The sequence below is a fragment of the Schistocerca serialis genome, chromosome 3, assembly GCF_023864345.2.
Source record: "Schistocerca serialis cubense isolate TAMUIC-IGC-003099 chromosome 3, iqSchSeri2.2, whole genome shotgun sequence".
Classification (NCBI taxonomy): Eukaryota; Metazoa; Arthropoda; class Insecta; order Orthoptera; family Acrididae; genus Schistocerca; species Schistocerca serialis.
The window spans coordinates 880,495,311-880,639,489 of record NC_064640.1 but is presented as its reverse complement, the minus strand read 5'-3'; the positions used below and the strand labels follow the sequence as shown (position 1 = coordinate 880,639,489).

Genomic DNA, 144,179 nt, shown 5'->3' with positions numbered 1-144,179 from the left:
TGCTACCAGTGTTAAAGACTGCGATGGAGCTCCGTATGCCACGGCAAACTGGCCGACACTGACGGCGGCGGTGCACAAATGCTGCGCAGCTAGCGCCATTCGACGGCCAACACCACGGTTCCTGGTGTGTCCGCTGTGCCGTGCGTGTGATCATTGCTTGTACAGCCCTCTCGCAGTGTCCGGAGCAAGTATGGTGGGTCTGACACACCGGTGTCAATGTGTTCTTTTTTCCATTTCCAGGAGTGTAGATCTGCCTTTGTTATCTGTACATTTCAACCAAGTAAATATATCTAATCATAATACTCTTTTAGGATATTCCTACTTTCGTAATAATACCGATCATTTTCTTCATTTGTGTAGCCTGTTGTAAAATTAGTTTATTAATGCTGATAATGTGCATGCAACAATTGAAATGCTTTTTCTCATCACGGCGAACCCATTAAAACATTGTTATTTGTGACTACTTTTCAGCTGTTTCTAGCTTGCAGTGGAAATGTGATGTTCACATGCATGTAATACAGTGTGTCGTATTACATTTTTACATCCATATCAGAGTAATCAGTGAGACTTCTATACTTCTTGGACGCTTTTTACCAGGAGCACAAAGGGATTACAACTGTGGAGATTATCCCTTTCTAAATTTTTGTAACAGATCGTACAGATACGCCAACATACTAGGCAGCGAGAAGATAACCTTGTTTTACTTTTCTGCCTTGATTCTTAATCACATGATTTTATAATGCTCCTTGCTTCCTTATTCACTACCCTCTGTCCCTTCTTACGATCTGAAAACATCGCGGAGGCATATGATACAATTTCAGCGACCAATGGCTCATCAGTTACTGAAGTATGCATTTTTCTTGACAGAAGAAAAACAAAACTATACAGATATAAATAACAGAAAAGTATAATGTACTAACGAAGAAAGTTGGAGCGTTTAAATGGCGAAAAACGAAACACTACCCAAAGTATTAAAATTTAGTACACAGTAAGGCAAAATTTATCGTATGGGCAATACTACGACTGCTCATATGCGCCGTTCCGATGTGAGCGTATGGGCGCGCTACTTTTCCCCCGCCTCAAATTGCCCTCGGTGCTAGAGAGACACGCGCGACGCGCGGCGCGAGAAACTGTGCCTCAACCACAACGCCGCGCGATCTGGCGCAGGCGAGTGTCGCGTCCCAGTCGCGTCTCGTCGCAATTTGCGCGGTTCCATTTGAACCTGTTACAAAAACGCGCGTTGCGCTGCGTCGCGCCACAAGCGCTATACGCGTCTCAATTTGCGCCTAGCCTTACGAGGCCCACGAGAAAGACACGTCGTGGTGCGTAAGTCACAGCATGTGACACTGCAAGTCTTAAGAGTGCCAGAATCGGTCTCTGACGAGGAGCGAGTAACTATTTCAGACGAGTTTAATAATTCTTGACTGCGTGTTCAAATGCATGAAAGTTATCGATGGCACGCGACAAAATTATAACCTTTAGTGAATACCCTTTCAATTAAATATTGATTTCCCGTGGGACCTGCATGGAGCCGATCGTTCGCGAAGTGTGACGCAAAAGCCGACCAGCGTAACGTCACAAGTTCGTTGTAAGACACGTATATCTCGTTGGCCACACCTTATTATCGCCGCCAACGTGACAGTGAAGCACAGGTTTGGCGATACGTGTGTTACCAGTGCACTCGATTGCGACTTGATCCGGGGTACCCGACACATGGGACTCCCCAGCTCTGTGATAGTGTAGGCGTAGTGATTTTCTCTTGGCACCACGTCAAGGGTGAATCGCGCATAGGGGAAGGGCAGGCCGGCCGGGGTGGCCGAGCGGTTCTAAGCGCTACAGTTTGGAACCGCGCGACCACTACGGTCGCAGGTTCGAATCCTGCCTCGGGCAGGAATAAAAGAACTGTGACTGACGCCCGAACAACAGGGAACTAACATGCATCGAGATTAGAAAATAGTGCATTGATAATCGCTAGGCACTAATAGAAATCTGGATTTGCGTAACAAAACCTGCAGTAAAAAGGACGACTGATTGCTGCGCTCTATAATTTATAAGAAGTTGACATGTGTTTCTTTGCTTGGTTGAAACCTTTGAAATCAGTTGTATACGGGAAAATGGACTAATGACCCGAAACTTAAGTCATACAAAATAATAAAGTTTTGTGAAACAAGAGGGTGTTTCTTTTAGTTAATACAGTATCCAATTGTCGTAGATAACCCACAGGTGAATCAATTAAAACAATTAAATCTTTTTGTTCATAGGTCCACAGACGCTTCAAATTTCTTATTGGAAGGCATTTTCCGGCGTAGTGCGCTCATATATTAGAACATAAACAAATTTTTCAATTATTTACCAACTAGGTAATTGCATTCCATAAGGCATTATCAAGCTACGTCACAACAAAAATTGTTATGCTTCCAGCGCGTTCTATCTCACGCGCCATTGCAGGGAGACAGTAACATACACTGAAGAGCCAAAGAAACTGGTACACCTGCCTAATATCGTGTAGGGCCCCGCGAACTCGTAGAAGTGCCGCATCACGACGTGGCATGTACTCGACTAATGTCTGAAATAGTGCTGGAGGAAATGAGACCATGAGTGCTGCAAGGCTATCCATAAATCCGTAATAATACTATGGGGTGGAGATCTCTTGTGCTCAGTACGTTGAAAGGCATCCGCTATGTACTCAATATCATTCATGTCTGGGGGGGGGGGGGGCTGGTGACAGCGGAAGTGTCACTGCCCGATATCGTGTTTGTGTGAAGTAGCGCTGGAGGGAGTTGACACCATGAATCTTACAGGGCTGTCCATAAATCCGTAGGAGTACGAAGGGGTGGAGATCTCTTCTGAACAGCACGTTCCAAGGCATATCAGATATGCTCAATAATGTTCAGGTGTGTGGAGTCTGGTGGCCAGCGGAAGTGTTTAAACTCAGAAGAGTGTTCCTGGAGCCACTCTGTAGCAATTCTGGACGTGTGGGGTGTCGCATTGTCCTGCTGCACTTGCCCAAGTCCGTCGGAATGCACAATGCACATGAATGGATGCAACTGATCAGACAGTATGCTTACGTACGTGACACCCATCAGAGTCGTATCTAGACCTATCAGAGGTCCCATGTTACTCCAACTGCACACGTCCCATACCATTACAGAGTCTCCACCAGCTTGAACGGTCCCTTGCTGACATGCAGGATCTACCGCTTCATGAAGTGGTCTCCATACACGTCCATCCGTTCGATATAATTTGAAACGAGACTTGTCTGACGAGGCAACATATTTCCAGTCATCAACAGTCCAATGTCGGTGTTGATGGATCCAGGCGAGGTGTACAGCTTTATGCTGTACAGTCATCAAGAGTACAGGAGTGGGCCTTCGGCTCCGAAAGTCTATATCGATGATGTTTCGTTGAATGGTTCGCAAGCTGACACTTCTTGTTGGCCTGATGTTGAAATCTGCAGCAATTTGCGGAAGAGTTACACTTCTGTCACACTGAACGATTCTCTTCAGTCGTCGTTGGTCCCGTTCTTGGAGGATCTTTTTCCGGCCCAGCTATGTCGGAGATCTGATGTTTCACGGGATCTCTCATATTCACGGTACACTCGTGAAATGATCGTACAGGAAAATCCCCACTTCATCGCTACCTCGGAGATGCTCTGTTCCATCGCTCGTGCGCCAACTGCAACATCACGTTGAAACTCACTTAAATCTTGATAACCTGCCATTGTAGCATCAGTTACCGATCTCACAACTGCGCCAGACACTTATTGTCTTATATAGGCGTTGTCGACCGCAGCGCCGTATTCTGCCTGTTTACATATATCTGTATTTGAATATGCATGCCTATATTCGTTTCTTTGGCGATTCAGTGTTTAACGGCAACTTAAATAAACGTTTCACACTCCGGTGGTAGATGCGAAGTCCATATGTAAAAAGGAAAATGCGCAGTCGTTATGCGGATTTCGTCAGTGTGCCAATGTACGTAACACGTTAAAATACTTTAGCGTAACGATTGAAGTGGAAGCACACATAACATAGTGTGCTTCGAAGTTTGTTGGTACGAATCTTATTTCAATTTATGACCCTGACTAAGTTCGTGGCCATTGATCCTATTTGGTTTTAAGATCATGTCTACATTACGAGTGCATCCACTTCAATAGTTACGCTACTGTGCGGTAATGTGTTATGAATACTAGCACACTGACAAAATCCGCATGAGGGTTGCACTTTTTCCATTTGGCCTTCGATCACATCTGTGACAGTTGTGTCTGTACCGGCGGCTATCTGATTTGGTGAAGACTGCCAGTCTCGCTAGCGGGATGAAAGCAGAGCTCACCATCTGCAGCATCGTCGACAGGACTGACTGCGGACCTTTGGTACAGAGCCGAGTGGAGGGTCTGAATCAGAGGCTGAGACGGTTCTGCGACCGTGTGGGCTGCAGATTCCTCGACTTGCGCCATAGGGTGGTGGGGTTTCGGGTTCCGCTGGATAGGTCAGGAGTCCACTACACGCAACAAGCGGCTACACGGGTAGCAGGGGTTGTGTGGCGTGGGCTGGGCGGTTTTTTAGGTTAGATGGCCTTGGGCAAGTACAGAAAGGGCAACAGCCTCAACGGGTGCGGGGCAAAGTCAGGACATGCGGGGACCAAGCAGCAATCGGTATTGTAATTGTCAACTGTCGAAGCTGCGTTGGCAAAGTACCGGAACTTCAAGCGCTGATAGAAAGCACCGAAGCTGAAATCGTTATAGGTACAGAAAGCTGGCTTAAGCCAGAGATAAATTCTGCCGAAATTTTTACAAGGGTACAGACGGTGTTTAGAAATGATAGATTGCATGCAACCGGTGGTGGAGTGTTCGTCGCTGTTAGTAGTAGTTTATCCTGTAGTGAAGTAGAAGTGGATAGTTCCTGTGAATTATTATGGGTGGAGGCTACACTAAACAACCGAACTAGGTTAATAATTGGCTCCTTTTACCGACCTCCCGACTCAGCAGCATTAGTGGCAGAACAACTGAGAGAAAATTTGGAATACATTTCACATAAATTTTCTCAGCATGTTATAGTCTTAGGTGGAGATTTCAATTTACCAGATATAGACTGGGACACTCAGATGTTTAGGACGGGTGGTAGGGATAGAGCATCGAGTGACATTATACTGAGTGCACTATCCGAAAATTACCTCGAGCAATTAAACAGAGAACCGACTCGTGGAGATAACGTCTTGGACCTACTGATAACAAACAGACCCGAACTTTTCGACTCTGTATGTACAGAACAGGGAATCAGTGATCATAAGGCCGTTGCAGCATCCCTGAATATGGAAGTTAATAGGAATATAAAAAAAGGGAGGAAGGTTTATCTGTTTAGCAAGAGTAATAGAAGGCAGATTTCAGACTACCTAACAGATCAAAACGAAAATTTCTGTTCCGACACTGACAATGTTGAGTGTTTATGGAAAAAGTTCAAGGCAATCGTAAAATGCGTTTTAGACAGGTACGTGCCGAGTAAAACTGTGAGGGACGGGAAAAATCCACCGTGGTACAACAACAAAGTTAGGAAACTACTGCGAAAGCAAAGAGAGCTCCACTCCAAGTTTAAACGCAGCCAAAACCTCTCAGACAAACAGAAGCTAAACGATGTCAAAGTTAGCGTAAGGAGGGCTATGCGTGAAGCGTTCATTGAATTCGAAAGTAAAATTCTATGTACCGACTTGACAGAAAATCCTAGGAAGTTCTGGTCTTACGTTAAATCAGTAAGTGGCTCGAAACAGCATATCCAGACACTACGGGATGATGATGGCATTGAAACAGAGGATGACACGCGTAAAGCTGAAATACTAAACACCTTTTTCCAAAGCTGTTTCACAGAGGAAGACCGCACTGCAGTTCCTTCTCTAAATCCTCGCACAAACGAAAAAATGGCTGACATCGAAATAAGTGTCCAAGGAATAGAAAAGCAACTGGAATCACTCAATAGAGGAAAGTCCACTGGACCTGACGGGATACCAATTCGATTCTACACAGAGTACGCGAAAGAACTTGCCCCCCTTCTAACAGCCGTGTACCGCAAGTCTCTAGAGGAACGGAGGGTTCCAAATGATTGGAAAAGAGCACAGATAGTCCCAGTCTTCAAGAAGGGTCGTCGAGCAGATGCGCAAAACTATAGACCTATATCTCTTACGTCGATCTCTTGTAGAATTTTAGAACATGTTTTTTGCTCGCGTATCATGTCATTTCTGGAAACCCAGAATCTACTATGTAGGAATCAACATGGATTCCGAAAACAGCGATCGTGTGAGACCCAACTCGCCTTATTTGTTCATGAGACCCAGAAAATATTTGATACAGGCTCCCAGGTAGATGCTATTTTTCTTGACTTCCGGAAGGCGTTCGATACAGTTCCGCACTGTCGCCTGATAAACAAAGTAAGAGCCTACGGAATATCAGACCAGCTGTGTGGCTGGATTGAAGAGTTTTTAGCAAACAGAACACAGCATGTTGTTATCAATGGAGAGACGTCTACAGACGTTAAAGTAACCTCTGGCGTGCCACAGGGGAGTGTTATGGGACCATTGCTTTTCACAATATATATAAATGACCTAGTAGATAGTGTCGGAAGTTCCATGCGGCTTTTCGCGGATGATGCTGTAGTATACAGAGAAGTTGCTGCATTAGAAAATTGTAGCGAAATACAGGAAGATCTGCAGCGGATAGGCACTTGGTGCAGGGAGTGGCAACTGACCCTTAACATAGACAAATGTAATGTATTGCGAATACATAGAAAGAAGGGTCCTTTATTGTATGATTATATGATAGCGGGACAAACACTGGTAGCAGTTCCTTCTGTAAAATATCTGGGAGTGTGCGTACGGAACGATTTGAAGTGGAATGATCATATAAAATTAATTGTTGGTAAGGCGGGTACCAGGTTGAGATTCATTGGGAGAGTGCTTAGAAAATGTAGTCCATCAACAAAGGAGGTGGCTTACAAAACACTCGTTCGACCTATACTTGAGTATTGCTCATCAGTGTGGGATCCGTACCAGGTCGGGTTGACGGAGGAGATAGAGAAGATCCAAAGAAGAGCGGCGCGTTTCGTCTCCGGGTTATTTGGTAACCGTGATAGCGTTACGGAGATGTTTAATAAACTCAAGTGGCAGACTCTGCAAGAGAGGCGCTCTGCATCGCGGTGTAGCTTGCTCGCCAGGTTTCGAGAGGGTGCGTTTCTGGATGAGGTATCGAATATATTGCTTCCCCCTACTTATACCTCCCGAGTAGATCACGAATGTAAAATTAGAGAGATTAGAGCGCGCACGGAGGCTTTCAGACAGTCGTTCTTCCCGCGAACCATACGCGACTGGAACAGGAAAGGGAGGTAATGACAGTGGCACGTAAAGTGCCCTCCGCCACACACCGTTGGGTGGCTTGCGGAGTATCAATGTAGATGTAGATGTAGATGTACCACTGTTATCTGAGAAACGTATGACGGAGGCCATCGTATGATGCTTTCACGCTACACCGATTGGTGTGGAGTATAACACGCTGTAGATCTAACAGCTTTTATTGTGATTTTGTTTCATAATACCGAAGGAGGTGAAACTGACGAACTGCTAAATAGTAAGAGAAAGTATTTATGTCAAAATAAAAGAACAGCCTCTACAATTAAATGTTTTCCTGTCATATAAAAAGTAAGATACGTTGGTCAAGATGTTACCGAGGGATCTATCATTTAATTCCAACACATATCCTCAATTAGCAGGAACTAGGTAGCCTACCATGACAAAGTGTGAGTTCTATTACTTAAGTGTAGTTTTTTAAGTGAATGTGACAGTGAAATGTGTGTGAAGTGTGTACGTAGTTGATTACAATATGGAACTGAATGGACTGGGTGAACCTCGGCAGCCCTCGAATGACACTAAGGGGTCTCTGAACTCAAGGCACGGATCACAGATTGGCATATTGTCTGTTGATCAGGATTTTTGTTCGTCACGACATTTACTCTTATTGTCGGCCAAACCTTTCAAAATGGTTCAAATGGCTCTGAGCACTATGGGACTTCACATCTGAGGTCATCAGTCCCCTAGAGCTTAGAACTACTTAAACCTAACTAACCTAAGGATATCACACACATCCATGCCCGAGGCAGGATTCGAACCTGCGACCGTAGCGGTTGCTCGGTTCCGGACTGAAGCTCCTAGAATCGCTCGGCCACTCCGGCCGGCGTCAAACCTTTGTCATGAAAACATTTTATACAGTCGCATTAAGGAGCTGTTACTTCTGTGTTAAATGCCACAAAACACCGGCTGCTTGGGCTGGGGTGGCCGTCATCCATCAGTCTGTAAAAGCCGTTTCCATGAAGAATAGCGAACCAGAGGGCTTGCAGCACTTAATGATATCGCCAAATCCCTTTAAAGGAATGCCCGACAAGAATACCACGAATACAGGAATGTTGCACGCGGCGTGTGTACCAACAGGTAATTGCCAAAGTATGATACAAATTATTATATAGATGTATCCATTGAGCGATGCCCCGACAAGCGTCACGAAGCATCAGACAAAAAATGTTGAAGAAGGTACAATAAGACGAAGGTGGTGATCACTAACACTCATGCAGTAGCTCTATGGAGGAACACATAAATTTGAAACTAATCTTGCTGTCCTGGCCTAACACCGAGAGTCGAAGAAGGCAAAACACTGACAGTAGTAAAGTGAGAACAAAATGTTCTGGTGCGCTGTAAGGCATTTACAAAGCAATCTAACGTCAGTTCACATGACTTCCATGACAGTGTGCAGTATATCTGCAAATTTTACGCATTCTAGAAACGTTTCTGACTTAGGTCTGTTATTAGCCTTCCATCTAGTGAAATCCGAGGTACGTACTTGGAATCGTCATAGGAAGGCCTTAAAGTTCCATGCTTCAACGTCTCCTCAGCACGCAGTCTATGTGTAAGGAATTTAATAGCCGAAGATTTGTTTGAGTAGTTTATTTGCGACGTAAATGTCAGGTGCGGTTATCTGCTGGGAATGTGTTAAACCAGCTACCGACTGACCTCCTAAGAAACCGGATTCGGCCTGACCCTTAATTTGCACACACCTCCTGACCTCTGAGCTGCTACCAGACGTTTAAAATAATTCAAAGTAAATGTTACGAGCGTGTAAACTTTCTCAGTGTTGAACCTTTTCCACTACGTCACGATAGGATTTTTAATTCTCTTCGAACGTTCTATTTATAGGCACGGATATTCGAAGGAATGTTACGAGGGCGTGCTGAGAATTATCCGAAATTTCTATGTGAAAATACTGAAATGAAACATTGGAAAATCCAGGATGAAATGTAACAATATTATGAAAAGGAAAGTTGCTACTCACCATATTGCGCAGATGCTGAGTAGCAGATAGGCACAACAAAAAGACTCTTACAATTAAAGCTTACGGCCGTTAAGGCCTTCGTCAACAATAGACCAAACACACACACACACACACACACACACACACACACACACTCACCGCGCCCGCGCGCAAAAGCAACTTGCACACACAACTGCAGTCTCAGGCAACTGAAACCCCAGTGTGGTGCCTGAGACTGCAGTTGTGTGTGCAAGCTGCGTTTGCGTGAGTGTGTGTGTGTGTATGTGTGTCTGTCATCTATTGTTGACGAAGGCCTTAAGGGCCGAAAGCTTTAACTGTAAGAGTCTCTTTGTTGCGCCTATCTGTGACTCAGCATCTCCGCTATATTGTGAGTACCAACCTTCCTTTTCATGAAAATACTGAAAGATATTTAACTAAAACAAACGTTATTAACATTCCACAACTTTATTCTTCATGTCTACATATTTGCAGCCCTCTGCCGCTAGAGGGTTCCGAATCTTAGCGTGTAACCTGGTGGTGTGTTACAAAACTACACTCATGCTCATAAATTAAGGATAATTGCAGAATGTGGTGCCACACAATGTGGCACCACACACAGCTGGCGCTGATAGCATAGGCACATACGGAACACACACGGCACATATCTGTAACTCCACGGTATTGGTGATAAGTTGAGAAAACCGTCCCGAAACACATGTGCCACAAAACACCACTATTCCTGTGCATGTACCCCGACATCAATATGGGATATGATCACCATGCACACGTACACAGGCCACACAACGGGTTGGCATACTCTGGATCAAGTGGTCGAGCAGCTGCTGTGGTATAACCTCCCATTCTTGCACCAGTGCCTGTCGGAGCTCCTGAAGTGTCCTAGGGGTTTGAAGGCGTGCAGCGATACGTCGACCGAGAGCAGCCCAGACGTGCTCGGTCGGCTTTGGGTTGGAGAACAGGCAGGCCACTCCATTCGACTGATATTTTCTATCTCAGGGCACTCCTCCACGATGGCACCTCGGTGGGGCCGTGCGTTATCATCCGTCAGGAGTAAGGTGGAACCCACTGCACCCCTGATAAGGCGGACATACTGGTGCAAAATGACGTCCCGATACACCTGACCTGTTACAGTTCCTCTGTCAAAGACATGCAGGAGTGTACGTGCACCAATCATAATCCCACCCCACACCATCAAACCACGACCTCCATACAGCGGTTGGTATCTGTTTCCTGGTGCACGCCAGATGAAAACCCGGCGAGAAACACTGTTCACACTATACCTGGACTCGTCCGTGAACATAACCTGGGACCACTGTTCCAGTGACCATGTACTGTGTTATTGACACCAGGCTTTACGGGCTCTCATGTGACCAGGGGTCAGTGGAATGCACCTAGCAGGTCTCCTGGCGAATAAAGCATGTCTGTTCAGTCGTCTGTAGACTGTGTGTCTGGAGACATCTGTTCCAGTGGCTGCAGTAAGGTCCCGAGTAAGGCTACCTGCAGTACTCCGTGGGCGTCTCACCGATGGTGAGATATCAGTCTTGTTGTAGTGTTGTACACTGTACCGTACTGTAGCGCCTGGACACGTTTCCTGCCTGCTGGAATCGATGCCATAATCTTGAGATCACAATTTGTGGCACACGGAGGGCCCGTTCTACGACCTGCTGTGTTTGACCAGCCTCCAGTCGCCCTAGTATTCTACCCCTCATAATGTCATCAATATGTGTTCTTTGAGCCATTTTCAACACACAGTCACCATTAGCACGTCTGAAAACATCTGCACACTTACTCGCTGCACCGTACTCTGACCTGCACCAACACCCTTCTGCTTATGTGGACTGCTGCCAGCGCCGCCGTGCGACAACCGCAGGTCAGATGCACCGCATGGTCACACCTCGAGTTGATTTAAACTCGCAAACTGCCCACCTAGAGCGTTGTTTCATCATGTATCAGCATTATCCTTAATTTATGAACATGAGTATATATCGGTGCGTGGGAAACAGCGTGCTTTAATCGAGTTTTGGATTCGAAGAGTACGTCTACACATGGAGTATCCTCTCCTTCAGTATGACAATGCGAGACCACGCACTGGCGCTGCGACATTCGCAACAATCCCACGCCTTCGACTCACTGTCATCGGTCATCATCCATGCAGTCCAAACTTGGCCCTTTCCGATTTTCATCTGTTTCCAAAACTTAAAGAACATCTTTGAGGACTTCACTTTGACAGTGATGAAGCAGTGTAGGCAGAGGTTAGGTTTTGGCTCAGTCAACGAAGCCAGACGTTGTACAGTGGCAGTATCAACAAACTGGTCTCTTTAACAGTTCTCGCATAAAAAATTCGGAGACATTACTTTTCAGCACACCTTCGTATGTCCTGTAGGCGTTGAGGTCATTGGAGATGGAGCACAAGATCTACTTGATGAATAATTGGATAGGAAATGGACCGCAACCTGTGGAAGTAAACATCTCAGCATTCGTTTGAGGTGACAGATAGCCATGTGTCTGGACTTAAATCAGAATTTTAGCATCGCTACTCCCGCCCCACCATCAGAAAGGATATTCGAGTGTTCACTGTGCACATTCGACGGGCATTGTTAGGTATATTACTGACAGTATAATCATGTCAAATTTAGGTACAAAATAAACTGCAAAGGAAACCTCACTTCTTAGATAAAAAACTCTATAATTTCTGAAAGAAATTCAGATGAAATTAATTAATTAGCACTTCTGTCTGTAGCAAAGTCTTTTAAAATATTGGTCACACACCTATTTGAGTTATTAAAATTTCTGTCTAAAGCTGAAGAAAGAATTTGAAATTTAGAGGTTTTTTGTGTTTTCTTATTCCATTTTTAAAAGATAGCATTGAATTTATGTGTGCTGCAGTCTTTTCTCTGAAAATACAAAAATTACTCCTGTAAATTAAGATTTTTCTACATATGAAAAAACTATTCCGAGAAACAACATGGCCATATATTTAGGGAAAAAGATATTTTACTCTAATTTGCAATCGAGAAAATCTGTTCAGTACTGAATTAATAACGAACGCGTTACATTCTTAATATATTAGACACCAATAATCAATACGTGAAATAAAATTAAGAAGTATTAACTAAAACAAGTTATAAGTTTAAAACAAGTTGGAAACTAACAAAAATTTCCACTTTCAAGACTGGAAAAATTGTTAAGACTTTAAAGAAACTCGGTTCATTTGCTAGTATCACTTGTTTCGTGGTATAAAACCCTCTTCCATCTCAAAGTACAGGGTGGTACACGAGCGACGAAGAATATCTTAACCCTCACACGTTATGTAACTAATTTAAAAAATAAACTGAATTTTATCTAGCATAAAACTCTTTAACTGAAGAATTAAAATGTCGTCAAAAAAGCTTTAATATATTTTGCAGCACATAGATATGTGGAATTGGTAATATTTGCAAACACTGGAAAAAACACAACCTCATGTTCAAATGGTTCAAATGGCTCTGAGCACTATGGGACTCAACCGCTGAGGTCATTAGTCCCCTAGAACTTAGAACTAGTTAAACCTAACTAACCTAAGGACATCACAAACATCCATGCCCGAGGCAGGATTCGAACCTGCGACCGTAGCGGTCTTGCGGTTCCAGACTGCAGCGCCTTTAACCGCACGGCCACTTGACACAACCTCATGTCCCACAACAACAGAAAAGTAGAATAGGTGGAAACTTGCTTATGGCGGTTTCTAATGCAAATTCCTTCATGTGATTCTGGATTGAGACAACAACCAGGAGGTATCATGTGTTAGCTGATACACTATCCTCCAGATACGACACTCTCCCCTACTAAACGGTATAAGCTAGTGATTTCAGTCTAAAATCAAAATAGTTGAATAAATATGTTATTTGAAACACTGGGTGAACTCTAACATAAGTTCTAAATTTGAAAGGAAGTAACGAACGACGGAAGAGAAAGGATCAATAGTTTGAAGACCCATCGGTGTCGAAAATATCAATCATGAGTTAATTTTTCATGGCGAATGGAATGAAAATGCACGAATTTTCATCTGAAAATCTAAATCACGATAGCTGCGTGGAGTGGGAGTAGGGGGGGGGGGGGAGGGGAGAGGGGGAGAGTATACCAATTCTGTAACGTTTTAAACATTGAGAGATTTCGTTTGTGGTGTTACCAACGCTTGGGATCGATAAAAGTAAAGCCTGAGTTACCATTCAAGAGCCAATCAGTATGTACAACAAAGTCGACATCTTGTTCTTGTAGTTCGATCTCTGTGTTCCAGGGCCGCCACCTTGCTCTTCTGGATCGATCTCTGACCTCCGCTCTGCTATCTATGCTCTTGTACTTCGATCTCTGTATTCTAGAGCCGCCATCTACTTCAGCTAGCTGCCCTGGTTTCTTTGTCCTCGTAGTTTGTTCTATGTACCTCACAGCTGTTATATTGCTCCGCTAATAAGAGTTCTGTACCCCAGAGCCACAATCTTGCTGTGTTAGTTCGAACGCTGACATCTTCTCCGCTATTTTTAGTCTTTTAGTTTGTTCTACGTACCCCACAGCCGCCATATTGCTCTAGTAGTTCGATCTATGTACCCAGTGAATTAACATTGAATAACTGATGAATTGAAAGAATGTGAGATGAGAAAAAAGAAATTAATCAAAAAGTTAAGTCAGAGGAAAATTTAACTCTTATGAGGGATTGTAATTCGGTAGTAAGAAAAGGAAAAGAAGAAACACTGTAGAAGAATATTGATTGGGGAAATGAATGAAAGAGGAAGCCACTTAGCAGAATTTTGCACGGAGCATGTTTTAAAATACTTGGTTTAAGAATCATGAAGGAAGACTGTATACATGGAAGAGATCTGGAGATACTGGAAAGTTTCAGATTTATTATATAATGTTAAAGCAGAGATTTCAAAACCTGATTTTAAACTATAAGATATTTTCAGGGCAGATGTGGACCCCAATCGTAATTTACTGGTTATGAACTGTAGATTAGAACTGAAGACATTGCAAAGAGTTAGGAAATTTAGGATGTGGGTTCTGAATAAGTTGAAGGAACCAAAGGTTGATGAGAGTTTCAGATAGAGTATTAAGCAACGACTGCCTAAAACAGTGAAAAGAAATACAGTAGAAGAGAAATGGGAAGATTTGAGATATAAAATAGTGAGGACAGTAGAGGATTAAGTAGGTAAAAAGACAAGGCCTAGAGGGAATGGTTCAGATGGCTCTAAGCGCTATGGGACTTAACATCTGAGGTCATCAGTCCCCTAGACTTAGAACTACTTAAACCTAACTAACCTAAGGACATCACACACATCCATGCCCGAGGCAGGATTTGAACCTGCGACAGTAGCAGCAGCGCGGTTCCGGACTGAAGCGCATAGAGTCGCTCAGCCACAGCGGCCGGCTGCCTAGAGAGAATCCTTGAATTTCATAGGAGATATCGGACTCAACTGTTGAAAGGAGAACATATAAAAGTGCAGAAAACAAGGCACAGGAGTTGAAATACAGACGTCCAGAAAATGAGACTCGCACAAATGCTAAGCAGCGATGATTGGAGGACAAATGCAATTCAGTAGGAGCATGCATGACTAGAGGAAAAATAGATGCCTCTTGCTTGAAAACTGAAGAGCTATGGAGAAAAGAGAAGCAGCTGTATGACTACCAAGAGCTCTGATGGCAAGCAAGTACTAAGCAAAAAAGGGCAAGCTTGTAGATGGAAGAAACATATAGAAGGGCTATATAAAGGAAATGAAATGGAAGATAGTATTATTGAAAGAGAAGAGAAGTAACTGAAGATGGGATGAGGGATATATACTGCGAGGAGAATTTGGCAGAGCTCTGAAAGAACTAAGACTAAATAAACCCTTGGAGAAAATTGTATTTTCTCAGAATTATTGAGTTCCTTAGAAGAGCCAGCCATGAAAAACTATTCCACCTGGTGCGTAAGATGTATGGCCGAAATAGCCTCACACTTCCATAAGAATTTAATAGCTCCAATTCCAAAGTAATCAGAGGCTGACAGTTGACACGAATTATTTGCAAAAGAATAAAGAAATGCCGACCTCTGAGAACCGACCCCTTGGAAGACCATTTTGAGTTTCCGGGGAAATGTCGGAACACACGAGGCAAGTCCGACCCAACAGCTTATCTCAGAAGACAGGTTAAAAAAGTCAAACCTACAGTTATAATATTTGTAGACTTTGTGAAACCTTTTGACAACGTTGAGTAGAATACACATCTTCGAAATACAAAAAACAGTGATGGGGGATGGGGGGCGGGGGGGGGGGGGGGCGTTGCGGGTACCAGCTCTGTGGGGGTGACAAAACTTATTGGTTTCTGTGGCACGAGTTGTATAAAATCTTTGTTTTCGACCTTTCATTCCTGATCCTTATGGGAGTGGACGGGCAACTAGAGACTGAACTGATACTTTTACTTCCATAGGCGCAATTTACCGCTAAAATAGCGTGTAACCAAGCAGTGTTCTCACTCAGTACTTGACACAGTGGTATCAGTTAACTTAGAGGCGCTGACTGCACTAAGAACTGAGAAGGTAAATGTTAAGAGTTCAACGACAGGTTTCTACAAGAAATCAATTCGAACTGCAAAACCTTGGAACGTATATCAGCTTCCCCCGACTGCAAAAAGCGTAGTTGGCAGTTACGTCTTCTGAAGATGGAATCCTTGCAGAAACTCTACTCATAATATGATTCCTGCAAGTTGCCGAAGTTGGATATTTTTAAGATTGTTAATCTTCGTGGTTGAATATGTATGTCCTGACCACATTTTATCGTTTAGATTTTTCTTAGCTTTTGTGTTTCAGCAGTGTAATGTGGGAGGAGTTTCTCAAAACTCAAACAAATTGAGACCTGTCTTAGGTCCACAGTAAGTCAAGCACGACTCTACTTCGGCAGTTTTGTCAATCAAAAATAGTGTAGCTGAAGATATCGATGTTGATGAAGTAATTTCAAAATTTGCGGCAGAAAAAAAAATTAGAAGAAAGAGATTCTAAACTACATGTTAAAATCACTCATCACTACGAAGACCAATGGTCTTTGTACTATCTCATTAATAATCAGTTCAATTGTTTTACACTACTGGCCATTAAAATTGCTACACCAAGAAGATGACGTGCTACAGACGCGAAATTTAACCGACAGGAAGAAGATGCTGTGATATGCAAATGATTAGCTTTTCAGAGCATTCACATAAGGTTGGCGCCGGTGGCGACACCCAAAACATGAGGAAAGTTTCCAACCGGTTTCTCATACACAAACAGCAGTTGACCGGCGTTGCCTGGTGAAACGTTGTTGTGATGCCTCGTGTAAAAAGGAGAAATACGTACCATCACGTTTCCGGCTTTGATAAAGGTCGGATAGTAGTCTATCGTGATTGCGGTTTATCGTATCGCGACATCGCTGCTGGCGTTGGTCGAGATCCAATGACTGTTAGCAGAATATGGAATCGGTACGGAACGCCGTACTGGATCCCAACGGCCTCGTATAACTAGCAGTCGAGATGACAGGCATCTTATCCGCATGGCTGTAACGGATCGTACAGCCACGTCTCGATCCCTGAGTCAACAGATGGGGACGTTTGCAAGACGACAACCGTCTGCACGAACAGTTCGACGACGTTTGCAGCAGCATGGACTATCAGCGCGGTGACCGTGGCTGCGGTTACCCTTGACGCTGCATCACAGACAAGAGCGCCTGCGATGGTGTACTCAACGACGAACCTGGGTGCACGAATGGCAAAACGTCATTTTTTCGGATGAATCCAGGTTTTGTTCATGGAATCATGATGGTCGCATCCTTGTTTGGCGATATCGCGGTGAACGCACGTTGGAAGTGTGTATTCGTCATCGCCATACTGGCGTATCACCCGGCGTGAAGGTATGGGGTGCCATTGGTTACACGTCTCGGTCACCTCTTGTTCGCATTGACGGCGCTTTGAACTGTGGTCGTTACATTTCAGATGTATTACGACCCGTGGCTCCACCCTTCATTCGATCCCTGCGAAACCCTACACTTCAGCAGGGTAATGCAAGACCGCATGTTGCAGGTCCTGTACGGGCCTTTCTGGATACAGAAAATATTTGACTGCTGCACTGGCCAGCACATTCTCCAGATCTCTCACCAATTGAAAACGTCTAGTCAATGGTGGCCGAGTAACTGGTTCGTCACAATACGCCAGTTACTACTCTTGATGATATGTGGTATCGTGTTGAAGGTGCATGGGCAGCTGTACCTGTACACGCCATCCGAGCTCTGTTTGACTCAATGCCCAGGAGTATGAAGGCCGTTATTACGGCCAGAGGTGGTTGTTCTGGGTACTGATTTCTCAGGATCTATGCACCCAAATTGCGTGAAAATGTAATCAGATGTCAGTTCTCGTATAATACATTTTTCCAATGAATACCCGTTTATCATCTGCATTTCTTCTCGTCGTAGCAATTTTAGTGGCCAGTAGTGTATTAATGAAAATAGGTTTTACTTGTTTCCATTCTTAAGAACTGTTTACAAAATAGTTAACTGTGTTTCCTTAACCTCTGGTATCTAAAATTTGTTTCCTCATAAATAATTTGATGTTGATATTGGGTTGAAGGGGCGGGGCTGGGGGATGTGACAAACTGAAGCTCCGCATCGGGTACCAAACCACCTAGCTACGCAGCTGGCAGGCATAGACCACGATAAAAAGGAATCGATATATACGTTACCGTTTTCTTAATAATCGCATGGGAGTTCCTTTCAAATTTACTCTCGTATGTGTTTTACTAATAAGTGTGCTTGCACATTTTTGTGATTTAATTGGGAACACACTTTAACGACACATTTAAAATCCACATGACTGCTGTGACTCGTAGTCGAATCCACAACGTCTGCTTCATATTTTCACAAATACAGATGTTTACTGGGCAGCAGATCCCCACTGGGCAGTGAGTGGAAGCGGTGGGGAGGCCTATTAGGAGCAGGTGGGTGTTGCGCTGCCGGCTGCGGCAGGAACACGGGCCGTGATGGAATGCGTTGTGACGCAAGCGCGCGGAATTTCAGAGGAAAGCGAGATTAAAGCACACGCCCACATCTCGCTCATACAAGGCCTCGCGGTGATTTAGAACGGAGATTAGGCCGCGCTATAACGTGACAAGCGGCCAGTGCTAGAAAAATGGCCGGAATGAGCGCCGGAGGAGTATGTGAAAGGGCAGCGGTTTCGCCGGCAGGTGCAGCGCCACGCTTTCTACAGGCGCACCTCCTCGCTTTCTGTACTTTACTCCAATCTGCAGCCGCCGCGTCGTCACCGTGTCTTCTCTGTACTCGACAGATGAGAGTCTATTCAGCTGACGTTTCGCGGCTTTGTAACACAAAGTACTATATTGTATCTAGTGTTACGTACCAGGAGCTCGCGCTATTCGTCCACGAGACTCAGAGGGCCATAGACACGGGTTCTCAGGTAGATGCCGTGTTTCTTGATTCCGCAAGGCGTTTGATACAGTTCCCCACAGTCGTTTAATGAACAAAGTAAGAGCATATGGACTATCAGACCAATTGTGTGATTGGATTGAAGAGTTCTTAGATAACAGAACGCAGCATGTCATTCTCAATGGAGAGAAGTCCTCCGAAGTAAGAGTGATTTCAGGTGTGCCGCAGGGGAGTGTCGTAGGACCGTTGCTATTCACAATATATATAAATGACCTTTTGGATGACATCGGAAGTTCACTAAGGCTTTTTGCGGATGATGCTCTGGTACATCGAGAGGTTGTAAGAATGGAAAATTGTACTGAAATGCAGGAGGATCTTCAGCGAATTGACGCATGGTGCAGGGAATGGCAATTGAATCTCAATGTAGACAAGTGTAATGTGCTGCGAATACATAGAAAGATAGATCCCTTATAATTTAGCTACAAAATAGCAGGTCAGCAACTGGAAGCAGTTAATTCCATAAATTATCTGAGAGTAGGCATTAGGAGTGATTTAAAACGGAATGATCATATAAAGTTGATCGTTGGTAAAGCAGATGCCAGACTGAGGTTCATTGGAAGAATCCTAAGGTAATGCAATCCGAAAACAAAGGAAGTAGGTTACAGTACGCTTGTTCGCCCACTGCTTGAGTACTGCTCAGCAGTGTGGGATCCGTGCCAGATGGGGTTGATGGAAGAGATACAGAAGATCCAACTGAGAACAGCGCGCTTCGTTACAGGATCATTTAGTAATCGCGAAAGCGTTACGGAGATGACAGATAAACTCCACTGGAAGACTCTGCAGGAGAGACGCTCAGTAGCTCGGTACGGGCTTTTATTGAAGTTTCGAGAACATATCTTCACCGAAGAGTCAAACAGTATATTGCTCCCTCGTACGTATATCTCGCGAAGAGACCATGAGGATAAAATCAGAGAGATTAGAGTCCACACAGAAGCATACCGACAATCCTTCTTTCCACGAACTATACGAGACTGGAATAGAAGGGAGAACCGATAGAGGTACTCAAGGTACCCTCCGCCACACACCGTCAGGTGGCTTGCGGAGTATGGATGTAGATGTAGATGTAGAAGAAACCGAGTGAGGTGGCGCAGTTGTTAGCACACTGGACTCGCATTCGGAAGGACGACGGTTCAAACCCGCATCCAGCCTTCATGATTTACGTTATCCGTGATTTTCCTAAATCGCTTCCGGCAAATGCCGGGATGGTTCATTTGAAAGGGCACGGCCGACTTCCTTCCCCATCCTTCCGTAATCCGATGGGATCGATGATCTCGCTGTTTGGTCCCCTCCCCCAAACCAACCAAGAAGTGGCAAAGTGTTTACCGAACTGAGCTTGTATTCCGGATTATGAGAGTTGAAATTCCAGTACAAAATTCAGAATTATGTTTCCTTTAATCGCTCAAAGCGAATGTCGGAATACTTCCTCTGGAAAGGACATGGACGATTTCCATCCTCATTCTTGTTCAGATCGAGGGGGTGTGACACCATCAGTGACCTCATCATACATAGGATGTTAAACCTGACACTTTCTATGTATAGCTTTTATAAATCATCCCTGCTTAGCATTTGTACGAGTCTTATCTTCTAGATGCGTGTATTTCAATTGCTGTTCCTTGTTTTCTGCATTTTTGTATTTTCTCCTTTCATCAGTTGAGTTCGACATCTCCTGTGAAATTCAAGGATTCCCTCTAGGCAGCCGGCCGCTGTGGGCGAGCGACTCTGGGCGCTTCAGTCGGGAACCGCGCTGCTGCTACGGTCGCAGGTTCGAATCCTGCCTCGGGCAGATAAAAGAACTGAAATCAAAACTTGGAAACTCTGCACAATTAGGTTGACATATAGATGACATCCAAATTGTATGCCTAGCCTTTGCTGACGACTTATTCATGTTAAAAAGACGTGAAAACTGCAACCAGACAAACAGAAATGCTCAAGAAATGCGCTGATAAAGGTGGCACTCAAATTTCCTTCCAAAAAAAACCGTGCTGAAATCTCGAAGTCCAAACATTGTCCGAACAGTCTCATACTCCAGCTAACTAGGCGATATCTTAACTCCTACTGAAAAAAGTATAGATATACATGTACATCTACAACATACTCCGCAAGCCACGTAATGGTGTGTGGCGGAGGATACTTTCGGTACCACTATCTTATCCCTCCAACCCTGTTCCACTTGCGCATAGTGCTTCGGAAGAATGATTGTCGGTAAGCCTCTATATTGGCTCTAATTTCTCGCTTTTTCTCCTCATGGTCAATACGCGAGATGTATGTGGGGGGAAGTAATATGTTGTCCAACTCCTCCTGAAAAGTGATGTCCCCAAATTTCAATCGTAAGTCTCTCCGTCACGCATAACGCCTCTCTTGTAACGTCTGCCAGTGGAGTTTGTTTAGTATACCCGTAATGCTCTCTCGCCAGCTAAACGATCCTGTAACGAAACGCATCGCTCTTCGTTGGGTCTTCTCTATCTCCCCTATCAGTCCTACCTGATACGAATCACAGATACAGGGTGTTTCAAAAATGACCGGTATATTTGAAACGGCAATAAAAACTAAACGAGCAGCGATAGAAATACACCGTTTGTTGCAATATGCTTGGGACAACAATACATTTTCAGGCAGACAAACTTTCGAAATTACAGTAGTTACAATTTTCAACAACAGATGGCGCTGCGGTCTGGGAAACTCTATAGTACGATATTTTCCACATATCCACCATGCGTAGCAATAATATGGCGTAGTCTCTGAACGAAATTACCCGAAACCTTTGACAACGTGTCTGGCGGAATGGCTTCACATGCAGATGAGATGTACTGCTTCAGCTGTTCAATTGTTTCTGGATTCTGGCGGTACACCTGGTCTTTCAAGTGTCCCCACAGAAATAAGTCACAGGGGTTCATGTCTGGCGAATAGGGAGGCGAATCCACGCCGCCTCCTGTATGTTTCGGATAGCCCAAAGCAATCACACGATCATCGAAATATTCATTCAGGAAATTAAAGACGTCGGCCGTGCGATGTGGCCAGGCACCATCTTGCATAAACCACGAGGTCTTCGCAGTGTCGTCTAAGGCAGTTTGTGCCGCCACAAATTCACGAAGAATGTCCAGATAGCGTGATGCAGTAATCGTTTCGGATCTGAAAAATGGGCCAATGATTCCTGTGGAAGAAATGGCGGCCCAGACCAGTACTTTTTGAGGATGCAGGGACGGTGGGACTGCAACTTGGGGCTTTTCGGTTCCCCATATGCGCCAGTTCTGTTTATTGACGAAGCCATCCAGGTAAAAATAAGCTTCGTCAGTAAACCAAATGCTGCCCACATGCATATCGCCGTCATCAATCCTGTGCACTATATCGTTAGCGAATGTCTCTCGTGCAGCAATGGTAGCGGCGCTGAGGGGTTGCCGCGTTTGAATTTTGTATGGATAGAGGTGTAAACTCTGGCGCATGAGACGATACGTGGACGTTGGCGTCATTTGGACCGCAGCTGCAACACGGCGAACGGAAACCCGAGGCCGCTGTTGGATCACCTGCTGCACTAGCTGCGCGTTGCCCTCTGTGGTTGCCGTACGCGGTCGCCCTACCTTTCCAGCACGTTCATCCGTCACGTTCCCAGTCCGTTGAAATTTTTCAAACAGATCCTTTATTGTATCGCTTTTCGGTCCTTTGGTTACATTAAACCTCCGTTGAAAACTTCGTCTTGTTGCAACAACACTGTGTTCTAGGCGGTGGAATTCCAACACCAGAAAAATCCTCTGTTCTAAGGAATAAATCATGTTGTCTACAGCACACTTGCACGTTGTGAACAGCACACGCTTACAGCAGAAAGACGACGTACAGAATGGCGCACCCACAGACTGCGTTGTCTTCTATATCTTTCACATCACTTGCAGCGCCATCTGTTGTTGAAAATTGTAACTACTGTAATTTCGAAAGTTTGTCCGCCTGAAAATGTACTGTTGCCCCAAGCATATTGCAACAAACGGTGTAATTCTATCGCTGCTCGTTTAGTTTTTATTGCCGTTTCAAATATACCGGTCATTTTTGAAACACCGTGTATATGAACAATACTCAAGAATTGGGTGAACAACTGCCTTATAAGCCACTTGCTTTGTGGATGAGTTACATTTCCTTAAGATTCTTCCGCTGAATCTGTGCCTAGTATCTGCTTTTCCCACTATCTGCTTTATGTGGTCATTCCACTTAAGGTCGCTCTGGAAAGTTACGCCTATATATTTTATGGCAGACGCTGTCTCCAGATGTATGTCATCAGTAGTGTACCTGTACAGTAGTGATTTCTTTCTCTATGTATGCGCAATATGTTACATTTATTTACGTTCAGGGTCAACTGCCAGAGCCTGCACCATTCATGAATTCACTGCAGGTCGTTCTGCAAATTCTTACTATCTTATGGCGTTGCTACTTTGGTATAGGCAGCTCCATCATCTGCAGTAGCCTTAAAGAGCATACGACGCTTTCTACTAGATCATTTGCATACAGGGTGAGTCACTAACTATTGCCCCCAAGAGTAACTCCGAAAGTATGTTAGGAGCTGAAAAGTTTGTGGGACAAATATTGCATGGGACAACGGGGACTACAATATGACGTTAGTATTTTGTTGCTAAGTGGGGTCACTTCAGAGATACGAAGATCAACTTTGTTTTTTTGAATGGGATGCTATTGTTTGGTACCTATTCTTTGTTAGCGGCTATCAAGACGAATCCAATGATATGTAACAGTAAGGTCTTTGAAGGTCAACGAACGTCACAAAGGTGGCATGCACGTCCATTTGCAGAAGGTGTTCGAAGTGATGGCCACCGGTAACAATGCAGTGCTACAATTTCCTTATCATGGATTTAGTGGTATTCCTTATCACATCGGCACTTATTGAAGCACATGCTCTGACAATCCTCTCTCGCATATCTTCAGGTGTAGTTGGAACGTCTGTATAAACAATGTCCCTTACGAATCCCCACAAAAAAAAAAAAAAAAAAAATCCAGAGGCGTCAGGTCTGGCGAACGAGCCGGCCACGACACATCTCCTCCGCGTCCAATCCAACGATTTGGGGATTGTTTCTGCAACTCATTTCTAGCCATCAGCAAAAAATGTGCCGGACGCCCATCGTATTGACACCACATTCTGCCCTTGTTCCTAAATGTACTTCTTCCAATAAGATACATAATGTTTCTTGCAGGTATGTAGTGTACTTCCTACCACTAAAATTTCCTTCAATGAAATAGGGGCCTATAATGCTGTCCTCCAGAATCCCGCACCATACATTCACCGACCACGGTTTTTGGTGTGCAACTTTCCGCAGCCAACATGGATTGTCAGTTGCCCAATAATGCATGTTATGCAAACTGACATTTCCATGGTTCGTGAATGTAGCCTCTTCAGTAAATAAAATCAAATTAATAGTCCCTCTGAATCTGAAGTTGAGCCCATCGACAGAATTCAGTGCGACTCATACAATCCGTACCAGTTAATTCTTGGTGGAGACTGATATGATAAGGATGATATTTATGGCAATTCAGAACACGAACAACACTTCTCTGGCTCATGTCAGATTTCCTTGCGATTTGACGCGAACTAACACAAGGATCTCGAACCACACTGGCAAGAGCACCAATTTCCGTTCCGTCGTTAGTGACTTTCCTTTGCCGGATTTGTTTCCGATGCGTTAAATATCCAGTTGTTCCGAATTTATCATACACATATTTAAATGTACGACGTGTAGGGTGTGTACGTTGAGGATTTCTTTCAGCGTATAAATCTCTAGCCCTCACTGAATTTCGTTGGCATTCTCCGTAAATGAGAAGCATATCGACTTGTTCTTCGAAGGAATACATCATTCACATTCGCTTGATTCGACGATACTAGCCTTACTACTCCTATTAGTGTTGCATTGCGAAACCGTCGAATGGTGGCTACATGTCAATGACACGTTAGATGGATACGCCGTATTCGACAAATATTTACAATTGCACGGTATACGATAGAAAATTTTCAGAGCAAGTGTGGAAGTGATAAGGAATACCACTCAATCCATGATAAGAAGATCGTAGAACTGCATTGATACCAATGGTCATCACTTCGAGCACCTTCTGTAAATGGACGTTCATGCCTTCGTTGAACTTCAAAGACCTTACTGTTACACATCATTGGATTCGTTTCGTTAGCCGCTGTCAGAAAATAAGTACCAAACTATAGCATCCCATTTAAAAAATCAAAGTTCTCCTCCATATCCCTGATGCGACCCCACCTAGCAACAAAAAACCAACGTCATATTATGGCCCCCGTTGTCCCATACAACATTTGTGCCACCAACTTATGAGCTACTATCATAGTTTCGGAGTCATTCTAGGTGGCAGTTGTCAGTAACTCACCCTGTATATTGTAAAAAGCAACGGTCGTATCATATTTCCCTGTGGTACTCCGGATGTTACATTTACATCTGTAGATTTTGTTCCGTTAAGAGCGACGTGTTGAATTCTACCTGCAAGAAAGTCTTGAATCTAATCGCAAGTCTACTCCGATATCCGTGAGCTCGTACTTTTTGTATTAAACGGCAATGCGGGACGGTGTCAAATGCCTTACTGAAAACAAGGTCCACTGCGCTGTGGATCTCATGGAGGAACAGAGCGAGCTGAGTTTCGCAGGATCTCCGTTTGCGAAATCCATGTTGATTGTTATAGAGGAGATGTTCATTTTCCAAAAGCGTTATAATTCTTGAGCATATAACATGTTCCATAATTCTATAACAGATTGACGTCAACGATATAGGTCTATAATTGTGTAGATCTGTCTTACGGCCTTTCTTAAAAACGGGAATGACCTGCGCTGTTTTCCAGTCGTTAGGTATCTTTCGTTGCTCACGCGGTCTACGATAAATTTCTGCTAGAAGGGGAGCAAGTGCTTTCGCATAATCTTTATAGAATCTTATAGGCATCTCATCTGTCCTGACGCCTTTTCACTACTGAGCGATTGTATCTGCTTCTCAATTCCGCGACTCATTATCTGAATATCTGCCATTTCGACGTTCGTCCGACGATTGAAAGGAGGGACAGCGTTGTCGATCTTCCCCCGTGAAACAACATCGGAAGACCGAATACAGTATTTCGGCATTCTTTCTGTTACCTTCCGTTTCGGTGCAGGTGTGGTCGCTGAGAGAATGAATAGATGATTTTGACCCACTTACTGATTTTACATACGACCAAATTATCTTAGGGTTTTTACTCAGTTCGGTTGACAGTTCGTTTATAGAAACTCAAAAGCACATATGGAAAAACTCAGGACATTTAAAACAAAAAAAATGTTTTTCCACGCGTATATAAACAGGCACAGTACAGTTATAAAACCAGAAATCCCTTACGGGGTGATTCTGTGATGATGTTACTAATTTCGATGGATGGTGGGGAAGGATAAATGTATAAGTTTGTGGTCATAGACCATGGTGCAGCCGGCCGAGGTGGCCGAGCGGTTCTAGGCGCTACAGTATGGAACCGCGCTACCGCTACGGTCGCAGGTTCGAATCCTGCCTCGGGCTTGGATGCATGTGATGTCCTTAGTTTAGTTAGGTTTACGTAGTTCTAAGATCTAGGGGACTGATGACCTCAGAAGTTAAGTCACATAGTGCTCAGAGCCATTTGCCCCATTTTTGAACCATGGTGCAGAAACGACCGAGTCGAAATTTATAAGTGAAAATAGTTCTGGTATCTCTGACATTGGAATATGTGTACCGGTACTGTTGCTGATAAGAGTGCAGGATAGGGAAATTACAGAGTATGTAGTGTGGACCAAAACAAGAAAAAAGGCTCGTAAGCTTGGGCCTTAAAATGCATACCTTAAGAGCTAAGAACACTCATTCATCTTCTCTACTGTTAAACACGTCTCTTCTACTGAAGATGTTGCGTTTTGGGGCCCATGTTTACTGGAATATTTTCTGTGTTGGTCCAGACTACCACTTCTGAAAGATTCCTGTCCCACAATCTTAGCAATAAGAAAACCGTTACATGTATTCCACTGTTAGAAGTATCAGAAAGATTTTGGCTTAGAATTTGCGACTCTCGTGTTTCCGGACCAGGGTCCCTCAGGTCAGATTGATAGATTAAGCCTTTTCCATCAGCCCTAGAAATTTATAACTTCGTCACTTCATATAAAAGGCACCACGAAAAAACCCTGAAAGATAAACGCAAAATTATGAGTATGTCTCTCACCGTAGAGTGGAAGATGACTACAGTCTCAGAAAACAATCGGAAAAACTATTCAAACTTAATACAGAATTTCCAAAAAAAAAAAAAAGATTCAAATTTTATGGATACATACACTGAGGTGGCGAAAGTCATGGGATAGCGATATGTACGTACGCAGAGAGCGGCAGTATCGTGTACACAAGGTATAAAAGGGCAGTGCATTGGCGCTGCTGTCATTTGCACTCACATGATTCATGTGAAACGATTTCCGACGTGATTAAGGCCACACGACGAGATTTAACGGACATTGAAAGCGGAATGGTAGTTCGAGCTAGACCCATGGGACATTCCATTTCGGAAATACACTACTGGCCATTAAAATTGCTACACCAAGAAGAAATGCAGATGATAAACGGGTGTTCATTGGACAAATATATTATACTAGAACTGACATATGATTACATTTTCCTCAATTTGGGTGCATAGATTCTGAGAGATCAGTACCCAGAACAACCACCTCTAGCCGTAATAACGGCCTTGATACGCCTGGCCATTGAGTCAAACAGAGCTTGAATGGCGTGTACAGGTACAGCTGCCCATGCAACTTCAACACGATACCACAGATCATCAAGAGTAGTGACTGGCGTATTGTGACGAGCCAGTTACTCGGCCACCATTGACCAGACGTTTTGAATTGGTGAGAGATCTGGAGAATGTGCTGGCCAGGGCAGCAGTCGAACATTTTCTGTATCCAGAAAGGCCCGTACAGGATCTGCAACATGCGGTCGTGCATTATCCTGCTGAAATGTAGGGTTTCGCAGGGATCGAATGAAGGGTAGAACCACGGGTCGTAAAATATCTGGAATGCAACGTCCACTGCTCGAAGCGCCGTCAATGCGAACAAGAGGTGACCGAGACGTGTAACCAATGGCACCCCATACCATCACGCTGGGTTATACGCCAATATGGCGATGACGAATACACGCATCCAATGTGCGATCACCGCGATGTCGCCAAACACGGATGCGACCATCATGATGCTGTAAACAGAACTTGGATTCATCCGAAAAAAAAAAGACGTTTTGCCATTCGTGCACCCAGGTTCGTCGTTGAGTACACCATCGCAGGCACTCCTGTCTGTGATGCAGCGTCAAGGGTAGCCGCAGCGATGGTCTCCGAGCTGATAGTCCATGCTGCTGCAAATGTCGTCGTGCAGATGGTTGTTGTCTTGCAAACGTCCCCATCTGTTGACTCAGGGATCGAGACGTGGCTGCACGCATTTCTCCTCCTTACACGAGGCATCGCAACACCGTTTCACCAGCAACGCCGGTCAACTGCTGTTTGTGTTTGAGAAATCGGTTCGAAACTTTCCTCATGTCCGCACGTTGTAGGTGTCGCCACCGGCGCCAACCTTGTGTGAATGCTCTGAAAAGCTAATCATTTGCATATCGCAGCATCTTCTTCCTGTCGGTTAAATTTCGCGTCTGTACCACGTCATCTTCGTGGTGTGGCAAATGTAATGGCCAGTAGTGTACTTAATGAATCCATCATTACGAAATCCACAGTTGCAAGAGTGTGCCGAGTGTGTCCGATAGGACAATGTGGCGAAATTTGGCGATAATAGGCTATGGCAGCAGGCGACCGACGGGAATGCCTTTGCCAACAGCACATCGCCTGCAGGGCCTCTCCCGGGCTCCTGACCATATCGGTTGGACCCTAGACGAGTGGAAAAGCGTGGTCTGGACAGATGAGTCCGGATTTCATTTGATACGACCTGATGGCAGGGTTCGAGTTTGGTGGAGACCACACGAAGCCATGGATCCAAGTTGTCAACAAGGCACTGTGCCAGCTTGTGGTCCCTTGATAATGGTTTGAGCTGTGTTTACATGGAATGGCTGTGTTCGGCTACTTGAGACCATTCATAGCCATTCACGGACTTTGTGTTCCCAGCAACGATAGAATTTCCTTGGATAACAATGCGCTATGTCAGAGGCAACAGTTTTTCGCGATTGGTTTGAACAACATTCTGGACAATTCGAGCGAGTAATTGGGCCACCAGAAAAATTTGGAGTAGGAATTCCAATCCATGGAGAAGAAATAAAAACTATGAGGTTCGCCGGTGACATTGTAATTCTGTCAGAGACAGCAAAGGACCTGCAAGAGCAGCTGAACGCAATGGACCGTGTCTTGAAAGGAGGATATAAGATGAACATCAACAAAAGCAAAACGAGTATAATGGAATGTAGTCGAATTAAATCGGGTGATGCGGTAGGAATTAGATTAGGAAATGAGACGCTTAAAGTGGTACAAGAGTTTTGCTATTTGGGGAGAAAAATAACTGATGATGGTCGAAGTAGGATATAAAATGTAGACTGGCAATGGCAAGGAAAGCGTTTCTGAAGAAGAGAAATTTAACACCAAGTATAGATTTAGGCGTCAGGAAGTCTTTTCTGAAAGTATTTGTATGGAGTGTAGCCATATATGGAAGTGAAACGTGGACGATAAATAGTTTAGACAAAAAGAGAATAGAAGCTTTCAAAATGTGGTGCTACAGAAGAATGCTGAAGATTAGATGGGTAGATCACATAACTAATGAGGAGGTATTGAATAGAACTGCGGAGGAGTTTGTGGCACAACTTGACTAGAAGAAGGGATCGGTTGGTAGGGCACATTCTGAGGTATCAAGGCATCACCAATTTAGTACTGGAGTGCAGCGTGGAGGGTAAAAATCGTAGAGGGAGACCAAGAGATGAATACACTAAGCAGATTCAGAAGGATGTAGGTTGCAGTAGGTACTGGGAGATGAAGAACCTTGCACAGGATAGAGTAGCATGGAGAGCTGCATCAAATCAGTCTTTGGACTGAAGACCACAACAATAAACAACAACATAGAGGGCCTTACACGAATCCCATCGAACATTTATGAGATGTAAGCGAGAGGTGAGTTCGAACACAAAATCCAGCTCCGGCAACACTTTCGCAGTTATGGACTGCTATAGAGGCAGCGTGGCTCAGTATTTCTGCGGGGGCGTTCCAGCGACTTGTTGAGTCCCTGCCACGTCGAGTCCCTGCACTATACCGTGCAAAAAGAGGTCCGACACCATATTAGGAGGCATCCCATGACTTTCGTAACCTCAGTGTACACAGACACCGATGAGAAACACTTTCTTGCAAAATCTCAACATAAAAGTAAAAACTATATCCTGGATTCAACAAGCAAAAAGATCACGAAAGAGTCCAGATACATTCCTCACGACTTTAGACACAATGTCGTATAGATTAAAAAATGGTTAATTAGAAGTGCTGTTGAACAACGAAACTGCTCCATATTTACCAATTTCATACAACCTCTCGCTCACAGAAAGATCCGTACCTAAAGACTGGAAAATTCCTAAAGTCACACCAATACCCAAAACGGGAAGTACGACTAATCCGCTGAATTACAGGCCCTTATCACTAGCATCGATTTGCAGTAGGGTTTTGGAACATATACTGCATTCGAACATTATGAAGTACCGCGAAGAAAACGATTTATTGACACATAGCCAGCACGGATTCAGAAAATATAGTTCTTGCGAAACACAACTAGCTCTTTACACTCATGAAGTAATAAGTGCTATCGACAGGGGATGTCAAATTGATTCCATATTTTTAGATTTCCAGAAGGCTTTCGACACCGTTCCTCACAAGCGTCTTCTAACCAAACTGCGTGCCATTGGACTATCGCCTCAGCTGTGCGACTGGTTTCGTGATTTCCTGTCAGAAAGGCCACAGTTCGTAGTAATGGACGGAAAGTCATCGAGTAAAACAGAAGCGTTATCCGGCGTTCCCCAAGGACGTGATACAGGCCCTCTATTGTTCCTGATCTATTTTAACGACATAGGAGACAATCTTAGTAGCCGTCATAGATTATTTGCAGATGATGCTGTCATTTATCGTCTTGTAAAGACGACCAAAAAGAATTTGCAAAACGATTTAGATAAGATATCTGATTTTGTCAAAAGTGGTAATTGACCCTGAATAAAGAGAAGTGTGAAGTTATTCACATGAGTACTAAAAGAAATCCGCTAAATTTCGATTACGCGATAAGTCACACGAATCTGAAGGCTGTAAATTAAACTAAATACTTAGTGATTACAATTACAAGTAACCTAAATTGAAACGATCACATAGATAATGTTGTGGGTAGAGCAAACCAAAGACTGCGATTCATTGGCAGAACACTTCAAAGGTGCAACAGGTCTACTAAAGAGACTGCTTACACCATGCTTGTCCGCCCTATTCTGGAATATTACTGTGCGGTGTGGAACCCGCATCAGGTGAAACTGACGGATGACATCGAAAAAGTACAAAGAAAAGCAGCTCGTTTTGTTTTATCGCGAAATAGGGGAGATAGTGCCACAGACATGATACGTGAACTGGAATGGCAATCATTAAAACAAAGGCGTTTTTCGTTGCGACGGGATCTTCTCATGAAATTTCAGTCAACAGTTTTCTCCTCCGATTGCGAAAACATTCTGTTGTCACCCACCTACTTAGGGAGAAATGATCATCACGATAAAATAAGAGGTACCAGGGCTTGCATAGGAAAATTTTTGTGTTTGTTTTTCCCGCGCGCCGTTCGAGAGTGGAACGGTAGAGAGACAGCTTGAAGGTGGTTCATTGAGTCCTCTGCCAGGCACTTTATTGTGAATTGCAGAGTAATCACATAGATGTAGATGTAGATGAAGAAGAAGACAGAATTTGTGAAGAAAAAATTAGAGCTCTTCGGGAACAAGGAAAATTAAAGTATATAGCTTTTGTGGGTAAGTCTCGTTGCTGGGAGTCTGTGGATGTGTCCGTAGCATTTTAATCTTCTTTCTCGGTTTCCTTGCCGATGTTGGTTAACTTTTCTGTTGTTTTCAGAGACTGTAGTGTGTAGCAGCCTTCCACTCTCTTTGGTGTGACGATCTTTTTCATAATTTTACTTTCCTTTTTCCATGTAGCCATTTTTGTGAGGAGTGAGAGTTGCACCGGCACATCGGGCATCTAATGTGATGATAAATTAATAATTGGTTTCTTTTACCGATTCTCCGACTCAGATGATGAAGTTACTGTATAGTTCAAAGAAAATTTGAATGTTATTCCAAATAGGTACCTCACTCATATAATTATAGTTGGTGGTGACTTCAATCTATCCTCAATATGCTGGCAAAAACACATATTTAAAGTCGGCGGCAGGCATATAACGTCATGGAGCCCACTCGACTTGTAAATGGTTGCGAATACATACTTCACCTCTTAGCAACAAATAATCCTGACCAAATAAGGAGCATCATGGCAGATACGGGGATCAATGACCTCAAGGTTGAATACTGTAACATCCAAACCCAAAGAAACGGAAAATACTGCTATTTGAAAAAGTAGATAAGAAGTAAATAGTGTCAACAACAAATCTTCTTCTGCAATGTATGTACAGGGACAGTGGAAAATGGTTCAAATGGCTCTGAGCACTATGGGACTCAACATCTTAGGTCATAAGTCCCCTAGAACTTAGAACTACTTAAACCTAACTAACCTAAGGACATCACACACACCCATGCCCGAGGCAGGATTCGAACCTGCGACCGTAGCAGTCCCGCGGTTCGGGACTGTAGCGCCAGAACCGCTAGACCACCGCGGCCGGCCAGGGACAGTGGAGGTAGAATTTGGAGACACCTGAACAATTGCATACACAATGTACACGAGCTGACACATGAGATCAGTCTGAACGCCTGTTTATGGGCTAAGAATGCTCTTGGCGAGTGCACAGAGTTGCCCTGTAATATAATACCATACGCTATTATAAACTGAACGTAAGCAAAGTAGACAAACCTCCGCGTTTCACTGTGAGAAACAGTGGAGATTATTCTTGTAGTAAAGACAGGTGCATTCCGTTTTTACCCAACATCTTGAACGTGATGCTTTCCAGAAAGCTTTTCGTCTACTCTCAGTCACAAGAACTTAAAATGGTCGACTATAAGGACTGTTTGACCTCCTCGGGACAGTAACATTTTTGAAACTGAGTGCATTACGTTTTGTCATAAATACGCGTCGATCTGTTCTTTGAAAGCCACACGCAGCTGTTACTGGCTACCTTATCAGATACATAATTTATTATATGAATGCGTGGTGTCTGTTCTTTCGGACATGTCCAAAAGAACAGACATCACATGGAATCCGCAGCTTTGATACACTATGTGTAAGTTGAAGGTGGAGGGGGTCTAAACCAAAGGGAACGGATTACTGATGTCAGTTGAACGGGACATTACGCGGAATCAGAGGCGACAAGTGAAAATATGTACCGGAGCGGGATTTGAATCCCTATCCGATACACATTTTCACTCGTCGCCGCTGATTCCACGTAATGTCCCAATGCATCTGACATAAGTAATCCTTTTTCTTGTGTTTGTGTCCCCTTCACCTTCCATAGAAACTTTTGTGCCATCTGTCCTCTTTAATGGAGATCATTAGGTATCTCGAGGAAAACAACGGATCCCGAACAGAACCCTGTGGCATTCCTGACCCCAGTCATATTCAAACTTCTTCCCTGTTTGTTGATACTTTAGGCCAACCTTCTGCTTACTAATTTCCGGGCATGAAATGGACAACTGTTGAGTATTTTCACTAATCACATAATTTTCCAACTTATGACAAAAGTACTGTGTGATTCATACAGTCAAATTGTGTTTCTTAAATCAAAGAAAATACTTACTGTCCTCAGTCTGTTGCTTAACCCCACTACTGCACTACTGCCTGAAACACAAAAGAACAAATAACGTTTTCTGTGAATACTCCATTCCTCAAACCAGACAGAGAGTCTGACTTCATATGATGTGTTCTAAGACGTGGTACTACTCTCCTATACATTGCTTATTCAGATCTTTTTTGAAAACATCTACATCTACATTTATACTCCGCAGGCCACCCAACGGTATGTGGCGGAGGGCACTTTACGTGCCACTGTCATTACCTCCATTTCCTGTTCCAGTCGCGTATGGTTCGCGGGAAGAACGACTGCCAGAAAGCCTTCGTGCGCGCTCGAATCTCTCTAATTTTATATTCGTGATCTCCTCGGGAAGTATAAGTAGGGAGAAGCAATATATTCGATACTTCATCCAGAAACTCACCCTCTCGAAACCTGGACAGGAAGCTACACCGTGATGCAGAGCGCCTCTCTTGCAGAGTCTGCCACTTGAGTTTGCTAAACATCTCCCTAACGCTATCAAAGAAGGGCACCACGTTTTGTATTATCGAGAAATAGGGGAGAGAGTGTCACGAACATAACACAGGATTAGTGTCGACTTTATTAAAACAAAGGGATTTCTCGTTACGGTGTGATCTTCTCACGAAATTTAAATCACCAACTTTCTCCTTCGAATGCGAAAATATTTTCTTGACGCCAACCTTCGTTCGGAGAAACTATCATCATAAACAAATAAGGTAAATTAGAGCTGGCTCGAAAAGAAATAGGTGTTCGTGTTTCCCGTGCTTTGTTCGAGAGTGGAATAATAGAGAATTATTGTGAAGGTGGTTAGATGAACTCTCTGCCAGGCACTTAAGTATAATTTGCAGAGTATCCACGTAGATGTGCATGTACATGGAACAGGGAACAGACTATGTACTGGAGAAAATATCACTGTAATGGAAACGAAATGGCAATGGGCCGGACATAAAGCTAAGCGAATGGGTGCTAAGTGTACCAAAGAAGCTCATTCCGGAATTCCAAACGATAAGAAGCGACTACGTACTAAAACGCGTAGCGGGCATTTAGAAAGTTATGAAGAAGCAAATTGGATGCTTTTCTCTGCAGACATGGAAGAGTGTAGGGAAGATCTTTATCATGATGCGGATCTCAAATGGCTGATGATTGTGACAATGAGAGATTCTACAAAACGATAAGCAACATGTAAAATCGTAAATTCAGTAAAGGGAGAGACAAACAGAAGAACTAGATTTTTGCGGCGGATTTCGAAGCGTACCTGTAAAGTATTTGTGTGTGTATCTTGTTTTTCAGATAGGTATGACACCAGACATGGAATGAATTCAAGAACTCGTTGCCACCATCGTTACAGCTTCAAATCCACCTAGGCGACTTAAGTAGGAATCCTTAGGAGAAAGACTATACTCATCTCGGAAAACCATGTTGAATAAATTTAGTGAATCAATTATCGATGTAGACCTGGCAACAATCGCACTGCTCCAATTGCATAAATCACGTAGGAGAAAGAACGGAAGGAAAGTAACTATTTAACGTCGTCTCGAAGACGGAGTTATTAAAGACAGTACACACGCTCGGACTGGGGGAAGGATTCAGAAGGAAATTAGTCGTGTTTTATTCGAAGGAACCATTCTGGTATTTGCAGTCGTATATTTAGGTACACCACACTGATGATCCAAAATGCTATTAGGATCTGCTCATTAGCGTCTTGGTCCACCTTAGGAACGCAATTCAGCAGCGATTCTGCATAGCACGGATTCGAAAACTCCTTAGAGGTGTGAGAACAGATGTTGGGGCACGGGTCACGTAATCTGCGTCCTCCCGGGCACTAGTCACCCTGGGGTACAGGGAAGCCTACTGCGTAATATTTTCTAATATATACAATTTCATTCACCCTTCTCTCACCATAAACTGTGAAGCTGCTCTGCAATGATGAGCATTTGCAGGTCCAATCATGTGGTTTACTTTATGCTAATTTGGTGTTTGTTGCATGCCACATTGATTATATTGCAATATGAGCAGACAATATTTTGTCTGAAAGCATGTGTCACCTTAAATAACATTAGGTAATTTTTAGCATTAAACAACCAAATTCAGTTATGAAACTAGAAGTTGGAATGATTTTCATCTGCAGAAACATATACGAGGCCTGTTCAGAAAGTAAGCTCCGATTGATTGCCAAATTGAAACCACAGTGAACATCAGAAATGTTTTACTTGTAACAATTAGGTACACCTTTCAGTTACTTCTCTACGTAGTCGCCGTTCTGACTTAGACTTTTGTCATAGCGTTGTACCAACTTTTCAATAGCCTCATCATAGAAGGCAGCCGCCAGTGCTTTCCGCCAATTCTCCACGCTGGCCTACACCTCGTTGTCTGTGTCAAAATGTTGTCTTCAAAGACAGCGGTTCATGTGACCAGAGATGAAACTCAGGGGGAGACAATTGCGGACTGTATTGTGGGTAATCTAACATTTCCATTTGAAAACGATGCAGGAGCATCTTCATTGCCCCTGCAGAATGCGGCTGAGAATTGTCGTGAAGACGAAACAGCACGACAGTTATGTAATGTTAGCTGCATAGCTTCAGGCGAAATTTCTCACCAGGCCCTCGTACTTGGCGGCAGACACTATTTTCTAGACATCTTTACGCACTCACTGCGAGCTCAGAAATGAGAAGAGCGACGTGATGCTAACGGGGGTTGTACTAGAGACACTACCCAACACATCTGTGCAAAGCTTTATCGGATTTTCATAGTCGTTTCCATTTCGCGACCGATCGGAGCTTACTTTCTGAACGCCCCTCGTACATATTATAAAAATTATTTATGTATGTTCCACATCTCCTTCTAACTCACAGGACTAATTTCAACCAAACTTGGTACATATATCACCCACAGTCTGGAAAGAATCGCTGGGGAGGTAAGAACCACCTACGTATGTGAGAGATGGGAGGGGTGTGTGAAAAAGACTCGCGAATACCCCGACTTTATTTATACAGCATTTGAGAATGAGAGCACTTTACACATAATATTAAACCTTTACGAAACATTTTCTCACTGACTACTTTCTCAGAATGACGAGACTACATTTTCGCTGTTCATGCAGTAAAACTGCCGAATCAGTCATGACGTACTAACTTTTTATTCTTTACTGCCAATTGCATTCTAAATGCACTTTGCACACAGTGTTCACATACATTACTGAATGTAAGCGAAAAATTACATCGTGGTACAGCGTATAGTTCAGGAGATATGACGTCATAAACATTTAGCTGCCTGAAAACGAAACTGCAGGGTGAAATTCGCTAGAGATACAGGTGAAATATGTGTACAAATATGTGTGAAATATGTTAAATACATGTGAGATACGTATATGTGGCATGTGCGTATCAGGCAAAGACAGAACAGAAAACTACTCCTAAACCCCTGGATCGATTTCAACCAAACTTGGTAAATACACTACTTACACTACTGGCCATTAAAATTGCTACACCACGAAGTTGACGTTCTACAGACGCGAAATTTCAACCGACAGGAAGAAGATGCTGTGATATGCAAATGATTAGCTTTTCAGAGCGTTCACACAAGGTTGGCGCCGGTGGCGACACCTAAAACGTGCTGACATGAGGAAAGATTACAACCGATTTCTCAAACACAAACAGCAGTTGACCAGCGTTGCCTGGCGAAACGTTGTTGTGATGCTTCGTGTAAGGAGGAGAAATGCGTACCATCAGTTTCCGACTTTGATAAGGGTCTGATTGTAGCCTATCGCGATTGCGGTTTATCGTATCGCGACATTGCTGCTAGCGTTGGTCGAGATCCAATGACTGTCAGCAGAATATGGAATCGGTGTCTTCAGGAGGGTAATACGGAACGACGTGTTGGATCCCAACGGCCTCGTATCACTAGCAGTCGAGATGACAGGCATCTTATCCGCATGGCTGTAACGGATCGTGCAGCCACATCTCGATCCCTGAGTCAACAGATGGGGATGTTTGCAAGACAACATCCATCTGCACGAACAGTTCGACGACGTTTGCAGCAGCACGGACTATCAGCTCGGAGACTGTGGCTGCGGTTACCCTTGACGCTGCATCACACACAGGAGCGCCTGCGATGGTGTACTCAACGACGAACCTGGGTGCAAGAATGGCAAAACGTTATTTTTTCGGATGAATCCAGGTTCTGTTTACAGCATCATGATGGTCGCATCCATGTTTGGCGACATCGCTGTGAATGCACAATGGAAGCGTGTATTCGTCATCGCCATACTGGCGTATCACCCGGCGTGATGGTATGGGGTGCCATTGGTTACACGTCTCGGTCACGTCTTGTTCGCATTTACGGCACTTTGAACAGTGGACGTTACATTTCAGATGTATTACGACCCGTGGCTCTACCCTTCATTCGATTCCTGTGAAACGCTACATTTCAGCAGGATAATGCACGACCGCACGTTGCAGGTCCTGTACGGGCCTTTCTGGATACAGAAATTGTTCAACTGCTGCCCTGGCCAGCACATTCTCCAGATCTCTCGCCAATTGAAAACGTGTCTAGTCAATGGTGGCCGAGCAACTGGCTAGTCACAATACGCCAGTCACTACTCTTGATGATATGTGGTATCGTGTTGAAGCTGCATGGGCAGCTGTACCTGTAGACACCATCCAAGCTCTGTTTGACTCAATCCCCAGGCGTATCAAGGCCGTCATTACGGCCAGAGGTCGTTGTTCTGGGTACTGATTTCTCAGGATCTATGCACCCAAATTGCGTGAAAATGTGATCACATGTCAGTTCTAGTATAATATATTTGTCCAATGAATACCCATTTATCATCCGCATTTTTTCTTGGTGTAGCAATTTTAATGGTTAGTAGTGTACGTCTGGAAACAAATACGATGGGGGTAAGAAGCAGCAACTTCCTACTAGGTACGCAGCTCGTGGTCGTGCGGTAGCGTTCTTGCTTCCCGCGCCCGGGTTTCCGGGTTCGATTCCCGGCGGGGTCAGGGATTTTCTTTGCCTCGTGATGACTGGATGTTATGTGATGTCCTTAGGTTAGTTAGGTTTAAGTAGTTCTAAGTTGTAGGGGACTGATGACCATAGATGTTAAGTCCCATAGTGCTCAAAGCCATTTTTGAACTTCCTACTGGAGTGGGGGTAATGACGTTAAGAGAGAACGTGGGGAGGAAGAAATAGACAGAGATGGGGAGTGAGATGGACAGAGACATGGGGGAAGAGGAGGTGAATAGAGAGACTGGGAGGGGGGAAAGCGACAGAGAAAGGGAAGGGGAGGAGATGGACAGAGAGAGAGGGAGAGAGGTGAAGAAGAGCTGGAAGTGGAAGGAAAGATTAGGAGGTGAACATAAAGAGGAGGGTGGAGGAAACAGACTGAGACAGGAAGGGGGAAGAGATGGACAAAAAGACAGGGAGAGCGAAACGAACAGAAAAATGGAAGAGGAGAGGGGCAGAAAGAGATGGGGAGGAGGAGATGGACAGAGAGGGGAGGAGGCGGAGATGAAGAGAGAGAGAGAGAGAGAGAGAGAGAGAGAGAGAGAGAGAGAGAGGAAATTGATGGACAGCGAAAAGGACAGGAGGAGATGGACGGAGAGATTGGGCAGAAGAGACGAGTGGAGAGAGGGGGAAGGAGTAAATAGACTAAGAGAACTGGAATAAAAACTTACCCGAGTAACGCTGGGTATTCAGTTAGCAAAGAACAAACAATGTTATTCATAAATGACTACACGATTCAGTAAGACCATGCGAAAAGTGCAAGAAGTACAGAAAATGGACAAATGTTAGTGGATGGAGTATATATTAAAGTTTCTATACGTCGTATGCGCCGTAGTGTAGTTACGGAATGCTCCTCTAGAGGCAGGCATGTCAGAACATGTCGGCAAAGCATGCGCTCCGTACTGTCGTATCGAATTAGTTTCCACCTGCAGATAAGCAACCCGATGAACAGTAACGCTTTCCTAGTGAATTCGAGCCGACTGCAGTGGAATACACGAACGTATTGTTGTTTGCTGAAGCACAAACGGTGTCCATATTAATCGCTTCTAACATGAGTTCAAAACTCTGAGAGATGCTGTATGCACTGATATGTCTATTTCTCTATGTCTTACACACTGAAGCACCAAAGAAACTGTTACAGGCATGCGTATTCAAACACAGAGATATTTAAATAGGCAGAGTACTGCGGTGCAGTCGGCAAAGCCTATATATAAGACAAGTGTCTGGTGCAGTATATAAATCGGTTACTGATGCTACAATGGCAGGTTACCAAGAATTAAGTGAGTTTGAACGTGGTGTTATAGTCGGCGCACGAGCGATTGGACACAGCATCTCCGAGGTAAGATGAATTGGGAATTTTCCCGTACGACCATTTCACGAGTGTATCGTGAATATCAGGAATCTGGTAAAACATCAAATCTCGGACATCGCAGCGCCCAGAAAAAGATGCTGCGAGATCGTGACCAACGATGATCGAAGAGAATCGTTCAACGTGACAGAAGTACAACTCTTCCGCATATTGCTGCAGATTTCAATGCTGGGCCGTCAACAAGTGTCAGCGTGCGAACCATTCAACGAAACATCATCGATATGGACTTTCGGAGCCGAAGGCCCACTCTTGTACCCTTGATGACTGCACGACACAAAGCTTTACGTTTCGCCTGGGCCCGCCAACAACGACATTGTACTATTGATGACTGGAAACATGTTTCCACGTCGGACGAGTTTCGTTTCAAGTTGTATCGAGCGGATGGACGTGTACAGGTATGGAGACAACCTTATGAATCCGTGGACCCTGCATGTCAACAGGGGAGCTGGTGGAAGCTCTGTACTTGTGTGAGGCGCGTGCAGTTGGAGTGATAAGGGACCCCTGATACGCTTAGATACGACCCTGGCAGGTGACACAAATGTAAGCATCCTGTCTGATCACCTGCATCCATTCATGTCCATTGTGCATTCCGACGGACTTGGGCAATTCCAGCAGGACATTGAGACACCCCACACGTCTCGCATATCTACAGAGTGGCTCTAGGAACACTCTTCTGAGTTCAAACACTTCTGCTGGCCACCATACTTCCCAGACATGAACATTATTGAGCATATCTGGGATGTCTTGCAACGTGCTGTTCAGAAGAGATCTCCACATCCTCGTTCTGTTACGGATTTATGGACAGCCTTGCAGGATTCATGGTGTCGGTTCGCTCAGCACCACTTCAGACATTAGTCGAGTCCGTGCCACGTCTTGTTGCGGTATTTCTACATGGTGAAGGGGGCCTTACACAATATTAGTCAGGTTTACCAGTTTCTTTGGCTCTTGAGTATAGTTGGCATGCAGTCGTCTGCTGCAATTCCGGACGCACTTATGGATAACCCTGTGCAAATATCAAGAGAAATAGTCGAGAAGCAGAGAAGCTTGACAGAAACGAAAATGATTAACAGACATGTAAATACAGTCAACAGAAGTTTTATTTAGCTTGTGCCTTTCCCCAAGCGTTGTGAAGAAACTTTCCAAAAGAACAAACAGCAATGAAGTCCAGCTATCACAAGAACCAAAAGAGCATTGTGGAGTGTGAGGCTCCTGCTACTAATGCACGACCAGAGTAACAAAGGCTGACTCAGACTGAGGACTGTTGGAGACCGCGACTGATCTGCAACCATCGAACACTGCGACTGAGACTGGACCTGAAATTACCGCTGGGCATCCTATATCGCGGCGGCTGAGGACGCTCGCAGTCGGAGCCGCTGAAGGCGGCGCTTAATGGGCACACGTCACTCGATCCGCCCGGCGCCAGTACGACCGTTATAGACGTCTGTCGGAAACGTGAGTTTGCGTTACCAACTGTGAGACGCTGTTGAGGGTGATATCTATATATGATACCACATACAGGATCGTCCATTGATAGTGACCGGGCCAAATATCTCATGAAATAAGCGTCAAACGAAAAAACTACAAAGAACGAAACTCGTCTAGCTGGAAGGGGGAAACCAGATGGCGCTATGGTTGGCCCGCTAGATGGCGCTGCCATAGGTCAAACGGATATCAACTGCGTTTTTTTAAATAGGAATTCCCATTTTATATTACATATTCGTGTAGTACGTAAAGAAGTATGAATGTTTTAGTTGGACCACTTTTTTCGCTTTGTGATAGATGGCGCTGTAATAGTCACAAACGTATACGTACGTGGTATCACGTAACATTCCGCCAGTGCGAACGGTATTTGCTTCGTGATACATTACCCGTGTTAGAATGGACCGTTTACCATTTGCGGAAAAGGTCGATATCGTGTAGGTGTATGGCTATTGTGATCAAAATGCCCAACGGGCGTGTGCTATGTACGCTGTTCGGTATCCTGGACGACATCATCCTAGTGTCCGGACCGTTCGCCGGATAGTTACGTTATTTATGGAAATAGGAAGTGTTCAGCCACATGTGAAACGTCAACCAGGACCTGCAACAAATGATGATGCCCAAGTAGTTGTTTTAGCTGGTGTTGCGGCTAATCCCCACCCCCATGAACCATGGACCTTGCCGTTGGTGGGGAGGCTTGCGTGCCTCAGCGATACAGATGGCCGTACCGTAGGTGCAACCACAACGGAGGGGTATCTGTTGAGAGGCCAGACAAACGTGTGGTTCCTGAAGAGGGGCAGCAGCCTTTTCAGTAGTTGCAGGGGCAACAGTCTGGATGATTGACTGATCTGGCCTTGTAACATTAACCAAAACAGCTTTGCTGTGCTGGTACTGCGAACGGCTGAAAGCAAGGGGAAACTACAGCCGTAATTTTTCCCGAGGACATGCAGCTTTACTGTATGAGTAAATGATGATGGCGTCCTCTTGGGTAAAATATTCCGGAGGTAAAATAGTCCCCCATTCGGATCTCCGGGCGGGGACTACTCAAGAGGACGTCGTTATCAGGAGAAAGAAAACTGGCGTTCTACGGATCGGAGCGTGGAATGTCAGATCCCTTAATCGGGCAGGTAGGTTAGAAAATTTAAAAAGGGAAATGGATAGGTTAAAGTTAGATATAGTGGGAATTAGTGAAGTTCGGTGGCAGGAGGAACAAGACTTTTGGTCAGGTGATTACAGGGTTATAAATACAAAATCAAATAGGGGTAATGCAGGAGTAGGTTTAATAATGAATAAAAAAATAGGAGTGCGGGTAAGCTACTACACACAGCATAGTGAACGCATTATTGTGGCCAAGATAGACACAAAGCCCATGCCTACTACAGTAGTACAAGTTTATATGCCAACTAGCTCTGCAGATGATGAAGAAATAGATGAAATGTATGACGAGATAAAAGAAATTATTCAGGTAGTGAAGGGAGACGAAAATTTAATAGTCATGGGTGACTGGAATTCGTCAGTAGGAAAAGGCAGAGAAGGAAACATAGTAGGTGAATATGGATTGGGGGGAAGAAACGAAAGAGGAAGCCGCCTTGTAGAATTTTGCACAGAGCATAACTTAATCATAGCTAACACTTGGTTCAAGAATCATAAAAGAAGGTTGTATACCTGGAAGAATCCTGGAGATACTAAAAGGTATCAGATAGATTATATAATGGTAAGACAGAGATTTAGGAACCAGGTTTTAAATTGTAAGACATTTGCAGGGGCAGATGTGGACTCTGACCACAATCTATTGGTTATGAACTGTAGATTGAAACTGAAGAAACTGCAAAAAGGTGGGAATTTAAGGAGATGGGACCTGGATAAACTGAAAGAACCAGAGGTTGTAGAGAGTTTGAGGGACAGCATAAGGGAACAATTGACAGGAATGGGGGAAAGAAATACAGTAGAAGAAGAATGGGTAGCTCTGAGGGATGCAGTAGTGAAGGCAGCAGACGATCAAGTAGGTAAAAAGACGAGGGCTAATAGAAATCCTTGGGTAACAGAAGAAATATTGAATTTAATTGATGAAAGGAGAAAATATAAAAATGCAGTAAATGAAGCAGGCAAAAAGGAATACAAACGTCTCAAAAATGAGATCGACAGGAAGTGCAAAATGGCTAAGCAGGGATGGCTAGAGGACAAATGTAAGGATGTAGAGGCTTGTCTCACTAGGGGTAAGATAGATACTGCCTACAGGAAAATTAAAGAGACCTTTGGAGAGAAGAGAACCACTTGTATGAATATCAAGAGCTCAGATGGCAACCCAGTTCTAAGCAAAGAAGGGAAAGCAGAAAGGTGGAAGGAGTATATAGAGGGTTTATACAAGGGCGATGTACTTGAGGACAATATTATGGAAATGGAAGAGGATGTAGATGAAGACGAAATGGGAGATAAGATACTGCGTGAAGAATTTGACAGAGCACTGAAAGACCTGAGTCGAAACAAAGCCCCGGGAATAGACAACATCCCATTAGAACTACTGATGGCCTTGGGAGAGCCAGTCATGACAAAACTCTACCATCTGGTGAGCAAGATGTATGAGACAGGCGAAATACCCTCAGACTTCAAGAAGAATATAATAATTCCAATCCCAAAGAAAGCAGGTGTTGACAGATGTGAAAATTACCGAACTATCAGTTTAATAAGTCACAGCTGCAAAATACTAACACGAATTCTTTACAGACGAATGGAAAAACTGGTAGAAGCGGACCTCGGGGAAGATCAGTTTGGATTCCGTAGAAATGTTGGAACACGTGAGGCAATACTAACCTTACGACTTATCTTAGAAGAAAGATTAAGAAAAGGCAAACCTACGTTTCTAGCATTTGTAGACTTAGAGAAAGCTTTTGACAATGTTGACTGGAATACTCTCTTTCAAATTCTGAAGGTGGCAGGGGTAAAATACAGGGAGCGAAAGGCTATTTACAATTTGTACAGAAACCAGATGGCAGTTATAAGAGTAGAGGGGCATGAAAGGGAAGCAGTGGTTGGGAAAGGAGTGAGACAGGGTTGTAGCCTGTCCCCGATGTTATTCAATCTGTATATTGAGCAAGCAGTAAAGGAAACAAAAGAAAAATTCGGAGTAGGTATTAAAATTCATGGAGAAGAAGTAAAAACTTTGAGGTTCGCCGATGACATTGTAATTCTATCAGAGACAGCAAGGGACTTGGAAGAGCAGTTGAACGGAATGGACAGTGTCTTGAAAGGAGGATATAAGATGAACATCAACAAAAGCAAAACGAGGATAATGGAATGTAGTCAAATTAAATCGGGTGATGCTGAGGGAATTAGATTAGGAAATGAGACACTTAAAGTAGTAAAGGAATTTTGCTATTTAGGGAGTAAAATAACTGATGATGGTCGAAGTAGAGAGGATATAAAATGTAGACTGGCAATGGCAAGGAAATCGTTTCTGAAGAAGAGAAATTTGTTAACATCGAGTATAGATTTAAGTGTCAGGAAGTCGTTTCTGAAAATATTTGTATGGAGTGTAGCCATGTATGGAAGTGAAACATGGACGATAACTAGTTTGGACAAGAAGAGAATAGAAGCTTTCGAAATGTGGTGCTACAGAAGAATGCTGAAGATAAGGTGGGTAGATCACGTAACTAATGAGGAGGTATTGAATAGGATTGGGGAGAAGAGAAGTTTGTGGCACAACTTGACTAGAAGAAGGGATCGGTTGGTAGGACATGTTTTGAGGCATCAAGGGGTCACAAATTTAGCATTGGAGGGCAGCGTGGAGGGTAAAAATCGTAGAGGGAGACCAAGAGATGAATACACTAAGCAGATTCAGAAGGATGTAGGTTGCAGTAGGTACTGGGAGATGAAGAAGCTTGCGCAGGATAGAGTAGCATGGAGAGCTGCATCAAACCAGTCTCAGGACTGAAGACCACAACAACAACAGCGGCTAATCCGCACATCAGTAGCAGACAAATTGCGTGCGAATCGGGAATCTCAAAAACGTCGGTGTTGAGAATGCTACATCAACATCGATTGCACCCGTACCATATTTCTATGCACCAGGAATTGCATGGCAAAGACATTGAAGGTCGTGCACAGTTCTGCCACTGGGCACAAGAGAAATTACGGGACGATGACAGATTTTTTGCACGCCTTCTATTTAGCGACGAAGCGTCATTCACCAACAGCGGTAACATAAACCGGCATAATATGCACTATTGGGCAACGGGAAATCCACGATGGCTGCGACAAGTGGAACATCAGCGACCTTGGCGGGTTAATGTGTGGTGCGGCATTATGGGAGGAAGGATAATTGGCCCCCATGTTATCGATACAAACTAAATGGTGCAATGTATGCTGATTTCCTACGTAATGTTCTACCAATGTTACTACAAGATGTTTCACTGCATGACAGAATGGCGATGTACTTCCAACACGATGGATGTCCGGCACATAGCTCGCGTGCGGTTGAAGTGTTATTGAATAACATATTTCATGACAGGTGGATTGGTCGTCGAAGCACCGTACCATGGCCCACACGTTCACCGGATCTGACGTCCCCGGATTCCTTTCTGTGGGGAAAGTTGAAGGATATTTGCTATCGTGATCCACCGACAACGCCTGACAACTTGCGTTAGCGCATTGTCAATGCATGCTCGAGCATTACGGAAGGCGAACTACTCGCTGTTGAGAGGAATGTCGTTACACGTATTGTAAAATGCATTGAGATTGACGAACACCATCTTGAGCATTTACTGCATTCATGTGGTATTTACAGGTAATCACGCTGTAACAGCATGCGTTCTCAGAAATAATAAGTTGACAATGGTACATGTATCACATTGGAACAACTGAAATAAAATGTTCAAACGTACCTCCATTCTGTATTTTAATTTAAAAAACCTACCTGTTACTAACTGTTCGTCTAAAATAGTGAGCCATATGTTTGTGACTATTACAGCGTCATCTATCACAAAACGAAAAAAGTGATCCAACTAAAACATTCATATATTTTTACATACTACACGAATATGTAATAAAAATGGGGGCTCTTTCCTATTTAAAAAAACGCAGTTGATATCCGTTTGACCTATGGCAGCGCCATCTAGCGGGCCAACCATAGCACCATCTGGTTTCCCCCTTCAAGCTAGACAAGTTTCGTTCTTTGTAGTTTTTTTCGTTTGACGCTTATTTCGTGAGATATTTGGCCCGTTCACGATCAATGGACCACCCTGTATACATTAACACAGGTCTGCTAAATTGTTCAAGAGTACGTGTGGTATGTCTATGACATAAAGAGTGCTTCAGCTGCCACTTCTCTCGTTTGCTTGTTTCTGGCATCTGGGCACCCTGAAAGCTGTTGAAATGAAACTGACAAAGAGAAATAACATTATAATTTAGAACATAAGCATTCATAATATTTCTGTGTTATTAAGACAAAAATTTCCTGAATGAGATTTTCACTCTGCAGCGGAGTGTGCGCTGATATGAAACTTCCTGGCAGATTAAAACTGTGTGCCAGACCGAGACTCGAACTCGGGACCTTTGCCTTTCCCTGGCAAGTGCTCTACTAAGTGCTCTGCAGAGTGAAAATCTCATTCTGGAAACATCCCCCAGGCTGTGGCTAAGCCATGTCTCCGCAATATCCTTTCTTTCAGGATTGCTAGTTCTGCAAGGTCCACAGGAGAGCTTCTGTAAAGTTTGGTAGGTAGGAGACGAGGTACTGGCGGAAGTAAAGCTGTGAGGACGGGCCGTGAGTCATGCTTGGGTAGCTCAGTTGGTAGAGCAGTTGCCCGCGAAAGGCAAAGGTCCCGAGTTCGAGTCTCGGTCCGGCACACAGTTTTAATTTGCAAGGAAGTTTCAAGACAAAAATTTGTTTGCATGTCATACTGTACACATCCTGGAATCCTTTTGTGAGTGATTTGTGTATATCATTGTAAAAGACCATCAAACGATGAATAAATTTTATAATTGTTATAAAAATCATGTTGCACTGTAACTTCTATGTAAACTGTAACTTCAAAAAGGATGAATGTGACTGAAATGAAGTATATAAGACGAACTAGGTGTGTTATAACACACACACTTTAGGGTTTCAGGCCTGTAAACAGTGCCTGAGAGTCACTATTTATTATTGCATAATATCCTCAAGATCTGCTATCAAAGCCCCTGAAGACTGTACCACAGAATACCAACATACTCACTTACATTTCTGAACAATCTCCCTTGGAGTACGTGCAGCAATTAGATCGCTGGAGGGCAGTGACGAACAAGCTACAGTAGAACCATATTTTCGGTGGACGAAGTGTCAGGCGATCGTACAGACCAGGGAATAAGTGGTACCTGTCATTCCTCGAAGAAGACCAGAACATTGTCCTCCACATGAGAGTGGGCATTTTCTACCGAAATACGGCTTGTGGAGTGACCTGAAGAAGGGGTAGTATTTAGGGTGCTGACATCACCAACACCATTCTTAATTCGTAGGATTCTAATTTACGTGTTATATCCACTGGCAACCCATATACTTGGAGGTAGTCATAATGTCACCCAATAGTAGAGGCTGCCAGTTTGTGGTTGCCTCAGAGAATCCACCACGTATGGCATAGAATAGGACTCGTCCAAAGCTATTCTTTAGCATGCCCTTAGGTGTTTCGTGCCCACAGCAATCAGAAAGGTGCATGCTTTTTGAACAATGGTGGCATGTGTGCCACAAGTCTACCCCATACTAGGCGGCGTCGATCTGTTGACGCAAGCAAGTCGATACCAATTATAGTGTTACTGCGTAGAGAAAACGGATGGAGCTGAACGGTTTGTTGCAGACACGGTGACAAATGGTAGTCGTCCTGTGCTGCGGCTACATACAGTGGACCTCTTCCTTTCGACTATCTTCATACTTTTTTGTACAAGAAATAAGCAGTAACATTCAACTTTTGCAGATTTTGTGGAATATATTGCGATTAACTAGTGTGACATGAATTACCTTCTACTTTTATTTCACAATAGAGCAAATTCAGGTTACTCAAAGATATTTTTGTGACAATAATGCGAAAGTCTTCAAATGAGACTGTTTCATTTCTTCAATCACCTGCAATTGAATTAGTGAGATTGTTCCTTCTCTGTCTCTCTGTCAATCTCTGTCTCTCTCTCTCTCTCTCTCGCCTCCTCGCCCTCTCTCCCGCTCCACTGTCAGACATATCGAGTGACACGACTACCTGTGTTTGTGGTTTAGGGGCGCTCAACACCGGCATTATCAGGGCCATTACATGACTACCAATTTTGGTTCGTAAAAACGCTTTGACGTACCTGAAGCCACTGTGTTGCATGGTGCATGGTTATCTAAGAGAAAATCAGACCCACGTGGGGCCAGCAGTCTGTTAAAGAGTGCAGCTGGCCAGGTTGTAATGGAGCCAAGGGTTGGCAAGTATCCCGTGGAACCCGTCTACGTTGTTCATGTTTTATTTATATTTATTGGACTTTTCTTTAATAACGGTGACTGAGCTACCACGTTTTGTAACAAGTACCTTCAGTTACTTACTAAAAAAAATTTTAATTTATTTTCAGTGGCGAAAAGTGTTGCACAATGTTGTGGAGCATAAGCCAAGCAGTTGTCTGATGCCTTTAGGATGGCCAAATAAGGAGATGTTTAGGAGAGTTCACTGGGTGGTGGAGTCAGTGAGGAGACCGATTTGAATGTTTAAACAAAAATTTCTTGGATTTTAAAATGGAACAAAATAAGTAATCTGAAAGATAAGGTATGCAGAGGGACATCATCTGTACCTAGGATGGGACACAACTGCATAGAACAATAGTAAACGGAGAAACAATGGGGAAGCCAGTCAGGGATAGTAAACAGAATAGACAATCGCAGGGCCACGTCGTAGCAAAGCAACGAGAATATGGCCAAAAGGAACACTAGAAATGGGGGAGCTTTAGTGGACGGTGGATGCAGTGGGTCAAGAGCTATGTAACTGATCGAAGGTTGCTCATCATGAAACACGTTATCCATGCTGCGATTCGAGCGTGAGTATGCATGTGCGATTGTGCGAACTTTGCAAACCTAATTCCGAGTTCACATACCGAATGAAACATTCGCAGCTGTCACAGTGTTTCCGCACATGGTACGAATACTCGTTACCACAGTCTAGGGAAGGGACTCGATGAAAAACTCTCGCGTTTGGCTCCGACGGCTCGTTCAATCAGTGTTTTTGTGTGTATCCATGGTGGATCGTCCAAAGGTGATAATGTGACTGTTTATTGGGCATCGAATTAATTTTTGAATTATTATGAAGTATAGTATGATCCATTCACGAATAAAACTACAGTACTACTCTGCAAATCACATTTAAGTACCTCGCAGAGGCTTCGTAGAACCACTTATCCTAAAGGGCCTTTCCAGCTTGGAGAATACGTGGACGTCAAAAGGTAAGGAGTCTGTGGGACACAGCATGCAGTTGTCTCAATCGCCAGGGAACTACGTCATGAAAATCAAGAAGTAGTGAGTAATATCCATTAGACTGAGTAGAAAAAGACTAGTGCCTGCTGAGTCAATAGTCAGTCCATCAGTTTGTTCAGCTAACACACATCAATGGACTTAAAAGCTGAGTAATTCCAATTTACATAAAATATGATAACTAAACAGTGTCTCCATATAGCATATGCATATAAACCGTGCAAACTCTCCAAACTTAAGCCAACCCACTACCGAGTGCAGAGCAGGAATATAAAAACTTCAACGCTAAATGTTTGATTCAGAATACGTAAGAATGGCATGTAGGCAAAGAACACACAAGAAACTGGAAAAATAAAAAAAACCACTCTACCTTTTCAGCATACTTAAGACACTATAATCATCGTCCGACCAACATCCAAGAAGAGAAAAAAATCATATGAGTAAATAACCATAACAAATGCCCAACCGAATGCATGAAAACTATCACTTTCAGAAAGATAGTGTAGAGAACGGACAGGTGATAACATTCGTACACATATAAGTAGCAACTCTCGGGTAAATCTGATAAGAGAAATGAAAAAAATGTTTAAAAAGTACAGATATTCATACATACACCTACATGGGTGTAAGCATATTAAAGTTCACACACACACACACACACACACACACACACACACACACACACACACACACACTACTCTTTTAGTACTCGACATTAGCATTTCAAAACACAGTATGAAGAAAACGTGTGTTGACATTTTCAGAACTGTGCTTGTGAAATCTCAAAAGAGTGGCATCGTGAGAACAGCGTTTAAAAATTTTGTAAGTAAAAATTTGAACCATTATTCTGCAAGTACCACAACTCTTTCTAACCTGAATACGTAGTGTCTGGTTCGTAAAGAAAAATGATGTACACGTCTATATCTATACAGAGGGTGTTTTAAAGTCTTTTTCCACAGATGTCTAGGGGTAACGAATCGCGTAATGAGGCAACAAATTCGCTGACTTTTCTCAGCGACGCCAGGGATACCTTAGTATTTATCGCCCTGGGACGACGAGATTTCACCAAAGTATGAGGGTCAACTAATCTAGTGCGCTGCGTACTACCTACACAAGTAAATTGATAGTCATTTTCAACAGGACCACCTTAAGATTGTGTGTCTCGAAGCGGGGAAGGATATTTTAGACGGCAATCGAGAACTCTAAATATGCTGGGCCTATCACCTTCATATGGAGCAAATGACTGGATTACAGGCAACACACTAGTCATACGCAAGCTGTAGAGTGCAACTGATCAATGGACCACGCAACCAACTAATTAACTAACTGGCTTCGCCGAGAAAGGTGACGCAGTTGTTAGCACACTAGATTCCGGAGGGAGGTGGTTGGAAGCACCGCCCAACTATCCTATTTTAGTGTTACCGTGATTTCCATATATCTTTTAAGGCAAATGCCGGAATGGATCCTTTGAAAGGGCACGGCCGACTTCCTATCCCATTCTTCCTCAATCCGAGCTTGTGCTCCATCTCTAATGACCTCATTGTCGACGGGGCGTTAAACATTAATGTTCCTTGCTTTCCTTTCTTTGAAGTGTCTACGCCATGCCACCTTTCAGCGGCTTAAGTAATACAAAACACACCTAACGGAGTCGGAAACTATCAGCGAACATTTTGTATCTAACATATACGAAGACAATTGTTGAACTATATGAAATAAAATCGTCATAACTTCAGAACGGTTTACGTTAGGACGTTCAAACTGCTCAGTTGACCGCGGAGCATGATGAGAATTAGTATGCGCTGTATGGTTAGCGACGAAACCCACTTTCATTGGGACGGGTTCATCAGTAAGCAAATTGGCGCATTTGGGGGACTGTGAATCCTCACTTCGCGATCGACAAGTCTCTTCACCCTCAACGCGTGACTGTGTGGTCTGCAATGCCCAGTCACGGAATGATCTGTGCGATATTCCTTGATGGCACGGTGACTACCGAACGGTACGTGAAGGTTTTGGAAGATGATTTCATCCCCATAATCCAAAGTAAGGCTGATTTCGACAAGATGTGGTTCGTGCAAACGGAGCTCGACCCCATCGAAGCAGAAGAGTGTTTGATGTCCTGGTGGAGCACTTTTGGGACCGCATTCTGGCTCAGGGGTACCCAGGGGCTTCTGGCATGGGCCTCGATCGGCAGCCATATTCTCCGGATCTGAACACATACGACTCCGTTTTGTGGGGCTGTATTAAAGACAAGGTGTACAGCAATAACCCGTAAACCATCGCAGAGCTGAAAACAGCCATTCAGGAGGTCATCGACAGCATCGACGTTCCGACACTTAAGCGGGTCATGCAGAATTTCCTTATTAGTCTGCGTCACATCATGGCTAATGATGGCAGGCGTATCGAACATGTCATACCTAAATCCGAATATCTGTAGTGACGTCTACATGTTGAATAAAGTGTGTGCCCGCCTTAGTTTGTAACTAATTTACGTTTTTTCCATACAGTTCTATAATTGTCAAATCTGTTGTAGTACACCATGACGTGATCCATCACTCCAACATTATATTTCAGGTCACTGATGATGCCTTTAAAGAAATTAAGACGAAAAGCTTATGGCGTGAAAAAAGTGGGTTCATTCAGCTAGATACAGACGCGCTTAACTTGAAAGTTATCAACATGATATTACATGAAACTGAGGGCGACAGGACAACAGAAGATACATATGGCATCTAATTTTCTTGAATTCATGCTGTAATGATTTCGTCGACATGAAATATTATCAATCTGATGCAGAAAAAGGGTGCACCTGTTCCTACAATGTAGAAAGTATACTGCTGTGTAAAATAATATACTAATGGATAGAGACGAAACCGTGAGAAAAACCGCCAAAGAATTTTGCTATCTCCACAGCACTCTCAGGTAAATACCGCTCGATAGAACTGTATCCACATACCCATATTGAATCCCATCTGATCGACTGTGACAGTCAGTGTCATTAGGACTATAAGTGACAGCAGTACGACCACGGAAAGCGAGTCTGATAGCCTTTCAGCTGATCGTGTGAAACTATTGCTGTGCACTGTACAGGTAATGGGTGATCGCAGTCTCCATATCAAAAATACGATGTCAGCTCTTCACACTTACGTGAATACCAATAACTACAAGGTTTCGTCTGTGTTAATAACACCGAAGCTGAGAGGGTTTCGGGAATATTGTCCCTAAAGCTATTTTAATGCAGTTCTCCACTTTGTCGTTGACCAGCTGTCCTTTCAATTCCAGTATAAGTGCAACATCCCCCACCATCGCCGGCCGCGGTGGTCTAGCGGTTCTAGGCGCTCAGTCCGGAACCGCGGGACTGCTACGGTCGCAGGTTCGAATCCTGCCTCGGGCATGGATGTGTGTGATGTCCTTAGGTTAGTTAGGTTTAAGTAGTTCTAAGTTCTAGGCGACTGATGACCTCAGAAGTTAAGTCACATAGTGCTCAGAGCCACCATCAACGATCTCTCTTTCACGCTCATACCTAGGCCTCTCCTCCCGATATTTTCTTTTGACAATCTTTCCAGCTACAGTTTTCAGCAAAGATTAGTGTCGTTATATCTGCCTAGTCATTCTATTTCTACGTTTGATAATTTTCTTTATTACACATTTTTATTTGGTAACTCGTGGCAGCACGTCTTCATTTCTTATTTGAGGAAATGATGAGATATTCAATCGTCTCCTGCAGCAACAGATGTCTAAGGCTTTTAAAACATTTATTCGAGCATGAGATTTTCACTCTTCAGCGGAGTGTGCGCTGATATGAAACTTCCTGGTAGATTAAAACTGTGTGACCTACCGAGACTCGAACTCGGGACCTTTGCCTTTCGCGGGCAAGTGCTCTACCACCTGAGCTACCGAAGCACGACTCACGCCCGGTACTCACAGCTTTACTTCTGCCAGTATCTCGTCTCCTACCTTCCAAACTTTACAGAAGGTTCGCAGGAGAGCTTCTGTAAAGTTTGGAAGGTAGGAGACGAGATACTGGCAGAAGTAAAGCTGTGAGTACCGGGCGTGAGTCGTGCTTCGGTAGCTCAGATGGTAGAGCACTTGCCCGCGAAAGGCAAAGGTCCCGAGTTCGAGTCTCGGTCGGGCACACAGTTTTAATCTGCCAGGAAGTTTCATTTATTCGAGCCTTCCTCATTGTCCGCGTTTCGCACCCACGCAAAATTGTGTCTCTAAATGTTTCTCTGGTCTCAAGGTTTACACTATCTGGTCAAAAGCATCCAGACACCTGTAAGTGGACATCAGTATGAGGTTTGTCCATCCTACACCTGTATGTAGGCTAGAGCTCTACTGGGGGGGGGGGGGGGGGGGTTGGTTGTTTGGGGTAAGAGACCAAGCAGCGAGGAGCGAGGTCATTGGTCTCATCGGATTAAGGTAAGATGGGGAGGGAAATTGGTCGTACCCTTTCAAAGGAACCATCCCGGCATTTGCCTGGAGTGATTTAGGGAAATCGCGGAAACTCTAAATCAGGATGGCGGGACGCGGGATTGAACCGTCGTCCTCCCAAAAGCGAGTCCAGTGTGCTAACCCCTGGGCCACGTCACTCGGTGCTCTGCTGGAGACACTTCAAATGACGTGCCTGATATCTATGAAGAAATTACAGCACATTTTTCCCAAGAGAAGGTCTGGAGCGAAGTCGACATTTTAACTCATTCCAAGCGTGTTTCATAAGAGATCGATACTCTTGGCAGGTCAGTCCATTTCAGGAATGTTATTCTAAACTAATCATTGGTTCACAGATGCCGCTTTATGACAGTGTGCATTGTGATGGCGATAGAAACAATAACCGTCTCAGCACTGTTCCTGTACTATGTGCCATAAACATTGCTGTAAATGTGTTCATATCCTTCCCCATGTAGTACTTTATTAAGCACCATAAGGGGATCACCCTAACTACGAAGGACACACCCATACCGTAACACCTCCTCCTCTCTACTTCACTACTGGCACCACGCGTGATGGCAGGTACCGTTCTCCAGGAATCCGCCAAAACCAAAGTCCTCGATCGCATATCCGCAGAGTACAGCGAGACTCATCTCTCCAAATCACACGTTTCCAGCATTCCAGTGTCTGCTATCGTCACTCTTTACACCATCTCAAGTGTAGCTTAGCACTGAGTAGAGAAATTTGTGGCTCATGACGATCTGCTTGACCATTGTACCCCTTTCTTCTTAATCCCTTACGCACAGTGACTGTCCGAGCTGGATTGCTGATAACACTTTCGAACTTAGGAATGACTCCTTCCGTCGATTTCATGCGATTTTTTACTACCATCTTCTTCAATGCTCGTCGGTCACTACAATCACGTACTAGCAGTCGACTCGGGCAGCTTCAGCAGAATTGAAATGTAGCTGATGAATTCGTTATTCAGGTGACATTCAACGACTACACCACGTTCGAAGTCATTGAAATCTCCTGAACAACACATTCTGCTGTTTTTGTTTCCTACTGACAACACAATTATCTCCACTTCCTTTTATACCGACGGGTCCGCCTCTCGTTAGAGCTAACGATCAGTTTCGCATTACAAGGGGTGTCCGGATACATTTGGTCAGGCGGTGTATATTTCTAGATGTTAGCATGCTTTTATGAGTATTCCATTTGTTTTGTGCACTCGTTGCTACTAAGCTCTCCAAAGATTTTTTACGTATTCTATTTCTGCGGGAAATCGCTGTATGCAGCCACATGTATATCAAGGTAAAAGTAAATTTGTGTTCTCGCTGGAGTTTAGTAAAGCGGCTTGTGTACACTGTTCAGTCCTTCTTCATACACTGGAGAGCCAAACAAACTGGTACACCTGCCTAATACCGTGTAAGGCCCTAGCGAGCAAGCAGAAGTTCTGCAACACGACGTCGCACGGACTCGACTTACACTCCTGGAAATTGAAATAAAAACACCGTGAATTCATTGTCCCAGGAAGGGGAAACTTTATTGACACATTCCTGGGGTCAGATACATCACATGATCACACTGACAGAACCACAGGCACATAGACACAGGCAACAGAGCATGCACAATGTCAGCACTAGTACAGTGTATATCCACCTTTCGCAGCAATGCAGGCTGCTATTCTCCCATGGAGACGATCGTAGAGATGCTGGATGTAGTCCTGTGGAACGGCTTGCCATGCCATTTCCACCTGGCGCCTCAGTTGGACCAGCGTTCGTGCTGGACGTGCAGACCGCGTAAGACGACGCTTCATCCAGTCCCAAACATGCTCAATGGGGGACAGATCCGGAGATCTTGCTGGCCAGGGTAGTTGACTTACACCTTCTAGAGCACGTTGGGTGGCACGGGATACATGCGGACGTGCATTGTCCTGTTGGAACAGCAAGTTCCCTTGCCGGTCTAGGAATGGTAGAACGATGGGTTCGATGACGGTTTGGATGTACCGTGCACTATTCAGTGTCCCCTCGACGATCACCAGTGGTGTACGGCCAGTGTAGGAGATCGCTCCCCACACCATGATGCCGGGTGTTGGCCTTGTGTGCCTCGGTCGTATGCAGTCCTGATTGTGGCGCTCACCTGCACGGCGCCAAACACGCATACGACCATCATTGGCACCAAGGCAGAAGCGACTCTCATCGCTGAAGACGACACGTCTCCATTCGTCCCTCCATTCACGCCTGTCGCGACACCACTGGAGGCGGGCTGCACGATGTTGGGGCGTGAGCGGAAGACGGCCTAACGGTGTGCGGGACCGTAGCCCAGCTTCATGGAGACGGTTGCGAATGGTCCTCGCCGATACCCCAGGAGCAACAGTGTCCCTAATTTGCTGGGAAGTGGCGGTGCGGTCCCCTACGGCACTGCGTAGGATCCTACGGTCTTGGCGTGCATCCGTGCGTCGCTGCGGTCCGGTCCCAGGTCGACGGGCATGTGCACCTTCCGCCGACCACTGGCGACAACATCGATGTACTGTGGAGACCTCACGCCCCACGTGTTGAGCAATTCGGCGGTACGTCCACCCGGCCTCCCGCATGCCCACTATACGCCCTCGCTCAAAGTCCGTCAACTGCACATACGGTTCACGTCCACGCTGTCGCGGCATGCTACCAGTGTTAAAGACTGCGATGGAGCTCCGTATGCCACGGCAAACTGGCTGACACTGACGGCGGCGGTGCACAAATGCTGCGCAGCTAGCGCCATTCGACGGCCAACACCGCGGTTCCTGGTGTGTCCGCTGTGCCGTGCGTGTGATCATTGCTTGTACAGCCCTCTCGCAGTGTCCGGAGCAAGTATGGTGGGTCTGACACACCGGTGTCAATGTGTTCTTTTTTCCATTTCCAGGAGTGTATGTCTGAAGTAGTGCTGAGGGAACCGACACCATGTATCCTGCGGGGCTGTCCATAAATCCGTAAGAATAAAAGGGTGTGGAGAGTTCTTCTGAACAGCACGTTGTAAGGCATCCCAAATATGCTCAATAATGTTCATATCTGAGGAGTTTGGTGGACAGCGAAAGAGTGATGCTGGAGCCACTCTGTAGCAATTCTGGGCGTGTGGGGTGTCGCATTGCCCTGCTGGAATTGCCCAAGTCGGCTGGGATGCACACTGGACATAAATGGATGCAGGTGATCAGACAGGATGCTTACGTACGGGTCACCTGTGAGAGTCGTATCTAGATGTATCAGGGGTCCCATATCACTCCAAGTGCACACGCTCCACGCCATTACAGAGCCTCCACAATCTTAAACAGCCCCTGCTGACATGCTGGGTCCACGGATTCATGAGGCTGTCCGCATACCCGTACACGTCCATCCGCTCGATACAATTTGAAACGAGACTCGTCCGACCAGGCAACATGTTTACATTGATCAACAGTCCAACGTCGGTGTTGACAGGCCCAGGCGAGGAGTAAAGCATTGGGTCGTGCAGTCATCTAGGGTAGAAGAGTGGGCCTTCTGCTCCGAAAGCCCATATCGATAATGTTTCTTTGAATGGTTGAACACTTGTTGATGGCCCAGCACTGAAATCTGCAGCAATTTGTGGAAGGGTAGCACTTCTGTCACGTTGAACGATTATCTTCAGTCGTCGTTGGTCCCGTTCCTGCTCGATCTTTTTCCAGTCGCAGCGATGTCGGAGATTTGACGTTTTACCGGGTTCCTGATATTCACGGTACAGTCGTGAAATGGTCATACTGGAAAATCTGCACTTCGTCGCTACCTCGGAGATGCTGTGTCCCATCGCTCGTGCGCCGGCTATAACACCACGTTCAAACTCACTTAAATCTTGATAACCCTCCCATTGTAGCAGTACTAGCCGATCTAACAACTGCGCCAGACACTGGTTGTCTTATACAGGCTTTGCCGACGGTAGCACCGTATTCTGCCTGTTTACACATCTCTGTATTTGAATGCGCATGTTGCCTTGGCGCTTCAGCGTATCTCGAAGGTTCATTTCAAGCTTAGGTAGTATGCGAATTTCCACTTCACTGTAAAGTTTCCCATCTGGGGGAGTTGGCCGCGGAATTAGAGTGCGTCAGCTGATGACGGCTGCCTGCAGAATACACTGTCCTGTCACATTAATATGAGCTCCCATCAGAACCCTGAATAACCACCTTTTGCAGTGCGGTCCGCTGCAAGACGTACAGGAAGAGAGTCATTGAAGTTCTGCAAGGTATTGACAGGGATGTGGAGCCATTTCGACTCCAGTGCTGTGACCAACTGCGGTAGGTTTCTCGGTTGAGGATGCATGACGCGAACAGTCCGATCGAGGTGGTCTCTCAGATGCTCGATTGGATTTTAATCCCGGATGTTTGGTGGCCAGGAAAGTATGATAAACTTATCCTGGTGTTCATCGAACAACTCACATACACTGCGTGCCGTGTGACACATTTCATTGACCTGCTGGTAGATGTCAGCGTGCCCAGAAAAAACGAACTGTATGTATGGGCGGATATGGTTCCTAAGAATAGACGTATGTTTGTGTTGATCCATTCTACCTTCTAGAATGGCGAGATTAACCAGAGACTGTCACGAAAACATCCCCCAGACCATAACGCTCCAATACAGTCCACAACGGCAGTTGAGGAATCACTGTTGGTAGTCCGTTGGTTCACGTGGGCGGTCAGTTGCGCAACTGCTGCATCTGCGCATGCTCATCTCCGGAGCCGTAGTCCATCCTTGTCATCTGTGAACCAGTTGCTCTGGCGCAGGTTTTGAACAGCGCCGTTTTTCTATGCACGGTGTAGCTTAACCACGGTGGCACTCGAACAGTTTACGAACTTAACAGTTTCGGAAATGTTTCCATCCTTTTCCGAAAGCCAATGATCATGTATGTTCGGAGGTCGGATAAATCGCTCCGTTTGCGCATTACGACAACGATTGCGCTGTTTTTCCCTATCCTCCGCAACACGCTTTGTGTACCCTGCCTTCTGTGAGTGGTTATCGCACGTTGACGTCGAACATAGGCGGTGGTCGCTTTAATGTGGCTGGACCGTGATGTCTCTTAATGACCCATAGAAGAATGCAACAGTCATGTCCACTGCTTTTAGATGCTAATAGTGAGGCCTATGTTCACCCAGACTACACAGCCTTCACCACATGACGAGTTCGGCTTCTAGGCGACAGGACCCAACTCCCAGCTCTGCGATGCACGAATAAGATGGGCCAAGGAACATCTGGAATGGAACTTGGAGCACTATTATACTAGAACTGACATGTGATTACATTTTCACGCAATTTGGGTGCATAGTTCCTGAGAAATCAGTACCCAGAACAACCAACTCCGGCCGTAATAACGGCCTTGATACGCCTGGGCATTGAGTCAAACAGAGCTTGGATGGCGTGTACAGAAACAGCTGCCCGTGCAGCTTCAACACGATACCACAGTTCATCAAAAGTAGTGACTGGAGTATTGTGACGAGCCAGTTGCTCGGCCACCGTTGACCAGACGTTTTCAGTTGTTGAGAGATTAGGAGAATGTGCTGGCCAGGGCAGCAGTCGAACATTTTCTGTATCCAGAAAGGCCCGTACAGGACCTGCAAAATGCGGTCGTGCATTATCCTGCTGAAATGTAGGATTTCGCAGGGATCGAATGAAGGGTAGAGCCCCCGTCCACTGTTCAAAGTGCCGTCAGTGCGAACAAGAGGTTACCGAGACGTGTAACCAATGGCACCCCATACCATCACGCCAGGTAATCCGATGACGCATACACGCTTCCAATGTGCGTTCACCGCGATGTCGCCAAACACGGATGCGACCATCGTGATGCTGTAAACAGAACCTGGATTCATCCGAAAAAATGACGTTTGCCCAGGTTCGTCGTAGAGTACACCATCGCAGGCGCTCCTGTCTGTGATGCAGCGTCAAGGGTAACTGCAGCCACAGTCTCCGAGCTGATAGTCCATGCTGCTGTAAACTTCGTCGACCTGTTCGTGCAGATTGTTGTTGTTTTGTAAACGTCCCCATCTGTTGACTCAGGGATCGAGACGTGGCTGCACGATCCGTTACAGCCATGCGGATAAGATGCCTGTCATATCAATTGCTAGTGATACGAGGCCGTTGGGATCCAGCACGGCGTTCCGTATTACCCTCCTGAACCCTCAGATTCCATATTCTGCTAACAGTCATTGGATCTCGACCAACGCGAGCAGCAATGTCGCGATACGTTAAACCGCAATCGAGATAGCCTACAATCCGACCTTTAACAAAGTCGGAAATGTGATGGTACGCGTTTCTCCTCCTTACACGAGGCATCACAACAACGTTTCACCAGGCAACGGCGGTCAACTGCTGTTTGAGTATGAGAAATCGGTTGGAAACTTTCCTCATTTCAGCACGTTGTAGGTGTCGCCACCGGCGCCAACCTTGTGTGAATGCTCTGAAAAGCTGATCATTTGCATATCAGCGCATCTTCTACCTGTCGGTTACGTTACACGTCTGTAGCACGTCATCTTCATGGTGTAGCAATTTTAATGGCCAGTAGTTTATTTGTCTGACACTTGATAATCGTTGTTGAAAGTGTGGAGACAGACAGGTATCTGAGCACATCACAGGCATGGAGTCCCACGCCTTCAGCAGGGACGTTGGTCAGTCGTGCTTTTGGTACTATCATTTACACATGTTGGATGCCTCTCACCGCTGTAGAGTGTAATCTGAAGACTGTGCAGTATTGGTGCAAGATCCTGTAAACTATTACCTAGCCCTACATCATTTCGACGGTGGATTCGTCTTTGATGACCGTAGAGGACGAGGAACAGCATGCGCTCCTCGTGAACAACTTGCTCCAGGAGGCTGGAATCAACAGATTTGAATAGCCGTAATTATCTGAGCCAATCGGAGTGGCCGCGTGGTTTAGGGTCCCATGTCACGGATCGGGCGCCCCTCCCGCCGGTGGTTCGAGTCCTCCCTCGGGCATGGGCGTGTGTGTTGTTCTTAACGTAAGGTAGTTTAAGTAGTGAATAAGTCTAGGGCCCGATGACCTTAGCAGTTTGGTCCCTTAGGAGTTCACACACATTTGATAATTTGAACATAACTATCTGATGACATGAAACCGACTGAGCGTGCTTGGAACCAGTTTAAACGTTCAGTGCATCGTTGCTGAAATCCTCTGCACACTCTGGATGAATTCAGGAAGTCCACTGTCGAAGAATGGAACAAGTATGTACAGCAACGTCTCGACTACCCCTTGCACAGTGTGCCAAGGAAGAGCCAAACATGTCACAGTGCACAGGTAAAGCGACACGGTATGTAGTGTTACCGAGAGCCAGAATTTAACATATATGCATATAATGTTCACTTGCGAGCAGAATGACTCTTTTTGGTTATTGTTTTGTTGCAGTTTCTCAGTTGAAGAACAGTATGTGAAAAAAATTCATAATTGATCAACTGTTGTGAATATTAAAAAGGAAAATTTGTTATTGTAGAAGGCTGCAGCTTACAAAATTCCTTGCCAGCGTGGTATGGTAAATAAAGGGCACCCTAAAAAAGCTGCGAGAAACTTCGAAGGGTTGTTGGGGTGTCTTGAGGAACAAATCGAGGATGGGAACACGTGTCCAGAAATGTAATCCAGCGACTGTACAGAGCCCCGAATTTATGGGTACCGGTGGCTGTCACTAGACGGTCTCTACGGCAGCAAATGTCACTTTGTACACTGAAGGACCATAGGTGGAACGCCTCGCAATGTTGTTTGTTACTCATTGATCCCGATTGATTGCCACAATCCGCAGTAGTGAAGATGGAGGTAGCTGCTAGATAGAAATGGTTCAAATGGCTCTGAGCACTGTGGGACTTAACAAATGGCTCTGAGCACTATGGGACTCAACTGCTGTGGTCATAAGTCCCCTAGAACTTAGAACTACTTAAACCTAACTAACCTAAGGACAACACACACATCCATGCCCGAGGCAGGATTCGAACCTGCGACCGTAGCGGTCGTGCGGTTCCAGACTGTAGCGCCTTTAACCGCTCGGCCACTCCGGCGGGCTGGGACATAACATCTGAGGTCATCAGTCCCCTATAGCTTAGAACTACTTAAACCTAACTAACCTAAGGACATCACACACATCCATGCCCGAGGCAGGTTCGAACCTGCGACTGTAGCAGTCGCGCGGTTCCGGACTGAAGCAGATAGAAATGGCTTGAATCCTATGTTCTGTTGCCTCAGTAGATGACGGTTCTGGACACAGGTTTCCATTCGCAGTTTATTTTTGTCCTGAAACCCCCTACATTGTTCTTTTCGATGTACAGGGGAAAATAAACTGCGGATGAGAACCCATTTCCGAAACTGTCATCCACCAAGACAACAGAGTATCACATTCATAGGAGACAAGGCCTGTCAAAGCAGAAGCTAGCTCGATCTTCTCCACTGACGAGCGTGACAATAAGTCACAAACACTGAATAACAATCAGTATTTCAAGAATTTCCCACTATGGTTTGTCAGAGTACAAAGTCACTTTTGCTGTCGAAGGGGTAGCCTAGTGGCAGGGGCTGGCGCCAGTAACTTCGAGGATCGCTAGCGTCGTTGGACGACGTTTCTGTACACGAGTTCCTAGCCACGGTTTGTTCCTCAAGACACGTGCTACAACCACTCTCCTCGAAGTTTGTTGCAACATCTCTGGGACACCCTCTATCATTAAGACCACGCGCACTGTGGAAGAACGCTGCAGCGACCACTAATGGTGCACTAGCACTTTGCAACCACGTGAGTCTGCTATTGCCCAAAATTTCCACTGGGCATTCAATGGAGTACGATAAGGCAATAATTTTGGCGACAGCAACCACTTTTTGGGACTCCGTTGTTAAAGAATACATCGAAATACTCATGACGGAAAATCTGATGAACAGTGACAGCGGCTACCAGGTGGCCAATGTGTGGAATTCTGTCGACTCCACGATTTGCACAAATCGAAGACGACAGAGTGCGCCACGGCCGTGGTGAGCGGCAACCAGAGGATAGCTGAATTCCGTCGTTCTGTCAGCGATGGGGCTGCCACCGGAACGTGTGATCCGTCTGATACCATGATTTTGAAGCATGTGCGGGATACGCAGAGATCACTGTACATTGCAGAAAGGATTGGGTTGGGTTGTTTTGGGGGAAGAGACCAAACTGCGAGGTTATCGGTCTCGTCGGTTTAGGGAAGGACGGGGAAGGAAGTCGGCCGTGCCCTTTCAAAGGAACCATCCCGGCATTTGTCTGGATCGATTTAGGGAAATCACGGAAAACCTAAATCAGGATGGCCGGACGCGGGATTGAACCGACGTCCTCCCGAATGCGAGTCCAGTGTGCTAACCACTGCGCCACCTCGCTCGGTGCAGAAAGGAGGAAGTCGTACGAACAAAATCGAAGTTATGCAAAGCAATGGTCCTTCCGGCCATCCTTTACGGTTATTCTACGTGGGGAACAACTAGCACCTCTAACTTGAAACTGGAACAAAGTCTGCAAAACAGATGCTTTCGTCTGATCCTTGGGGCCTCCAGGAGGGAGCGTACCCGGAACCAGCCAGGAAATACATCAGAAGCTTAATCAACCTACGATTCGGGAATGCATTACCCAAGTTATGAAAAAATTAAAGCCTTGCGACTTACACTATGAGGACAGGTATACAGGATTCGTCGCGCCGCAACATGGCACGTGGTAAGGGTGCCAAGAACAATCATTGAGACCTTGAAGTTACTAAAAATCAGAAGAACCAATATCTCGTAAGGGCTGGAGGACCATGAGCGCGTAGTCCTTATTAAGAGTCAAATAATGAGCCTTCCTTATCTTTCCGCTAACCACTCATTAAGACCAGTCCCAAAGCTGGTAGTGCTTCAGCACGACGACACACACAAAGAAACCTATTCGTCCATCTTCGATGGTTCACGTAACTGGCAGGTGCCCAGTCGAAATGTCGTGGAGTGTAGTTGACGCCCACCGGCTGCAAGACAGAAAATTCTTGGAACAAATAAACTACTGTTTGTAAGCTTTATTGATTTAGAAAAGGCTTTCGACAGTGTAGACTTGAATAAAATAATGCAAATTTTTTTGTACATAAGTTTTCATTACGGAGACAGGAAAAAAACCCAGCAGCTTTAAAGAAATAAGACAATAGTTCCTCAAATAAAAGACTGTGTCACAAAATTTGAAGGAATAAGTAAAGAGGATCGGCAAGAATGCTGCCCTTCCCCATTACACTTAAACGAATGCAACAAACGAATGAGAAGACACATGCGATGAAGCACTAACTATACATAAAGAAAACATAGTTATACATAAAGAAAACATAAAAATCGGTAGCCGGCCGGGGAGGCCGACCGGATCTAGGCGCTACAGTCTGGAACCGCGAGACCGCTACGGTCGCAGGTTCGAATCTTGCCTCGGGCATGGACGTGTTTGATATCCTTAGGTTAATTAGGTTTAAGTAGTTCTAAGTTCTAGGGGACTGATGACCTCAGAAGTTAAGTCCCACAGTACTCAGAGCCATTTGAACTAATTTTTAAAAATCGGTAGATTGGCAAGTGATATACTTCTGTAAACCGAATCTGGAAAAAGTCTTCAAAATGACATAGAAGGCATGAAAAAGTATTTTCAGAGAGATATAGTAAGAAAACACATAATAAGAAAACCGAAATCTCTGTTTGTAGTAATGTTGAAATAGGAGCAAATCTGTGTCTGGATGAAGAGAATGAAAAACGTCATCAGCTTTAAGTAAAAAATTGGTTCAAATGGCTCTGAGCACTATGGGACTTAACTTCTGAGGTCATCAGTCCCCTAGAACTTAGAACTACTTAAACCTAACTAACCTAAGGACATAACACACATCCATGCCCGAGGCAGGATTCGAACCTGCGACCGTAGCGGTCGCGCGGTTCCAGACTGTAGCGCCTAGAACCGCTCGGCCTCAGCTTTAAGTACTTGGGTAGTAGAGTAGCAAAGGATGATAGGTAATGCCAGGAGATTAAATGCAGAATTGCACAAGCTAAAGCAGCATTCATAAGAAGGAGCAGCTGTTAACGTCGAAAAATATTATTTCTTAGACCGAAAAAGTATGTAAAACTTGTATTTGGGACGGTGCCCTATATGGCTGGGATACATGGACCGAGCGAGGTGGCGCAGTGGATAGCACACTGGATTCGCATTTGGGAAGACGACGATTGAAACCCGCGTCCGGCCATCCAGATTTAGATTTTACGTGATTTCCCTAAATCGCTCCAGGCAAATGCCGAGATGGTCCCTCTCAAAGGACATGGCCAATTTCCTTCCCCATCCTTGACACAATCCGAGCTTGTGCTCCATCTGTAATGACCTCGATGTCGATGGGATATTAAATCCAATCTTCTTTCCATCCTTAAGATAGATGGACAGTAGGGTATTCAAACAAGAAAAGACTATGGGCTTTTGAGACTTGGTGTTGGATGACAATCCTACAGACGTCATGGACAGAGAGAATGACCAATGAAATCTTCAATGACAAAGGAGGGTTCAAATGGCTCTAAGCACTATGGGACTTGACATCTGAGGTCATCAGTCCCGTAGACTTAGAACTACTTAAACCTAACTAACCTAAGGACATCACACACATCCACGCCCGAGGCAGGATTCGAACCTGCGACCGTAGCAGCAGCGCGGTTCCGGACTGAAGCTCCTAGAACCGCTCGGCCACAGCGACCGGCAACAAAGGAGAGAAACATCGTTGTGGAGTGGAGGGGCTGATGCTTTGGACACCAACACAGACATTGCATTTACATTCTGAAATTAATAGAAGGAAAAATGCCTGGGAAAAATGTTCAAATGTGTGTGGATTCCTAAGAGACCAAGCTGAGGTCATCGGTCCCTAGACTTACGCACTACTTAAACTAACCTATGCTAAGAACAACACATACACCCATGCCCGAGAGAGGACTCGAACCTCCGGCGGGAGAATGCCTGGGAAGAATGCACGATGAAAGTCAAGACTTCAGTACAAAGCCAGACGTAAAAGCATCTGAAACTGGCAACATAATGTGAACTGAAGTGACTTGAGGAAGACAGAGGAAAGTGAAGAACCAGAACTGCTGCCATCAAGTCTAAGGGTTGAGAAAAAAGAAGTCTGATACCTGTTCTTTCATTTCCTGCTCCCCTTGAGCGTAAGTCCTCGCATGTTCGATGCAAATGGCGTAATACTGTTTTTTTTTCCTTTGTCTGTTGTAAACGTATGGTTCAATAGAAAGACACCCCAAAAAAATGTACAGTCATTAACTTATACAGGTAAACTTCCTTTTAGATGCATCAAGTATGTTGCTTCTTTGGCACATGTGTGAAGATTCGAACTGTTTCGACAGATGGTAGAGATTTAGCGAAGCATGAAACTGTCGTCTACGCAAGACAGTCGTTTTAAGCAAGGCGCTGTTACAGCATTATTGGTTATGTGAAAAAGAAACCCTGGTGTACCTACATAACCATTCGTGAGCAGTGCATGGTAATGATGCAGTTGATAGGAGTACTCTTGGGCGATGGGTAAATACAATTAAAGCAACAGGAAGTGGGAAACTGATCTTCACGATCGGCCTTGTCCAGGAGATCCTTTCACAGACAATCCTTCCGAAGTGGTGAATTGTGAATGTGAAATTAGTAGTGCAGACCGGCTCATCAAAACTCGAGAATAAGCTCTAAAGCTGTCGGTGCGCATTGTAAATGTGTGTGTAATGTCTGAAATTCTAGGAATTCAAAGGTTTGCTCAATACTAAGGTGATATAATTGTATTCCACACGCCGCGCTTGTCGTAAATATGACATCATCTGCGACCAGTCGATGATTTCTTCTAAGGTGATACTTTTAGATGAAACCTGTGTTCATCATAACCTAAATTCTACATAATAAAAGTTGTTTTTCATGTAAGGCAACAGCCACTTTCGACCACTTTACAAAACTGCTTGAAATTATCCGTCCCTTCCCGCGTGAATCTTTTTACTCATATCTGGTTTCTTCGTTTGGCAATGTTTTTGTATTTGGTTTATATGTGATAAGTTGCCACAGCTTTACTAATCTGATTGCAAGTCAGAACCACTCTTATTCACAACGACGCAATAGATTTTGTGTGGGATGTCTTCTATAAACTAATCTTGTAATGCCTGATACGAGAGCACTGCTAATCTTAATTTTGACAAATTTTTTATGAAAGCCTTTTGTCGCAATTGAAGCATTTCAGTCGGAACAGGATGTCAAAAATACCTCATTTCTGACAATTAGTTCCACGTAAAAGACGATGTTTTAATTACTATTAATTCACTGAAACTTCGATAAAAACATTTGGTAACTTCCGTAATACTTTGCCTAGACGAAATCGAGTTAAAGCTTTGTAATCCTTCGATAAAACGAAATCGTTTGATGTACATCATGATAATGTTATGTTTAATTTTTATTTTGGCATTTTTCTAGTGGTTTTTGGTTTTGTTTGTTTTAGCCCTTCCAACCCTATTCAACCAGGGTCGGTCAGTATGCTCGTATCACTAACACGATATGTATGCGTTCAGAAGTAGCATTTTGTGAGAGACTCTCAACACTGAATTATATGTATACAATCCCATCAACGTAATTTAAATTCGTAAAAACTAAACAGTCTTTGTTCGCAAATATCTTCTCTTAATTCAGTTATTCTATGAATTCTTAAACATTAGATTGCTGCAATCTTAAAGGTAATACATGTCACCTCTTACAGGGTGTTTAAAAAATGACCGGTATATTTGAAACGGCAATAAAAACTAAACGAGCAGCGATAGAATTACACCGTTTGTTGCAATATGCTTGGGACAACAGTACATTTTCAGGCGGACAAACTTTCGAAATTACAGTAGTTACAATTTTCAACAACAGATGGCGCTGCAAGTGATGTGAAAGATATAGAAGACAACGCAGTCTGTGGGTGCGCCATTCTGTACGTCGTCTTTCAGCTGTAAGCGTGTGCTGTTCACAACGTGCAAGTGTACTGTAGACAACATGGTTTATTCCTTAGAACAGAGTATTTTTCTGGTGTTGGAATTCCACCGCCTAGAACACAGTGTTGTTGCAACAAGACGAAGTTTTCAACGGAGGTTTAATGTAACCAAAGGACCGAAAAGCGATACAATAAAGGATCTGTTTGAAAAATTTCAACGGACTGGGAACGTGACGGATGAACGTGCTGGAAAGGTAGGGCGACCGCGTACGGCAACCACAGAGGGCAACGCGCAGCTAGTGCAGCAGGTGATCCAACAGCGGCCTCGGGTTTCCGTTCGCCGTGTTGCAGCTGCGGTCCAAATGACGCCAACGTCCACGTATCGTCTCATGCGCCAGAGTTTACACCTCTATCCATACAAAATTCAAACGCGGCAACCCCTCAGCGCCTCTACCATTGCTGCACGAGAGACATTCGCTAACGATATAGTGCACAGGATTGATGACGGCGATATGCATGTGGGCAGCATTTGGTTTACTGACGAAGCTTATTTTTACCTGGACGGCTTCGTCAATAAACAGAACTGGCGCATATGGGGAACCGAAAAGCCCCATGTGGCAGTCCAATCGTCCCTGCATCCTCAAAAAGTACTGGTCTGGGCCGCCATTTCTTCCAAAGGAATCATTGGCCCATTTTTCAGATCCGAAACGATTACTGCATCACGCTATCTGGACATTCTTCTTGAATTTGTGGCGGTACAAACTGCCTTAGACGACACTGCGAACACCTCGTGGTTTATGCAAGATGGTGCCCGGCCACATCGCACGGCCGACGTCTTTAATTTCCTGAATGAATATTTCGATGATCGTGTGATTGCTTTGGGCTATCCGAAACATACAGGAGGCGGCGTGGATTGGCCTCCCTATTCGCCAGACATGAACCCCTGTGACTTCTTTCTGTGGGGACACTTGAAAGACCAGGTGTACCGCCAGAATCCAGAAACAATTGAACAGCTGAAGCAGTACATCTCATCTGCATGTGAAGCCATTCCGCCAGACACGTTGTCAAAGGTTTCGGGTAATTTCATTCAGAGACTACGCCATATTATTGCTACGCATGGTGGATATGTGGAAAATATCGTACTATAGAGTTTCCCAGACCGCAGCGCCATCTGTTGTTGAAAATTGTAACTACTGTAATTTCGAAAGTTTGTCTGCCTGAAAATGAACTGTTGTCCCAAGCATATTGCAACAAACGGTGTATTTCTATCGCTGCTCGTTTAGTTTTTATTGCCGTTTCAAATATACCGGTCATTTTTGAAACACCCTGTATTATAACTTAAAGTAACATGGTACTTAATTTGAATTATCAGATACGTCGTAATTCTGAAATAGGGCTTGTCTGGCGCCATGGGAATGACATGACTAAGCGTTGGAGTAAAAGCTACAGCTTCTACTTTTGGCAGTAGTACATGTGTGCTGAGAGTCTTGGCAGACGCTTTAATAGACGGCAGATGTGTGTATGTTTTCAAGATGAGCTCTGCATTGTTTTTGCCGCATCCATTTCATCTTTTTGTTTATGTACAGAGAAATAATAAACGAACATTATTCGAAGTTTTTATTTGTCACTTATAAAGACGAAAGGTCACTCTAAACGTACTAAGAAGCTGTGGACATGCAACCGTGGAGGTCAAGAAAGGGCTGCAAGGTAATTATATCTACGGGATTTTTGGATTTAGGAATTTACGTTATTAGTGTTTCTCTAGTTAACGTCATTTACAACTGACTATAAAATCCAAAGAAAGGTCATTATATCTGAACGGTTGTAGCAGTTTGAGGCCATTGGAGAGGCCTTTCTGTCACAGATTGTTAGAGCTGACGAAAATTTGGTGCATCACGTCGAGCTGGAAACAAAAAGGCAGTCACTGCAGTGGCTTCACCGTCAATCACCATGAAAGAAGAAACTCAAGGCACCTAACTCTGCTCGTAAAGTCATGATGATAGTCTTTTGAGGTAGCGATGGTATCATGGGTTCCCAAAATGGTCAACCATTAATTCAGAGGCATATGTGTATTCTCTGGACAAACTCAAGAACTGTTTCAGACGGGTGCTGTCTAACAAGAAGCTAAAAGAAATCTTGCTCGAACACTACATTACACGTTCACACATAAGTCTCAGAACCAGGAACACAGTGACAAATTTCGTTGGACATCATCGGTTCATAGAGTGGACGTGATGCCCTCGTAATTCCATCTGTTTGGGTCACTTAAGGATTCTCTACATGGGACACGCTTTGAAGATGACCAGAGCGAAACTGATGCAGTAAAAACATGGTTACGAGCATGGCACGTGAGATTTTACAGACACTGAATACATATTCTTACTCAGTGCCAACGTAAAGACCATATAATTTGTTGGGGCTGTTTAGAAAAATAGTACATTTAAAAGAAATGTTGACTGACACCATCAATAAATCCTGACTCTTAAGAATAAATATATTCCGAGTAAAAAAGCGGGGGAGGGGGGAGGTTATTATTTAGTTTTACTTTTATTCGTGCTCATGTTATAGCCTCCAGCTATTAATCGCACCGTTTCCCAGCTCAGTTCCTATTCATTTCTTGTGGATACTGTTACGGCATCAGCGAACTACGAGGGTAAGGTCTCCCATTTTTTTTTATATGTACAGTACTCTGTTTGTGTGGTAGTTGGTCACACTGTTATGAAGAGTGCTTCACGCGCCGTCTGTAAACATGCGCACGCCGCGCTGAGGCCCTCAGTCTTGGCTTGGCAGCCGTTGAGAATGGAGCTCCCGTTGGATGTTACCGCCAGATGCGAATTGCGCGCAGTTACTCGGTTTTCGAACGCAAAGGGCACTGCGCCGATTGAAATCCATCGCCAACTGACGGAAGTGTATGGTGAGTCGTGGATAGATGTCAAAAATGTTCGTAAGTGGTGTACAGAATTTGCAGCTGGTCGGACCGAAATTCACGACGAACAAAGGAGCGGGAGACCGTCAATTTCTGAGGAGACAGTGTTGAAGGTTGAGCGAAGCATGCGTGAGGATTGGCGGATCACCCTGGATGATCTCTGCATATTGGTTCCTGAGGTTTCCCGAAGGACCGCTCACAGAATTTTAACGGAAACCTTGAACTACCAGAAGGTGTGCGCAGGATGGATGCCACGCATGCTGACTGAAGACCACATACGGCAACGACTTGATGCTTCCCGCGCATTTCTTCACCGCCTTGCAGCTGAACAGGACAACTTTCTGGACTCAATTGTTACGGGTGGCGAAAACATTTGGCCGGAAAGAGATTCAGCTCCGACGACCAGGTGAAAGAAGAGGTACATAACTTTCTGAACAGCATGGCGGCGAGCTGTTATGACATGGGCATATAAAAACTGCCACAGCGTCTACAAAAATGCATCGACAGAAATGGTGATTATGTCGAAAAATAGCTGAATGTTCAAGCTGTAAACTGATGTAAGCCGTTGAAGAAATAAACAGGTCTATGTACTTATAGAAAACTACGAGATCTTACTGTTGGGATTACCCTCGTATATCATGTGATTCTCTATCTGTGACAAACCACTGCAAACAGAGGTAGCCCGGTACCTCCCCTGTTGTCTCTTCAATACCAAAATTATACATCTGTTCCGATAACGAGGAGTTCTGCCTTACAAATTTAATGAGTTGGGCCTCTTGTATCATACCATCGGGTCTGCTTCATAGGAGAACAGTTAATCCTTCTATCCCCCTAGCTGAAACCGCACTGTCTAATAATTTAAAAAAATATTCCACTCCGCATTATCAAAATCTCCTCTAGATCTATGAATGAAATGAATCTTTTCCTAAGTCTCAACTTTATATTAACGACAGTGTCAAAATTGTTTCTCATGTGTTTCCTGCTTCTCTTAAAAGCGCATTGCTCCACTCCTGATATGCATCCAGTTATTGCCTAAATTGCTCGCCTGAGTATTTTTTTATTTACCCATCCGCATTTCATCATTTCGGGGGCATCTGTTTCTTTCGAGTTCGTACATGAAATTCGGAAGTAAGTATTCAATCCCCGCTATCATTTTGTTGCGTGGTACCCTCATTTTCAGTTCACATAATTTCTTCTGGACAAGTATAAATTTTATTGTTTCCGTCTTATTGTATTATTTTCTGCTTGGATTAGCTATTATCTTCGTCATCGCTTCTCTTTGTACTCTTTGCCCTGTGCTCCTTAAAGAGATTGCTTTTTAGTCTGTATGTAGCATCAGTATCGCCCTGTTTTATTCTTGTATCTATCTCATTATATATTCTCTCTATCCATTCTTCTTTATCTATTGTAATCTTCTGATAATTCAGTATTTCAGTGGCCTTTGTTGGTGATGTTCACTTACAATATTTTTACATTTTCAACGTTTCTTGATTGATTCAGTATCTCATTTGCTATCTGTCGCTCCCTCTTTTTTGCCTTTTTCAGTCCTACAATTCTAAATTTACTCCATCGCTTTTAAGACCATTCCACCGATTTTTCACACTATTAACTCAATGAAGTGTAATTTTTTCTTTTTTTGTCGAATGTTCGCTGAAAGTAGTTTTGAGATTTTAGCTCCTTTAACTTGTCTAAATCCCAATATTTCAGGTCTTCTCTCTTTAACTTCTTTAATTTCAGTTGCATCTCATTAGTAACAGATCATACGAAAGGGTGCTGAAAAGTAACACCTTAGAATTTTTATGCGAAAACTCTTAAAGCTTTTTAGATAAAACAAACGTTATTAGCATTCTGTTTCTTTTTTCTTCGTGTTCACTTATTTGCAGCCCTCTGCCGCTATAAAGACTCTGACATGTGGCGTGTAACGTGGCGGAGTGTAAAGTAACTATTTCAGTGCGTGAGGAATAGCTACTTTAATCGAGTTTCGAACTCGTCCATACATGGACCTCCGTTTCCTTTAGCATGACAATGACGGAACACACACGTGTGCTTCTGCATCTGCAACGATCCGATCCCTTGGGTTCATTGTCATCAGTCACCTACATACAGCCGCGATTTAGCCCCATCCGATTTAATATGTTTCCAAAACTTAAAGGACTTCACTTCGAGGACTTGACTTTCACAGTTATGAAGCGGTGCAACTAGAGCTGTGGTTTTGGCTCCGTCAGCGAAATTAAATATTCTACACTGACGGTGCCAAGAAGCTGGTCTCTAGTTGGAGAAATGTGTTCGTCGTCAAGGTGACTATGTTGAGAAATAAATATGTAGACATGAAGAAAAAAAAAGTAGAATTTTAATAAAGTTACTTTTATTTGAAAAGGTTTAATAGTTTTCACAAAAAATTCGAAGGCATTACTTTTCAACACGTTCTCGAAGTTACTGCTAATGTCAGCACTACGATCACGCTTGCAGTCCTTAAGTTCATGTCAGAATCCTTCTTATAGTTTCCATAATCTCATGGCCTCTTCCATATACCGCATGCTCCCTTCTCAAAGTGGCCTCCAAAAGTGTATTCGCAACGTTTAAGTTGTGTCCAGGGCAGAATTCAATTACTTTTCCTCCCCTATGATTTAGCGAGGTGAGACGAAATTTTCCCTTCATTTTTATTTCCATCTTCAACGACTTGTTCTTCCTGCTCCTTTTGTTACATTATCCATTATCTAGTAGGAATAATTGTGTGACCTCGGAAGTAGAAGACCTCCAAGTTACTGAAAATGACAAACGACAGTAAGTCCTATAACCTCATAATGACGAGAGATTTTTAGTGGATAATCAGGAGAAAATAAAGTAATATTCTTCGGTGGGAAGTTTTGGGTATGGTCATACTTAACTAAAACTTGCCGAGAAAAACATATATGTACACGGCTTCTTCTTCCAGACTAAAATAAATTTCAAAAATGACTTAAACAGGGTTATTCAAAATGATCTAGACACTTTCAAGTGATTATAAAAACTGTTTGTATTGAGATTAGATACTGTATGATTATACATATGAAAAAGGAAACTCAAAAAGATTTTTGTGTATGTTCACAAATGTTCAATGAGTGAACCAACAGTCACACGGCACACATCCTGTCTGTAGTCCTTTAGGGTCACAATCGGCATAAAGTGTACGCATCAGTGTCAGTCACAGCTGTTGTCGTAGTTCCTTACAACTCAGGCGAAGTAGAGATGTGAAAACAGTGTCTTTGATGTAACCCCACAGGTAAAAACCACGCAGTTTAAGGACCAGAAAACGTGGGGCCATGCCATTAAGTGTAGATTGCCAGGTGACGCACGACCGATCCATCGTCGTTGTAGTTCAGCGTCAAAGAGCCGACGAACGTCATTGTGGAAATGCAGTGGAGAACCATCCTATTGAAGAAATTAAACTATCACTGTCCTCTTGCAATTGCGGCGTGAACTGGGTAAAACGACTTCTCCGTTGGTCTGGCAGCCATGTTGCTGGAGACTACTGAAAAAAAAATCTTGTACTTACACTCATATAGCAACTTACTTTAATACAAACATTTTTGACAATCACTTGAAAGTGTCGAGATTATTTTGAGTAACCCTGTATTTTGAAGTACAAATGAATTTAGCTTTATTTTATCTATAAAAAAACCTTACGGAGTGTGACCATCCTGAGGAACTAAACGATAGCAGGGCAGTAAGACGCAGAGTAGAACTAAACAGAAAGCTGGGAAGTCAGGCAGGTAATCAGAAAAGTGATTTATGAACTTGTGCATAAGGAACTACTTAATTAAATTCAGCTAGAATGTACGTGTTTTCAGAAAATGAAGATCATAAGGATGTAGACGAAAGGGAAAATTTAACGAAGGTTCTCACGTAAGCAGCAAAGAAGTTATATAGGTAAGAAGACGGAAAAAAATAAAATCTCAAATTGAAGTACTAAACGGACGACGAAAGTTTCAGTTAAACAACAATAGAAACATTATAGAATACGTCGAATTAAAGTAATGTATTTGGAAATGTCATCGAAGGGATATGAGAACATACAGAGTAGATTTGATAGAAAACACGATGTGGGTATGAACAATAAAAAATCTTAGTTGATTATTGCACATTTCATCATTTAGAAAGGTGGATGACACTAATAACAGAAACACATTTGTACAAGCGTTCGGAGATTTGTTAACATATTTATATGGTTGAAGAGAGGAATCAAAAATGGAGATATGTATTAATGAAAATAATGAGCTTCTGGAAGGTATGGCAAATGATATATATGAAACCATTAGAGCTATGTAGACAGAAAATATGTCTGTAGGCGCTTCAAGGAGGAAAAGCAATACAAGTGAAATATGAAGACTCATTTACTGAATTCCTGTGGAGGAATACAGTTCCCTAAATCTGGAGCAATGCTGCTTCGAAAGAAAGGGGACAGACAAGACATACATAACTATAGAGCTATCATCCTCTTCTCCATAATATACAGGCTGTTCACTGAAAGTTTTCCTACATCCAGTCTCATAAAAACAACGTTCGATGTTAATGAAGTATAATAAAAAGGTGGCTTTATATGTGGGTATAGCACACTGGACCACTTAGAAGCTGTAAATGAAGTTATAGAACAGAGCAGTAAGTGTATATTAATACTATGCCTGGGAGTCATAGAATTTGACGTAATTTTAACACTATTGCTCCACGCCCTAGTCTGGAGCATTGAACTGCCTGGTCCGAATGCAGCAAAAACGACATCATAGGGAGATAGGTGCCAACATTGTCTATACCACGCGCTGTAACGTAAGAAGACGTTACCGATGTGTGAGAGCACTTATTCAAGAATCTGATGAAGCGGAAGCTAGCCAGCACCTCTGAAGGGTGAAGTTGGGCAGTACTACAGCTCCTGCTAGGCTCATTCTGGATGTGATGAAATAAAAAGAAAAGAACGAAAGAAGACATCGCCACCCAATGGCGACATCCATCTGCTACGGCCTGTTGACTCTTCCACGGTGGGGGTACGGTTGTTGGAGAAGTAGTAGCTAGCAAACTCTCATAAATCAGGCTCTTACTCAGATGTTCTCACATACTCGCTGACGGTTTCTGTACACGACCATATGGGAGTGTGTTGATGTTGCAAACCACCGATGTCTCCAGTAGATGAAGGCTTCGAGGTGAAGACTACTGCAGAGCCGGATGAAGTTTGCAGTCATCTACCGAGGACTTCAGCTCCAGGAGAGGTAGGCCTATTCTGAGGATCATATGAAGATGACTTCGCGCCTTCACGCTGCTGGGTGTCCCTCTGGATGACTACCTAATACTGGTGGCCACCTCTATAGTGGGACGCCTGTTTCAGCGCGGGCTGAGGACGGACTCCGACTCGTCCTCTATGTGACTATGCACTGGTTCTTGCAGGCTTCGATCAGTGCTGATCATCACCCAGGGCCGGAACAAGCATTCGACGTCGATCATTCTGTGGGCTACAGTTTGAGTACTGTCCTATCCTGTGCTGTGTTCTGCAGCCTTTAGGTGGAGGAGCAGACTGGACGGGGCTGTGATTTAAATCGGCCCAGGCGCACAGTCTCTGCCAGCTAGGACCGTCCCGCTGACTTCTGTGGGTGACGCTGCTGCCTAGGCGTACCTACAGATGACGGCTCGCTGAGCACTGCCACCCACAACGTCATTCCGGGGTCGACGGCCTCTCCTCCAGCGGCGACCACACCTCTGTATCTGTTGTGGTCTTCAATCCAGCGACTGGTTTGATGCAGCCCTCCATGATACTCTGTCCTGTGCAAGCTTCTTCATCTCCCATTACCTACTGCAACCTACATCCTTCTGAATCTGCTTAGTGTATTCATCTCGTGGTTCAAAAAATGGTTCAAATGGCTCTGAGCACTATGGTTCAAATGGTTCAAATGGCTCTGAGCACTATGGGACTTAACATCTTAGGTCATCAGTCCCCTAGAACTTAGAACTACTTAAACCTAACTATCCTAAGGACATCACACACATCCATGCCCGAAGCAGGATTCGAACCTGCGACCGTAGCAGTCCCGCGGTTCCGGACTGCAGCGCCTAGAACCGCACGGCCACCACGGTCGGCTCATCTCTTGGTCTCCCTCTACGATTTTTACTCTCCACGCTGCCCTCCAATACTAAATTGGTGATCCCTTGATGCCTCAGAATATGTCCTACCAAGCGATCCCTTCTTCTAGTCAAGTTGTGCCACAAATTTCTCTTCTCTCCAATTCTATTCAATACTTCCTCATTAGTTATGTGATCTACCCATCTAATCTTCAGCATTCTTCTGTAGCACCACATTTCAAAAGCTTCTATTCTCTTCTTGTACAAACTATTTATCGTCCACGTTTCACTTTCATACATGGCCACACTCCATAAAAATACTTTCAGAAACGACTTCCTGACGCTAAGATCTATACTCGATGTTAACAAATTTCTCTTCTTAAGAAACGCTTTCTTTGCCATTGCCAGTCTACATTTCATATCCTCTCTACTTCGACCGTCATCAGTTATTTTGCTCCCCAAATAGCAAAACACATTTACCACTTAAAGCATCTCATTTCCTAATCTAATACCCTCAGCATTACCCGACTTAATTCGACTACATTCCATTATCCTCGTTTTGCTTTTGTTGATGTTCGTCTTATATCCTCCATTTTCCCTTCAAGACACTATCCATTCCGTTCAACTGCCCTTCCAGGTCCTTTGCTGTCGCTGACAGAATTACAATGTCGTCGGCGAACCTCAAAGTTTTTATTTCTTCTCCATCGATTTTAATTCCTACTCCGAATTTTTCTTTGTTTCCTTTACTGCTTGCTCAATATACAGATTGAATAACATCGGGGATAGGCTACAACACTATCTCACTCCCTTCCCAACCACTACTTCCCTTTCATGCCCGTCGACTCTTAAAACTGCCATTTGGTTTCTGTACAAATTGTAAATAGCCTTTCGCTCCCTGTGTTTTACCCCCGCCACCTTCAGAATTGGAAAGAGAGTATTCCAGTCAACACTGTCAAAAGCTTTCTCTAAGTCTACAAATGCTAGAAATGTAGGTTTCTCTTTCATTAGCCTATTTTCTAAGATAAGTCGTAGGGTCAGTATTGCCTCACGTGTTTAAACATTTCCACGGAATACAAACTGATCTTCCCCGGCGTCTGTAAAGAATTCGTGTTAGTATTTTGTAGCCGTGGTTTATTAAACTGATATTTCGGTAATTTTCACATCTGTCAACACCTGCCTTCTCTGGGATTGGAATTATTATATTCTTCTTGAAGTCTGAGGGTATTTCGCCTGTCTCATAAATCTTGCTCACCAGATGGTACAGTTTTGTCATGGCTGGCTCTCCAAAGGCTATCAGTACTTCTAATGGAATGTTGTCTACTCCCGGGGCCTTGTTTCGGCTTAGGTCGATCAGTGCCCTGTCAAACTCTTCACGCAGTATCATATCTCTCATTTCATCTTCATCTACATCCTCTTCCATTTCCATAATATTGTCCTCAAGTACATCATCCTTGTACAGACCCTCTATATACTCCTTCCACCTTTCTGCTTTCTCTTCTTTGCTTAGAACTGGGTTTCCATGTGAGCTCTTGATAGTCATGCAAGTGGTTCTCTTTTCTCCAAAAGTCTCTTTAATTTTCCTGTAGGCAGTATCTATCTTACCCCTAGTGGCTCTGGGCACTATGGGACTAAACTTCTGAGGTCATCAGTCCCCTAGAACTTAGAACTACTTAAACCTAACTGACCTAAGGACATCACACGTATCCATGCCCGAGGCAGGATTCTAACCTGCGACCGGAGCGGTCGCGCGACTCCAGACTGAAGCGCCTAGAGCCGCTCGGCCACATCGGCCGGCCTACCCCTAGTGAGATATGCCTCTACAGCCTTACATTTTTCCTCTAGCCATCCCTTCTTAGCCATTTTGCACTTTCCGTCGATCTCATTTTTGAGACGTTTGTATTCCTTTTTGCCTGCTTCATTTTCTGCATTTTTATATTTTCTCCTTTCATCAATTAAATTCAGTACATCTTCTGTTACCCAAGGATTTCTACTAGCCCTCGTCTTTTTACCTACTTGGTCCTCTGCTGACTTTACTATTTCATCCCTCAAGGCTACCCATTCTTCTTCTACTATATTTCTTTCCCCCAGTCCTGTCAATTGTTCCCTAATGCTCTCCCTGAAACTCTCTACAACCTCCTGTTGTTGCAGATAGTATTAGTTAAACTGCTAGTCCTTTCCATCTTGTGCAAGCCTCAAATTCGTAGATATTGCTTGTGTGACTTTTACATCTACAACAATATTCTGAAGGCCGCTGTCCAGTGCAAGGCGATGGGTAGTTTGTACAGGCAGCTGTCGCTCACTTTCCTGGTGAATTTGTGAGTAGGACGCGTCAGAAGAGATTGACTGTATGTCTCCGTACACTTCTTATTCTCTTTTATTTCTTTATGTGGTTTTTCCGTGAGACATGTGAAGGGGTAGGAGTATCATATAAAAGTCTGTCTCGACTATTGGCTCGTCAGACTTCACATATAACATTTCCCGGAAATTACTTCATCTTTTTTCTGAGCACTCCCATTTAATATCCTGGAGCATACATGTAACATTCTCGTACTGAGACTGGGCAGGGCGGTACCAAATACGACTGCACAACCTTCTCCTCGTATTCGCTCAATATAATTTTACTCGATTTCCTTTACAGCCTCCCTACAGTTCCCAAGAGCTCCCAGAGTAAACCTTAGTAATTGTCAGTGTCAATGAAATTCAGCAACAACTGCGTAACTTAAGATGTTATTTATTTTTATTTTGAAGGTTACCAGTTTCAGCATTTCACTATACTATCTTCAGGCCTCATATGCATCTCTCCAGATAAACGAGAATGTCATATAGAGCCACTATCTCTGAATGTCGTGAATCCAGTCGTTACATTAGTGCTTCTTCCGAAGACTTTATAGCAACTGAGCACAGCTGCAGTCCAAGAACGTGATCAAATCTTCTGGGACTGCTGGAGTGCTCAGTTGCTATCATGTCTTCGAAAGAAGCACTAATGAAATGATTGAATTCACGACATCCAGAGATATGTGGCTCCATATGACATTCTCGTTCATTTGGAGAGATGCATATGGGGCCTGAGGATGGCATAGTGAAATGCAGAAACTGGTAGCATCGTAAGTAACATCTTAAGTTACACCGCTGTTGGTGAATTTCATTGACACTGACAATTACTGAACTTGTTATCCTTTGTCCATGGTTTACCAAGAGAGAGTAAACCTTATTCGTCCATTTACCCTCTCTACAACTGTATTAATGTATTCGTTCCACTTCGTATACACTCCTGGAAATTGAAATAAGAACACCGTGAATTCATTGTCCCAGGAAGGGGAAACTTTATTGACACATTCCTGGGGTCAGATACATCACATGATCACACTGACAGAACCACAGGCACATAGACACAGGCAACAGAGCACGCACAATGTCGGCACTAGTACAGTGTATATCCACCTTTCGCAGCAATGCAGGCTGCTATTCTCCCATGGAGACGATCGTAGAGATGCTGGATGTAGTCCTGTGGAACGGCTTGCCATGCCATTTCCACCTGGCGCCTCAGTTGGACCAGCGTTCGTGCTGGACGTGCAGACCGCGTGAGACGACGCTTCATCCAGTCCCAAACATGCTCAATGGGGGACAGATCCGGAGATCTTGCTGGCCAAGGTAGTTGACTTACACCTTCTAGAGCACGTTGGGTGGCACGGGATACATGCGGACATGCATTGTCCTGCTGGAACAGCAAGTTCCCTTGCCGGTCTAGGAATGGTAGAACGATGGGTTCGATGACGGTTTGGATGTACCGTGCACTATTCAGTGTCCCCTCGACGATCACCAGTGGTGTACGGCCAGTGTAGGAGATCGCTCCCCACACCATGATGCCGGGTGTTGGCCCTGTGTGCTTCGGTCGTATGCAGTCCTGATTGTGGCGCTCACCTGCACGGCGCCAAACACGCATACGACCATCATTGGCACCAAGGCAGAAGTGACTCTCATCGCTGATGACGACACGTCTCCATTCGTCCCTCCATTCACGCCTGTCGCGACACCACTGGAGGCGGGCTGCACGATGTTGGGGCGTGAGCGGAAGACGGCCTAACGGTGTGTGGGACCGTAGCTCAGCTTCATGGAGACGGTTGCAAATGGTCCTCGCCGATACCCCAGGAGCAACAGTGTCCCTAATTTGCTGGGAAGTGGCGGTGCGGTCCCCTACGGCACTGCGTAGGATCCTACGGTCTTGGCGGGTATCCGTGCGTCGCTGCGGTCCGGTCCCAGGTCGACGGGCACGTGCTCCTTCCGCCGACCACTGGCGACAACATCGATGTACTGTGGAGACCTCACGCCCCACGTGTTGAGCAATTCGGCGGTACGTCCACCCGGCCTCCCGCAGGCCCACTATACGCCCTCGCTCAAAGTCCGTCAACTGCACATACGGTTCACGTCCACGCTGTCGCGGCATGCTACCAGTGTTAAAGACTGCGATGGAGCTCCGTATGCCACGGCAAACTGGCTGACACTGACGGCGGCGGTGCACAAATGCTGCGCAGCTAGCGCCATTCGACGGCCAACACCGCGGTTCCTGGTGTGTCGGCTGTGCCGTGCGTGTGATCATTGCTTGTACAGCCCTCTCGCAGTGTCCGGAGCAAGTATGGTGGGTCTGACACACCGGTGTCAATGTGTTCTTTTTTCCATTTCCAGGAGTGTAGTTTTCTGATACTAGAATAATTAATCGTTACGACAGAGGACAGTGGTAGGTCAGGAAAGCATTTTCAAGTCATTTAGTGTTTCCTCCTATTTAGGGATAGTATCATGTATTATCAAAATTTGAGAATAGCACCCCACGTACATTTTGTAAAAGTCATTCAGAATATACTATATTTACGCAAGTCTCACAGTTCCTAGAACACATCTATATCATCAGTAAATCGTGTGATCGTCCAGACCTTACTCTACATTTACGTGTCTGGTTGCAGTTTTAGAACATCCTGCACGCTGATCAACGTCAAGAGAAGATCTGGCACATTGAATTCAAATATTTTTTTGTTAACATCGAAACTGAAGCAACAGCTTTTTATAAACGTAAACCAGCTTTGGGTGAATTTTCGTTGGCGACAGAAAATTTTTACGGATGCCTGATGCTCCATTTTACGTACTGAAGCCGGCCGCGGTGGTCTAGCGGTTCTGGCGCTGCAGTCCGTAACCGCGGGACTGCTACGGTCGCAGGTTCAAATCCTGCCTCGGGCATGGGTGTGTGTGATGTCCTTAGATTAGTTAGGTTTAAGTAGTTCTAAGTTCTAGGGGACTTATGACCTAAGATGTTGAGTCCCATAGTGCTCAGAGCCATTCATACGTACTGAATGCAACACACAAAACGCGTTACATAAAAAAGCCAAAAAAAAAAAACTAAACCATTTCGCAGATTGATTTTGCACTTCAGTTACTGAATGGCACAACATGTATGATCGTAATAAAAACAAAATTTAATTCTATTAGCTCCATCTCTGTGTGAAATGAAAATGTTTCCACCTTGCCTTCCCAGTGAGCTAATGGCAACCTACCAGCGCAGTGTGTGTTCCAGTGCATCACGAGCTCTTCGCTGTAGCTCGATTCTAGTATTAGATAAGATGGATAACATCGTCGACTTTCACAACGATGCCTCTCTTATGTCCGTCTGCAGCTTTGAAGTCGATAAGTATTCTGCATCTCGATCCGAGAAAATGGGTCCACAGACCGTCCCCTTCGAAACTCTGCGTGCCCGTCAGCTATCCTTTCTTGCAGAAGCCACACCGTGGAGTAGCCGATTGTGTGGAGTGCTGGCGCCGCCTGTGTACCTGCGGAGACGCAGCGAGGCCGTAACGGATGCTGGCGGAACGAAGCATCGTGGGCCGAGCGTAACTGTACCCGGCGTGGCGCTGCGCGCGCTCTTAAATCCGCGCCGGAATGTCGCGTGCAGCGGTAACGGGAGCCCCAGCCGGCTAACGGAGAGCCGGCCTTCCCTTCCCTTCCCATGCGCCGGAACGGCCTTACGCAGCCTCCAGACCAGCCTCCGCTGCGCCACGCAGCTGGCAGCACGCACAGCTCAAGGCTCTAGACCTATCACTTTCGTGACAGCCCTAATAACGACCAGTTATAATCACACAGAACGGTTGGTAATGGAGCCGCAACCAATCACTGTGTCCTTTCGATATTTCAGAAACAAAACGGTGATCATTACAACTACAATTCACCTCAGTTTATCGAGAGGCACTCTTAAGCCTATAATTACGGACTTCATAGTTTTCTCTGGTATCATTCTCCACTGAAATTCCCTTTCCTGCTGTCTTACTCTCACCGACAAATATTTTGATAAACAAATTCCAAGCATTGAATAAAATGTTCTCGGGTTTCCAACCGCGTCATTTGTTTAAAACTACACGAGCTTTCGGCCAAGCACTCCTTGGCCATTGTCAAGTGGTATGACTGCCAGTGGGCTGTTGGTGCGCCCTTATATACGCTAGCTGCCGGCTGTGACGTCACTGGTGCCCGTGACATTGCCATATATGGGCATGTTTTGAGTCGGCTTTCGATGTGCTCTCTTCAACCGCTCGATCGCTGGATCCCACCGTCTCTATTCAGGGTGTTTGCGGTAATTTTTATTTCAATAGCTTTCTTTATTAAACTGTCCCAGAAGCCGTAAGTGCGAGCCACGACAGAGGTATCGTCAAATTTTATGTGGTGACCATTTTCTAACGCATGTTCAGCTAACGTAGATTTCTCTCGATAGCGTAGGCGATAATACCTCTCACGTTCTTTCCTACGTTGTTCCACAGTGCGCACTGTTTGTCCGATGTCCTTCTGGACACACTCACAAGGTATTTCGTAGACTCCAGGTGTTCAAAAAAATGGCTCTGAGCACTATGGGACTTAACTACTGTGGTCATCAGTCCCCTAGAACTTAGAACTACTTAAACCTAACTAACCTAAGGACATCACACATCCATGCCCGAGGCAGGATTCGAACCTGCGACCGTAGCAGTCGCGCGGTTCCGGACTGAAGCGCCTAGAACCGCTCGACCACCGCGGCCGGCGCTCCACTCAGACATAGTATGTTAAAAGTTAGTTCGACATTATCTGCACCATGCCTCAAGACAGCGTCAGGAATTTCACAGCCGCCAACTAGAAAAGCCTGACTGGAATTCTGCTAGTTATATTAATCATCGTTCACTTGATTCAGGAATAGACCAGAGTTAAATATAGGTCAGTGTGAGTGACGTTTAAAACGTTGCCACATGACAGCTTCAAACTGAAGTTGTTATCTGTTTTAGAGTAATTTTGTCATGTAAATTCGCCTAAGCCTATTTGGTCCTTTGATGCGGTTGAGTGGTTGCTGCATGAAAGCAAACCATCTCGACAACAACTACTTTCGATGGGAGGGGGTTCTCTTCCTATAACATGCATTTCCGATGCCAAGACAGAAACTCTTGTAGCTACTCGTGAAGAATCACCTGATTATTGTTTACATGTGTAAAGATACCATATGTTTGATTTAACACAAGTAGAAATGCAATGGCCATTCTGGAGCATTTATGCACACTGGTTGCTCCTCGGACTTTGGCAGGTAGCGGCATGTGGAGGGCTGCAGTGGCTGTGGCGGCAGCGGCAGGATGACGTCAACATACCCCTTCCTCTCCAAAGCCACACCCCTGTCATGGAAATAGACCACTCAGAGACCTTCTAAGCCAAAACACACTCACATACATACATACACACATTTATCTCTCCCAGTCTTAGTAAACTATTTTATGGTCCAATCACGTCTTTCACCTCCTTGTTAAGCCACACCATTTATTTGGAAATAGGTCAATCAGCAAACTTCAAAGCTGACACACACGCGCATATTTAGATTTCCCAAACACAACCCGGTATTTTATAGTCGAATCACATTTTTTCAAATTTACCCCTCCTTGTGGAAATATAAGAGTCAGAGAATTTCTATCCCAATACATATTTTGCTCTCCCAGTCACAGTTCAGGTTAAGGCAGTTATTATGTACCCCATATTTGGCCAACTTGTTGTCGGTACCCGACTTGGCAACGATTAAATTGTATATTTGTACCACACTTGGTGTAAGACACAAAGCACATAAAATTCAATATCACAATGTTATTTCCACATTTAATTTATCTGTATTACTGTCCTATAACTGTACAAAACACAAGTAACTCATTTATTGGAATTACTGTTGTAACTTACACTTGATGTCTAAAAAATGACTTTGGAGCCTCATATTAAGTACCACAATGTTGTTTCCGCGTCCAAATTGTCTCTAATATTTACTAAAATACGTAAAGATACTGGTATTCTAACCTTAGGTCTACCTGAGTTTATGTTCCACAGGTAATACAAAACTGAACTCTATTTTCGATCTAAGACCTACTTGAAGCTACGTTCCACAGGTGATACAAAAACGAACTTTCGAGAATGGGTGTGTCATTTATCGACCAGTATTGTGGTGCCAAGGCTCTCTAAAATAACTATATTTCCCTTCCTTTCCAAAATATGCTATTAAATAATACCAAGTGGCATAGCTCGTTTAGCAACTGAAATCACTTTTTCGGACACTTAAACACAACAAACCACAAATATTACTAAAAATGATGTGTTTTGGTGAGATATTTAATGAGGTATATCACATAAACTCCATATTTTCGTAATACGAAAGCATAACAACGAAAAGACCAAATACGCCAAGTTAGCTTCATAAGCGCTTAGATCAACATGCTACCTGTTTACGTTGTATGTGTCAAAGAAATTCCACGTTCTCTCCAATGTATAGTACTACTATGAGTTTCAGGAGTAGTAAAACTTTTGGACAAGGTTCAACGAAGAGGAAAGTTCGAACACTTATCTTAGAGAAGTGTAGTTCCTTCTTTGTAGCAAAGGAAAATAGCACATTAAGATACAATAATATACTCTGTTTCACTTTCTATAACAGTGCAAATCACTTGTGACTCACTTACTGGCACTATTGTTGTAAGATAATGATTATGCTACCCTCGGTGACCATAATAGGTCGATCTTTGTACTAAAGTAAAATAGCACATGAAAGAAACTACAAATTGTGTGCACTATTGTTCTATAACAGTACAAAACAGACATAGATCATGTATTGGCACTACTGATGTAAATTACAGATGAGCTACACTTGGCAATGGTAATAGTTCGATTTTTACATTCAAAGTAACATTACGCTTCAAAGAAACCATAAACTACCTTTATTGTTTATCGAAAATATCCTAAGATTTGTTCTACACCAGAACACTACGACTGTCGATAGATCTCTGCACACATTCGATGGAAGGCAAAATGGACCCTCTATTTAAGCGTCACAGTGTTATTCCCATGTGTAAATTCTCTGTATTTTTATGTGAAAAACTCGCCGTAGTTCGAATAAAGAAACGCAGTATCTACCAGAATCCACTGATCAAGGCACAGCATACGCAGCGAATGGAGCCACCCTCCCTGTTACTGGAATCCATACGATATCAGATACTTTAGTTGAATACTCCCAGCACGACATTCATTTTCTAAATGCGATGTTCAATGTGAAGCATACGTGGCGATCGGAGACAGCCTTCGTGGTACTGGAATCCGCACAACGCCAGAAACTTCACTGGTGTACACAGCATACAACACTTCTTCTAGCTGAGAACCTCATAATCTATCGGAATTTGCCACAGAACTTTTAATTTTACTACATTAGTTAAACTGCTGGTCAAATATATATATATATATATATATATATATATATATATATATATATATACAATGCAACCATCGTGTTAAGCAGATTCGAATGGGTATGATGGTTATACTCAGGTTTTTTTGTTTAACATCGAATGTAGCACAATACAGTGAACGTCTTTGGGTCCATCATTTTCATCATTTTCTGTTTGTATACCACTACCCGTTGGTAATTACAGTAAATACTGATATCTTGTATACCTACCAGTCATCTCCAGATTTTGCTATATATTGTATTTAAAGTGATCTGTAAGCTTTCTCTGCACATACGCAACGGATTGCAATATTTCCTCTAGGAAACTATATTCTTCCTCCATGGCAATTGTTTGTGCTAAATACTCCAGTATATGTTCGTTGATTTTGAGTTCTTTCATTTTGAGTTTTTTTTTTTTCAAGCAATACCACTTAAAGGAGTAACTTCAAGTTTCATTGATATATTTGATATTATTCTTAAGACCTGTGGAATAACGTTATTCATGGCAACAATTCTAATTTTGCGATATATTTGGCACTATTGTAGAGAAAAATGTCCTGGCTTGAGAAAATATGTCTCCCCAGCTTTAATATAACACTGATGTATGATAATTATATCGTTTTTGTGGTGTGAAGTACGTGTTAACAATTTCCATATAGCTTGCAGGTGAATAATTAAAGCTATAAGTAGACAGAACGTAGTTTATAATCTTTTCTTGTTCTTGATTGTGGCCGGCCGCGGTGGCCGTGCGGTTCTAGGCGCTCCAGTCCGGAGCCGCGCTGTTGCTACGGTCGCAGGTTCGAATCCTGCCTCGGGCATGGGTGTATGTGATGTCCTTAGGTTAGCTAGGTTTAAGTAGTTCTAAGTTCTAGGGGACTGATGACCACAGCAGTTGAGTCCCATAGTGCTCAGAGCCATTTGAGCCATTTTTTTTCTTGATTGTCTGCATTCTTATTGCCCCAGTAAACAAATTGCTTAACAGTGATAGACATAGCTCAGCAACTGTTGCGTGGACTATCCAATAGTATACGCCTCATACAGAGTATAGTGGAGCACATTTCAAATCCTGTTTGTTGGCGTTTCAAGAACTTAGAAAGTATTCCACAATGTCAAATACACCATCCACTCTGTGGTCATAAATCATAGTTTCCAGTCTAGTGACTGCATGTTTCTTCTCCAAGGAAGGCATAAAAGATTTCCACAGATAATGTTTAAGAACGCTTTATTAAATCGATAGGATGTTTGCCTATATCATTGCTTCCAAATGTTCAAATGTGTGTGAATTCCTAATGGAACAAACTGCTGATGTCATCGGTCCTTAGACTTACACATTACCTAAACTAACTTTAACTAACTTATGCTAAGAGTAACATACACACACCCACGCCCGAAGGAGCACTCGAACCTCTGGCGGGAGGAGCCGCGCGATCCGTGACATAGTGCCCTCAACCGCGCGGCCGCTCCACGCGGATCAATGCTTCCCCACGAGCTTGTGATGTGAAATACATATACAGGGTGGTCCACTGATCGTGACCAGGCCAAATATCTCACGAAATAAGCGTCAAATGAAAAAACTACGAAGAACGAAACTTGTCTAGCTTGAAAGGGGAAACCAGATGGTGCTACGGTTGGCCCGCTAGATGGCGCTGCCAAACGTCAAACGGATAACTGCGTTTTTTTACAATAGGAACCCCCATGTTTTATTACATATTCGTGTAGTACGTAAATAAATATGAATGTTTTAGTTGGACCACTTTCTTCGCTTTGTGATAAATGGCGCTGTAATGGTCACAAACATATGGCTCACAATTTTACATGAACATTGGTAACAGGTAGGTTTTTTAAATTAAAATACAAAACGTAGGTACGTTTGAACATTTTATTTCGGTTGTTCCTGTGTAATACATGTACCTTTGTGAACTTATTTATGAGAACGCCTGCTGTTACAGCGTGATTAACTGTAAATAGCACATTAATGCAATAAATGCTCAAAATTATGTCCGTCAACTTCAATGCATTTGGCAAAATGTGTAACGACGTTCCTCTCAACAGCGAGTAGTTCGCCTTCCCTAATGTTCGCACATGCATTGACAATGCGCTGACGCATGTTGTCAGACGTTGTCGGTGGATCACGATAGCAAATATCCTTCAACTTTCCCCACAGAAAGAACTCCGGGGACATCAGATCCGGTGAAAGTGCGGGCCATGGTATGGCGCTTCGACGACCAATCCACCTGTCATGAAATAATATACTGTTCAGTACCGCTTCAACCGCACGTGAGGTATGTGCCGGACATCCATCATATTGACAGTACATCGCCATTCTGTCATGCAGTGAAACATCCTGTAGCAATATCGGTAGAACATTACGTAGGAAATCAGAATAAATTGCACCATTTAGATTGCCATCGATAAAATGGGGCCAATTATCCTTCCTCCCATAATGCCGCACCATACATTAACGCGCCAAGGTCGCTGATGTTCCACTCGTCGCTGCCATCGTGGATTTTCCGTTGCCCAATAGTGCATATTATGCCGGTTTACGTTACCGCTGTTGGTGAATGACGCTTCGTCACTAAATAGAACGCGTGCAAAAAATCTGTCACCGTACAGTAATTTCTCTGGTGCCCAGTGGCAGAATTGCACACGACGTTCGAAGTCATCGCCATGCAACTCCTGGTGCATAGAAATATGGTACGGGTGCAAAATCGATGTTGATGTAGCATTCTCAACGCCAACGTTTTTGAGATTCCCGATTCTCGCGCAGTTTTTCTGCTATTGATGTGCGGATTAGCCGCGACAGCAGCTAAAACACATACTTCGGCATCATCATTTGTTGCCGGTCGTGGTTGACGTTTCAAATGTGGCTGAACATTTCCTGTTTCCTTAAATAACGTAACTATCCGGCGATCGGTCCAGACACTTGGAAGATGTCGAACAGGATACCGAGCAGCATACATTGCACACGCCCGTTGGGCATTTTGATCACAATAGCCATACATCAACACGATATAGACCTTTTCCGCAATTGGTAAACGGCCGATTTTAATACGGGTAATGTATCACGAAGCAAATACCGTCCGCACTGTCGAAATGTTACGTGATACCACGTACTTATACGTTTGTGACTATTACAGCCCCATCTCTCACAAAGCGAAAAAGTGGTCCAACTAAAACATTCATATTTCTTTACGTACTACACGAATATGTAACAAAAAATGTTGGTTCCTATTTAAAAAAAAAACGCAGTTGATATCCGGTTGACGTATGGCAGCGCCATCTAGCGGGCCAACCATAGCGCCATCTGGTTTCCCCCTTGAAGCTAGACGAATTTCGTTCTTTGTAGTTTTTTCGTTTGATACTTATTTCGTGAGATATTTGGCCCGGTCACTATCAATGGACCACCCTGTATATATCCAGAACCGTAAGGTAATAGTCATCCATACAGAACTGCTGCACTAGCCTGGAAAGCTAATAGTGGAGGCTTTTCTAAATAGGTAACCACTAAACCCACAAAACATTTCCTTTTTAATATTGTGGACTGACCCTTCCATAACTGTTGTTGACTGTGCGCTAGTACACTGCTGGCCCCCTCTGGCAGCCAACTGATCCATGTGCAGTTGGAAACTCTGTAATATGAGGAAATACGACATCTGCAAGTTTTAATACGTCAACATGTCTCGACTTGTCTGAGACTTTGGTGACGAAGTGTCCGTACACATCTTGGCACATTCACCTGACCTCAAATAAATGCGGTGTTGCGGGAGGGGAGAAGTGTGGAAGTGGTGATGGATCTGGATGAAAGGATGTTTACATTGTACAGGGAGCGGGTAAAAATACGGAAAATCACAAAGACAACGCAATACCGTGCCCAATACTGTGTAGAAAAATCGTTGATATCCAAAACAGCTTACAGTTGTGTCATAATGGACAAATCTACATCTGTATCAGTACTCCGCAATCCACCTTACGGCACGTGGCGGAGGGTACCCAGTACCATTACCATTCGTTTCCTTCCTGTTCCACTTGCAAAAAGAAAGAGGGAAAAATGACTATCCATATGCCTCCGTATGAGCCCTAATTTCTTGTATCTTGTCTTCGTATTCCTTACTCACAATGGATGTTGGAGGCAACAGAGTCGTTGCGCAGTCAGCTTCACAAGACGGTTCTCTAAACTTTCCGATTTGAGTTCCCCAAGCATTTCCGTAACACTTGCGCGTTATTCGATCCTACCAGTTACAAATCTAGCAGCCCGCCTCTGAATTGCTTCGACATCTTCCTTCAATCCGACCTGGTACGAATTCCAAACACTCGAGCAGTACTGAAGAATAGGTCGCACTATCGTTCTATTTACGCTCTCCTCTACAGATGAACCACATTTTCCTAGTATTCTGCCAATAAACCGAGATCGACCATTTGCCATTTCTACCACAGTCCTCTCATGATCGTTCCATTTCATATTTCTTACGCCCTGATATTTAAACGACTTGAACGTGTCAAGCAGGACACTACTAATGCTGTATACGAAAATTTTGGGTTTGTCTTTCCTACTCATCCTCATTATCTTATGTTTTTCTACATTCAGAGCCTGCTGCCAGTCATCACAAAAATACAGCTCCTGTATGGATTTTCATGGAATCACATACCATTCTTCCTGCCAAACAGTGGAAAATTTTCGGTAATGATGATAGCGATCATGTACTCTTCTCTCCACAGTAGACCAAACGGGCTCAATAATATTGAGACCTGGTCACCGTGGCGGCCAGGAAAGATGCGACAGTACATCCTCACGCTCACAAAACAAGTCCCGGACCACGTGAGCTGTGTAAACAGGGGCCCCGTTGTCTTGGAAAAAAGCGTCACCGTTGGAGAACAAACACTACCATGGGATGAACCTGACAAGCCAAAATTGTCATGTAATCCCTGCCAGTAATGCAATCTTGCAGAGTATCCGTGGGGCCTTTGGAATATTAAAAAACGGCAGTCCAAATCATCAACGAACACCAACCACGTTTCACTCTTGGGACGTAAACTCTAGCAGAAGTTGGAAACGATGTCAAACAGGACTCATCCGAGCAAATGACGTTCTTCCATTGCTCCATAGTCTAGGTCTGATGGCTTCAGCACCAAGTTCTCCTGTATCGAGCATTTGCAACGCTGATGAGTGTTTTTGGAATCCTAGCACGACCTGCAATTCCCTGATTGCCGGCCGAGCGCTTCTAGGCGCTTCAGTTGGGAACCGCGCCACCGTTACTGTCGCAGGTTCGAATCCTGCCTCGGGCATGGATGTGTGTGATGTCCTTAGGTTCGTTAGGCTTAAGTAGTTCTAAGTTCTAGGGGACTGATGACCTCAGCTGTTAAGTCCCATAGTGCTCAGAGCCATTTGAACCAATTTCCTGATTCTGGAGCTCCCTTCGTGTTATTTTGGTGCTAACAGTGTTCACGAGTACGACGTTCCATTCTGCAGCGGCTTCTGCAGCTCGCCTACTCTTATTTTTCGTCACCAACCTCTTCAACGAATATCTGTCGCGATTACTCTGTAGTCAATTACGTCCTCGTTGTGACTTATCAGATTACGTTTTTTTCGCTTTCCCTGTATGCGATATGAATTTTTGACACAGAGTCTTTTGAAATTTTAAACACTTCGTCTCCATTGGTTACGCTTGCACCCACCATATGAGCACGAACAATTTACCCACGTTCGAATTCTTTTAGTTCTGACATGGCGCAGTAAGAAGTACCCAGAACTCTGTTCTGGCGACGACACACACTTACAACGCATTGAGGGCACTTCATAGGCTCGATCATGGTCAAATACAACAGCGTAACTTGCAGGCTTGGCTGGAATCAGCATTTATGTTCAAGGTGTTCAAGGATGCGTTTCTCGCGGTGTTCCCATATACACACATTTAAAAAAAAGTTTTCATCACCTCGGTTCCCAGAGTTTCGGAACCTGTATAGAAAATTGGAATAGAGATCAACATAAACATCATTTCAGCCCTTTTTATTGCCCATGAAAACCACACACTGCAAGTTCTATCACCACACAGAGAGACTTTCATAGGTGGTGGTCCAGATTCTTGTACACACCGGTACCTCTAATACCCAGTAGAACGTCCTCTTGCATTGATGCATGCCTGTATTCGTCGTGGCATACTAACCACAAGTTTATCAAGGCACTGTTGGTCCAGATTATCGCAATCCTTAACGGCGATTCGGCGAAGATCCCTCAGAGTAGTTTCTGGGTCACGTCGTCCATAAACAGCCCTTTTATTCCATCTCAGATATGTTCGATAGGGTTCATGTTTGGAGAACATGCTGGCCACTCTACTCGAGCGATGTCGTTAACCTGAAGGAAGTCATTCACAAGGTGTGCACGATGGGGGCGCGAATTGTCGTCCATGAAGACAAATGCCTCGTTAGCATGCTACTAATACGGTTGCACTATCGGTCGGAGGATGGCACTCACGTAAGGTACAGCCGTTACGTATCCTTCCATGATCACCAGCGGCGTGTGTCGGCCCCACGTAATGCCACTCCAAAACAGCAGGGAACCTCCAACTTGCTGCACTCGCTGGACAGTGTGTCTAAGGCGTTCAGCCTGACTGGGTTGCCTCCAAACACGTCTCCGACGATTGTCTGGTTGAAGGCACATTCGACACTCATCGGTGAAGAGAAAGTGATGCCAACCCTGAGCGGTGCATTCGGCATGTTGTTGGGCCCATCTGTATCGCACTGATGGTGTCGTGGTTGCAAAGATGGACCACGCTATGGATGTCGTGAATGAAGTTGAGCATCATGCAGCCTATTGCGCACAGTTTGAGTTGTAACACGACGTCCTGTGGCTGCACGAAAAGCATTATTCAACATGGTGGTGTTGCTCTCAGTGTTCCTCCGAGCCATAATCCGTAGGTAGCGGTCATCCACTACAGTAGTGGCCCTTGGGCGGCCTGAGCGAGGCTTGCAATCGACAGTTCCTGTCTCTCTGTATCTTCTCCATGTCCGAACAACATCGCTTTGGTTCACTCCGAGACGCCTGAACACTTCCCTTGTTGAGAGCCCTAACTGGCGCAAAGTAACAATGCGGACGAGATCGAACCACAGTATTGACTGTCTAGGCGTGGGTGAACTACAGAGAACACGAGCCGTGTACCTCCTTCCTGGTGGAATGACTGGAACTGATCGGCTGTCGGTCCCCCTTCGTCTAACAGGCGCTGCTCATGCATGGTTGTTTACATCTTTGGGCGGGTTTAGTTGCATCTCTGAACAGTCAAAGAGACTGTGTCTGTGACGTAATATCAACAGTCAACGTCTGTCTTCAGGAATTCTGGGAACCGGAGTGATGCAAAACTTTTTTTGATGTGTGTATTTGTCCAACCCCTGAATCTAAATACATTAGTTTCAACATTATGCATATAGCAACAGGAAAGCTGTTTACATTGTTTAGAGCTAATGGCATAACTACATTCCATGACTATTCAGTTGGTACAGTGGTAAACGATACGTTTTACAAGCAATTTCCGTTAGAGTATATGAGGTATAAGAATTGCGACCTTATACCAAAGAGGATCTGAAATGTATTAAAAATTCAACTATGCAAGAAGTAAAAGGCAAAATGAAAATTCCCGAATGCTCTCAGCCGTAAGAAGTGTTGTACACGCTGTACATATGTGCACTATCAGACAATATGCGAATTCCATTACCGAGGGGGCAGGCTCCGATCGCTGCATATACTGTGCACTGGCGATCGGAATGTCGACATGTCTGTTGTATGAAGGGACAGTATATGCTGTGCCGTGATCAATGAAATCAGGCGGGTGTTGTATCGGTTTTAGCCTAATTATGAAGAGTTTTTGACAAATAATACGAAGAACTTTGATGTGGAAAAACAATGTGACATTAAATTTGAGCCACGCGGTGTGGCCGTGAGGTTTGAGGTGCCATGTCACGGACTGCGCGGCCGCTCCCGGGCATGGGTGTGTGTGTGTGTATGTGTGTGTGTGTGTGTGTGTGTGTGTGTGTGTGTGTGTGTGTGTTATTCTTAGCGTAAGTCAGTTTAAGTAGTGTGTAAGTCTAGGGACCGATAGCCTCAGCAGTTGATCCCCTAGGAATTCACACACATTTGAACATTAAATTTGAGAGTCCATTCAGATTTGCACCCAGTATGTAAGAAGACGAAACTGCTATCGTCATGAGATGGAGTAGAACAGTTCTTAATGTATTTTTCATAAATAATGTAGACAGTTTTCGAATTTCTTAAATGCAATTTTCCTTTGCTGCAAAAATCAAATTATTGTAATTGCCAAGTGTAACTTATTCAGTAAGTTAGATCAATAGTGTCAGTATGTGAGCCGTGTGTGTTTTGTACTGTTACAGAAACCCAATACAGACACTTCTTAGTTTCTTTAAATTGCTATTTTAGTTTGGTACAAAGATCAAACTGTACTCGTTTGTGATCAGACACCGAATTTTCCTCTGTGGCTACCTAGTCCACTGATATTTTTACTCCTGAAACTCATAGTAGTACGCTGAAGAGGACATGGTATGTCTTTGACAGAAGAAAACGAAATAGTCGCTATGTTGGTATAAGTGTTTACGTATTTGAAGTGATACACTGTATAAAAGTGCTCTCAAAAGCGCACATTGTTGCTACAGTCTGTTGTGCGAAGGTATCGGAAAATGTGAAGTTAGAGGCTAAACATGCTATAGATCTTGGTATTGTTTAGTAGTTGATTATGGAAAGGATAGGAAATACAGTCAGCAGACTTTCTTTATTGAGCCTTGACACCATTTTTCCGATCGGTAAATGTAGCGTCCACGAGAGTTCGTTTTGTATCACCTGTGTTATATGTAACCAAAAGTAACCCGAACGTCTAAAATAATTAAAAAAATTATATTAGCCACTAAGTAGCATGAATTATAATTTTCTAGTGTATAACATGATACATTATCTTCTCTCTTAAAATGGTGCTTGTACAGGTGACATAAGTTCATTTTTGTGTCTTCAGTGGAACAGAAACGCAAGTAGGTTCAAATGGTTCTAATCACTATGGGACTTAACATCTGAGCTCATGAGTCCTCTAGACTTAGAACTACTTAAACCTATCTAACCTAAGGACATTGCGAGGTGCCGGGGCTAGCAGTGTATTTAACACTAAATTCTTCTCGAATCTTCATATGGAAATGATGCTCTAAGCCCCCCCCCCTTTTCTAACTCCTACTTTTGCTGTTGCACATGGATTAAGAAGAAACGCGAACTGACTGTAATCGACACTGCAAGTGGAGTAGAAAAGAGTTTGGCACCTGCAATAATTTAATTTGATACACATTAATTAAATAAAGGAAAGTTTCAGTAACGTAGTGAGAAATGAAAGGGTTGCTCTACCGATTAACGGAATGAAAGTTCTGTCCAAAATACCAATTTGATTTATTCTGACTAAACTCAAAATCATAAACAAAACACATGAAACATTTACAATACATAAAATTGGATCAAATTGGATACTCAAATAAATGCTGTGAAGGTGAAGTTGTCCATAAACTAGATTGTGACATTTACGACGAAGTGGTATGTGGAGCCAATTCCTTGCAACTCAAATCTTAAGAGAAACACCCAGCCAACTCAACATTAATTGCTGCTACGGTAGTGATAACTCAGACAATGAACACCCAAGACAGAACAAAGTTAGAAAAGACGAACAGACGCGCTCTGCTGAGCTCTGATTATCACAGTGCAAATTCCCTAGTCTGCCGGTGCTGCGGACATACATTACCAAGCTGTGTTCTTAACTGCAAGGACACGATCTGGCGTACCGGAAGCGATGACTGGTTGCTTCGACGTCCTGTCGTGGTGACGATAATGTCGCGAGTATAGCCCGAAACAAATGGTCCTGGTCTGGTTGTTCCAGACTAAAGACTTCCTATCAATACAAATGCGCCTCTGAGGGAGACGAAGAAGGCTCGCCACACAATCACTGACGGTACAGTGATTGATTTTAACAAGCGAAGTCACGCAGTAACTCCGATACAGTCAACTTTAGCCAAAACTGCCCAAGACAGACAACATAGGCCGCTTGTACGCTGAACGCTCAATTGTCAACTGTACTCAGAAAGTTACGTTGAAGTCGAAACGTCAGCAACTTCGTTAAACAGTTACAATCAAATAAAAGTATATTACACAGCCAACGGAAGGCAGGCTGTCCAGAGCAGCGAGAGCTCAGTCTTGTAACCTACTCCGACCGAAAGGCGAAGGCCGACTACGACAAGAGCACTCGTACAAACCGAACACAGAACATTCCCGCCCCCACGACAGTGGTCATGGTTAAACGTTCCAACCAGTAACTCGAAAACCGGCGGAAAATTCCACTCTATTGCCGAAGCAATACCATTCCACCATTGGAGATTCTTGGCGCCAATTTCTGCGCCGATTTTGCTATGTCACGGAGCTATACCCTGAGCAAGCCAATCACAGTTACGATTGTGCAGAAAACGCGGGAATTTGCCCGCCAGGACTGCCTGGGTACACAAGTCATTCCCATGCCTCGCTGGTAGCCCGCCAGAAAGTGTTTTCGCTAAGTTTCTGCGAAGTAACGGAACCTCTAGCTCAGCCGCTCCTTCAGGCTCCTGCGGGCGTGTCTCCTCCACTATTATAACAATGTCGGCGTCTGGACAGCATTCACTCGACTCCCTCACACCCATCGGCTTAACCCTTTCAAGATCAGCAGTGGCCGCCTGTCACCGGACCATGTGACGAGAGATGCTGCGTGGGAAATCCGCGTGTGAAGGAACAGCAACTTTTCACCCCATGCAATTAAAGAGAAAAATCGAATTACTCAGAGTGAGATAGAAATATGAGAGGGGGCTTCTGCCACCTCTCAACATCACACACATCCATGCCTGAGGCAGGATTCGAACCTGCGACCGCAGCAGCAGCGCGATTTCGGACTGAAGTGCCTAGAACCGTGGCCGGCAAACCCAAGTAGGCTTAAGATCTAAACAGAAATATCTTTAAAAATTTTGGTAAATATTGGAGACAATTTAGATGTGGAAATAACACTGCGCTACTTAATTTGAGGGTCAGTCTTGTTTGAGGCGTCAAGTGCACCTTAACCCGCAATTTACACTAGTAATTCCAATAAGTGAATTACATGTTTTTTACTGTTATAGAACAGTAATATAGGTAATTTAGATGTGGACTAACACTGCAATATTTAATTTGAAGGTCCACTGTGTCTTGTACCATGTGCGGCACAAAGATTGAACTATGCTCTCTAACTTGTTAGATCAGTGCTGCCAATAAGTGCAACACATGTGTTTTGTAGTGTTGTAGAACAATAATAAAATCAATTAATATATGGAAATAACACTGTGATATCTGATTTGAGGGCTTACCATGTCTTGCACCAACTGTGGTACAAATGGCACACTGTTATTCGGTGACTAGTTTTTATGATGGTGTGTGTGTGTGTGTGGGTGTGTGTGTGGGTGTGTGTGTGTGTGTGTGTGTGTGTGTGTGTGTGTGTGTGTGTGTGTGTGTGTGTGTGTGTGGGGTGTGTGTGTGTGTGTGTGTGTGTGTGTGTGTGTGTGTGTGTGTGTTATGTCCGAGGAATGGCTAGTGCACATATTTGGCCCAGAGCAGCCATACATCTTGCTTATGACGTGAATCACGGAAGAATTACTGTATGTGTGGAACATCAACCGTGTCAAAACCTAATATAGCCGGAAAAATCAGCGGTGGCAGAAAATAGTACAGATGAATTTTGGCATCATTCGTATTTTCTTTTCTGAGATTTATTTTTCAAAGATGGTAGCGAAATTCATCTGTCAAGAGTTTACTGCATCATGACGGTGGTTTCAATAAACCTCCATGTCCTGTATGCTATTTTGGTACTGCACAAAGTACCGGGTGATCAAAAAGTAAGTAATTCTGTAAAACTTCACCAAGCTTGGCGATTTTGCGTTCTTTTATATGATTTGGAGTATATTATTTTCATTTTTCCCTCTTGCACAGATTCACTGTTTTTGTCGCTCACACACACGCACGCATCTACAGACACACAATGCTTGCATCCATGCATGCTTATATACATTTAAACATCCAGTCATGCAACACTGGAATAAATTTGAAATTTGTACCACTGACGTAATGCAGTGCTGCTTCATAGAGGCTCCACTTACGTCATTCTACTACTCGAGGTCGCTGCAGCAGGAACCTCAATGCCACACGCAGCCGTCTCTGAAAGAGTTCGTGTCCGCTACCCTCTCTCCCGCCCTCTGAGTCAGCAAGGTGCTGAGGTAACAATGCGAACAGCAAATACTTCAGACAGTTTGACAGGCACTCTATGAAAAGGGAAAGAGAGAGAGAATGTGAGGAGATATTTCTCAAGGTCTGCATTTACACATTCTCATACACAGAATGGGCAGTGGAATATACTATGTGATCAAAAGTATCCTGACACCCCCAAAAACATACATTTTTTTCATATTAGGTTCATTGTGCCGCCACTTACTGCCAGGTAAACCATATCAGCGACCTCAGTAGTCTTTATACATCGTGAGACAACAGAATGGGGCTCTCCGCGGAACTCACGGACTTCGAACGTGGTCAGGTGATTGGGTGACACTTGTGTCATACGTCTGTACACGAGATTTTCACACTCCTAAACATACCTACATCCACTGTTTCCAATGTGATAGTGAAGTGGAAATATATGTAAATGACCTAATAGATAGTGTCGGAAGTTCCATGCGGCTTTTCGCGGATGATGCTGTAGTATACAGAGAAGTTGCAGCATTAGAAAATTGTAGCGAAATGCAGGAAGTTATGCAGCGGATAGGCACTTGGTGCAGGGAGTGGCAACTGACACTTAACATAGACAAATGTAATGTATTGCGAATACATAGAAAGAAGGATCCTTTATTGTATGATTATATGATAGCGGAACAAACACTGGTAGCAGTTACTTCTGTAAAATATCTGGGAGTATGCGTGCGGAACTATTTGAAGTGGAATGATGATGTAAAATTAATTGTTGATAAGGCGGGTACCAGGTTGAGATTCATTGGGAGAGGCCTTAGAAAATGTAGTCCATCAACAAAGGAGGTGGCTTACAAAACACTCGTTCGACCTATACTTGAGTATTGCTCATCAGTGTGGGATCCGTACCAGATAGGGTTGTCGGAGGAGATAGAGAAGATCCAAAGAAGAGCGGCGCGTTTCGTCACGGGGTTATTTGGTAAGTGTGATAGCGTTACTGAGATGTTTAGTAAACTCAAGTGGCAGACTCTGCAAGAGAGGCGCTCTGCATCGCGGTGTACCTTGCTGTCCAGGTTTCGAGAGGTTGCGTTTCTGGATGAGGTATCGAATATATTGCTTCCCCCTACTTATACCGCTCGAGGAGATCACGAATGTAAAATTAGAGAGATTCGAGTGCGCACGGAGGCTTTCCGGCAGTCGTTCTTCCCGCGAAACATACGCGACTGGAACAGGAAAGGGAGGTAATGACAGTGGCACGTAAAGTGCCCTCCGCCACACACCGTTGGGTGGCTTGCGGAGTATAAATGTAGATGTAGATGTAGAAGTAGAAGGGACACGTACACCACAAAAGCGTACAGGCGGACCTCGTCTGTTGACTGACAGAGACCGCCGACAGTTGGAGAGAGTCGTAATGTGTAATAGGCAGACATCTACTCAGACCATCACACAGGAATTCCAAAATGCATCAGGATCTACTCCAAGTACTATGACATATCGGCGGGAGGTAAGAAAAGTTGGATTTCATGGTGGAACGGCTGCTCATAAGCCACAAATCATGCCGGTAAATGCCAAACGACGCCTCGCTTAGTGTAAGGAGCGTAAACATTTGTCGACTGAACAGTGGAAAAACGTTGTGTGGTGTGACGAATCAGGGTACAAATGTGGCGATCCGATGGCAGGGTGTGGGTATGGCGAATGCCCGGTGAACGTCGTCTGCCAGAGTATGTAGTGCCAACAGTAAAATTCGGAGGCGGTGGTGTTATGGTGTGGTCGTATTTTTCATAGAAGGGGCTGGCACCCTTTGTTGTTTTGCGTGGCTCTATCACAGCTCAGGCCTACACTGATGTTTTAAGCACCTTCTCGCTTCCCGCTGTTGAAGAGCAATTCGGCTATGGCAATTGCAGCTTTCAACACGATCGAGGACCTGTTCATAATGCACGGCATGTGGCGGAGTCGTTACACCACAATAACATCCCAGTAATGGAGTGGCCTGCACAGAGTAATGACCTAAATCCTATAGAACACTTTGGGGATGTTTTGGAACGCCGACTTCGTGCCAAGCCTCACCGGCCGACATCGATACCTTTCCTCAGTGCAGCACTCCGTGAAGAATGGGCTGCCATTCCCCAAAAAACCTACCAGCACCTGACTGAACGTATGCCTGCGAGAGTGGAATCTGTCATCAAGGCTAAGGGTGGGCCAACATCATATTGAATTCCATCATTACCGATGGAGGAACCCACGAACTTGTAACTCAGTTTTAGCCTAATGTCCGACTACTTTTGATGACATAGTGTAGACGGAAGCGGCTTTTCTGTATTTCCTTGCCCTTCTTTTCTTTGTCGATTATTTCTTTCCTCCTGTCATAAGCGTGATGGCAGTTGCTAGATTCCGGCCCTTCAACTGTAGAGTGGTAGGTACGCATCAGACTTCTCCTTTATGGAACTAAAAGAAATTTTACAACTATAATTTATCTGTGGCAGCTGACTTTGATGCTAACGTTGTAAATGATTGCTGATGTTGCGATGATGGGCATGATGCTGTTACTGTTGATGGTCCAAATAGTGATGTGCATGCTGGCTATGTTTCTGGTGGTTTATAGGCAGAGCGTAGTGGTCGTGAATGGCTAAAATAGGTACATGAGATAATTTGCGGAAAAGGAAGACGGCGTTATGTTTGGATAAAAGATGGCAAACTTAGAGGCTACTTTCAAAACAGCCGGACCGTAAGCCTGGGCAGTATGTACAGCTTCACGATAGTAAGGCATAGGAACGACGAGGGATTTCAATTTGAGGAAGTTATTTGCTGCTCTGATGATTTCGGTGGGTTAGTCACGAACGCGGAATTTGTCGGAGAGTATCAAAAAATATTTTGTCATTTACTGTGGCTATGAGAATTTTTAACTTCATGACACAAAGATGAAACTGACATAAATAATTTTATTAATGTTACTACGTATTTGCGCAGTAACGAACATCAAAGCTCAATTAGATCAGCAAAGTTGTTCAATTTTTTTTTTTTTTTTTTGCGTGGCCGACTTCCGCAGCTGTTGTTAACATCTGTTACTATAGGTTATCCGTATAAAATTCTTTGTGTCGGAAATTTTACTGCCAACGCTAATTCATCCGAAGTTCCTGGAAGTTCGTAAGAAGCTCTACTCCTTCACTTTTTACAATTGAGGAATTGGTGTCTGAATCCAAATGTGGCTGTTCTATGTCATCTACGTGAACAAGATCCAAAATCTTTGTGCAGTGTGAATGCGGCATTTGATGGATGGTGACCAAAACTAAGCAAAAAGCCAATGCCGATGTTGTTTCTTTGAAGCAGACACAGCCGCTTTCCTTCTCCATCCTTCTTCAGTCCGAGTTTGCATTCCTTCTCTCATGATCACGTCGCTGACGGGCTTCAAAACACTAGTCTTTCTCCTTTATTGATTTTGTACGCAAATTTGTTACGTTGAACGAGACATGGGTCTATTTCTTCACATCATACACCAAATAGAAATTAAAGCAGTATGTGAATGCCGGTGGCGCTACACCAAAAAGGATGAAGACGGTGTAGTACGTTTTATTGTGTGTTCTAGGAACTGAAACCAAATACCTCGCTTTTACGGACAGACATACTACCAACTATACTATCAAAGCATATGTAATGTATAGCCTCACCCGTCAACAGTTTCTCCTCATGCTATACAAACACCGCAGTAGAAATATTACCTCAGAAACGTTCTTGAGGTTTCGATAAAGAATAACTCGCACCCATATTAATCCAGTTGTGTTAAACATAATGCGTCATAGTAGAGTCAATTTGGATTTCGAAGGATATGCAGAAGAACCAGTGGCTGAGGACTTTTTTTACTGGAAAACAGTTAACATCTCGTATTTTTGTAGAAAGTATTAATGACTGTGAAACTGAGAAACGAGTGAGTTCAACACATTGTAAACAGGTTAGGGTTCGTAATGAGTAAATACATTGAACAAAGAACCATCCAGAATTTCTAATTGCTCTCCCTCTCTTTCTGTCTCACTCACACACACACACATACACACACACACACACACACACACACACACACACAAACATGAACACCTCCGCATATTTAAACATCTTCTAGCTGATAGCCCTGTAATAACGAGATGAAATCAGAATTCGTCGCAGTAACATAATTCGTTGCTGCCTCACATCCCTTCAACTTACGTTACTCGACAAACCGAGAATATCTCAATGCTACGGGAAACAGTATTCTCCTCTGTTAATCTCTTTCTGTGTGATAAATGCATTTACGTAATGATGTTATTGGTTTATATTTTCGATGCATTCTGGCGAGCTTTCTAAGAGAATGAAGAGTTGGGTGCAGGTGGTCTGGCATTATGTAAGTTTGTAATGCTACTGTATTTGAGCGTGTCACAAACTATATCTGAAACTAAAATTCGGACTGATCACGAAATCAGCCGTCTACACGAAATTTTACGTAATTACAAACTGCCATAAGGGTCATATGCATAACTGTGGCTGCCTATAGTGGAGCCGGCCGGTGTGGCCGTGCGGTTAATGGCGCTTCAGTCTGGAACCGCGTGGCCGCTACGGTCGCAGGTTCGAATCCTGCCTCGGGCATGGATGTGTGTGATGTCCTTAGGTTAGTTAGGTTTAAGTAGTTCTAAGTTCTAGGGGACTGATGACCACAGTAGTTAAGTCCCATAGTGCTCAGAACCATTTGAACCTATAGTGGAACATACACACAACGTTGGACAATTGCTACAGGGGTGTCATTGCCTGCGCGCACCTTACACCAGCGTCTAAATATACATATTCAGACGCTAATATTGACAAGACATCTCTAGTTGAAAGACCCGTCATTTAAAAAAAACAAGGATGCTGGTTTTCATTAATCTCGCACCTTTCTAAGCTACATTTAGTCACAAAGTCCTTTCTGCGTGTTCATTATTAATAGGCAATGCATTGCAAACTCTTTGAGTTAATCTTGAGGCACGTCTTATAGTATCCGCTTGCGTCAGATATCGGTCGTTTCTATGGCTATTACGAAGAAGTGAGGTTACTACTTTAGCCATATCAGTTGAATACCTACGCATGCAGATGTAAAGGGTTATTCATAAGTATCTCCATGGTTCCAAAGGATGACTGCGTGAAAACTACGAGACACACGGAAAATATTCACATATCGGTGGGTAGAGCGTCTCTCCGGCAGTAAGGGGTGAAATTCATTTAAGTCGCTGACACGAATTGACTGGCACGGCGCGACAGCAGTCCGATTGGGTATTCTGTCCATTGGGTTGCCTATCTGCAGGCGCGAACTAGTTTGACGCGACTATACGGAGCGGATGATACGTCCACGTGGTGTGATATACGTCCCACCAAGTGATGCCCTCTTCAACCACGCCATCCCGCATTTTACAGACCGAAACTTGGAGAGCTGCTCTGTTCACTGATACGTGTCATTTACTGTGTGTCCTGTAGTTATTGCGCAGTCGTCTTTTGAAAACCCAGAGGTACTTGTGAATAAACCTGTCTAGGTTTGGATACAAAGTGTTGCACATTTTATCACACTGCCGATTCAAAAACTCGTGTATTTCTACAAGGCCTTCACGAACAAGTTTCAGTTTGGCTACTGTTTTTGTCCATTTTTCTGATGTTCTATAACAACTGTTCCCAACAGGAGCAACACAGATCACTGTTAGGCATTGGAGAGAGATGAGGGAGCTTTTCAGCGCAAGGTCAATTAAGGGGGAAATGTGGATCACGAACAACCTTTTCCAAAAAAAAGGTTCTAAGTGTCAACATTCGAAACATCCAACTGTAGCTGATATGTGGATTGAAATCACAACTGTGATGGCTTACTGACTGATATATTGGGAGAACCATACACTACTGGCTAAGAAGAAAGCACTAACATTGCCAGATGAAGTGAGGTTTTGCTTATTACATAGCACAAGTCGCCGTCTGATTTTATTAAGAAAATGCGGTTAAACAGTATTACAGACACAGAGGAATGGACGAAATGTCCGAAGGTTCGAAGATTTCCCTTACTGATTTTATGAGGACTGCCGACCTTTTTTAAAAGCCTGATGAATCTGTTTTACCAAATAATGATCCTTAATTTCTCGTGTAGTACGTAGATTTAACAAAATATGAAAAGAACTATTATGAACTGTTATTCGTAAATACGAGGACGTGTTGGAAAGTAATAACTCTGAATTTTGTATGTGAAAACTGAAAGCCTTTTAAATAAAACATACGTTATTAGCCTCCCCCCCCCCCTTTAACCATAGACCTTGCCGTTGGTGGGGTGGCCCCACAACGGAGGGGTATCTGTTGAGAGGCCAGACAAACGTGTGGTTCCTGAAGAGAGGCAGCAGCCTTTTCAGTAGTTGCAGGGGCAACAGTCTGGATGATTGACTGATCTGGCCTTGCAACACTAACCAAAACGGCCTTGCTGTGCTGGTACTGCGAACGGCGTAAAGCAAGGGGAAACTACAGCCGTAATTTTTCCCGAGGGCATGCAGCTTTACTGTATGGTTAAATGAGGATGGCGTCCTCTTGGGTAAAATATTCCGGAGGCAAAATGGTCCCCCATTCGGATCTCCGGGCGCGGACTACTCAGGAGGACGTCGTTATCAGTAGAAAGAAAACTGGCGTTCTACGGATCGGAGCGTGGAATGTCAGATCCCTTAATTGGGCAGGTAGGTTAGAAAATTTAAAAAGGGAAATAGATAGGTTAAAGTTAGATATAGTGGGAATTAGCGAAGTTCGGTGGCAGGAGGAACAAGACTTTTCGTGAATACAGGGTTATAAATACAAAATCAAATAGGGGTAATGCAGGAGTAGGTTTAATAATGAATAAAAAAAATAGGAGTGCGGGTAAGCTACTACAAACAGCATAGTGAACGCGTTATTGTGGCCAAGATAGACACGAAGCCTACGCCTACTACAGTAGTACGCGTATATATGCCAACTAGCTCTGCAGATGACGAAGAAATTGAAGAAATGTATGATGAGATAAAAGAAATTATTCAGATAGTGAAGGGAGACGAAAATTTAATAGTCATGGGTGACTGGAATTCGATAGTAGGAAAACGAGAAAATATAAAAAAATGCAGTAAATGAAGCAGGTAAAAAGGAATACAAACGTCTCAAAAATGAGATCGACAGGAAGTGCAAAACGGCTAAGCAGGGATGGCTAGAGGACAAATGTAAGGAGTCCGCAGCTCGTGGTCGTGTGGTAGCGATCTCGCCTCCCGCGCCCGGGTTCCCGGGTTCGATTCCCGGCGGAGTCAGGGATTTTCTCTGCCTCGTGATGACTGGGTGTTGTGTGATGTCCTAAGGCTAGTTAGGTTCAAGTAGTTCTAAGTTCTAGGGGACTGATGACCATAGATGTTAAGTCCCATAGTGCTCAGAGTCATTTGAATCATTTTGAACAAATGTAAGGATGTAGAGGCTTATCTCACTAGGGGTAAGATAGATACTGCCTACAGGAAAATTAAAGAGACCTTTGGAGAAAAGAGAACCACTAAGCAAAGAAGGGAAAGCAGAAAGGTGGGAGGAGTATATAGAGGGTCTATACAAGGGCGATGTACTTGAGGGCAATATAATGTAAATGGAAGAGGATGTAGATGAAGATGAAATTGGAGATATGATAGTGCGTGATGAGTTTGACAGAGCACTGAAACACGTAAGTCGAAACAAGGCCCCGGGAGTAGACAACATTCCATCAGAACGACTGATAGCCTTGGGAGAGCCAGCCCTGACAAAACTCTACCATCTGATGAGCAAGATGTATGAGACAGGCGAAATACCTTCAAACTTCAAGAAGAATATAATAATTCCAATCCCAAAGAATGCAGGTGTTGACAGATATGAAAATTACCGAACTATCAGTTTAATAAGTCACGGCTGCAAAATACTAACGCGAATTCTTTACAGACGAATGGAAAAACTGATAGAAGCCGACCTTGGGGAAGATCAGTTTGGATTCCGTAGAAATGTTGGAACACGTGAGGCAATACTGACCCTACGGCTATCTTAGAAGCTAGACTAAGAAAAGGCAAACCTACGTTTCTAGCATTTGTAGACTTCGAGAAAGCTTTTGACAATGTTGACTGGAATACTCTCTTTCAAATTCTGAAGATGGCAGGGGTAAAATACAGGGAGCGAAAGGCTATTTACAATTTGTACAGAAACCAGATGGCAGTTATGAGAGTCGAGGGACATGAAAGGGAAGCAGTGGTTCTAGCCTCTCCCCGATGTTATCCAATCTGTATACTGAGCAAGCAGTAAAGGAAACAAAAGAAAAATTCGGAGTAGGTATTAAAATCCATGGGGAAGAAGTAAAAACTTTAAAGTTCGCCATTGACATTGTAATTCTGTCAGAGACAGCAAAGGATTTGGAGGAGCAACTGAAGGGAATGGACAGTGTCTTGAAAGGAGGATATAAGATGAACATCAACAAAAGCAAAACGAGGATAATGTAATGTAGTCGAGTTAACTCGGCAGATGCTGAGGGAATTAGAATAGGAAATGAGACACTTAAAGTAGTAAAGGAGTTTTGCTATTTGGGGAGCAAAATAACTGATGATGGTCGAAGTAGAGATGATATAAAATGTAGACTAGCAATGGCAAGGAAAGCGTTTCTGAAGAAGAGAAACATCGAGTATAGAGTTAAGTGTCAGGAATTCGTTTCTCAAAGTATTTCTATGGAGTGTAGTCATGTATGCTAGCGAAGCATGGACGATAAATAGTTTGGACAAGAAGAGAATATAAGATTTCGAAATGTGGTGCTACAGAAGAATGCTGAGGATAAGGTGGGTAGATCACGTAACTAATGAGCAGGTATTGAATTGAGTTGGGGAGAAGAGGAGTTTGTGGCACAACTTGACTAGAGGACATGTTCTGAGGCATCAAGGGATCACCAGTTTAGTATTGGAGGCCAGCGTGGAGGATAAAAATCGTAGAGGGATACCAAGAGATGAGGACACTAAGCAGATTCAGAAGGACGTAGGCTGCAGTACGTACTGGAAGATGAAGCAGGTTGCATAGGACAGAATAGCTTGGAGAGCTGCATCTAACCAGTCTTAGGACTGAAGATCACAACGACAACAGCAACTTTATTAGCATTCTACATATTTGTTCTTCGCGCCTGCATATTCACAGCCCTCTGCCGCTACAGGGGTCCGAATTGTAACTATGTCGGTGCGTGAGAAACAGCGTGCTGTAAACGAATTTCGAAATCTCAGAGTTCGGCAACGCATGGAGCACCCTCCCATTGAACATGACAACGCCAGACCACATACTAGAACTGCTTCAGAAGTCGCATCTGGACAGTTTTGATCTTCTGATGACTTCCCTAGACGGCAAATGCCAGGATCATCGGCACACACTCTGAGAGGGCTGCTCAGATTGTCTCCTATATCTTTAATATAGATTAGGAAGAGCAGAGGGCTCATAAAACTGCCTTGGGGAACGTTAGATATCCTTTACGTTTCACTCGATGACTTGTTGTTGCTTTTGTTGTTGTTGTTGTTGTTGTCGTTGTCGTGGTCTTCAGTCCTGAGACGACGGTCCAAACCCGCGTCCGGCCATCTAAGTTTAGATTTTCCGTGTTTTCCCAAAATCGCTCTAGGAAAGTGCCGAGATGCTTCTTTTGAAAGGGTACGGCAATTTTCTTCTCTGTCCTTGACAGAATCCGAGCTTGTGCTCCGTCTCTAATGACCTCTATGTCGACGGGACTTCAAACACGATCTTCCTTCCTTCTTCTTCCTTGGTTTCACATTTTAGGAAAGTACTGCCGAATGTAATCGCTATGCATTGTGTAATTTTATGTTTGGTTACAACCAACCTTATCGAAAGCCTTCATTGATCGCTACAGTATCCAATTCATGCAGGTAACAAGATCACAAGTAATGAGTTTAATCGTTGGATATCAAAGGGTACCAGTGTAGAAAAAGGAATATATGTCAGTTTTCGACTGTTGTTTGGAAATAAAGATGAATCCTTGAAAGGGAATTTACTGAGATTTTGGAATTTTATAGCTTATTTTTAAAGGCATACGTAATTTTCGCACCCACTTCCATAACTTTATCTTTCCCTGACTTACTTCCGCTACTCAGAATTTCTGTTAGGCACATTATTTGTCTGTCTCATGCCGATGTTTGGGGAAAGATTGTCGCTGGACATCTAATTTTGTTTCTCAGTTTTTGCTCTGGGAATGAGCTGCTTCAGCGTCATTTATCAAGTTGCAGTGTAGTCACCTACATGAAATGAGAACATGGGAACGTAGCTTGAGGTCAGAGGAATGCTTTCCTTCTTTTTCTCTGGGAACCGGTGGAAAGTCGTTGGCTTTCTTTATGCATGTCTGGCAGGGAACAATTCTCAGCGGCTGATGCCAGCCTTTCCACCAGTTTTAAAATCGGATCCTTTGATTGGCTCTGTAGAGTGCCGCGCACATCCTTTTAGAACGTTCTGGAACTTTTATCTGTTCAGAAAGAACCTAGGGGCAAAGGCCACCCACGCTTTTTCAGCCCTTCCGGTTGGCTTAGAGGCTCACATTTTTTAACAGGCGCCAGTTACTGGTCAGTTGTCTCCCCTCCGTAATAAACTGATTCTGAGCACTGTATCTGGGTGAGGTTGTAAAATTTTTAGCGAAAGGCACTTGGATACGGCCAAACAGTGAATATACACATTTCTGATGAAACGTCGTGTTAGATATTCAGTTGAGTTGAAATTTTAGGCAGCGCTTAAACCTGGTAGTATCAGCCCCTCAGTTGTAGAGAGTGTTTCATTTTACTTGTGTTTAGTTTTGCGCTGAAATTTAATTATTTCGTGTGGAACTTAGAATCATGAATTCGAGTCATTGTGTGGCCTTGTAATAAGTCGTGTGGTTATGAAACGAATCGTTTTGCACTTGTTCTCTCTCGCGATTCTCAGATACACCTATTTGGCCGTAACACTGTTTCCGTTTGCTCTAACTTTTCTGTTGCCATGGTGTCGGGCGCCACTTGGTCATCGGCCGTTCCAGCTTTGACTGTGATCTCCCTAGCTGGAAGGATCTCTATCCCACAATTCTATCGAATCCCATAATCAAGGTATTAAATGAATAGTCCTGTGCTTCCTGGAATTTACTGTAGTATGGGACGAAGGGTTATCCACTATTGTTAATTTCTGTATCTCTATTAACGTGCTGCATCCCTCCTTTTTGTGTACGTAAGGGATTAAAATAAAAGAAGGTTGTCTATGACTTTGCCTGTCTCCAATCTTTGTGATAAGTGACCAGTTTTATGAACCCAGCCACCCTGTTATTTAAGGTTGTTTCGTTTCCTTTCCCTCAGAGAGTGTTAGTAATTATCACAGAATCTATCAAAGATAAGGCATAGTAAATGCAAGTGAAAACTTCCTCGACCCATGGTCGCGTCGAATCTTAGCATGTCCGTTGCGTTGATCTTGGCGCTTTCGTCCGTTTGGGTTAGATCAGTTAGTAAATATAGGGCCTAGATGTGTTGCTTTAGTAAATTGGGATCCTGCACCATCCTTGCACATGCAGTGAATGTCTTATCCACAAACGAGGCGAGATATGACCAATAAACTATAGACAGTGTACTAACTTTCCCGTAGAAAATCTGTTCGGGTTCCTAAATGGATATACAGACCAGCACCCGACAGCAAATTAGTATATCCTGCTTTCAGTTTAATAGACTTATTTAAAATATCTAATGGAACTACGCTATAGCTACAAAGAAACGATTTAAATTCGCTCAAAACGTACCTTGGACAAACACAATTTATGCAGTAGACAGTTCTATTAGTTTCAAATATTTCCTCTGTGGAAACAAACTGTGATGAAATTCTGGTGTTTCCCAGAATTTTGAAACGCTTAAAGATAATACTTAAATATATTTCAAGATGTCTTACCATGGACATTCCAGATTAGGCAATGAAACCTTTCTCAAATATACGAACATCTGAATTATCCTCGAAGGAGATAATGATAACGTCAAATTACAGCATTATACCAATCTTTACAGGAGCAGAAAAGAGGATTTCAGTGAATGTACATAAGTTATATTAAGCGGAAAGAAAGTTTAGTATATTTATAGGTTTATCAACAAAAAAGGAACAGAATGTAATTAATCGAATAGAATGATCTAAGGCAAATTTAAGTAACTGTTTGACAAATTTAAGTAATAAACATAAATGCAGCTGCTAAAGTTATGTTCTTTAAAAAATCATTATTGAAATAAAATGTAGGGTCAATAAATATAGTATTACTGCTTACATTTACAAGTAATTATGGCTTCTCAGGTTTCTGGGCGGGGGTGGGGGTGGTGGGGGGGGGGGGGGGTACTTGAGATCGCTTACTTTGAATTTCTAAATGTATACATAAGGATGGTGAACTGTTAACAACTGGCAAAGAGCCAGGATGTGGCAGCAGGTCTGACCGAGACTAGAATGATTTCCCTTAATACAGAGTAACCTTTTCCAAATCATTACTCCAAACATCTGCAGAAGGAATTATTTATTTCACAGTTGCAATTGTTGCCTTTGGGCCATTATCAAGTGGCACAGCAAATCTAAAAGAACACAAAAAATAAAGCAGAAATTGTAAATACAGAGCTGCAAAAACATGCCATGTAGACAGTAGGCATTGCAAAAATGGTGAAAATAACACATAACTTACAATGTGCTTCAGCTCATGTGAGACTTCAAAATTCTCCGACATGTATACACGTCGTCGTCAGAAACTAAGCCTTTTCACAGTATAAATGCAGTAACATCAGATGAGTACGAAGGTCTGTGTTTGGTGAAATGATACAAATTACGTGATCTGTTACCAGTATTGACATCCTTCACATAAATCGCTGTAAATCAATGTTACATCACAAAACTGAGGCAGCCGGTGCGAAAATACTTTCACAAATCATACTCTCTACGCCCTTACCAAATATTGTACATTCCATGTGATGGTATAATCGTAAGGTAAAAAGGGACAGGATTGGAGTAAAAATACAAATTTCCTCTGTTCTAAGGATCATGCACTGGTTTGGGTATGCATATAGAAAAACGGCAACGGTAATCTTACACATTACTTTCTTTGAGTATAGGTTGCAACTAATGAAAAACCATAGAAGGTACAAAATGTATTTGTGTCGACAATTGTTATTGTGTACCATGTTGAAAGTGAAGTGTCGCTTGCAGTATACAAAGTTACTTCCAAATTCGTGGAATAATTTTCAAATTCCATTTTTGGGAGGACTTTTTTGTCGTTAAGGAAGAAACAAGAAAGATTCGAGTACAATGGCTTGTTGAAAGTAGGCTGTTTAGGTTTTTATGTTGGTAACGCCACGTAGCGCTCTGTATAAAAATTATTGACTGTGCTGTGTACAGTCTGTGGCTGATTTGCATTGTTGGAATATTTGCTATTGTGGTGTTGGGCAGTTGGATGTGAACAGCGCGTAGCGTTGCGCAGTTGGAGGTGAGCCGTCAAAAAATGGCTCTGAGCACTATGGGACTTAACTTCTGAGGTCATCAGTCGCCTAGAACTTAGAACTAATTAAACCTGACTAACTTGAGGACATCACACACATCCATGCCCGAGGAAGGATTCGAATCTGCGTCCGTAGCGGTCGCCCGGTTCCAGACTGTAGCGCCTAGAACCGCTCGGCCACACCGGCCGGCGGTGAGCCGTCAGCAGTGGTGGATGTGGGAAGAGAGATGGCAGAGTTTTGAGTGCGGACGATCTGGACGTGTGTCCGTCAGAAAAACGAAATTTGTAAGACTGGATGTCATGCACTGATATATATAATGGCTTTTGAACACTATTAAGGTAAATACATTGTTTGTTCTCTATCAAAATCTTTCATTTGCTAACTATGCCTATCAGTAGTTAGTGCCTTCAGTAGTTAGAATCTTTTACTTAGCTAGCAGTATTAGCGCTCGCTGTATTGCAGTAGTTCGAGTAACGAAGATTTTTTGTGAGGTAAGTGATTCATGAAAGGTGTAGATTATTGCTAGTCACGGCCATTCTTTTGTAGGGATTTTTGAAAGTCAGATTGTTGTGTGTCAGTTTAGTGATGATCAGAATAAGTAAAGAGAGAAATGTCTGAGTACGTTCAATATTTCTCAGCTGTTGTGATAACACCGGGGGTTTTATAGGCCGCTATCCGTGTGGACAATGCAAGACCCAGATTATTGGCTTGACTCCATGTTTTCAGAGGAGTTGGTCGTACTCTGTTGATTTAGCAATATAAGAAAACTTACTGTATAACTCCCATATGTTTAATGGTATTGGAGGAAACAAATGCATATTTTAAAAGAAATAAATTTTTATTAAATAATGTTCACACACATGCGAATGGTGCCCTAACACAAGATCTGTGCCGAAAGAGCACAATGCTAGTACATGCACAAGTGTTCCGGAGCACAGGTGTTCATCGTACATTGTTGAACTTGGAGCTCCGCAGCTGACCACCTCTACGTGTTCACATCTTGACCCAACGACATCGTCAGTTACGATTGCAGTGGGAACGGGACCATCAGGATTCGACGATCGATCTATAAATACATGTCCGCTCTTCGGATGAATCACTACACTAGATCGATGGTCGTCTCCACAAATGCAGTCATCGAGGTGAACGGCGACTCGAAAAGTGCAGCGCGTCACGGACGGAGGCTTTTGGGAGCAGTATTATGCTATGGGAGACATTCTCCTGCGCTTGCATGGGACCTGTGGTAGTAATCGAAGACACGCTGGCAGCTGCGAACCACTTGCGTCTGTTCATGCTTGATATCTTCGCCGACGGCGATGTAATCTTCCAGCAGTACAACTGCCAGTGTCTCGGAGCCAGAACATTGGTATAGTGGTTTGGATAGCGTTATTGTGAACTCACATTGATGTTCCGGCAACCAAATTTGCCTGTCGTAAATACTATGGAACCCATCTGGGTCGGCCGGCCGCGGTGATCTAGCGGTTCTAGGCGCTCAGTCCGGAACCGCGCGACTGCTGCGGTCGCAGGTTCGAATCCTGCCTCGGGCATGGATGTTTGTGATGTCCTTAGGTTAGTTAGGTTTAAGTAGTTCTAAGTTCTAGGGGACTGATGACCTTAGAAGTTAAGTCCCATAGTGCTCAGAGCCATTTGAACCATTTGAACCCATCTGGGTCATCATTGGGCGCCATCACCTCGTGCGCAAATCAGAGGGCCGTTATTTACGCTAATTGCGTGACCTGTAAGTAGACATCTAATGCCACATACCTCCACAAACTTACGCTATGTGATCAAAAGTATACGGACACAGGGTTGAAACTGACTTAAAAGTTCGTGTCGCCATCCATCGGTAATGCTGGAATTCAGTATGGTGTTGGCCCACCCTTAGCCTTGATGACAGCTTCCACTCTCGCAGGCATACATCCAATCAGGCGCTGGAGGGTTTCTTGGGGAATGACAGCCCATTCTTCACAGAGTGCTGCAGTGTCTGTGGGTGAGGTATGGCATGAATTCGGCGTTGCAAAGGTGTTCTATAGGATTCACGACACTGTGCAGGCCACAGCAGCTGAGAAGAGTGCTCCACCTACCATCTTCGAAGGATGCCATGGGTATAACAAGTCACTATGCGACTTAACTTCTGAGGTCATCAGTCGCCTAGAACTTAGAACTAATTAAACCTAACTAACATAAGGACATCACACACATCCATCCCCGAGGCAGGATTCGAACCTGCGACCGTAGTGGTCGCTCGGTTCGAGACTGTAGCGCCTACAACCGCACGGCCACCCAGGCCGGCTCACGTTTCTTTCAAAAACATTCAGTTCTTCTTTTTCTTTGTTTGTAAGAGCTGAACTTTCGTACCATTCAGTACTACTGGGCAGATGATGGTATTGTATATACGAGGATGAGGCAAATGGAAACCTTTAATATTTTTTTAAATATTATTTATCAAACAGAAGTGGTACGAAGCTGTATCACTTTTCAACATAATCTCCCCCACGCTCAATGCAAGTCCTCCAGCGCTTACAAAGTGCATAAATTCATTTCGAAGAAAATTCCTTTGGTAGTCCGCGCAACCACTCATGCACTGCGTTGCGTACCTCTTCATTAGAACGGAACTTCTTTCCTCCCATTGCGTCTTTGACTGATCCAAACATATGTTAATCACTTGGGGCAAGGTCTGGTGATTATGGTGGATGAGGAAGACACTCAAAATGCAGGTCTGTGATTGTTGCAACTGTTGTACGGGCAGTGTGGGGCCTTGCATTGTCATGTTGCAAAAGGACACCTGCTGACAGCAATCCACGTCGCTTTGATTTGATTGCAGGCCGCAGATGATTAATCAAGAGATCTGTGTGTGATGCACTGGTGACAGTGGTCCCTCTAGGCATTTAATGCTCCAAAATGAAGCCCTTTTCCGTCCCAAAAGGGAGACAGCATAACCTTCCCTACTGACGGTTCAGTTCGAAACTTCTTGGTTTTGGTAATGAGGAATGGCTTCATTCCTTGCTCGCTCTCTTCGTTTCTGGTTGGTGGAACTGAACCCAGGTTTCGTCCCCAGTAACGATTCTTGCAAGGAAGCCATCACCTTCTCGTTCAAAGCGCCGAAGAAGTTCTTCACAAGCATCAACACGTCGTTCTCTCATTTCAGGAGTCAGCTGCCGTGGCACCCATCTTGCAGACATTTTGTAAAACTGGAACACATCATGCACAATGTGGTGTGCTGACCCATGGCTAATCCGTAAAGATGCTGCAATGTCATTCAGTGTCACTTGGCGGTTTTCCTTCCCTATGGCTTCAACTGCTGCAGTGTTCTGTGGAGTCACAACTCGTTGTGCCTGACCTGGACGAGGAGCATCTTCCACTGAAGTCACACCATTTGCGAACTTCCTACTCCATTCGTAGACTTGATGCTGTGACAAACATGCATCACCGTACTGAACCTTCATTCGTCGATGAATTTCAATATGTTGCAGTCCTTCACGACGCAAAAACCGAATAACAGAACGCTGTTCTTCCCTGGTGCTAGTCGAAAGTGGGGCGGCCATAATTATATAATAATACTGCGACGATATGTGTGCATCTGCACTATGCTGCCACCTACAGGCCATTCTGCACGCTATTTGCAGCACACTTACCAACTTACAGGATTACGGCGCGAAATTTCGATTTGTTATTACAAATTTAAGGTTTTGATTTGACTCACCCTCGTATGTAATACACTACTAGCCATTAAAATTGCTACACCAAGAAGTAATGCAGATGATAAACGGGTATTCATTGGACAAATATATTATACAAGAACTGACATGTGATTACATTTTCACGCAATTTGGGTGCGTAGATCCTGAGAAATCAGTACCCAGAACAACCACCTCTGGCCGTAATAACGGCCTTGATACGCCTGGGCATTGAGTCAAACAGAGCTTGGACGGCATGTACAGGTACAGCGGCTCATGCAGTTTCAGCATGACACCAAAGTTCATCAAGAGTAGTGACTGACGTATTGTGACGAGCCAGTTGCTCGGCCACCATTGACCAGACGTTTTGAGAGGTGAGAGATATGGAGAAAGTGCTGACCAGGGCAGCAGTCGAACATTTTCTGTATCGAGAAAGGCCCGTACAGGACCTGCAACATGCGGTCGTGCATTATCCTGCTGAAATGTAGCGTTTCACAGGAATCAAATAAAGGGTAGAGCCACGGATCGTAACACATATGAAATGTAACGTCCATTGTTCAAAGTGCCGTCAGTGCGAACAAGAGGTGACCGAGACGTGTAACCAATGGCACCCCATGCCATCACGCCAGGTGATACGTCAGTATGTCGATGACGAATACACGCTTCCAATGTGCGTTCACCCGCGATGTCGCCGAACACGGATGCGACCATCATGATGCTGTAAACGGAACCTGGATTCATTCGAAAAAATGACGTTTTGCCATTCGTGCACCCACGTTCGTCGTTGAGTAAACCATCGCAGGCGCTCCTGTCTGTGATGCAGCGTCAAGGGTAACCGCAGCCATGGTCTCCGAGTTGATAGGCCATGCTGCTGCAAACGTCATCGAACTGTTCGTGCAGATGGTTGTTGTCTTGCAACCGTTCTCATCTGGTGACTCAGGGATCGAGACGTGGCTGCACGATCCGTTACAGCCATGCAGATAAGTTGCCTGTCATCTCGATTGCTAGTGATACGAAGCCGTCGGGATCCAGCACGGCGTTCCGTATTACCCTCCTGAACCCACCGATTCCATATTCTGCTAAGAGTCATTGGATCTCGACGATAGCCGGCCGAAGTGGCCTTGCGGTTAAAGGCGCTGCAGTCTGGAACCGCAAGACCGCTACGGTCGCAGGTTCGAATCCTGCCTCGGGCATGGATGTTTGTGATGTCTTTAGGTTAGTTAGGTTTAACTAGTTCTAAGTTCTAGGGGACTAATGACCTCAGCAGTTGAGTCTCATAGTGCTCAGCGCCATTTGAACCATTTTTTTGATCTCGACCAACGCGAGCAGCAATGTCGCGATACAATAAGCCGGAATCGCGATAGGCTACAATCCGACCTTTATCAAAGTCGGAAACGTGATGGTACGCATTTCTCCTCCCTACACGAGGCATCACAACAACGTTTCACCAGGCAACGCCGGTCAACTGCTGTTTATGTATGAGAAATCGGTTGAAAACTTTCCTCATATCAGCACGTTGCAGGTGTCGCCACCGGCGCCAACCTTGTGTGAATGGTCTGGAAAGCTAATGATTTGCATATCACAGCATCATCTTCCTGTCGGTTAAATTTCACGTCTGTCGCACGTCATCTTCGTGGTGTAGCAATTTTAATGGCCAGTAGTGTAATATCTTTCCATAAGCACAACACGTCATCAGCGTACCTAAACCGGTATACAACCTTGGAAGAGAGTGGTTTATGTCCCAAAAATTTTTTTTTTTCAAACTTGTCCATGAAAATTTCAGTTAAGATTGGACTAAGGGGGGATACCATAGCTAGTCCGCCCCACCTATTGTATATCTTGCCATTCAGTCGAAAATAATTATGTGATAGGTAAGTGTGTGTAGATAACTGAATGACCATGGTCGCCGAGTATGGCGGCGAACTAGGGAGAGGTCCCAATCATCGAGTGCTCTGGAGAGGTTCAGTGGTGTTACTCCTGGCGTCACGGAGTGGGGAGAAACCGAGTATAACTGCAGGTCGCAACTCGTGGCGAACTATGACGGCAGAACGGTACGTCAAGGACAATCTGCGGTCTCATTGTGTTACCTCTCACGTGACAGTATCGTGGTGGCATTTTCCAACAGGACAGTGCTCGTCTACAAGCGGCACGTGGCTCTGTAATCTGCCTGCGACGTTCAGATACATCCAGTATGCTTTTCTTTTGCTGGTGCCATGTCCCGCAGTTGCGCAGGGTCGGCACGGTTAGGAACGGATTTGGCAAGGTTAGTTATAAGGAGTGGCTGGATGCCCTTCCTGCCGCCACCCCGTCCCCCCCCAGAACAGAATTAGTGTACCCTAGCTGTCTGCCTCTAGTGTAATCCATGGAATAGTGCGAATATGTTCAGATGTCTGCGAGTCGGGTAAGTGAGGCGGAACGTGGGGACCAGCCCGATATTCAGCTAGCGGGATGTGGAAGACCGCCTAAAAACCACATCCAGGCTGGCCGACACACCGGCCGACGTAGTTAATCCGCCAGGCGGATTCGATCCGGGGCCGGCGCGCCTACCCGAGTCCAGGAAGCAGCGCATTAGCGCTCTCAGATAACCTGGCGGGTTGAGATACATCCAGTATATGGAGGAACAATTACAACAGTGTGGGCCAGCTTGTGTCAGGAAAGAATACAGCAGCTTTCTGAAACCTTTCACAACCGAATCAGTGCATGCATCTTGGTCGGGGCGGCGGAGTTGCAACGTCATAGTGATATGTGGGCTTAACAGCCTATGTTGTTGTTGTTGTGGTGTTCAGTCCTGAGACTGGTTTGATGCAGCTCTCCATGCTACTCTATCCTGTGCAAGCTTCTTCATCTCCCAGTACCTACTGCAACCTACATCCTTCTGAATCTGCTTAGTGTATTGATCTCTTGGTCTCCCTCTACGATTTTTACCCTCCACGCTGCCCTCCAATGCTAAATTTGTGATCCCTTGATGCCTCAAAACATGTCCTACCAACCGATCCCTTCTTCTAGTCAAGTTGTGCCACAAACTTCTCTTCTCCCCAATCCCATTCAATACCTCCTCATTAGTTACGTGATCTACCCACCTTATCTTCAGCATTCTTCTGTAGCACCACATTTCGAAAGCTTCTATTCTCTTCTTGTCCAAACTGGTTATCGTCCATGTTTCACTTCCATACATGGCTACACTCCATACAAATACTTTCAGAAACGACTTCCTGACACTTATATCTATACTCGATGTTAACAAATTTCTCTTCTTCAGAAACGATTTCCTTGCCATTGCCAATCTACATTTTATATCCTCTCTACTTCGACCATCATGAGTTATTTTACTCCCTAAATAGCAAAACTCCTTTACTACTTTAAGTGTCTCATTTCCTAATCTAATCCCCTCAGCATCACCCGATTTAATTTGACTACATTCCATTATCCTTGTTTTGCTTTTGTTGATGTTCATCTTATATCCTCCTTTCAAGACACTGTCCATTCCGTTCAACTGCTCTTCCAAGTCCTTTGCTGTCTCTGACAGAATTACAATGTCATCGGCGAACCTCAAAGTTTTTACTTCCTCTCCATGAATTTTAATACTTACTCCGAATTTTTCTTTTGTTTCCTTTACTGCTTGCTCAATATACAGATTGAATAACATCGGGGAGAGGCTACCACCCTGTCTCACACCTTTCCCAACCACTGCTTCCCTTTCATGCCCCTCGACTCTTATAACTGCCATCTGGTTTCTGTACAAATTGTAAATAGCCTTTCGCTCCCTGTATTTTACCCCTGCCACCTTCAGAATTTGAAAGAGAGTATTCCAGTTAACGTTGTCAAAAGCTTTCTCTAAGTCTACAAATGCTAGAAACTTAGGTTTGCCTTTTCTTAATCTTTCTTCTAAGATAAGTCGTAAGGTTAGTATTGCTTCACGTGTTCCAACATTTCTACGGAATCCAAACTGATCTTCCCCGAGGTCCGCTTCTACCAGTTTTTCCATTCGTCTGTAAAGAATTCGCGTTAGTATTTTGCAGCTGTGACTTATTAAACTGATAGTTCGGTAATTTTCACATCTGTCAAACCTGCTTTCTTTGGGATTGGAATTATTATATTCTTCTTGAAGTCTGTGGGTATTTCGCCTGTCTCATACATCTTGCCCACCAGAGGGAGGTGTTTTGTCATGACTGGCTCTCCCAAGGCCATCAGTAGTTCTAATGGAATGTTGTCTACTCCCAGGGCCTTGTTTCGACTCAGGTCTTTCAGTGCTCTGTCAAACTCTTCACGCAGTATCTTATCTCGCATTTCATCTTCATCTACATCCTCTTCCATTTCCATAATATTGTCCTCAAGTACATCGCCCTTGTATAAACCCTCTATATACTCCTTCCACCTTTCTGCCTTCCCTTCTTTGCTTAGAACTGGGTTGCCATCTGAGCTCTTGATATTCATATAAGTGGTTCTCTTCTCTCCAAAGGTCTCTTTAATTCTCCTGTAGGCAGTATCTATCTTACCCCTAGTGAGACAAGCCTCTACATCCTTACATTTGTCCTCTAGCCATCCCTGCTTAGCCATTTTGCACTTCCTGTCGATCTCATTTTTGAGACGTTTGTATTCCCTTTTGCCGGCTTCATTTACTGCATTTTTATATTTTCTCCTTTCATCAATTAAATTCAATATTTCTTCTGTTACCCAAGGATTTCTATTAGCCCTCGTCTTTTTACCTACTTGATCCTCTGCTGCCTTCACTACTTCATCCCTCAGAGCTACCCATTCTTCTTCTACTGTATTTCTTTCCCCCCATTCCTGTCAATTGTTCCCTTATGCTCTCCCTGAAACTCTGTACAACCTCTGGTTCTTTCAGTTTCTCCAGGTCCCATCTCCTTAAATTCCCACCTTTTTGCAGTTTCTTCAGTTTCAATCTGCAGCTCACAACCAATAGATTGTGGTCAGAATCCACATCTGCCCCTGGAAATGTCTTACAATTTAAAACCTGGTTCCTAAATCTCTGTCTTACCATTATGTAATCTATCTGATACCTTTTAGTATCTCCAGGATTCTTCCGGGTATACAACCTTCTTTCATGATTCTTGAACCAAGTGTTAGCTATGATTAAGTTATGCTCTGTGCAAAATTCTACAAGGCGGCTTCCTCTTTCATTTCTTCCCCCCAATCCATATTCACCTACTATGTTTCCTTCTCTCCCTTTTCCTACTGACGAATTCCAGTCACCCATGACTATTAAATTTTCGTCTCCCTTCACTACCTGAATAATTTCTTTTATCTCGTCATACATGTCATCAATTTCTTCATCATCTGCAGAGCTAGTTGGCATATAAACTTGTACTACTGTAGTAGGCATGGGCTTTGTGTCTATCTTGGCCACAATAATGCGTTCACTATGCTGTTTGTAGTAGCTAACACGCACTCCTATTTTTTTATTCATTATTCATTATTATTGCCTATATCTTGGCAAATTTAAACTCGTGATTGTGATAACTGAAATAACACCATATAGCCTCTCAATCTTTGGAATTTCATTCCGTTTCCTCCTCTCCTGCGGTCTCGGCCTTCTATCTATTTCGCCCCTCGTTTGCGGTCTATATCTGAATATCTTGTTGTCTACTGAATGACAGTCGGTTTATAATTAATAGGAGTTGTTTAAAGGTTACTTGCTTAAAATCGGTTCAGTGAATTGTGGCTAACAGTAGCTGCTTATTGAGTGATTGTTAATTGTTTTTAAACTTCTGTATTTTGCTGTCTACTGATTAACAGTGGGTTCATAATTAATGGCAGTTGTTTATAAGTCACTTGCTTAAAATCTGGTCAGGGAATTTTGGTTAACTGTAGCTCCTTATTCAGTGACTTTTAATTGTTTTTAAAATTCTGTATCACTGCTGTCTGAGTGACAGCGGTTCATCATTAGTGGCAGCTGTTTAAAACTCGTTTTTCTCATGTCTGCTCAGTCAATTTTGCTGTTGATTGTTTCTAAAACTCGTTTGACCTTAATAAGGGCAAGTTATGTATTAAAGAAGATGAACGCTAAAGCAGTTATGTGGGGATCCCAGGCCATCCATTAGCGCTACCCGATCCAAAATCTTCCCACTCGAATCGCTAGTTATCCAGTCTCGTTCCGGGTGCTTCGCTTTTTGCCAGGTAGTGTGAAATGAAATGATCTGCTGTCTCTCAGGAATAAGTACCTGTAAAGGTACTAAGGTGTTTCTCTACAGACCTATGTCGTCACGGTTCCAAGTGAGACGAGATGGAATTCTGTGCGCAAATCTTTAACTACGTCACCACACAAGAACACTGCCTCGACCTTAGAGACTCCTTTAGCGAAGGTTGATGGTTGCTAAAAAGATATGATCTTTTGTTAGATCAGTACGCGTCTCTTGTTATTTTATAAATCTAAATCAGTAATAATGGTTGAAGAGAACTGTCATTTACAGTTGGTGTAGTCACTGTAAATGTGTACCAAGTACACTACTGGCCATTAAAATTGCTACATCAGGAAGAAATGCAGATGATAAACGGGTATTCATTGGACAAATATATTATACTAGAACTGACATGTAATAACATTTTCACGCAATTTTGGTGCATAGATTCTGAGAAATCAGTACCCAGAACAACCACCTCTGCCCGTAATAACGGCCTTGATACACCTGGGCACTGAGTCAAACAGAGCTTGGATGGCGTGTACAGGTACAGCTGCCCATGCAGCTTCAACACGATACCACAGTTCATCAAGAGTAGTGACTGGCGTATTGTGACGAGCCAGTTGCTCGGTCACCATTGACCAGACGTTTTCAATTGGTGAGAGATGTGGAGAATGTGCTGGCTAGGGCAGCAGTCGAACATTTTCTGTATCGAGAAAGGCCCGTACAGGACCTGCAGACCTGCAACATGCGGTCGTGCATTATCCTGCTGAAATGTAGGGTTTCGCAGGGATCGAATGAAGGGTAGAGCCACGGGTCGTAACACATCTGAAATGTAACGTCCACTGTTCAAAGTGCCGTCAATGCGAGCAAGAGGTGACCATACCATCACGCCGGGTGATACGCCAGTATAGCGATGACGAATACACGCTCCCAGTGTGCGTTCGCCGCGATGTCGCCAAACACGGATGCGACCATCATGATGCTGTAAACAGAACCTGGATTCATTCGAAAAGATGACGTTTTGCCATTCGTGCACCCAGGTTCGTCGATAAGTACACCATCGCAGGCGCTCCTGTCTGTGATGCAGCGTCAAGGATAACCGTAGCCTTGGTCTCCGAGCTGATAGTCCATGCTGCTGCAAACGTCGTCGAACTGTTCATGCAGAGGGTTGTTGTCTGGCAAACGTCCCCGTCTGTTGACTCAGGTATCGACACGTGGCTGCACGATCCGTTACAGCCATTCGGGTAAGATGCCTGTCATCTCGACTGCTAGTGATACGAGGCCGTTGGGATCCAGCACGGCATTCCATATTACCTTCCTGAACCCACCGATTCAAATGGTTCAAATGGCTCTGAGCACTATGGGACTCAACATCTGTGGTCATAGGTCCCCTAGAACTTAGAACTACTTAAACGTAACTAACCTAAGGACATCACACACATCCATGCTCGAGGCAGGATTCGAACCTGCGACCGTAGCGGTCACGCGCTTCCAGACTGAAGAGCCTTTAACCGCACGGCCACGCCGGCCGACGAACCCATCGATTCCATATTCTGCTAACAGTCATTAGATCTCAACCAACGCGAGCAGGAATGTCGCGATACGATAAACCGCAATCGCGATAGGCTACAATCCGACCTTTATGAAAGTCGGAAACGTGGTGGTACGCATTTCTCCTCCTTACGCGAGGCATCACAACAACGTTTCACCAGGCGACGCCGGTCAACTGCTATGTGTGAATGAGAAATCGGTTGGAAACTTTCCTCATGTCAGCACGTTGTAGGTGTCGCCACCGGCGCCAACCTCGTGTGAAAGCTCTGAAAAGCTAATCTTTTGCATATCACAGCATCTTCTTCCTGTCGGTTAAATTTCGCGTCTTTAGCACGTCATCTTCATGGTGTAGCAATTTCAATGGCCAGTAGTGTAGGCTGCACACAGGTGAAGACACTACTCTTGCGTGATGCTGGAATCACTTTTCGGTATCCACATTCAGCGTTTCTACGGTTCGCCTATGCCACTTAAGCCTCCGGTTAAAACACAGCCGATATCCTCCCCCATCCTTGCCCGTTACGAACTTGTGTTCCATTTGTAATGACTTCTTCGTTGACATAATGTTAAGGTCTTATATACTTTCTTACTTAAACCCACCCTCCAGTTACGATCAACGTGTGGTGCATACGTAATTAATCGCCTCTTATACATATCCTGTTTATGAAGGCATTTGAGCACATAACTCGATGACATCACCCTAATGGTGGCTTCAGGGAGAGCATATCATAACCGGTGTGGGTTAACCTTAGAATGCTCGTCCTATGGTTTAAACTGGTCGCTACAAAACATGAGCAACTCACAGGCGGACATACGCAACCTGCTCGGCTCCGAAAGGGTCTGACTAGCTTATGGTCTGTCAGCTGGCCGACTTGCAGATGGTGAGGTTGGCGGTGCCCCATCACCATTCAGACAAGCTGAAAATGACAGCATTGCATTTGTTTTGTGCAACAGGGCATCACAAACAAGATACTCAGATTTCGTATTGCGGGTATCATCTCTTCGTGGATTATTCTTAATTTTTATGACATTTCCTTAATTTGTTGTTCACCAATGAAATTTATCACTTCGACCACGTGTGAATCAGATTTTTCCTCATTTCTGAAAATTTATTTTTAAAAAAAGTCAGCAACTAATTTCACAAAAGAAATTTTTTTCTTGACCGGTTTCTGGCACCAGGCACCTGTCTTCAAAAGACTACAGAAAAATGTACCACAAATAAGTACACGCTAGATAAGAACATTGAAATTTAAGAAAGAAAAGTATAAAAATTTATAGATAAAGAGATGGTACTTATTTAGAATTATCGCATTATTAACGATCGTTAAAAATACACCGATGTACGCAGAATATTACTGTAATCCCCAAAACATACAAGTACAATGTATATAATACAATAATAACATGCTTTAATGCAAAAGGATTCGTAAGTGCTTACATATGATTAAAAGTGCCTGTATAAATATGGTATAAGGAAACCAAACCAGTGCAGACATAATGCAAGAACTGAAGCTAAACAGGCAATGACACTCATATCTTGAGATTGGTCTCAGAGTGGGAGTAAAAGTAAGATAAAGTAATAAAACAAAAATTTACGCCACTGCAATTTCCATAAAATAAATATGCATATGAAAGCGCTTACGATCTATTCTTTTGCATTATTATTGTATTACGTATTGTCCTTGCGTTCTGTAGCACTAGATACATTGCTGAATACACCTGTTCATTTCTGACGCACTAATAATGCGATAATTCGAAGTATGTACCATCTCTTTATCTTTAAATTTTTATACTTTTAATTACTGAAACGCCGCTTCAGCTGCTTTGTTTGGAACTTTATTAAATTTCACTAATATAATGGCCGAAACCAGTCGTGTGCACTTAATAAATTAGTAAAAAAATCAACTGGAGCCGCATTTCATTAATTGAACAACAGTTGTGGTATCAACAGCATCATCCAGACAAGTGGAAACTATTAATTTTATACTTTTTTCTTAAATTTGAATATTCTTATATATCTTGTACTTATTTCTGGTATATTTTTCTGTACAGTCGTCTGAATAAGGACACTAGATGCCTGAAACTAGTCAATTAATAAAATTCTTTTTGTGTAGCTGGTTATTGATTGTTTTCAACTAATATCCTTACACCTGGTGAAGATGGATGACGTACTATATATCTGAGAACCAAGCTAACCTACGCCTATTTGCTCTCCCAAATCTTTAGTCTTATATTTGTCAAAAAAAATGTGGCTTGTACACAAGTCAGCCGCATTAAGCTTAGATCTTACAAGTGCTTTGTAAGCGAGGCGTTTCGTAAACAAACGCAATCATCCAGTATGCTATCAAAGCACAGAAGCTGAACCGCGAGGAAACCTATACGTTTGCCCTGTTCCATATCATTTCACAATGTTGCTCCTAGACATTTGTTTTAGATTACTGTTCTAGTTATAACTCGTTAATCCTATTACACCACATTTTTACGCTTGGTGATGCGCCCAGATTTATGTGTCTCGCTATTTACAACACGCTGAAAATATTTGGACCAAGTGGAAATTAAAGCACACTCAGGCAGCAGATACGCGTTATTCTTTAAGAGCCCTCCAACGATAAACTTGTGGAACAGTTATGAAGAGGACAAATTGGGGTTGGAATGATCACAGTGATGTAAATCTACACCGACTATTTTGCAGAAAGCGATCGAGTTCAAGGTAATAACTATGTTTTGAACACATAATATTTTTAATGATTCTCTAACAGATATCTTTCAGAAATGTAGGACGATAAATCTATCAAACTGTTGCTCTTGATTTGCGGTAGATGTGTAAAACTGAGGTGTCTTCCTGAGACTGAGAGACTTCTCAAGTGATCTATGGTAAATTATGGGTATGACAAGAGGTACGTTATTAGGAAATTCTGTTCGGATCTTAATTAGTACTCCATCACATTCGAACCACTGATGAACTGAGGTGATTTCACGTTATTTTCAGCAACTCAGCTTCTAATCCCTCTAATGCTGAACTTCCTGCTTGTTATAAAATTTACACGAAGTGAGGTGACGCAGTGGCAAGATCCTGCAATCTTATTCGGGAGCACGGCGGTTCATATCCCCGATCGGACATAAAGTTTTAGATTCCCTGTAGTTTTCTAAAATCATTTAAGGCAAATGTCGGAATGGTTCTTTTGACAAGGAGTCGGCCTAATTCGTTTGACATCCTTCCCATGTGATCCGTCTATAATAACCTTGTCGTCCACGGAACGTTAAATCATAATCTTCTTTTATTTAAAAAAAGCAAACTGAGGCAGTCTTTCTTGTTCTCATTTCTGAACGTGAATTTTAAACGCTATTTAGCATTACACTTTTCATGGTGTCGCTGATAATTTTAGTTTCCCCATCGTCTACAAGTGTATGGACACTACTTTTTTTACTATAAGACAAAAAGTCGTAGTAACCTAATTTGGGCAAGGAGGGGTTCACACATTCATATTACTGAAACGTTATCAGAACCCGGAACCTGGTATCAGTTACAGCGTAGAGGCAACGTAAATCCGATTTTCAGTATTTCGTCTAACTACACCGAATTCAAAAATTTAATATACTGTCATAATTTGCTATTGACAGGCATAATCTTATGATGAAAATTACCACAGTAATGAAAGTATTACGGTTAGGAACCATGCGCTTTTGTTGAGGCAGCGTACCTGACGGCACCTAAACACCCGTAATTCCTCCGTCCAGTATCTGTGAATAATAGGACTTACCGATTTCTGACAAATTTTAAACATAATTTCACACCTTTACGAACATCTTCTCGGTGAAATCACCCACATATCGATGAAAGGAAAAAAGTTTACGACTTACTACGAGGGCGTGCTGAAAATTAAAAAGCTTTAAGAGTTTTCACATTAGAATTTTTGAGAAGTTAAACAAAACTAACTTCATTACCATTCTACATCTTTATCCTTCATACCTACATATTTATTTCACAATATAGTCACCCTGGCAATAAACACATTTCTCTCAACGAGAGAAAAGTTTGTTGATACCGTCACTGTGGAAATTTTGACTTTGTTCATGGAGCCACAACCTTATTTCTGTTTGCACCTCTTGATCATTATCAAAGCAAAGTTCTCGAAGGTGTTAAGTGTTTGGCGCAATTGTTAGATCTGTTACTGATGCTACAATGGTAGTTTATCAAGATTTAAGTGATTTTGAACGTGGTATTATAGCCGGCGCACGAACGATGGGACACAGCATTTCCGAGGTAGCGAAGAAGTGAGGTTTTTCCCGTACGATCATTTCACCAGCGTACCGTTGAAACACGTATGTAACGTAGCAGCGATGGTGAGGCATGATAAAATCTTTGACCAGAGAGCCTTTTTCGTGGTTAGTCTGCGCTTGACCGCGCGAGAGTTGCGACCAGTACTCTAGTAGTCGTGTAGGGCACTCTGTCGGTAGCAGTAGCTCAGTTCAGTTGCGAGTAGTAGTCGGTCGGTAGTAGTCGTCGTGCGAGCAGTCTGTCAGTGGGCAGTCTGTGAGCAGTGCTGTATGTCGGTAGTAGCAGTCGAGTGCAGTTGTGTGTGAGGAGTCGGCGGGCGTCGACATGGCATTCTGGTCAAGATACAGGACGAGGTATATTATTTTTAAATGCGCTCAGCTAATAATGTAAATTAACTGTAACTAATTTGTGCAATTATCGTCCCAATAATAATTTTTATTTCAAAGCAATTTTATAAAAAAAACCATTTAATTGAACCAACGATTTCCTTCCATTTCCTTTAAAGAAAAGTTTCAGTTAAATTTCAAAAAAAAATAAATATTATTTGCAATGCATTTCCTCCAAGCCGTGGCCAACAATAAGAGCAGAAATTTGACATGCAGTTATACTGATTAATTATGATTTTTTGCACAGGGCCAAAGACCGATATTTCGGTTTAATTGAGTTATCATTATCACTGAAGTTTCATTAGCATTAAATTGTCTGTCATTATTTTCGTGAGAGTTTACACCTTGAGTCAGATTGCGATTCTCATTTTTATTGTCATTAAATTTAATTGCTAGGGAGGTTACGCTTGGCTTCATTTCTATTAAATATTGTCTTTTTAAAAATTCTCCAATGTGCATTAGCATTCTTAAATAATATTCTTTTAAATTTTTTTGGGGAGGTTACACCGTGAATATCAGGAATCTGGCAAAACATCAAATCTCCGACATCGTTCGGCGTGACAGAAGTGCAACCCTTCCCCAAATTGCTGCATGTTTCAATGCTGGGCTATCAACAAGTGTGAGCATGCGAAACATTCAACGAAACATCATCGATATAGGCTTTCGGAGCCGAATGCCTACTCGAGTAGTCTTGATGACTGCACGACACAAAGCTTTACGCCTCGCCTGGGCACGTAAACACAGACATTGGACTGTTGACGACTGGAAACATGTTGCCTGGTCGGACGAGTTTCGTTTCAAATTCTATCTAGCTGATCGACGTGTATGGGTATGGAGACAACCTCATGAATCGATGGGCGCTGAATGTCAGCAGGGGACTGTTCAGGCTGGCGGAGGCTCCGTAATGGTGTGAGGCATGTGCAGTTGGAGTGATATGGGACCCCTGATACGTCTAAGTACGACTGTGACAGGTGACACGTACGTAAGCATCCTGTATGATCACCTGCATCCATTCATGTCCATTGTGCATTCCGACGGACTTGGGCAATTCTAGCAGGATAATACAACACCCCACACGTCCAGAAATGCTACAGAGTGGCTCCAGGCACACTTTTCTGAGTTTAAACGTTTCCGCTGGCCACCAAACTCGCAAGACATGAACATTATTGAGCATATATTGGATGCCTTTCAACGTGCTGTTCAGAAGAGGGCTCCACCCCTTCGTACTCTTACGGATTTATGGACAGCCCTGGAGAATTCATGGTGTCATTTCCCTCCAGACGTACTTCAGTCGAGTCCATGCCACGTCGTGTTGCGGAACTTCTGCGTGCTTGCGTGGGCCATACACGATATTAAGTAGGTTTGTTGATTTTTTTCGGCTCTTCAGTGTATGTTAGGAACAGAGTAAAAAAATTCAGAGGCATTACTTTTCAGCACGCCCTCATACATATTCACTGACGATGCAGTTAAACTCAAGATCAGGCTTGGCGGTTTAATTCATTACTTCTTTACCACTAACACTATATACTTTGCATTATAGTTTGCATGCAGTAGCTAAATATGTCACTGAATGTACCTGCAAAATTATATCATTGTGCGACACATAGTACGTGACATACGCTGTTGTAAATATTGAGGTGCGGAAACTAGCTTTCGCTTGAAATGGAACGCAAATTTTCAGACTATATTAATCCAGTATTTCAGAAGGAGAAAACTTTGTGACTTACAACGATCAACTGGTTTCCCACTAATAGTGAAGTTTTTCTCATTTTATTTCTGATTGTTTTTAATGTAGAAGTTTCCTAAAAGTGTTCCTTAAGAACAGAAGGTTTTGCCATCTTCTTGTATCCTATTGGATGCACAATCCTATTTGTTTTCAGCCGCGCGGAGTATCCACGTGGTCTGGGGCGCCTTGCCACGGGTCGCGCGGCTGCCCCCGTCGGAGGTTCGAGTCTTCCCTTCGACATGGGTGTATGTGTTGTCCTTAGCGTAAGTTAGTTTAAGTCTGATTAAGTAGTGTGTAAGCCTAGGGGCCGAAGACCTCAGCAGTTTGGTCCCATAGCAACTTACCACAAATTTCCAAAATATTTGTTTTCCCCTTTCACAGGACGGGGTGGGAGGGGAGAATGGGAAAAGGCGGGGGAAGGGAATGTTTGTAGAGGAATATTCTGAGAGATGTGCGTCAATTCATCCATCTAGTGGCCAATGGGAGAAATGGAAATCGATCTTCACGCACGAAGGTTAAAATTGACGCAGAGTGGATGAACCGTAGCGTTTTATGTAACTGAAACTGCAGTAACTTTATCAACTGACCCATGCGCGGGACAGTATACGTTCCTACAATATTAGTGAAAAAACACGATATTGCAAGTGTTAACCTCCGACGGCTGCAACTACTTTACTGTGTTATTTGACAGTGCTCATTGCCCGTTGCTGACATAGATACAGTGTTCCATCCGTCAACTGGACCAACGTGGTGGTGCAGTGGTAAGTCATTGGAGCTGTAGTCAGGAGGCCGCGGTTCAAATCCCTGACCGACCATCCAGGTTCAGATTTTCTGTGGTTTCCCTAAAGCACTTAAGGCGAATGCTGAGGTCGTTCCTTCGAAAGAGCGCATCTGATTTTCTTCCTTGCCATTCCCCTATCCGATCTGGTACTCCGAATCGAATGACCTCGACGTCGAATGGACGCTAAACCACACTTCTACCTATTGATAACTAGAAAACCGAGAAGCAGAGAAATAGTCTGAGAAGTTCTCGTACTACTATTGACATTGTACAATTGAGGAAGTAAATAGTTCCAATAGTCGTGTCACTCTTTTGAAACTGATGAATAGCGGTGCTATCACTATTTTTTTTTTTTTTTTTTGTTTGAGTACTGAATCGTTTCTGTTGTGAAGGCACGGCTGATGCGCGCGGACACAGTTACACTGTTCAGGAGCGATTAGTGGCGCGTGTGCGTGGGTGCACGAACGTCCACAGACAGAGCAAACAATGACACAGATAATGAGTGTGTTTAGAGATCTCTTTGGCAAGACTCCACGTCCTAAAGCAACCCGGCTTGATTGTGAGGAAAGTGCTTTTGTTTCATGCTGTGTCATAGCCAGGCCGCGTACTGGACGTAAAAAAACGCAACTGGAAACGTCTGCAGCCGGGGCTCAATCAGCTGAATAGTCGTCAATGAAATCTATTCGCAAGAGAGCAGCGGAACATTAAATACCGCAGTCAAAAATCCATGACCACACCAAAAACGATTTGAAACAGAAAGGAGATAGACGGATAATTGTGAATCGAGTATCTAATAACGGCATGAAGCAACGAGTAGCAGACTGCCGTGCTTTATTGGCAGAATATATACCCAAATACAGTGTCTCGCTGAAGAGAGCTATTTTCTGACAGATATTCGATATATTCCAGTACGCACAGGACGAGTGGTTCTCTGCTCTAAGGAAACAAACTGGATAAGTGCGAGTAGGTCTCGCACTTTTGAGGATTCCAAACAACTGTATTTATGTATACACACTGAAGCGCCAAAGAAACTGGTACAGGCATGCGTATTCAAATACAGAGATACAGGGTGGCGCACGAAATGTGTTACCAACTGTTTCCCGCTGGGATCCCTACAGCAGTACCAGGAGAGCTTGGAAAAACAAATGAGTTACGAAATGACGTGTAATTCACGATACTGCCGCTTGGGGACTAGTAAGCAGCAATGGCTGACAATGGAAGACTGACGACACAGTAACGATCGGCAATTGTTACTTTTTCATGAAACGAAAAGCCTTGTTGTGACTCAGAGCGGTTTTCAACAACAATTTAACACACGATGGGTCTCTTGTAAGAAGATCATCCACAGGTTGAACGATAAATTTGTACAGGAAGGAACAGCGTTGGAGCCGCGCGGGATTAGCAGAGCGGTCCGGGGCGCTGCAGTCATGGACTGTGCGGCTGATGCCGGGGGAGGTTCGAGTCCTCCCTCGGTCATGGGTGTGTATGTTTGTCCTTAGGATAATTTAGGTTAAGTAGTGTATAAGCTTACAGACTCATGACCTTAGCAGTTAAGTCCCATAAGATTTCACTCACATTTTTTTGAACAGTATTGGAAGCGAAGCGACCTCGGCCTAAGCCTGTTTGTTCGCCGGAGAATATAGAAGCGGTACGAGTTGCTGTACAGAGAAGTCCCGGAAAATCGTGTAGAAAGGCAGCAGTGTAACTGGGAATATCCAGACGCTCCGTTCAACGCATTCTTAAAAGTGACCTCCATATGTACCCATACAAGATGACCTGTGCACAGAAGCTCACTGAAGAACACAAGCAGCAGAAACTACTGTTTGCTCAGAGGGTGGAGGATAGGGAAGAAACTCTCAACAACGTTTGGTTTTCAGACGAGGCGCATTTCATTTAGACGGTGTGCTTAACAAACAAAATGTACACTTTTGGGCCACTGAAAACCCACAAGTGCTTCATGAATAACAACATCATGCTCGGAGGATTACAGCGTGGGCAGCAATTTCCAGTCACGGACTTAGTGGACCCTTTTTCTTTGAAGAAACTGTGAACAGCTAGCGTTATTTGAGCATCCTTCGCAGTAGCTTCATTCCACAACTTCTTGCTACTGCCTTGCCCTTCAACACGCAGTGGTTCGTGCAAGATGGAGCAATGCCACATACTGCAAACACTGTGTTGGAGTTTTTACACGAGCATTTCGACACGCGGATCATTTCCCTCAGGTTTCCAGGTCGCTTCAATGACAGGCAAAATTGCCCCCCCCCCCCCCCCCAATAGTCCAGACCTCAATCCATGTGACTTTTTTATTTGAGGGTACCTAAAGGAAAAAATTTTCACGAAACGTCCACTTGATTTAATGCAGCTCAGAAGACTTATTCTTCAAGCTTGCAGTGCAATTACGGAAGACGTGTACCGTAGGGTAATCACTAACTTCAGTGTTCGTTTGAAGGAAGTTAGGAAACGAAATGGTGGACATTGAGCGTGTGCTGAGTTAGAACAAATCTCCATGGACGGCTCTACATTGTAGTATATGTTCCTTTCAGATTGTATTGACAATAAAGTTTATATTCAAAATAAAAATGGTAACACATTTCGTGCGCCACCCTGTATGTAAACAAGCAGAATACAGCGCTGCGCTCGGCAACGCCTATATAAGACATCAAGTGTCTGGCGCTGTTATTAGATCGGTTATTGCTGCTACAGTGGCAGGTTATAAGGATTTAAGTGAGTCTGAACGTGGTGTTACAGTCACCGCACGAGCGATGGGATACAGTATCTCCGAGATAGCGATAAAGTGTGTATTTTCCCGTACGACCATCTCAAGAGTGTGCCGTGAATATCAGGAATCGGGTAAAACACCAAATCTCCGACATCGCTGCGGCCGGAAAAGGATCCTGCAAGGAGGTGACCAACGACGACTGAAGAGAATCGTTCAACGTGACACAGGTGCAACTCTTCCGCAAATTGCTGCAGATTTCAATGTTGGGTCTTCAATAAGTGTCACTGTGGTGTCACCGCCAGACACCACACTTGCTAGGTGGTAGCCTTTAAATCGGCCGCGGTCCGTTAGTATACGTCGGACCCGCGTGTCGCCACTATCAGTGATTGCAGACCGAGCGCCGCCACACGGCAGGTCTAGAGAGATTTCCTAGCACTCGCCCCAGTTGTACAGCCGACTTGGCTAGCGATGGTTCACTGCCTACTTAGGTTCTCATTTGCCGAGACGATAGTTAGCATAGCCTTTAGCTACGTCATTTTCTATGACCTAGCAAGGCGCCATTATCAGTAACTATTGATATTGTGAATCATGTACCGTCAAGACCGACGTTCATCATTAATGGATTAAAGTTAAGTATTCCACCAGCTACGTCCGTTTTTCTAAATTCTACGAGGTGCATTCAAGTTCTAAGGCCTCCGATTTTTTTTCCGGACTGGAAAGAGATAGAAACATGCGCATTGTTTTAAAATGAGGCCGCGTTCGTTGTCCATACGTCCCAGAGATGTCAGCACCGTACGGCAGATGGAATTTTACTGGCAACCGCGAGAATGAGAACTGTTTTAAATACTTAAATGGCGACGTTTTCCTTACTTGAACAGCGTGCAATCATTCGTTTTCTGAATTTGCGTGGTGTGAAACCAATTGAAATTCATCGACAGTTGGAGGAGACATGTGGTGATGGAGTTATGGATGTGTCGAAAGTGCGTTCGTGGGTGCGACAGTTTAATGAAGGCAGAACGTCGTGTGACAACAAACCGAAACAACCTCGGGCTCGCACAAGCTGGACTGACGACATGATCGAGAAAGTGGAGAGAATTGTTTTGGGGGATCGCCGAATGACTGTTGAACAGATCACCTCCAGAGTTGGCATTTCTGTGGGTTCTGTGCACACAACTCTGCATGAGGACCTGAAAATGCGAAAAGTGTCATCCAGGTGGGTGCCACGAATGCTGACGGACGACCACATGGCTGCCCGTGTGACATGTTGCCAAGCAATGTTGACGCACAACGACAGCATGAATGGGACTTTCTTTTCGTCGGTTGTGACAATGGATGAGACGTGGAGGCCATTTTTCAATCTAGAAACAAAGCGCCAGTCAGCTCAATGGAAGCACACAGATTCACCGCCACCAAAAAAATTTCGGGTAGCCGCTAGTGCTGAAAAAATGATGGTGTCCATGTTCTGGGACAGCGAGGGCGTAATCCTTACCCATTGCGTTCCAAAGGGCACTACGGTAACAGGTGCACGCTACGAAAATGTTTTGAAGAACAAATTCTTTCCTGCACAGCAACAAAAACGTCCGGGAAGGGCTGCGCGTATGCTGTTTCACCAAGACAACGCACCCGCACATCGAACTAACGTTACGCAACAGTTTCTTCGTGAAAACAACTTAGAAGTGACTCCTCATGCTCCCTACTTACCTGACCTGGCTCCTAGTGACTTTTGACTTTTTCCAACAATGAAAGACACTCTCCGCGGCCGCACATTCACCAGCCGTGCTGCTATTGCCTCAGCGATTTTCCAGTGGTAAAAACAGACTCCTAAAGAAGCCTTCGCCGCTGCCATGGAATCATGGCGTCAGCCTTGTGAAACATGTGTACGTCTGCTGGGCGATTACGTCGAGAAGCAGCGCCAGTTTCATCGATTTCGGGTGAGTAGTTAATTAGAAAAAAATCGGAGGCCTTAGAACTTGAATGCACCTCGTAATTTCCTTGTCATGTTCCAGACCTCACGCCAGCCTGCGTGAGCTAAAAAGCGTGCATTTCGGCCTCCTTTAGTAAAACGGTGTTGGTTCTCTTGCCAACCACAACAGTCACCGTGCGAACCATTCAATGAAACATCATCGATATGGGCTTTCGGAGCCGAAGGCCCACTCGTGTACCCTTGATGACTAGTCGACACAAATCTTTACGTCCCGCCTAGGCCTGTCAACATCGACAATGGACCGTTGATGGCGGGAAACACGTTGCCTAGTTGGACGAGTTCCGTTTCAGATTGTATCGAGCGGATGAACGTGTATGTGTATGGAGGCAACCTCATGAGTCCATGAAACCTGCATGTCATCAGGGGGCTGTTCAAGCTGGTGGAGGCTCTGTAATAGTGTGGGACGTGTGCAGTTGGAGTGATATGTGACTGCTGATACGACTCTGACAGTTGACACGTACGTAAACATCGTGTCTAATCGCCTGCATCCATTCATTTCCATCGTGCATTCCGATGGACTTGGGCAATTCTAGCAGAGAAACGCGACACCCCACGCGTCCAGAATAGCTACAGAGTGACTCCAGGAACACTCTTCTGAGGAACACTTCAGCTGGCTACCAAACTCCCCAGACACGAACATTATTGAGCATATCTGGGATGCCTTGCAACGTGCTCTTCAGAAGAGGTCTCCACCCTCTCATACTCTTACGGATTCATAGACAGCCCTGCAGAACTCATGGTGTCAATTCCCTCCAGCACTACTTCAGACATTAGTAGAGTCCATGCCACGTCGTCTTGTGGCACTTCTGCGTATTCGCGGGGGCCCTACACAATATTAGGCAGATGTACCAGTTTCTTTGGCTCTTCCGTGTAGATAATAATAATAATAGTTATAATTTAGTGTGACAGGTCTTTCTGTTGAATGTCACATTGGCAACTTGGGTGTTCCTAGCCCACTCCGGTTATCCAAACAGCGAAAGGGAACCTAAAGTTTAACGTGGTATCCGAACCATGTATTGCTTTTGGCCACTCCTCACATCGTTGAGAGGTTAAGGTTAGGTTAAACGAATATCTAAGAACAAATGTCCCGATCGACATTCGGTACCACAACACTTCGGTTTCCATACACGCCATTACCGCTAGGCCACCAGGTCCGACGTGCATATAGACAGTTTTTCTACAGGGTCTGATGAGGGACATATGTGATCATATCTTTTGATTTCATTGACTTAAAAGCTTAAATTTTTCACAACGCCAATGAACCGTAGATCTGAATATGTGACATAAATGTCAACGTAATGTATCTACTCGTTCCTGCGGAGAACTCCACCATTGCCGATCCCAAGTCCGGGGCCTCATGTCGCAAGTGATGAGGAAGGAGGAGGGGGAGGAGTAACACCTCGTTAAAAAACCTGGATCCATCTGGCTCCGGATGGTAGAACCCTGTAAGGGCCCCTGCCTAGGGTTACTAGGTGAAACCTGGTCAACGGTCTCAAAGGCGGAAGAGGAAGTTCAGATTCCAAACGGCGGAGAGAGCGGAAGAACTACCTCCAGGACTCACAATCTTGGTTGTATTTTTTGTTGCCTTTGGACTAGACCCAAAATAACTTTCAACTATCATGGAAGTGTGTGACGTAAACTATTTTACCCCAGGTGGACGAACCACCGTACGCCACTACGTCAGCAGACATTCGGATTCTGGGGAGTCTGCAACATTGCACAAAGACAAGTCGGAATGTCTTGAAATCTCTTCCAAATTTCAACATAGGCAATCAACGTACCTAGCAACTTTCAATGCAAACTCGTTGTTGCAAACCGGAAAACTAAAACTTCTAACAGATACGCTAAAGAACCACAACATACTCATAACAGCCATTCAAGAAACTCGATACATGGATACAGATACCTTCGATTCCGAAGGTTTTAGTATATACAAAGGGAAAGTGGGATGGAGGGTAATGGAAAATGTACCACATCCTGGAACAGCCTTTATAATCAACAAACAAATCTTGAAGTCAATAGTTGATTTTGTTTCCCAGTCAGGAAGAATCTCAAGTCTTACATTCACAAGCACAAACAAAATCTACACAATTATCAATGCACATGCCCCTGTAAATGAAGATAACAGGAAAAACAATGAAAAAGTGGAGGCCTTTTGGAATCATTTAGACGACATTATTCACAAAATTCCAGATAAAAACATCATCATTCTTCTTGGAGACTTTAATGCACAGATTGGTAAAGAAAAAAGATATAAGAAAATAGTTGGAGACCATCCTGCACACAAGAGAACAAACAGAAATGGTGTGAGGCTAATAGAACTTTGCCAAGCACACAATTAAATTCTTAAATCCACAGCTTTCAAGAAACTACCACGAAGACAAAAGACGTAGATATCCCCCAATCCTAACCTTGGGGAATGTGGGGAATGTGATGCCCTCATTGAAACAAGAAAACAGGCATGGCAAAACTGGCAATCACAGAAAACAGAAGAAAGCAGATTGAATTTCATTACAATTAGAAAACTTGTAAATAAAAATATAAAAAGGATTAAGAAGACACATGAAAACAAAACTCTCCTCCAAATTGATGAAGAATTTGTTAAAAACAACACAAGAAACTCTTACAGAGCTTTCAAACAAAGATTATCAAGATACAAAGTACCCACCCTCCAATTTCGAGATGTAAAAGGGACCATCGCTCACAATAACACGGAAAATTGCAAAATACTAGCATGCTACATTGAGAAACTCTTGAATTGTGAACTCATCCTTGAAAAATTTGAATCCATCCCAGATAACAGTGAGAAGACGGATTCAAAACCACCGACGGCTGAAGAACTACAGAAGGTCACTTCAGAACTTAAAAACAACAAAGCGTCAGGAGAAAACCAAATAGTGACCGGACTGCGGAAAAAGGCTGACAAAAATGCAGTTACATCCCTTCAGTGTGTTTTCGATAAAATTTGGAAATTAGAAGAGATCCCCACAGAATGGAGAACAGCTCTCATCCACCCTATCCACAAGAAAGGTTTGAAGACAGACCCCAACAATTACCGAGGAATATCGCTACTGGATATAACATACAAGATTCTTTCTAAAGTCCTTTTGAACAGGGCAGAGCCGCAATTGGACCCACAAATCGGGGAATACCAGGAAGGTTTTAGAAAGGGTAGATCATGTTCGGAACAAATATTAAACCTCAAAAACAACATAGCAGACCAAAAATCAAGGGCAAAGACATAAGTAATCTCCTTCATTGATTTCAAAAAGCAGATGATTCGATTGATAGAGAATCTCTATTATCAGTCCTGGAAGAAATGGGTTTGGATAAGAAAACACATAATATATTAAAGCGACCCTTACAAAAACATGTTCGAAAATTAAATTTATGGGTGAACTGTCGGAAACCTTTGAAATAAAAACGGGAGTGCGACAGGGGGATGGGCTCTCACCGTTGCTGTTCACTTGTGCACTTGAGAAAGTAGTCACAGAATGGAACACAAATATTAAGAGTGGTATAAGACTGGGTTGCAAAAAGAACAACTGTAAAGTAAATTGCATTGCTTTTGCAGATGATATGGACCTGTTTGCTGAAACAATGGAATAAGCAGGGGAGCAAATTCCTTAACTAAAGAAACAGGCAGCTAAAGTAGGTCTTCACATCTCCTTTGAAAAAACAAAGATATTGACAAACATCAAGCATTCATGTAAATACCTCAAAGTTCAAAAACAAAAGATTGAACTAGTAAAATAATTCAAATATGTCGGAGAATGGATTAGTTGGAATGCTGGGGAAAGCAAAGTAATGGAATCCAGAAAAAAATAAACTTGAATTGTCCTTCCAACTAACAAAAAACACATACAACAAAAAATCCCTTTCGTGGCGTACCAAAATTACACATTACAAGACAGTGATTAAGCCAGAAGCACTGTATGCAGCAGAAACACTAAACATGAATTTCAAAGGCCAAATGGAGAAACTTGAGCTAAAGGAAACGAAAATTTTAATAAAAATCATAGGAACAAAATTTCAAGACAATAAGATTATATACATCAAAAATGAAACTCTCTATAAGAAAATTGAAAAACTTTCATATACTATGCGAAAAAGGAGGGTAAATTTTTATGGTCATCTTCTCAGAATGAATTCCAAAAGATTAACTAAACAAATCTTTCACTTTTTCGGTAATAGCAAAATGAAACCCAACTGGTTTAAGGAAACTGAGAAAGATATAGTAGAATTAAAGATTCCAGAAAATTCACTTATTGATCGAACATCTGAAGTAATTACTAAAGATGAAAACATAAGGTTCCAAGACAAATCTACACAAAAGTCCAAACCCTGCATCTCGAAAGAATAGAGGAAAAGAAGATCAGAAAGAATGAAGAAATACTGGGCCCTAAGAAGAGAACAACGCGCAAGGAAATGATGGATCCAGCGTACCCCAAAGAGGGTGAAACGAAGGAAGAAGAAATTAAAAATTAACAATTTCCGCATTTTTTTCCCTTTACTTGTATTGCGAAACCTTGCTTGGTGTCAAATCTCATGATTCTCGGTCAACTGGAGTATCCTATAGATTTTATTGAGTGAGTTAGTGAGTATCGAAATATGTGACATTAATAGCCTCTCTTTTTTGCATTGACTTAGAAGTTTAAATTTTTTACGAAGTCAAGGGGCCATAGATCTTAGTGTATGATATAAATTTCAAGGTGATACCTCCATCCGGCCCTGAGAAACAGGGATCTTTACAGTCGTATCGACAGACACAAGAACAATGGAGTGATTCTGTAAGGGTTCCATTTTTACTAATCGAAGTATGAACCGTTGGAATCCAGCACTGCGTTCCGTATTACCCTCCTGAACCCACCGATTCCATATTCTGCTAACAGTCGTTGGATCTCGACCAACGCAAGCAACAATGTCGCGATACGATAAACCGCAATCGCGTTAGGCTACAATCCGACCTTTATCAAAGTCGGAAACGTGATGGTACGCATTTCTCCTCCCTACACGAGGCATCACAACAACGTTTCACCAGGCAACGCCGGTCAACTGCTGTTTGTGTATGAGAAATCGGTTGGAAACTTTCCTCATGTCAGCACGTTGTAGGTGTCGCCACCGGCGCCAGCCTTGTGCGAATTCTCTAAACAGCTAATCATTTGCATATCACAGTATCTTCTTCCTGTCGGTTAAATTTCTCGTCTGTAGCACGTCATCTTCGTGGTGTAGCAATTTTAATGGCCAGTATTGTATGTAAGTGTATTCGCATATCCAATACGCTATTTTGACATAGGGGTAAGGGGACTAATAAAAAAAACTATAAAAATACACTTGCCTGCACCAAAATAGCGTGCTGGTTAAATATGAACTACGCACGACTTCTCAAAGTACTTTTTTGACCTGTGGGGAAGGGAGCTACTAGGACATTATAAAAAAAGTCTGCCAGCACCAGAACGGTGTGCTGCTGAAATTTGAACTATGCATTACCATACATGGAAGCCTATCACATCAGGCAGTGTACTGCACTGCCAGTAAAAGTACACAGCGTTGGAAGGAGGTGCACCTTGTTGACACAGGAACAACGAAATCTGTGCTGTCTGATACGTAGGATTATGTAAATCATCAAAAAAGATATTCCATATAGTGAGGTGCAGTCAAAGACACGTTAGTGAGGTGTTAGACTGGCGCAATGTTTTAGTGTATTAGTGAGGTAGCTAATGGTTTGACAGAAAGGTGGGCGACGGCAGCCTGATTTTAAAAACGCACATTTCTGAGTTCCCACAATATTTTTTTGCCCCTGACAATAACTAACAAACGGAGTAGAGAATGAGATTTTCACTCTGCAGCGGAGTGTGCGCTGATATGAAACTTCCTGGCAGATTAAAACTGTGTGCCCGACCGAGACTCGAACTCGGGTCCCGAGTTCGAGTCTCGGTCGGGCACACAGTTTTAATCTGCCAGGAAGTTTCAAACGGAGTAGAGGTTTGTATTTCTTATTAAGAAATTTTTGGCACCGAAATAGGTATGCAGTATGAGTTCTTTACAGCACCAAAACTTTTCCAAAGGTCTTCAACAAAAGTGATCATCTGCACTCTTGGAATCAGCGAGTATGTGAAATGGTGATGGTACGCATTTCTCCTCCTCACACGAGGCATCACAACAACGTTTCACCAAGCAACGCCGGTCAACTGCTGTTTGTGTATGAGAAATCGGTTGGAAACTTTCCTCATGTCAGCACGTTGTAGGTGTCGCCACCGGCGCCAACCTTGTGTGAATGCTCTGAAAAGCTAATCATTTAGATATCAGAGCATCTTCTTCCTGTCGGTTAAATTTCGAGTCTGTAGCACGTCATCTTCTTGGTTTAGCAATTTTAGTGGCCAGTAGTATATACCTGCGGAGTGACAACCGAAAAGAATTTCGTGTATTAGTTCAATCATGCACACTGAAACAAGGAAAGAATGAGACAGAAAAAACGCTAATAGATAACAAAGCTAAAAGAATAAGTATGACGTTTGAAGGAAGAAACGAAGATTGGGATTTGTCCCGTTGACGCTGAGGTCTCTAGAGACGGAGCACAAATTCGGATTGGGGAAACGATGGGGATACAAATCGAACTTGTCCTTTTCAAGGGAACCAACCCGCGATTTAATTTACATGATGTATAGAATTCACGGAAAACATATATCTGTAGGGCTGGGCGGGAATTTGAACGGCCGTTGTCCCGAATCCGCATTTACAAAGTTTGAGACATTTTCTAGCGTTTCGTAAGACATACGAAAGTCCTGTGGCGCTTTTTTCGCAATAAATAACGTAGAAAGGCAAGTGCACGCCGTGGGGAGCCTCTCGAATCCAGGTTCAAGTGTTCGGTCTTGGCCGAACTCGGGAACTGTTTTCAAGCGTTTTGACCGAAAGCTCGCCTTGACTACAGAAAGTATTTATTGGAACTCCATTCCTGAACGATTTTTCCTTGACAGCTCTCTATGAACTTTTTGTAACTTTGCTACTAGTCGTTACTAAGGGCGCAGATAATCATTTAGCTAGCGAGCTGGTTATTTCACTGGCAAGAAGTCATAAGACACTTACAATTAAGTCTTTCGAATAATTCTCTCTTTTGATTAATTTTAGTTGTTCACCTCTCGATTAAACTAACTCATGAGGTTAGTATTTTCCTCATTTCCTGCTGTGCAGTTACTGCGAAAATTTTAGGGTATGTAGACGCTCATTCACTCTGCCTGCAGAAAACAAAATTCATCCTGTCTTGATTACTTTTAATGGATTGTATTAATAAGAAAAAGCTTGGCATCGGTGGTCTTAGATGGCTGCTGGGACAAACCGAAGGCTGCTTGTTTACCCTGATGATAGGTGTCAATGAGATGTTTCTCAGGTGTAATGTTTGCCTCTTCGTAAGCAATCAATAATCATACTCCCAGGGAGCAGAAATTCACACAATCCCCCAAAATTCGAGCTCCGTCTTTAATAGTTTTAACAATAAATGTTGCTTTGAGGCGCTCTCTATATGCATCTTATTTCTAAAGGCGATACACATAAAGATGGACTATTGTGAACAATACCCTTGCGTCTTGTGGAAAAGTAGACTGGAAATCAGCTTAGCAGTAAATTTTTATTACACGTATTTGGTATCAGAATTTGGTACTGTGCATGACGTGATGTGATGTTGCATCACGGAGAGATTTACTATTGAAATTTCGGGACAGTACTCTTCAGGAAGAGTCAGACAACATATTACTCCCTCCCCCCTCCCCCCAAATACATATCGCATGTTGACCACGAGGAGAAAATCCGAGAAATTAGAGCCAATCAATCTTCCCACGCACTATTCGAGAGTGGAACAGGGTTGGAGGGATCAGATAGTGGTACCGAAAGTACCCTCCGCCACACACACTTAGGTGGCTTGCGGAGTATGATGTAGATGTTGATGTGTAATAATTCGCATTAGAGTTGACTAGTTGGAACGCGTCTGGTCGTACAGCCAC

The 144,179-nt window shown here is 43.8% G+C and overlaps 1 non-coding gene across 1 annotated transcript; it reads left to right on the top strand.

Annotated features, from left to right (window-relative positions):
• Window positions 1–47,375: 47,375 nt before the first annotated feature.
• Trnas-cga (transfer RNA serine (anticodon CGA)) lies at window positions 47,376–47,450 on the top strand. Its single transcript has one exon. It is a non-coding gene; the product is annotated as a tRNA-Ser (tRNA).
• The last annotated feature ends 96,729 nt before the right edge of the window (window positions 47,451–144,179 follow it).